Source organism: Centropristis striata, chromosome 15, assembly GCF_030273125.1.
Source record: "Centropristis striata isolate RG_2023a ecotype Rhode Island chromosome 15, C.striata_1.0, whole genome shotgun sequence".
Taxonomy (NCBI): Eukaryota; Metazoa; Chordata; class Actinopteri; order Perciformes; family Serranidae; genus Centropristis; species Centropristis striata.
This window is the reverse complement of record NC_081531.1, coordinates 30,027,233-30,159,989: the sequence shown is the minus strand read 5'-3', so window position 1 is coordinate 30,159,989 and position 132,757 is coordinate 30,027,233. Positions and strand designations below refer to the sequence as shown.

Sequence of the window (132,757 nt, the reverse complement as noted above, 5' to 3'; positions counted from 1 at the left end):
TTACTTTTTTTAAATTAGTATTTACATAATCAAAATGTGTGATATGGGCTAATTGCTGTTATGGATGTAGGCTAGTTGTTGTAAATACAGGTCTTAGTCACCCTTTACATTTTCGGACAATAACACAGACTTAGACTCATATTTTTGTTAATTTATATTATTATCATTATTATTATTATTATTATTATTTTATAATAATTATTATTTTTTATAATAATAATAATAATAATAATAATAATAATAAAATGCACGTGATAGCCTAGTTGTCCCACGAATGGGGAAAATAATGGTGACTTTAAAAACCCATCCCTGCCTGACTCATTCACTAAACATCCATCTTTTGAAAACAGTAACAAGGTTTTTGATGCAGTGGGAATGCGTGGATCTGTTAATTAAGCCAGTCGGCGCCAGTGCTCCGGCGTCCCGCAAAGAGCCAAGAGCTCTCTCCTGTCACTTCACATTTAGGCAGCTCTCCAAATCCTCAAGTTGCCTGCTCCAGTTTTCTTCCCAGCGCAGCCTGCAGGCTCGCCTTTGCGAACAGGAGAAGACCTGAGTTAAAAAATCAACACGACTCTAATCCAAGGATCTAAATGGTAGCAGATACTTGTCGAGTTTTGAGATATAACTGGGGGGAATTTGGCTCTTCAGTGATGACAAGACGTGAATGTGTTCTTTTTACTTATTTACTGAGGTAGTTTAATTTTTTCTAATCTCCCTAGTTGCTGTACCACTCAAGACTGAACTAATTTGGGATGAAAGGGTTTTCAATTATTTATCCATTAATTATAATTGTTGAGTAGAGTCTAGAAATGTTGGGGATAAATACATCTATTTTAAATTAGATCAGGTTAGATCAGATTAGATACATTTCCAAATCTGTATTTTTAAACCCTTCAAATACGTTTTACATTGAATAATATATATACAATGTTTCAAAGAGTTGAAATTAATTACTCTTATCTTTTATTATGTAATTCACCAACTTCACTGTAATATTAAATAATTAATTGATATTAAAGACAATAACATTATTGCAAGTCACTAGTGTAAGGAAGGAGTAGTATTGTGGTTTAGGATAGTTTACACATTTTGAAAAACGTACTGTATATCTAATTCATTCGTATTTTTTTCTTAATTTTTTCACCTGGTGCAACATCAGTTTTTCAGATGCCTTTTAGTCCCTCATAAATATCACATATAAATATTAGCAGTCTGTAAAACAGGACTGACACCAATTGTCTGTTGGTAAGTCCCATTAGGAGATGATGAGGGAGCGGTTGGCAGGCTGCAACTGGCCACTGAGCTTTCATCTAAATATTTGTCATTTTATTATCTTGATCAAGTTGGGTATTTGGGTTTTGTTTGTTTTTTAGTGTTGCTGCTGTTGTTGTGGTTTGTTTTTTGTTATTAATTTTCCCCTGGATAATAATAATAATTCTGTTTTCTCTCTCAATTCAGTTGTGCTCACTTCAATAGCCTTTATTGGCATGAAAGTTTAAAAAATAATGTGCCAAAGCTTGAGATATAATTATTAATTTAAATATTATCCTAATTTTGGGAGAGTAGAAAGTAATTGTAGGCCTCTCTCTCTCTCTCTCTCTCCCTCGCTCTCTCTCTCTCTATCACACACACACACACACACACACACACACACACACACACACACACACACACACACACACACACACACACCTTGAGTTACATCAATCTAAATGGCTACATGCATATAACATGCCAGTTCTTTATTTGACTCGAATAATTTATCAGAACTTGCAGAATAATTATCCCAAACTGACAGTTGCCCCCCTGACAAACCCATGATTTTTTCCCTTGATTTTAAGCAAATAATAATATTATTATTATGACTGTTCTGGCAGAAAAAGTACGATATTTAATCTCATCAAGGTCAACTGAATGAGCTGATTCTCAGGCCTGTACAATTAATATATATCACTCCCATGCAACATGTTGTTCCATCCCTTCATACAGAATATATAACAAGATTTTAAGGTTTAGATAATCAGTACTCTCCTTCTTAGGTGGACTGGAAATTAAAAAAAAGTCAGCTTTTTTCCCTCTTTGCTGTATCAAGTACTGAACTACAATAAGTGCAAGGTGAAGTAGAGTGCTGCTTGACAGTTACAAGGCAGAAAAGACTTGGGAAAGACTTGGGATAGGAAGTGATCTCACAGGTCCCACCAATGATGAATGGCTCCCGTGATAGTGAAGGGTAATAACTTGTAATCAAAGCCATAAGAGGAGTTCATGATCGCGAGAAGACGGGTGGGAAGACATCATTCTCCAATCCTTTCTGTACATTTTTCACAGAAATGGCATGCACAAGGTTGCCTGTCTAACACAGCTAATGACTGAAGCGCTGAAAGAAAGTTTGGGGTTGAAGAGGGGAGTGGCGGTGATCGGGTCTGCTTTTCCTCACTCATCGCTACTGAGAGGGATGGTCTATATGCCACCATTTCTCTCTGGTGCAGCTCCAGCGCCAGAACAGGAAGGAGGCAATCAATCTGAGTGATGTTGCATGAATTTCACCTCTCTGGTCGCAGTCCACACCTGGGACAAATTCAGAAGAATGTAAGGCCACTGAGGGTTCCTGGCAAGTCATCCAAAGGGCAAGCCAGTAAAGTAGGTATCACATCTAAAGGTTGGAGAGCGTTCTGAAATGACAAACGGGAGGAAGAGGACAGGGAGATAACTTAAATGTGGACTTAAAGCTGAGCAGAGAGGTCTAAGAATCGGTCACCTTCAGTGTTGTCTGGGCTCTGTAGGGCCTTGTTTTAATTATGACATCATATTGGTAACATAATAGACACAACACATGGATCTGTTTATCCTGACTGTAAGACCTAGACGCTGGGTTAAGTGTGGTTTTAGAAGCAGGGAGCTGCTTAACCACAAGAAAGGCTTATTTATGTATTTAATTATAAGTATCTGTCCTGTACTGCACAGCAAATGTATTTGTACCCTTTGCCTCCATTTATTTTTCATTACTAATGAATCATGTATATGTGTTACATGAAAACATCTGTCCATGCTTATCTGGAGTGATTCATGATATCACTTTCCCAAGCTCAGACTATGGTGTACTTTCCGAGCTCCAACAGTGTGGAATGTGAATGTGGCTCATTATTACAGAAAGGTTAAGATGATGAACTCCATTATGCACTTTGTTCTGCATCTTGGAGGTCCCACATGTGGTTTGTTATACTTTTTGTTTCCAGACCATTGCACTTTCGTGCGAGGTTTTGCATCTTTTTACACCACACTGTTACACTGTACTGTTTACAGGCTACATATAAATTCTCCTGACATGCCAAAAGGAAAGGAGAAACAATCTTACTAAATATTTATTCTAGAATGACAATATGTTGTAGATAAATGCAGAGTTTGGCAAAAAAAAAAAGGAGACTGTTAACTTCGCAATCAAATAGTGAATAGATAGTCAATGCAATGTGATATGACAGCTTATGTGATTAACCAGTGAGTTCACAGGGCAGTGAACTTCTTGCAGCTTAAATGCTACAGTCTCCATAAGGCGCTGAATCAGAATCAGAAATACTTTATTGATACTTGATTGATATTTTGTTACAGTTGCTGCTGTATAAGAATAGAAATAAGAACTTCTGTAAACGTGATGCACGTGTAAAAAGTAAAAAGCACTCTATACTAGATTTACAACAGTATAAATACAAATGCCAGTCTTAAATAAATAAAGATATGTACAAATATAAAATAGAAATATAAAATGTAGAATGATTTAATGTAAAATACAAACAAATAAACAAACACATGTATATATACAGTCATGGAAAAGAATATTAGACCACACTTGTTTTCTTCAATTTCTTGTTCATTTTAATGCCTGGTACAACTAAAGGTAGATTTGTTTGGACAAATACAATGATAGCAACAAAAATAGCTGATAACAGTTTTTGATATTTAGCCATTTCCATGGTTTTCTTGATAATCACCAAAAATCATTATCAAATTAAACTCTAGAGTGAGTACAATGCCCTAAAAAAGTATGAGAAGAGTTTTTTGTTGTTGTGTTGTCTCTGTCATGGACCTGAAGTAACACACATTTTCATTTCCATGTTATTACAAGACAATGTAAACATTCACCAAAGTAAATATCTTTTGTTTATTTATTATTATTTTTTTTTAAGATTAAGATAGTTCTATTTGGAGCCAGATGCTGATAGAAGCAGATAGATGGATAGATAGACAGATAGATAGAAAGATGATCTGAATAAAAATAAATACACATAAATTATTAATAAATACACTAGCAATACACTACAGTATACACCAGTAAAAACGTACAGCAACAAACAATTGTGCAAATGGACCAGAACCAGCAGCATCAGGTGAACACATTTGAAATACTGAGGTATTCATCATTTGGCGTTCAGTGCCTGTATGGCACGGGGAATAAAAGACCTCTCATATGTGCTCCGACTTGCCATCGGGGCCCTGAGTCGACGGCCAGACGGGAGCAACTCAAACTCAGAGTTCATTGGATGTGAAGGATCTACAAATATCTGTTGAGGTGTTAATTTAAGAGTCAATGGTTGTCTGTTTAAATGTGATTAACTGGCAACCTTTCCAGGGTGTATCCCGCCTCTTGTCCAATGCAATGCTGCCGGGATTGGCTCCAGGTTTGTGTTTGTCAGCTGTATAGCTTAGCCAATAAACTTTTGAACAGTTTGTTGCCAAATAGGCACCAGAATTTCACAAATAATTTGCAATTGATATCTGAATGAGGACACCGACGATGTTGTTGACTCATAGACTTCAGGAGACGCTGGTGAGGCTCTGCCAAGCCTGGACTGCAATCATCTCTGATCATCTCTATTAGACCTAGATGGCTTTCCTTCCTACACTCAAAACATGTTAGCCTCATACACAACTAGCCCATTAGTTTTCACATGCACATGCACACTGTACAGCTGTGTATGCACACTTACTCTTTGTTCTACACTGAAAGCCACCAGCCTGCTTGAAGCATTGTATTATCAGCCCTGTCTGAAGTCATTAACACAGATGTAGGCTGGCTAGTTGATATTATGCTCGCATGACCTCCATCCTTACAAGCATCACTTGACCTATTCAGCTCAATGTCTGAGTGAAAGAGGAGTTGAATGATACAATGAGAGCAGAGTGAATTTATAAAAACGGATAGGCGATGTGTAAGTGTGTTGAACATGTTCCTTCTTTTCATACTATACTGGACTGGATACTGGTTTTACTGTTGTAAAGTGTTTATGTGATATACATATACATATATGTATATATATACATATATGTCTGTGTGTGTATATATATATATATATATATTCACACATATATACACATATATATACATATACATATATACATATATGTATATATAACTTTATTGATATGTTGCCGTAGATACGCATTGTTCTGCTTCTCTTCTGATGATGGCTCGCCTTGTTGGTGACCTGTCAATCAAAGACTTTGTCCTCTGAGAAACAAAAACGATTTAAGCTGTAAAATTTAATTTCCATGGTAAGCCATGTTCTGTCACGTTTTATGTAACCTGCGCACTACTAATACCTCACATTCGGCAATAGTTGTTTTATGCAGAACTATCTTTTCCCATCTTAACCATATAGTTTTGTCTCCCAAACTTAACCAAGTACTTTTGCCGCCTAAACCTTAACCAAACTGTGACCATTTGGTAAGGTTAACCATGTGTTTAAAACTGTGACCTTTACATTTTGATATGACGATTACGAGAAAGGGGTGCTTATTTTTTTTTTTAAAAACACTACTTAGGGTTGTATTAGAGTGTAAGCACAAACAGCATATATGGTCCTATGGTTAGGAGGACTTGTTGGAAGCCTCCCAATGTAATATCATATAGTTGTGATAGATAGTTTTAAATTTAAGGTTGAGATAAGAGTAAAAGACAGATAATTGCATGAAATTTAGTGTGAATAGCTTGTGTGTATACACTGAGCTCTGAGAGAGAGAGAGAGAGAGAGAGACACGTTGTCTGCGAGATAAACCCTAATGTTGTCGTAATGAATTTTGGGCTGCATTAACCCATTTCTGATGGTGTTTCAAGCACAGACTCTGACCGTCTGGGATTCCGACATAATCTAATGACAGAGAGGCAGAGACACAACTAATTATGAAGAGAGGGCCAAGTCATTGTTCTTGCTGCAGGGACTATAAATATATAACCCCAAATTTAATCAAGGCCTCATAGACACGCTGTAGGAGGCGCCAGTCAATTCTAACCATCTTAAACCATTGTGAACTCCCAATGCAAAGTGACACTGGCTACTAAATGTCCAAAATAAAAAAACATCTTCTGTTCCCTAAATGGATTAGGAACTATTTTAGCTTCCTAAACAAGTTAAACATCCAACTCATCAGCATGGTAGACAGGCTTCTCAGTTTGGAAATAAGCCTAATGCTTAATAGAGTTGACTCCCTGTTGAGGCACTGTCGCACAACTATAACTTTGTTTGTTTAGATATATTGGATTTACAGGAAGATGTGTTTTCCTGCAAATCAATTTAGCAGGCTTTCAGAGGAACTAACTGAAGACTGTGTGCAGCTCTCAGCTTTAAAAGCTTCTCGCATAAATGTTTTTAATGTAGTAGCATTTAAGATGACAGGGCATTCTCACTTTTTAGTTCTATGTGGTACAAAGTAATTATCATTTAATCTATAACCATATCCTGATCAAATCTGCTAAGAGTGTTGCTGTTTTAGAGCCATAAAACCAATTTAGGATATTCACTGTAACAAAATATGTTAATAAGAAGATGAGAATAAAACCAGTCATGCCTGAAAGGTTTAGACCTTCATCCTGAGGGATCCTGCAGCTCTCTGATTGCTTTGCTGCGTGAGACCTGCTATTAAATCATTTACTTGACGCGTTTCTAAGCCTGCCACTCCCATGCAATTCCTGGTGTTGAAAAACGTCCCATCAGAGACAGAGACTGCCAGGCTTTTGTAGCACTGCCTTTTTTTAAACTCCTCTTTACTTTGCTTCACCTCAAAGTCTTTATGGAGCATCTTCTTTTAGTTCTTTTAAAACCCGGCGTAACAGTTTGAGTGTTGTGTTTACTGTGGATAATACTTTCAACAGTTTCAGTCTCCTTTTTTTCTGGAGCAGAAGAGATCTTTCTTAGCCAAATAAGGCTGTTTCCATGCCTGAGGGCATCAGACAGTGGTGGATGGGACCTGAGAGGACAAGAGGGCTCCACAGTACTTAATATTACATTACAGTCAGTGTAGCGGCATGGCACAGCAGCTCACTTTACAGACAGAAGCTGCCTCTGAATATGCTGTACACAAAACTGATTTCCTTGTGGTGTTTAAAGCAAAAATATAACTTATAGATTAATTTGAATGTATTTTAGATTTTTTTTATTTGTGGATTGTGGCAAGTTGATGATATCTAGTCCTTTTCAAACATTTTAATGCAAAAAATGCTTACAGTGCCATTACGTTTTGCAGTTATTTGGTAATCAAAAGTAGATAGATATAGATATAGAAGATATAATGATGGGAACATGAACCATAATTGTGATCAGTGGTGGAAAGTAACTAAGTCCATTTACTCAAGTCAGTAAGTTTGCTTACTTAAGTAAAGTTTTGAGGTACTTGTATTACCATTTTATGTAACTTTATACTTCTACTCCACTACATTTTAGAGGCAACTATTGTACTTTTTACTCCACTACATTTAGCTGACAGCTTTAGTTACGTTTCAGGTTGAGATTTAACATAAAAACATGATACATTTAAATTAAACCTCATAACATTATATTAAGTAATTAAAATGAGCCCTATCTTTACTAAATTAAAATACTGTTTACATAAATGCATCAAAACAAATAATCTAACAATATATTTGGAATATATAAAACAATTTGAGTGGATCCGTTCCGCATAATGAGAACTTCTTCTTTTAATACTTTAAATACATTTTGATGCTGATACTTTTGTACTTTTACTTCAGTTTGTTTTGAATGCAGGACTTTTACTTGTAGTGGAGTAATTTCACAGTGTGGTTGAACTTGTACTTTAACTGAAGTAATCTGAAGGATCTGAGTACTTCTTCCACCACTGGTTGTGAAGCTTGTGGTGGTGCTAGAAAAAAACAGTTTAAATTTACAGGGTGAAAATGCAATAATTAGCCATTAGTGTTTCCATTAGGGTAAAGAATGGCCGCTGCGAAAGTCTCAGACCACGCCCTCTCAAATAGCCGCTCACTCGATGTGTCTCCATTACAAAGAAAGCCCCCAGAGGGATTTACGAGACTCCACAGGTGATGTATGGTTTTCGATCATCGCATAATTGCTTAGCGACAGTTTCAAAAGCATGCACTACAAATGTGGCCTAACCCTAGGATTCCACTGGACGCAATAAGCGGGTCCTTCTGCAACTGCTGCGTATCTCCGCAGTCCGTCAACACACACTGGATCAGTCTGTGAATTGCACTGTTGCGGACAGCAGAGTCCCGAGGACGCACGAGATCTCGCGAATTCACACGTAATCAAGTGATAAAACCGGATTTTCTACATGTATAACAAGAGAATGTGTCATTTAATGTGCAAGAACAGATCATTTGCTTTCAAACAACATTTATTGGACCATATTAGTAACTTACCATCCACTCCCATTACTCCTGCAATGGTTTTCCAAGTCACTTCCTTTTTATGATTGTCTTTACATAAAAAATGTGACGGGTCATAGATAATTGTATGATTTTGGACCTCCAGAATCAACATCTCCTCATCTCGTAGCTTTGCACAGCATCCACCACTTATTGTAAACACACAAAGTGTCCCCCGCTGATCGTAAATGAACCAGCATCGCTAACTGTGCACAGAGTGTCCGGTGCTTATTGTGCTTGTTGTAAACAAACAGAGATCGCTAAGTGAACACATACTGCTGCAGCACATACATACACTTACTGTTACAGAGCTAACTGTGTAGCTGATTAGCACTGTGCTACTGTGCACCTCATTCCGCGATGCTGGACTGCACTATGAAAGGGCAGAATATCACGGCACAAGATCACTATGAATGCCCGAAGGCGAAAAGCAAGCACAGATCTTTACAGCAATATAACGGGATATTTGCGGGACCTCATGACCTTTTTCCATAGAATTCATAGATTCAGACCCTCTTCATTTCTTGTTGTGTCACACCCAAGAAGACGCGATGCTGTAATTGCTGCCAAAGGTGCTTACACTAAGTACGGAATACATACAATGAGTACAATTAGCTGACTGCAGTCAGGTAAGAGGTAAGAGTAATGCCTGTGCCAGGATGCGCACAAACAAAAGAAGAACAGAGAGAGAGAGAGAGAGAGAGACATAGAAAACTTAAGGAAACACTGGTGAAATATATAAATTACAGTCAGTGGGTATAGCTAAAATAATAAACCAAGGAAGGAAATCAAATCAAATAGGAAAACAAATCTTGGTTAAAAAAAAGGTAGTCTGTCTATTCTGAATTACACTGGGCAGCAATCAGCAGAATCACTTCCAGCAAATTAAAGAATTGAAGAGCCTCATTAACCACTTGGTGAGTGAAGTGAATTTAAAATAAACTCCAAAGCTGGCTATTAGCAGAGGTACTGTATCTGCTGTGCAACTCACTGTGCATAGTGAAGAGCATAGACATGCAAATGAAAGAGAAACCACCTGTTTTAAAGAACTACATTTCCATTTAGCTCTGGGACTATCTATTACTTTAATATTTCTCTCATTGTGTCCTACAGTTCTGTTGCCCCTCCCATCTCTCTTATCTTACCTAAAGAGAACCACTGTAAGCATGTGAGCATGTGAGCATACAAACAAATGATCTAAGTGAGATGTCACAAAGCCTACTCCCCACTGTGTGTAGGACTAATCAATCGATTAGTTGCCAGATAGATGGATGGATGGTACTTGGGGTGGCTAATCAGATATCGAGAGTGACTGGCGCCTCCTGGGCCACCTGAGCCACCTGAGCACTGCTCTTGGAACAGGTCCTTTACATCCCTATTAACCTTTGCATCCCTGCAGCTATTTGCTGAGTGACCTACACCAAGTGGCTGTGAGTAAGACAGTTACAGGGAGGGATGCACTAACATGCTTGTGCAGCCAGACCAGCTAACTCAATTATTTGTTCTTGAAAAGGTGACTGGTCTTTCGGTGTTGTGTGCTCTTGGAAAACCAGGGAAGAATGCAAGACGAACAGGAAATCTTCCAGACACTCTACAACTGTGAAAAGAGTCATTGTCCATGGAATCCGTCCTGACTATTTTCACTGCTCTGGAGTGCCTGGAAGCTTTCCTGTTTGCCCAAAATTGTGTTGCTGTTGTTTGCCAACAAACAACAAAGAAGCTTAGATTATAACACACACAGAGGGAGTGTGACTTAATTCACTGGTAAGGACACCATTATGCCACTACATGTCTACATGATAAGCAGAGCTCCTGGTCTTTGAAAGGATGAAGAGCTCAGTGAACTGAAAGGAACTATGTGTCCTCAAATGGGGTTGTGAATGGCTTACTACCTCAGCCAGTAAAGGCCATGTTTTTGCTTGGCTTGTCAGTCTGTCTGTCAGTAGAATGCCAAAAAAATACTGGCTCGATTTTCATGAAACTTGGTGGAAGTGTATAGCTCGGGGAAAAACCCAATACATTTTTGAGTATGATGGATACAGAAATTAATTTTCACTTTTGTTATGAAATTATCACATTTGTGCTGTATTCAAGTGCTGCTGGACATTTTAGAAAAAAAAAATAATTTCTCAAATGATCCATTTCCTTTGCTCTTGATTGAAACACAAATACTGGAAACATTCATGAAGAGGCTTAAATGTGCTGAGCAATAAAACATACAACATATCTTTTCTGTAGCATCCGTGTTGTTTCCTCATTATAACTCAAAGCCTTTAAACGCACTGAAGTCAGAAGGACAACTTCCCAACTTGAGAAATGGGACCATGAATGCACCATTGGCTTTGGCAGAGGTCTGCGCTGTCTGAGTACCATTGTAGTTATGTTATGTTGGAAAAGTTAAGATAAGATAGGGCACTTCATGTGGTGTCAGAATAATCAGAAAAATTAGTTCTCGACTGGGAAAATCCACCTCACATTCTTTTTTCAAGTCAGTGTGGTGACATTGCGAGACCGGGCATGGCTTGGCGGAGGTCTGTGCTCTTGGAGTGCCCTTCTGGTTTTCCTTGCTTTTGCTTTGCTTTGAATTGAACTGATACATTTTCAGTTATAAAATGACTTTTAAGTATTGCATCAGACATTTGTGTCTTGTCAGACCAAATATCTGTCTTGTGATGACCCTTCTTAACTTTGCTCAATGATTCATTCTGCATCTATGCTCTGGGAAATGACCATTGGTGACGCTGCATTCCTCTGGCAAGAATATCTTAAGATTTACACAAAAAACTATTTCTTTTCAGTCAGCTCTGGAGGATTGGGGGTCAAAAGAGTACGGACGTGCAAAGGTCTGCAGTTGGTCTATGAATTGGATGAAGTACAACACACACTTTTGAATTTAGATGAATACATTTAGAACATTAGAACTTGTCATCTGACCCCCCCATTGACTTATAAAACCATTTTTACACACAAATACACACACAATCCATTGTCCTTGTCATCCAGTATTATCTACCAGTGTTCCAAGATTATGTGTGAAGGCATGGTGGCAGCGGACTGCAATTCCCATTCAGTCACACCCTGTCACCAGCTGTTGGGCTACTCTGCAAAAGGCTGTGCCAATGTCAATTGCTTAATAGTTTCTACAGGTTAGCTGTAGTGTTTGTGTGTGTGTGTGTGTGTGTGTGTGTGTGTGTGTGTGTGTGTGTGTTGTTTGGGTCTGCGCAGCTAGAGACTGCTTTCCTTCACAGGCGGTGCTGGCAGTGACGGAGGAGGCGTCGGACAGCTCCCCTCCTGCCTTCATTCTCACCTTAATCCAAACTGAAAAGACAACACATTCGAGCAATACAAATTCAGTGACTTGAGAGCTGCCTCCATCGCCAGTAGGGAATTAGAAATGAGATGAGTCAACTGTTTTGTTTTTTTCTGTATTTTTGCATCTGTGAGCATTTGTGTGTGTGCACATTCCCAGATTTGGCATGGACACAATGACAAAAACAGCAAAGGACAATCAGCAACTGCAAAGAAGATCAAGCACTCTTGTCTTCTCAAAATAATTAAAATGAAATTAATAATTTGAATAGCATCTGCAATTTCAATCACACTTAGTCTTTCATTTATCAGTTCTTTCAATCACAGTCAAGAGCATGTGGTGAGGCAGCAGTATGCACAAAGTTTTCTGGCATATATCAGCCTATATCGCACTGCGTTGCATCTTTTAATTTTAATACCAGCCTAGAGGGCTGTTGTTTTCTCCACTGAAATGGCGTTTTTGCTTCCCAACATGGGTGCACTGGGGTGGGGGGGAGTGGTATAGTCAATGGAAATAATTTAAAATATAAACTGTCACTTTTTATATATTGCTATGATAAAATAACAAGATGTGGCTAGAAAATTGTAATTTCTTGATGGTCAGCTAAGTCGAATTTATTCTTATCGATAGCCATATTATGTGTTTATTATGAGGTATGAAGACTGGTTGACTGTGAAAACCAAAATGAGTGTCTCCACATTTCATTTTAAGAATATTCCATGTAGGGCAGGGGAGTCTAATTGAATTCACCATTAGGTTCTCACTACAACTGATTCTTGTAGCTCATTATTCATTTGTGACTTGAGTATAAGAGACACTAATTAAGGAGATTTAGGCCTGTACACTGTTTAATCAGGTCAGTGGGATTACCAATAGACCTTCTAACACCTGGTGAGTATTTTGTTTTATAAACCTGTCAGGCAGGATAAAACCCTTCATCCCTGCTTCTCCGTAGTGACTCTGCATGGCATTATAATCCAGGATTCACATGGGAGGTCAGATGGATGTCAATGATGGACCGCAAGGTCACATTAGAGAAGGATTAAACACAGTTCTTTGCCACGGTTACATATGGTGACTAAACTTCTTTAACAAAAAGAAGAGTACTCACCTCAGGTTGGACAGCTAAAACTGTTCAAAAATGTTAATGCATTTTCGACAAAATGTGTAAGCATCTTGGCATACATTTTCAGTATACATAAAGAAAGTAAGGCCAAACCGTTGTATGATTTAATCCCATCCTTTGTTAGAATATATCAACAGTATTTTCAGATATAACAAACTTGGGTCATTCTTGTTCTTGCCAACTCACCCATCATCACACACTGGTAGATTACGAAAACCTCCATATACATAGACATGCCAATCTGCCTTCAACCTGCCCTGTATGTGTGTGAGGTGAATTATGTATCAGGGGAACCAGCCACAGGATTTAAAGACATAAGAATCTTAACCTCAACAGACTAAAATCTAAAATAAAACTAAACACAGCTCCAAAATGACAACATTCAGATGGGTCACTCTGCTGCTGCAGGGGAAATGGAATGTAGCCATTGTTATTATTTACATCTGTACCTCAGAAGTCAAAATGTCCACTAGCTGTAGTACTTTAAATCGATAAAGTCATGACATTGCAGGTATTTAATCTAAAACTGTATATTAGGTATATTATGATATGTAGTGATACTATAACATATATATATTATACAGATGATAATTTGCTTTGAGTCATCACTTTGAGTCATCACTTTTCAATTTCAGTTTAGCCAAAGCCAATCAGACTCTGATGCGATGAGGGCATTGAACGTGTGGCACATCGACACCTGTCTCTGATTGATTAAATAGATTTAGTGATCAGCAGATAAACCTACTTTTCTCAAACCTGTTGCTCGTTCTTAGAATCCTTAGAGGTTCTTAGAAGAGTGTTTGTAGAAAGAGGATAGTGTTTAAGCCAGTTTATTTAGCCACTAGTAGTTTGTAATTTTGCATGCAGGTATTTTTTTAACAGTGTTCATGGTGATTTCAGGTAAATTTTGTCATTTGCAATTGAAAAAAAGCAAATTAGTTGCCTGTAACCTCTGACCTGGTAAATGGAGTGCACTTTTATCTAAAGCATTCATACTGGTGGCTTTTTGTAACTATGTAACTAATCATACACATGATTATTGAAATATGCTGTAGTCCATGCAGAGATTCTGAGCCATAAACTGGTATAAAGCATCAAATTTGCAAGAGAGGGTTGGGGGGACGTGGGTGGTTTCTTTGCTTTCCTTTACATTTTAACACCGCAATGTAAAGCAGGGCTCACTGGCAACTTTAACAAGATTGATTCGGAGCCAGTGAAGTGGCTTAGTCTAATTAATCTATTGCTTTAACCTTAAATCTAGATGACCGACAGATTTTAGTGGATTATCTTTGCCCATAGGTGCTGATTAATAATAAGTTACTTACTATAACCAGTCAAAAGTAGTATATTAAGGCTTTATGTGTCGCTGTTACTTTTTTACACTCTCCAAAGTAAAAATAAATAAATCTTTAGCCACTTTTAGCTTGCATAGCTACACAGACACTAACATTTACACCTGGCATTGGCAGGCAACCTAATGCAATCTAATTTATGCATTTTGTTACACCAAAAATGATGGTGTAAACATAAAATATAACTAAAAAAAAAAAAAACTGTTAAGGGCCTTTTTGTGAGACATAAGGTGGCCATTAAGTTCACTCCAAGACACTTTCTCGGATTACGTTCACTCCGCGCACATGTGCTGCAATAGGCAGAATAGAGTGACTTTGAGCTGCAGGCAACTGGGTTGAGTGTCCTTGTGAGTTTTTGTCTATGAGCAAGAGAGTGAATAAGTGAGTGGACTGAGATATCAGGGGGAGAGAAAGAGATTGTGGAGGAAGGCGCTGGACCGTGAACAAGCCATGAAGCGGAAAGGCAGGGTGATGACTGTATTAGGGGTGAAGGTGCAATCTGTCTAAATGAGTGAAGTGTTGTCTGAAGTGCTATTGGGAAGGTCCATGTGATCCTGGTCAACAACATAAACCATCGAGTTTGGAGACGTCAGTGTGGTGCCAGACCTCATAACCTAAGGGAAGCCATTGTGTTGCAACAAGTCCCCCTATTCAGCAGCCATCGTCAAGATCAGCTAATCAGCATCACTAGTAACATTCTCATTCATCACAAGATGCTTGTAAAAGGCACCAGTGCCACACAGGACCAGAAAGACAGAGTTTAATTTCCACCTCACATGAATAAATTAATAATAAAAGGAGGTTTGTAAGCGTGGGAACATCTGAGTACAATCTTTTACAAGAGTGAAATACGCACAAAGAATTATCTTTATGATGAAAAGAGTGGTCGATCACAATCCAGCCTGACTTCTTTGAGTCACAGCAAGGGAAGAAAAGGAGGGCACGTCACCTCCCATCATCTGGAGAAGTCTTTCTCCTCATAGCACTTACTCTAGAGCCTCCCAAGAGTGGCAGAGGGCAAGCCATTAAAGGCCTGCTGAAACACTACTGATACTGTCAGAAGGAGACAGCAGACATGGAAAGAAACAAGTTGGGCAGACTCCACTGAAGGCTGTGACACTCTCATAGCTCTCCCTGCTCCAGTCCATACTGAGAGTGAACATTTGTCTAATTTAATAATCTAAATTTCATGGTTCAAGTTGTGACGCTAAAAATAAATGTCCATTGTATGAGTTACAGAGCCAGAAGAAAGACTGAGGGCAGTCAGAAGTGGGTGACAAATTACATAGTGAAGTAAGGCATTGTACCATCACAAACTTCAGGTCTGTGAGCCGTCATGCCCTTTATGAAAGCATCTGTTTCTCCTGAATCTGTCTGTATGTTCTTGTTTGGGCAACTGGAGGATGAAAGGAAAGGATTTTTGCAGCTCCTATAACAGATCTACTGCACGTTGAAATATAGTCATTAAAAAACAGTTGAAACAACAGCTATTTGTAAAATTCAAAGGCAAGGCAGCCCAGTTTTAAACGAGAGGCCTACACTGAAATATCTATTTGACCTATTAGATAAATTACCATAAACTTTAACAGACATTTGTCTGGTCCCCAGGGGGAGGCGGAGGGGTGTCCTCATGACTTTGTTCTAGTTCCACCATGACGTTTGCTTTCACACATGACACGTACACCGCGCTTCTGGGTTAAAGATAAGATAGGATAAGATTTTCCTTTATTTGTCCCACAAGGGGGAAATTTCCAGTATTACAGCAGCAAAGTGGATAGCACGATAGAGAGGAGCTTCAATGAAGATAACAATAAATAGTAAACAAGCAATATAAACTAGAAATATTATTCGAAGATTAACAATATACAATTTAAACAAGTAGAAATATATAAAAGTAAAGTTTGTTTGACCCATCCACCCTAAGTGGACCTTGGCAAGAAAGTGTTTTTGCAGAACATTATGATGCCATACGGAAGTTGACCTTTTGGGTATAAAATGTAACCACTTCATCATTTTATCATATTGCAATTTTGTGTGAAATAATTAGCATATGAATTCTCAAATTATGGTCAGAATGTGAAGTTTCCAGTGACCTTTGACCATCAAATGAATTTCATCCTTGAGTTCAAGTCGACATTTTTGCCAAATTTCGATATCGGTGACATAATAACTGGATGGCTCCGGGCCTATACACTTTCCAACCACTTTTTTAAAAATCAAGACAGCCAGTTTGTGAAGTCCACCATTAAGCTGAAATCATTGGGTATTTAGAGGTGAAGAAGAGTCAAAATTGGACCCACTAACCTGTATTCAAATCTGTCACTTTCAAACTATCTTCCCACTGACTGCACCACAGTGTCAGGAATATGGGGAAAAAGTGTTTTACTGTCGGCAATGTAAGGAATGGGATGTCAGAATTGTATGCAATTTCTCTCTGAGGCCCCCTAGTTTGCTGTGATTATGCTTATTTGTAGGAAATACAAGGAGGGGGGGTAGAGGGTAGAGGTGGTGGACAATGATACGCTCCACTGGCTGATGTACAGTGACAGATTGTCTGCAGTAAGAGGGGAATGTTGCATGTTAGGCAGGTCAGCAGATGCTGGGCTGACAGTCGATGAAATATTCAAGTCAAGGCACTGCTATCATGGATCTGATGTTTGTAATGTTTCTGAAACTGGATAAGGACAAGAAATGTGTTCCTAAAGTATATTGTATCAAAAGAAAAAATGATTAACAATGTTTTTCATTCAGCTTTATCTGAATCAAGGTTTCAAGCCCACATTACTGTGGTGATGGGAATCTCATCAGCACTGGCTTTGTTTCTTTCAGTCTACACACAGAATAGTCTCCAATGACAACACCTTGCTCTTTTGAAAGAGTAAAGCTTTAAACTATTACAACAGACATTGGAGTAAGGGCTGGGCGATATGGCCCTTAAAGAATATCCCGATATTTCGGGGCATTTTTGCAATAACGATATTATTGACGATATTACAAAATACTTAAAAAATATAGAGAAAATATGTGTTATTTTTTTTAGTCTGTATAAATAAAAATCGTACAACAAAATAAAAATCAACCATAAATCTAAAGATTAGTGTAAACAGTTGCCCAATACAAATAAATACTCTTGACTCTTCACTGCAAAATGGAAGTAGTAGATAATGATAAAAATAATTCTGCAAATGTCAGTGGTGGAATGTAACTAAGTACATTTACTCGAGTTCTGTACTTCAGTACAATTTTGAGGCAAGTCTACTTCAACTTTTTTGTATTTCCATTTGTGTAACTTTATACTTCTACACTAAATGTTAAAGGCACATATCCACTACACTTAGCCGCGAGCTTTTGTTACTTTTTAATCAAGATTTAACATAAAAAATGTGATGAAACATTGTTATAAATTAACCCACATTAAAATATATAAAGTAGTTAAAATGAGCAGTTACCTTGGTGACAGTAAAATGCTGCTTACATAAATGCATCAAAAATAATTATCCAACAGTATATAGAGAATATATCAAACAATCTGAGTGGAGTCATTTTGCATAACGAGTACTTTTACTTTTGTTACTTTAAGTACATGTTGTTGCTATAAAAAATATATACCGGTATTATTGTGAATAATACGATATGGAGTATCTCAGGAACTCCTAGTATATAGATCCATAAAAGACCCTGCCATCTACAGTGGCCAGAAAAAGTATGTGAACCCTTTGAAATTACCTAGTTTTCTGCATTAATTTGTCATAAAATGTGATCTGATCTGCATCTGAGTCCCAAGTATAGACAAACACAATGTGCTTAACCTAATACCAAATAAGCAATTATAATATTTCATGTCTTTATAGAACACACCCATTAAACATTCAAATTAATGGTGGAAAAAAATAGTGAACTCTTTGGCTAATGACTCCATTAAGTGCTTCTTGGAGTCAGGAATTAGCAAACTTGGAGTCCTTACAATGAAATGGGATTTGAGTGAGGTGTAGAGATACTTTGACTTGTAAAAAACACTCAAACGTTTTGAGATTGCTATTCACAAGAAGCATCTGCTCATTTTCATGCAGAAAACTAGGTAATTTAAAAGGGTTCACATACTTTTTTTTTCTGTCCAGCACCACTGTTGTTTTCCATGTCTCTGCACCATACAAAAGCACTGATTTGACATTTGCATTGAAGTCTGAGTCTGATCTTTGTTTGTGTTGATATTGCCTTGGTAACCCAGAGTTTTCTTAGAATGATAAATGCTGTTCCTGCTTTTCCTATGCATGCTTTTACATCTTGCTCCACACCTCCAGTGGTATCCACTATGCTTCCCAAGTATGTAAATGATGTTACTTGTTCAACCTCTCCCTCTCCCAATCTGATTTTAATTTTACTGTTGTTGTTGATTTTCATAACATTGGTCTTTTCGATGTTTATTCTCAGCCCTAACTTTACGGCAGTGATTTGTTCTGCATTTGTTCACTTGTATGTGATATCAGTGCCAGGTCATCAGCAAAATCAAGATCTGCCATCTATAAACCCTGTAATATTTAGCATGAATCAAACTATTTTCAAAAACTAGTGACCCACTTTAACAAGGAAAAACAAAGAGGCAGTGCAAAACTTAAGTCAAGTTCTGCTAACTTGCTTGTTCTGGAGTTATTGACCTTATCGCAGAGTTTGTTTAGAATTGACAACTTTCCATTTTCTGAGCACTTTTTGGACTTTTCTTCTGTGTTGGCTGAAAAGTGAAGCTTGAAAGGTCATTCTTGACCTTGGAAACAGCACTTGACAAAAACAAGAACAAAAAACAACCAGCAGCACCTTTTTTTGTTTGAGGAAGCTGCCTCAATGTTGACAGGTCCCTGGTGACTTTGTTTCATAGATCTTTTATTGAGGAGATTTTTACTTTTTCCAGTTCATGTTGGTATGCTTATTTCAATCTAAAAAAAAAAAGGAAAAATTAGGTAAGAAACATAATCAAGGTTTATAGCAGTACGACAGCTTCTCAACAGAGGAGTCTTATATAACAACAGTTAAAGAAAGCAGAATCTATCCTATATGACAGCACCCAGTTTCAGACAGTGCTTTCTGCTTTATATATCTAACAGCCAAAACCAACAGATACAAACACTCAGCCATTTCATTGATTGAGTCTAATAGAAAATATAATATCAGCTTGACCAACGAAACATGCTTGGCTTTTATTTTGTCTTGCCTCTGCCAGGGAGGTTTTTTTTTTCAGTTTGTTTGTTTCTTGTTACAGGAAAACAGCTTGATTTTCATTGCTTATAGTAGGTAATTTGGCCTTGGTGAGGGTCTATATTCTCAAATTGCGCTTTTAGTCTATCTATTCGAACCTGGTCTCACAGGAATCCGTGAAATAGCCACGGATTTGCTTAACTCAAAATCCGTGGAATAGACACGGAATCACTCAAATTTCTGTGAAACTGACACGGATTTCGCTACAATGCAAGTTAATATGTTTTTCTATTGGTTTGTTCCAAGTCACATGGCTTTCAAGGTCCCGGCGTTCAGAACAAAAAACATGGCGGACAGTTCTCTCATTTTTAGTGAAAAAAATCTATATTTAGACATAAAAATGGATTTTGATCACATTTCTAGTGAGAAATATATGTTTTATTTCCTAAATATTCACTCAGTGAATGTACATAATCACTTTGTATGTTGGAATAGCCACGGGATATGACTGTCATTAACTTGCATTGTAGCGAAATCCGTGTCAGTTTCACAGAAATTTGAGTGATTCCACGTGGCTATTCCACGGATTTTGAGTTAAGCAAATCCGTGGCTATTTCACGGATTCCTGTGAGACCATGTTGATCTATTCACTATGTCTTTAGTTTTCTGTTATATAATTGCCTTTACCTCCGCAAAAGAGGACTTGATTACAGAAAGACTACTGCCTTGATTTTCATGAAACTTGTGGGAGAGTGTAACATGGGCAAAGGAAGAACCCATTACATTTTGGAGCAGATCTGAATCATTAAAGATTGTGCATGACCTTGGTAGACGTTTGTGCTCTGGAGTGTTGTTACTGCTGTTTTCACTGCTGCACAACCAATTGTCCTTCAGGGGACAAATAAAGTTCTACTTGACTTGACAAAACAATTTTTAACTCATGGTCCATTTAACAACATGTTCAAGAAAAAAAATATTTCATGCAATCCATCCAGCTAAATTGACCGCTCACAAACTTTTGAAGTTAACCCCAGCAAGATTCTGTAATTTTCAACATTTGATTGAAAAATGAAGCCAAATATGTTATGACCCAGATCTGTGAAATTTGATTCCTAAGATACCAATTTTTCTTATAAACAAAACAGTCTGTTAGAAGAGACTAGTTATTCCAGAGACACAACAGTTGACTCCCTTTACATTACCGCCATCTGCTGGAACATAATGTCAGTGCACCCTGTACATCTGTGAGCGCTATTGACAAAGTTGATGAACAGAAACATGCTGAAGTCACTGGCTGTAGTCCTGATAACAGCTCCACACACAGGGCTAGATTATATTCCTGTCTGAAAAACATATACTACTACAGACATATCAGCACCAACTGGAAAATGAGAACTTTATTACAACACACAGACACTTTATATCCAGTCACTTTCAACGCATGTAGCTTATACAGTTAGTCCTGAAAACTGGTTGCAGTGGATATGAAACCAGACCAAGTATTGTCATTGTCAAAAAACAAACCACATGCCCATCAACATACATGGACACTTCACGACACACAGAGTTGATCCGAGCATGCCAGAAAAACCCAATACTTTTGCATAATAATGTACTGTACAAACTTCTATTGCATATTGACGTACTGTACAAAACCAACAAAACATTAACCACGTTTAGTATGATGTAGTGTGGATGGTAAACTGATATTGGAACTGAAGGTGCATGATAGATGGTTGAAGCTTTGCCACAGCCATACTTACATATCCTAGAGATGCTCACCTGTATGAGTCCCAAATTTGAAACCCTGTGAAAAGCACCTCTGACATATTTGTGCTAAGGCAACCATGACACGTTCATGTAAAAGGCAAACAAATCAGCTAAAACAGTAACTGAGCTGCCATGTTAAGACAATTTAGACTTTACTGTATATACAACATGAAACAGGCCCTTTCTGCATTCGTACCATAAGGTGTTTTATGTGCAGATTAAAACACAAGTTATGGGAGCAAACCACACACAAGGATAAAACTTATGAAAACAGTAAGGAAGGTCTGTTGAAGTGGACACTTAAAATAATTAGGATGCAACCAAAGTCAAGGGCTAAGCAAATTCCTTACAGTGAGGCACAGGTATTGATCTTGGCTTTTACATCAGCACCCAATACAGAAGCAATACCCACCGGGCAAATCATATAAGGAGATGCTTGGAATGGATCAATATGACACTCCAGCAAAGAATAAAAATGTCAAGTAACACCATCGAATGGTCAATTCATGAAAAGCACACATTGCTAAATGGATAAATACCATAGTAGCATCCTCCCAGTGAAGGGAAGATGAGAAAAACAATTTAAAATAGTGACTTAATTAAATAAAAATCAAAACTGGAAGATTGCTTGTGTCATTGCAGAGATCTTTAAAATACATCGTTTTTTTTTAATATACTATACATACTTAGAAGTATGAAAATAGATTAAATGGATCTAAAATTTTTCCGGGAACACTCAAATTCATAGAGGGGGAGAAGAAGGAAGAAGAGCAAGAAGAAAAGGTTAAAACAGCAACACATTTACAATCTCAAATTTCTCACATATTTACAAAAACAAAGACTTTGTATAAAAAGTATACATCTAGGAATCGGCCTGTGGCACACCTGATACATGAGCAAAGTTGACACGATGCAGGTTATCCTTCCAGCCTCAGAGCTAAAAACACTGTTTCTGTGCAGCCAGATTCAGCACACACACAAGGCAGCGTTGTGGTGCTGTGGGAGGATGCTGCTTTCCTCAGAGGAGCTTCTCTTTTGAGCGCGAGTTTGACCGGATTGTTCACTTTGTACACTGCTATGAGCCGTTTTCTGGGGGATGCTTTTACTGGAGGAGCGGCCAGGTCGACGGGGAGGACCTCTGAGTTCAGGGTGTGTGTGCGGAGAACGGCGAGACCTTTTAAATGGAGGAGCAGGAGCACAGTCCATTTGGGTTGTTGAGTCTTGCTTTTCGAAAACATTTGTTGAAGTGTCTGAGGGGGGCTGTGTGGCCCTCGCTGAGTCGACTTCAGGAAACACCTGTGCAGTGGCACAGAAAGCTGCTTCATACAGCCCAAATGCCTGCTCCAGAGCAGCGGTACCTTCTCTGAATGGGGAGGAAGCATTCGCTGCATCGCTCTGCTGAAAGATAACACATTAAATCATTTATTAACAGATTATATTACATTATTACATTTTACTTGATTAAAATTCTGTCCGTTTTTTTTGTCGAGGAAAAATAACTTGCTTTTCATCAATCTAAAATGAATGAATGAGACACATGTGGAATCTGTTACAAACAGACAAAGACTAAAATCATGGCAACAAAATAGTTTGACAAACACCTGGATTCAGAAATGTTCAAATGGTTCTGCATTGAGTTGTCAACTCATCATGTAGATTGATGAGAATGTAGGCAGTGAATGTACACTACAGCTCAAAACTTTGCACACACCTTCACATCAATGTATTCTTTATTTATTATATTTTCTACATTGTAGAGTCATATTAAAGACATCACAACTATGTTCCTGTAACTAAAACAATTACTGTACACATCTATTTCTTCCATTGCAATCTGTACATATTTTTCACCAACCTGACCTTGTACATATTTTTCAAACCAGAGTCAAATTCCTAGTATGTGCACACGTACCTGGCCAATAAAGATGATTATGAACTATGATGGAGCACATATGGAATAATGTAGTGAACAAAAAACTGTTTAACAAACCAGAATCTGTTTTATATTTTAAATTATTCAAAGTGGCCTTGAAGCTTTTGCTTTGATGATCTCAAATACAAAAATGCCACTACATAATTCCATATGTGTTCTTTCATAGTTTTGATGTCTTCAGTATTAGTCTACAATGTCGAAATAATAAAAAATAAGGAAAAAACCATTGAATGAGAAGGCGTGTCCAAACTCTTGACTGGTGGTGTAGATCTATGACTTTTAAATGAAAGAATGCTGAAACATTTGGGAGGTAATACATAATGGTCCATTCGAAAGTACCATTAAAAAGGTAAATAACGGTTTTCTCGACCCAAAGAATATCTTTGTCCTGTTTAAAGGGCTGGATAAGGGGACACAATTGATAAAGAAATAAAAATCTATATATTTTTGCCATTTGTTCATCCAATATTATAGTCATGTATGATAAAAACAAACAATGTTAACGTCTTCACACTACATATAAAGACTGAATACAAGAAACTATAAAAGGGTGTGATAGCCAGGATACAGGGCCAATTTATAGAAGTAAGTGATCTATAGCTCTCTCATAGCAGAACAATGTCAACACAGCTGTAGCTATCAATGCTCCCAAGCACAGAGAACCAACAAGCAGCCAGGGGTCATTTTTATATCCAAATACCTGCATTTTTTCCCACCAGGTTCAACAAGACAATCCTGGCTGCTCAACTAATAGATCCTATAAATCATTAGTTGGTCATATTGCTGACACTTGGATACATTTTTTATAACTGAGCAGTCACCTCACTACCACTCCAGGCATGGCCATCCCTCATGTTCTTCTCCAAATATCTCATCTTCTTCAAAAAACATGTCATCCTCATGCTCCTCCTGTTGGCCCCGAAAACAAAGAGTGATTTGTTGAAACCAGAGGTCCACTGAGAGAAACTGCTGGTGTGACCTGAGGTCAGCAGCCATTGGTGACTTCAAACGTTCATATCATAACTGGTGGAATTATTAAACAAAATGACAATAAAAAAATGGACTGAAATATATAAAAGGACAATACAGTGAATAGTAAACATCAAACAAACACATAAAATATTCAGTATATTTTTCCATTGTCAGAGGGATGCTGAGGTACTTTCCCCTGCAGTGACCGTCTCTGCATTTGGAAAATATCAGTCATATTGCTGTATGATTTATATGGCTCATCCTAATGAAACCTTACAAAAAAAAGGATGAAACAAAGCTATAGCACTGACCTTTGGGACCTGACATGTGTTATAAGTTGTTCCCGGGAATGGAACGTGATCTATTCCTGTAGACATGTCGACAACAATCTCATCTCTGTGCATAGGGATAGGAGGGCCTCCGCGCTCCTGTAGCGACAGGACAATAACGGTTGTGTTGTCAGCACGGAGCATGCGTTCTTTCCAAAACAGTAGAGCTGTGCATCCCAGCCGGCGCGCGCATGACATTCCCTTTGGTCCCTAAGAGCAAAAAGCAGCAGATGGAGAAAGAAAATGAATGATTTCACAAAATCCCATAAATTCTAAACCTTCAAAGTGTCAAAAGGTGCTATGATATGGAGTATAATAATAATAATCATATCATGTGTATGTTGCTTGGCATCACAACATAGACCCAACTAATTGATAATGAAATGATTAACTCTTTTTTCATAATCGATTTAATTGATAAAATACTGCCCTTATAATTAGAATTATTTTACATTTTAAAAAAAGTCTAATTGTAATAATGGTTATTTGTGAAACACTTCTCAAAAAAGCTAGTAAGGCGCATTTACATACCACCATTTTATCATGGCTATTACACATATTGACAGCATTCTTGGGTGGCATCATATTCCATAATCCATCACTGCCGAGGATGATGTAGCGATGCCGACTGGGGTCAAGGGTCATCATGGTCGTATCAGGCTCTGGAGAAACCACAAACTCCCCACTGTAGAAATCGTAGCTCCACAGATCACCTTTCAAAAGGAGAGGAAAATGATATAACTTTTGGAGGAAGTAGTGAACAAGAATGACTCATTTCTAGGGTTGCAAAAGTTGGAAATTTTCCATGGGAATGAATTAACAGTTATTTATGGGAATTAACGGGAATAAACAGGGAATTGAAAAAATTGAAGGTTGGCCCTTAACAGGGAACTTAAAGATAGTTGGGATAATATATTTTAGCATAATATTGACTAAAACAACCAGATTTCATCCAGGTACACTTGAATATCTGCTATTCCTCAATCACATGCACATAGCTCACTGCAGGGCTGCTGAGGCCACGCCCCCTATTGAGGCCACACCTCTACATGCACTGTGCATCCCTCCATCATATGTTCAATTGACCTTCAGCAAAACTCCTCCAATCATACCTTAGCAACCTTTACTAAGACAAGAAGGTCCATCAAGCTTTGAGCTCTGAACAACAAGGTGAAAATGGTACATATGGGATTTGTGAATCTGACACCAGTTACCCTAAGAGTTTAGCAGGAGGAGTTGTCTTTTCCCCCTTTTCCAAAACTCAAAAAACAAGAGGAGCATTGCTGGCTGTGGATTAAACAGTGTGGGAGAGCCCACTCCCAACTTAATATCACAAAGATCAACAGACACAAATGTCTGCTCCAAGTTGAGCTGCTAGCTAGCTAACATGAGCTAACTAAAGATTGTCTAGCTGTTAGATGAGATAACCCAAACCGGATTTAACAGTTATGGTTCCTGTCATCTAGTATTATTACCACTAGTAGTGCAGAACAAGTCCAACAAACTAATGTTAATGACACAGTCTGTAACTTTAACGCTAAGATAGCTAGCAATGTTGATAGGAGCTGAACATAATACAGGGCTGTACAGTACTAAGATAGATTAGATAGATAGATTACTTTATTCATCCCCGAAGGGAAATTCGGTAGTAATAGCTAATAGCTAGCGTCCCTGAAGCTGACATGTTATGATATGTTTCTAATTAACTAGGTGGTGTGAAACTAGTCCAACTTCTTATCTTTCAAACTGTATAGCGTTTAACCATGTATGTTAGCCTCATGTTTACCAGAGTTGGCAAAAGGATGCCTACAAATGAGGTGTTTGTACCTATAGTTAAATGCGACAGATTTTGTGGATTGTGCAACAAAAATATTTAACTCTGTTGCACCAGTGCTATATGCAAAATAAGTGAATGTGCCCTGTAATGTATATATATATATATCAATGTTAAACATAATGTCCCACCAGGCCATTATGAACCTGTTTTATTTCAATGTTTGTAGCATTTTGTGAATGGGCAGCCAACCTTGCGGAGGTTTTACTCCAAAAAAACTCTAAACTAAACCAAACTACAGCTAAAACTTCGCCTGTCCGCACCATAGCCGCTGGAAGTCCTGGAAGCTTGACGGGCATAGCAACAGTAACTAAGGGGGCAGAGCTTTTGTGATAGTCAATTTATTTACATGTTGAATGGGACTTTTTTGGAGGGAGAGGGGCTCTTTTTTCATTTTTTTCACTCAAAATTTTGAATGGGACTTTTTGGGATTTTTGTCATTTAACTTAATTTTTATGGGTGGGGTTGGGTGAGTAATATTTAACTCAGCGTTCATGTTCTTGTTGTTCAATAAAATAATTGATTGTCTAATAAAATAACAAAACTTGATAAAGTTCTACTTACAAAAAAATCTGTTAAAATGTCATGTTTTTTATATTGAATATTTCCAAAATACCCCAGCATAACTCCCCATGGAAAGTATAATACAATATATAGAATCATTTTATGGACGCTAATCATGACAAACATGGTGTCGTCTTTACCAAGGGACCGAGCCACAGCCAAGAAGGGGATCTGGTCGATGACTGTACTCCTCCTCACAGGGCCGTTGTGGGTCAGCCTGGGCCTCTTCCACACAACACGGTTTACGCCAGATTTCTTCATCACGCTACAAAAATAATACAACACACTTCAATACAATGGCAAGCTTTTAAGATTGACAGGAAATACAGCAATGTTGAACAAAAACAAGCAAAGAAAATATCTGCCCTCCATGGCCTTATAGTATATGAAACCCAATCTTGAAAAATGGCTTCTATGGATGTCCTGTTCACCAACTCACCTTCCACCCAGTCGTTCAATCCTTTCTTTTTCTTTAGGAAGTTCAGGTTTATGGTCTTGTGTTATTTCAAGTGCCTGGAGCGTTATATCAGAGGCATTTTCTTGTACTCCAACCACTACCGCTGAATCCCCTACATGGGCAACGTACATGTGAACTCCGCGGATCACGATCACGCTGGCTGTTGTGCCTGATGTACTGGGCAGGCCAGTAATAGTCTTTGGCCACTCCGCTGCAAGGGGAAAAGATAAATAAATCGAAAAATGATTAATGTCAGTGAACAAATATGGTCAACGTTTGTAAGGGGAACACTTTTGGTAGGATCAGTAAGGACAAATTTAAAATAGTTCATGTTGTTATGATAGCTACTTATGATTTGTCATTTTAGGATACTGAAAGTGCAACATTTAGGCTACCAAATGCTACATGAGAAGGGGTTTTTACAAGCTATCTGGTTTCTTAGTTTAAGACAAGAGTAACAGTTAAGAAAGTGAGAGACAGTAAGAAAAGCATCAATGGCAACAACTAGTGAAGAGTGCACATAGAAGCCAGGTGGAAAGAAAAAAAAGAGATAAAGCATAAGAGGATTATAAATATGAAGAATAAGATGGCTGAGAAGCCTTCCTCCATCTGGCATAGAGGTGTTAATATTGTCTACCCAAGAAGCCTTACCTCATCTTCCACTTGAGTAAGATATGTTAGCACACACATGCAAACAAACTTGCAAAGTTCAAACCTGCTTAACTGGATTTTTGTTGCAGCTTTACATCCTTAAGAGCAAATATGGGGAACTGTTTGTTTCTGCATCATCTGTTTTTGAACTCTACTGACCTATACTGAAGCTTCGTACTGCATAAACAGTTCATACAAGTAGACAGAAGAAAAAGGTAAATGTGAAATGAAAAAGATACTCAAAAATCGATCACCATTACATAGCACTATTTATGATGATTTTTTTTTTAAATTTCAGTTTTATAAAAGGCAGGATTAAATAGGTTACCATATAAATGTATCCCTGCAGGGTAGCCTCATACTGTGTATGGTAGTTTTTAAACCTATTTCCAGCTCAGGCTTAACCAGAATTACATTCTACTGGAGGTGTGAATCACCAGAGCCCCAACAATACAATTTTATTTTATATTATTTTATTTTATCCCGATACTTGAGTCACCATTTGATATTATTACAATTTTCAGCATTTCGTGATATGGTGAGTATTGTAATACAAAATATTGCGAGTTAACTGTTTAAGTGTATTTTGTGTCTACAAAATGGATTCAATTCAATCAAGAATTGTTCTGTCAATTAAGAGAAACATTTTCAGTGTATTAATCTCACTTCAGTCTTTTTATTTCTCCACATTGAAAGACAAACCCACAGATTGACCAACAAAGTATTCAGTCAGACTGAACTGAAATCAAACATGTATGGACGACAACAACTGCAGCATTTTATCAAACTTTCTTCAACTTTAAGCTACTCTTCTCTAAAATTTTATGAACGAAACATAAAAAAGCCTAACTTTGCAGCATTATTTCGTTATTTTACATGACGCCCTGACGCACATGGTGCCTATAGATCCTTAGATCTTCTAGTGTCATATGATGCCAGTATCTCCAGTATATTCCTAAAATTGAGCCTGCTACAGCAAAACGGTGAAAATACTGACAGCCTGTGATGGAACACTAAATATTGATACTTGGCGGCCATGAATTGATAAATTATTGTCACGCAAAATATTGCGATACTATGCTGTACGATTTTTCCCCCCACCTCTACATTCTACTCATCAAACTGGTTCTGCTGTTACATCAGGGCTTGCTTTAATTCTCTCTTTTATTCATGGTGAATTGATGTGATCTGACCTTGTGTTTTACTGTTGTTACTCAAGAAGACTTTTAACAATAAGCACTAGATCTCATAGCCTGCTTTAAATATTAAATTCCTGTTTTAGAGTCACTTTCTAACACACCTGATGGTATGATTGACGGATGATTGAAATACACATGCTTTATAACAGCAATAATAATATATTACATATATCAGACTGTCTTGTCAAAGAGGAAACCTGTGCACGGGGTGAACACAAGTGCAAGGTCACCAGCCCAATAAAAATATAGATTTGGAACCTGATATTACCCCAATGTGACACAAATATGATTTCATAATACATACTCAGACTACACTGTCAAATTCAGTTATTTAGGTTTCAATGGACAATTTAATTCTCTGTTTTCTGTTCAAATGTTTAATTTTAATGCACATTATTTATTTTCCTGCAAATGTTTAATTTCCCAGTAAAGTCCAATTTCTCTGTAATTTTTTTAAATTTAAATTCAGATTTATCATAGGTTAATTATTTATAGGTTCTGTTTAATTTTAATGTATGTTTGTATGATGCTACTGGATGCTTATATCCCTCGGGATAAATAAAGTATCTATCTATCTATCTATCTATCTATCTATCTATCTATCTATCTATCTATCTATCTATCTATCTATCGGGTTTGAGGTTAGCACTTTTCCCCTTTAACCCTAATCCATCTATGAAAACAGTCCTACAGGCCTATTGTATGAGCTATGCCAGCTCTCAAAGCTGTGTTGTGGTCAGATGACAGTGTTAATTTGTGATGGGATGGACCAGTCGGCTGAGGGTTGGGCATCATCATACCAGCTGAGTAGGATGCCGCCTCATGTGACACCCACTGTATCCAACGTTGTTTAGACTGTGATGGCAACATTTAACAGCAAACGGCAGCAGCAGCAGCAGCAGCAGCAGCAGCAAAAAAAAAAGGGAAATTACTGATGACTTACGTAGCTCTTTCCACATTGCATGGTGACAGGCGATGAAGCCTTTCTTTAGGGCAGCACACACTTCACTGTGATCCTTCGACCAAAACCCCCGCTGCCTTTTCAATAAATCCCACAGATTCTCTCTTGCGAAGTGTGCTGCTTCTCGACCCCCATGACCATCAAATACAGCAAAAAATGCCACCGATTTCCGAGTGTCGACTGCATGCTCTGCGACTTTTTCCTCCGATGCCGGTGCACTGTTGTTGCCACTGTCCTCATTTGATACACTCTCTACCCACATTGCAGAAGCCGGGCCAGATTCGACAGCAACGTTGTGATCGTGTGTTTCATTTTCAGTCTGTTTTGTAGGTTCACTCTCCGCTTTCCCCTGCCCTCCATGTCCCTGCGACTTTGGATAATCTTCGACTGGCGACGGCTCGTACTCGATTCTTATCTCGACAACATCCTCCATGTATTTCCTCCCCCCTTGCTCGGAAAATGCACTCATACGAAATATTATTCCCTCGTCCATGATTCTGAACACCAAATGTCAATTATTTAAACGATAAAAGTGCACATGTAGTTGCTAACTGTAGCTTGCAAGCTAAAATTTTGAACCGAGTTTGCCGCGATTGTATGGCCGACGGCTTCCTTCCTTTTTGTTTATCTTCTCCTAGACGTCCCGCTGTACGTAATGACGTCATACCATTCTACCTATCAACTTCGCAAATACGCATGGCACGCATAACTATCGTGCTGCCTTCACTGGCACTCGGCGCAATCGGAATTACATGTATCAAGTACGTCACGTTACAGACCACAAAAACTGCAAAATGTCTAGAATTTGACCCCTTTCATGACTCACTTGATGATATCATCCTCGAGTTGTCATAGACGAATCCCAGCGGTGTGCTTTCGCATTAGTATGGTAACTCAAGAGAACTTTCTAAAATAGACTTTAACAAATTAGGATTTTTTCCCCAGATTTCACCCAAATATGGCAGAACGATGGCAAAGAGGTTGTAACCTATTTGGGTGGCGACAGGCAAAGTAAGCAAACTATATATAAACATGTTTCTGTTGTGACTATAAACTGTGTGGTTGTGACATTTATGAGTCTATCCTTGTCAGACCCAACATATGATAAAGTTACCCCAACGTTAATGATTGACTGAGAAGTATAAACATGTGCTTCTAAATTTAGCCAAACACGATAGTCTTGTTTAAAAGAAAAATAAAATATATCAATTAATTAATTTTAAATAATTTTGTTAATTATTAATTAATTACAATTATTTGCAAGGTCTCAGTTGAACAGGTTTGGAAATAAAATATTCCAACTTCATGCAATTTTACTAGTCAACATGATAAACACTTAAAGACATTCAAAGTTTGCATTTGATGATTATTATTATCAAACATGACTTGAAATACTCCTTAATGACCTCAGACTTGAACTTACTTACCTCCTGGTATTGTGTGTGCTTTTCATTGTTACACTGTCATGGCTGACTGGGGCACTGGAATGGAATGAAGTCATTGTCGATGCTATTGCAAAAATGAAAGTACTACTGCGAAAAAAGGCTTGTCCTGCTCTTCTGCCAAAAGTATTTTCAAAGCCAAGTGTTTTTTTTAAGCTAGAGCCCGACCAGTATAAGATTTTTTTAGACTGATACTACTTCCAGAGGGGAAAAATTAACTGATTACCATATAGTGACAAATATAGTTTTTTTTTTTAAATTTGTGGATTGTGCATTCAGAAAGCTGATTTCTTAAACAAATAATTTTATGAGGGATTATACATTATATGTACCAATCCTGAAATTTACTCTTAGAAAATAATGCACAAATGTAGCTAAATAAACATCACCACTGTTTGATTAGTGTTAGTGAATTGCTGACAATTGCTGACCATCTATCCATAAAGCAAGAAGTGTCTGTGTGTGTGTGTGTGTGTGTGTATGTGTGTGTGTCTAGGGCATATCTCGCTGACCGTTAGTCAGACTGACCTTAGATTTCGTATGTGGCTTGTGCATGGCACGAAGGTGTGCATCTTCGATTTTGAAGATTTTTGAATTAATTTTTCAAAATATCATTATTTACGTAGGACGTGTTGCGGCATTGAACTGTTTCCGATCGGACGCCTTTTAGGGGAGCTCCGCCCCATTGTGTGATAGGCCTACACCAGGTCAATAACACAATTCACTCTGGATTCCCACGCCTGACTCATCTCATCTGTAAGTCTATTTAGCCTACCTATCTTTCAGAGTTTTAAAGTGCGCTTCAAGGTTAAATTTTCCAATAATATTCAAATAGTTTCCAGCGAATATCAATGTTCAATGTGTGTGTGCTGGATGGTGTGCATACCTTATGAAAAGTAAGTGTTTTATGGAGTTGCAGACGTTTTTGTGTGCCATGTAATGTACGAATACATACTTCCTACAGGCACTGTACTAGTAAATAAAATAAAAACCTATATGACACCATGTCTTAGTCACCCCAAGCATATTTTTCTGCATTATATGTTATGTTAAAAAAAGGGATTGATATATCAGTCAGGCTCTTGTTTCAGCCTCATGAATCTAATGATTCACTCAGAATATGTATATAATACATGTAATACAATGGATGCACTTAATGCCGTACTTGTTGGCCCAATTTGAATTTTGCATGCTTGCAATACCATGGGTTTTGCAAGTAGTTTGAGTGTAATGCTGAGTCTGGTGTAGTTTTAAAAGAAAAGGACATGTTTTAATATTGAAGTGTTCAAAAAATCATCAGTTTTCCTTAAGAGAAACTATAAGAAAATCATTATTACTGCACAGTGATGCCAGGTGGAGGCAGTGTCAATCCAAATAACATTATTTCTCTACCTTTACATCTATTTTCCCACAGAAATTCATCATAAATAGTTTAAAACAGGAATGTTCACCTTAGGCACAATGACACTCACTGCACACATCTATTTTTCACAAGTAAAATTCTGCAAGGGATCCTAGTGTGATGCATATTCTTTCTATAGAAACCGCTTTGACATTCAGTATCATGCACCATACATAGATTCATGACTTGGCAATGTTATCCCACCTATGGTTGCTGTGGATGTTTATGTATGTACTGCTAATGTGTGTGTATAGGCATGCACTTTTGCCTGAGGTCACAAGGGACAGTGTGTAGGTAGTGCACGTTTTTTCGCAGTTTATGGAGATGTAAACAGTATATATTTAATCCATTTCAGACATGCCTTTTGGGATTTGAGAGATGAGAATGCTGAGATTGCATAAACACCAATTGTTTGTGAAAGTTCACAGACATTTTAAAACCTTTGCTGTGCTTCCTGATTTCCACCATAGAGAAATGCTTGATGATTGATGACACATTCTTGTATTTAAATACTTCACACTGCCACAAAAAAAAATCCTCTGACCCATATGCATTCTGCTCAAGACCTCCTCAGCTGTGAGCTTTGATGGTGGATTTCTCTCCTTCTTTCATGGAAAATCTTTACATCTCTCATGAGAGAGAGAGTGTGAGTAAGAGAAGTAGGGAGATGATGGGGAGAAATAGGAATTTCCCACATTATACTTTCCCTCTGTGTCTCCATCCTTTCTTCTTCCCTTAATACTCAAAGCTCTAACCTTGACTTTAACTCTGAAAACTCCCTGTTTTAATAGCTACCATCTTTTTTATTTTCTCTCTTTTCCTTCTTTACTTCTTCTTTCCTGCCTTTCTTTTCCTTCTTTCTTCCTTTGTTCTCTTTACTGTTTATGTCCATTAATAGTCTAGCCCTCTGAGAGGCCCTGTCTGCACACAGGCCACTATTACAGATGAAGAGGCAAAGTGATTTCCATGTAAATGGTGTCAGAATGTCATTTTCAAGTGAAGCTGCTGAGAAAATGAATTCCTGAAGACGAGCGAGATTACCAAGGGGCAATGACACCTGGATTGCATTCTCACAGATTCCCCATGCAGCTCTTGTATAATAGTCCATCCACAAAAATAGCTTTGTTTGGCTCCCTGGCTGTAGATGCTGAAGTGTCAGTCAGCCCAGCCAAAGAGGAGAAAGGGAAAGGGACTCAAATGTTATCATATAAATGTATGGTAATATAACCACTTTTTGATAGGAGCAAATCACAATTAAATTCAGCTTGTGTATGTGTGTGTGTGTGTGTGTGTGTGTGTGTGCGTGTGTGTGTGTGTGAGAGAGAGAGAGAGAGAACACATTTATTAAAGACATTTGTCAACGTACAGCAAAGTCAAAAGTTTAATGATTAATTGTTAAGGGTACAAGGTGAATAGATTATATTTGGACCTCCGTCAGCCTCTTGGCTGACCATTAGTCTATGTGACAGGTTCATCATACAGCTAAAGAAACAGATATTAACACCAAGACCAACAATGTTACACAGGAAAGGGACACTCGCATCCAGGGTCATCCAATCTTGGAGCCCATCCTCTCTCACATGCATATATATCGGTTAATAGAGATTAAGGGTCAATAGGTTTCAACCCAAATGTCTTTCCTTTTTCTTTCTAACAGACAGAAGACACATCAGGAAATTGTCAGTTGCCAGCACAGTCACGGAGGTTAGTACAGGCTTGTCATCTCACTTCTACTGTGTGACTGTCCTTCAGAAACTTGATTGTGAGAATTTCAATAGATTTTAAGGATTTATTTCTGGATTAATCAACACGAAAACATTTTAACACATATCAAAAACCAACATTCAGAACCTCTAACTGAAGTAATCTAGTCTGTGATGATTATTTTAATTATTTTTCCAAAACGCAACATTGAAGCAACATAGACGAGATCCCAAACACTGAGCCAGCTGAGCAACTTGAGAGGCTTGTACCCAAGGAAAATACCATGACTGTCATTTGGACACATTTTGGCTTTAGGGAAGACAACACCGCAAAAAGAGAAGTCAAATGTAAACACTGCGGAAAAACTGCAAGAAATGCAAGTTATTTATTTTCTACAGTTTTATAGAAGTTCATTTATTCTTTAAAACTGAAATGTGACATTTTCATTTCAAGCGATGCTTTGATTTCAGTTTCACCACAAATTAGTGAACCTGTGTGTATTTCCTTAATTTCTTTAAAATCACAAAGATATGCACTTTTAAATAAATAAAAATATCCCAGAATTAATAGTTGATCATATTTAGAGTATAGAGACCATGTCAGTGAACTATGATGGAAAAAACAAAAAACAAAACAATAGTTTCTTAATTGTAAGGAAGGTAAAATGTCCATAATTAATCATGATATTGATTTGCGGTCCTACTGCCCAGCCCTAACACATATGAATGTGCTTGGAACACTGGATTCAATTGATGTGAACGTCTCGTGTTTGTTTTACTCATCCATCCCTTATGTCACCTTATTTTCTCCTTTGCTGCTGTCATTATTACTAGCGCCACTAGAGGTCACTTCTAACAATAAATGTGGATTGGGTACTCCACAATTTCAAGTTTGAATCAAACATTTATAAAAATTAGCTTTCAATTTTTATTATCAAAATCAAAAGTAACACCTAGAGGTGTGAATCAGCAGTATCCCAATGATACAATGTTATCCCGATACTTGAGTCACGATATGATATTATTGCGATTTTAAGCATTTTGTGAAATGGTGAGTATTGCTATATGATATACAGTACAGGCCAAAAGTTTGGACACACCTTCTCATTCAATGCGTTTCCTTTATTTTCATGACTATTGACATTGTAAATTCATCAAAACTATTAATGAACACATGTGGAATTATGTACTTTATGAAAAAGTGTGAAATAACTGAAAACATGTCTTATATTCTAGTAAGCAAAGGGTGGTGACTTTGAGGAATCTAAAATACAAGACATGTTTTCAGTTATTTCACATTTTTTTTGTCAAGTACATAATTCCATATGTGTTCATTCATAGTTTTGATGCCTTCAGTGAGAATCTATAATGTAAATAGTCATGAAAATAAAGAAAAACGCATTGAATGAGAAGATGTGTGTCCAAACTTTTGGCCTGTACTGTATATTGCGATTTACCTGTTTAACTGCATTTTGTGTCCATAAAATTAAATCAGATCAAGAATTGTTTTGTCAAATAAGAGAAAATTATTCATCTCACTTCAGTTTTTATGTCTCCACCAGAGAGTCAAACCCACAGACTGACCAATAATGTATTCAGTCAAATTGAATTTCCTTGTTAAAGTTTTTTGTAATGTAATAATAACATTTTTTGTAATAAGCTGCTTTTACAGATAACCGATATGGTCCATTGTGCAAATGGGTGTATGCATTCACTGAGTAACATTGCTAAGAAAGTCCAGAGTTTGATGTTAATGTATGGATGTTTGTACAGCTGTCATTTATGGTGCACATTGTAACAAGTTATTACAGTTACATTACGACAAGGTTGAAATTATACAAGTCAAAGGTAACAAAAGAGCAAACATACCAATATCCTGCATCCTCCAAATCCACATATATATATTTTTTATGATTAGCTGTCACCTACTGTCAGTCTTTGTGTATTTCACCTCAGGTTCAAACTGTAAGTGACTTGGTCATTCTAACCAGCTGAGCAACATTTTCGCTGGAGATGGGCACATTTCCTCTTGAGGTGATTATCTTTCCAATGTCACACTCACAAGTCTGCTCCTGTCAGCGTGATAGATGACCATGATACTGACTGGAGGTTAATTCAAAACCGTGCTGCTGAGTTAGATGAACGGTCTGGATAAGAGCGCCGTTGATAAGATTGCAGTTGAAAAGAAAATTGTTTCGGGTCACATGCCCTGATGCCCCTCTATTGCAGCATCAGACTCTATTCATTTCCCCTTTTTTTTTTTTTTTTTTTTACAAAAGAAATATAGGTAAGAATACCTAAAAGCCAGCTGAATGTATACCTTCATGGATAGTAAGTGTTTTACTTTGAGTTATTAATAAACATTTGACCCTGGAGATGAATATGCCTCAACATAGATTTATCTTTCATTCAAGAGGAATTGGAGAGGCTTTTTAACGATTTTCATGATAGCAGCAATTAAACTAAAATTGTGCTGTTGGCCTGATATAAATATAACCCCAAAATTAAAACCCAAAGCTCCTGTGTATTTGCCTTATTTGTACAATCCACTGAGCCTTTCACACTGCTGTGTGGTAGATTGAATTGAATAAATAGCTGCTAACCAATGTTGCGGATCAATTCTCCTTTTGTTGCACACATCATTACACTGAAGAAGATGCATTCATCAGTCATTGTGGACATTGTTTCCAATACAATAAAATAAAAATCAATTATTGTAAACAACTATTCATTGAATGTGAACACAGGTCATCTGGTCCTGAAATATACACAGAGGGGTTCATAGTTGGAGAGATATAAAAGGGCAGAGTTCCACAAACACGCAGGTCAGGTGGAATGAAAAATCAAAAATTTATTTTGGTGCAAATGTGCTTGTCTTTCTTATCTCCATGATGAATTGGTTGTTTTCCTGCCTCATGGCCTATGCATGCTAAGGTTCCAGCATCCCCACTGTTTATACCTGAATAGAAATAAGCAGGTAGCAAAAATAAATGGGTGGAAAACCATTTGAATTTCACTCGGTGGAAGAGACAGAGGCAGGCTGGTTTTGCTGCAGGTGAGCGTAGACCCTGTGGGATGCTTTTCTGCAGATAGTGAACCACGATGCAGAGATGTGTCCCTGTATTGCAACAACACACACTTTGATTCTCTCCCCATTGCTGCAGGTAGCTTGAGCTGTGATGCTTCATTTGCAAAACCATCAAAAATATACACTCTCTATATGTGCACAACCATAATAACAACTAATAGGATATGTGTAATGTAGAATATGTGTTACAGTAGATAGAGAAATGATGTAGAAATGTTTAAGTATTAGTGAAACAGACACAAATATTAAGATGCATTCAAAATTTATTTTCAAGAATACTTTAGTTGATTGGTGCAATTCATTGAAGCATTCAGAATAGTCTTGAACTTACCACACATTGATGGTATACTCCATGATGTCATCACTTACTGTAGAAGGTCTGCAAATTGGAAAATGAGAAGGAAAAAAAACATTTTTTTTGTTTTGTTTTTTAGTAGTCTGAGAAAATAAAATCAAAATGCAAATTTTATTGTTAAAATTCACCATTGTCTAATGTCCTTGAGAGTGTGAGATGTCTGCCTTAATCTGCAAGAGTAAATTGTCTGAGTGCAGCCTTAGGACCCTGAGGATATTGGACCTAGGTTGCTGCAGAGGTAGCTTTGTGATTTGTATGCACCCCATCTGATAGTGCCTCCTGGATCACAGATGGATTATTTAGGCTTTTCCTTCGGCATAGGCTCCTTCTTTTGAATTTTCTCCTTTTGTTTTACAGGTCTGCATTGTATCTTCTGTTTTCTGTCTCTCTCTGCTTTCATTGTTGGCTACTTGGATGCATCAGAAACACAGAGATTCGGTTTCACCAGAGAAAATGGAACAATAATGTTGGAGGAATAACCTGGAGGGGTAAGTTGTAAAGTTGTACTCATTCATATTTGTGAGGCTTAGTTGGTATTTTTCTTTGTGATTTCACTATTGTGAGTGCACATGTTATTGGCTTAGGTGGCTTCAGAGGGAATTGAATCCTTTCCCTGCCCATTGATTCAGAAAGGAGCAGATGCTGTCCACGTGCTGTGGTGCTGAAAGTTATTTGTGGCTGACACCAATTTGTAATGAATGTTATTTGTATGCTGATCATTGCATGTGGTCAAACAAGCAATACTTACAGGGCATGCCTCTAATTTTGGAGCATATTTTCTTCCATATATAAACTGTGACTAAAGAAAAGTTTAAAGCCAAGTCTATTTCATAAAATAATCATATAATTTCTTTTAATATACTTTGTATTGAAGTTTAAAAAATAACCACAATTTACAACTTAATTTCACTATAACATCTTAAAGAAATAATGAAATGAAATATGTATGCACTAAGATTGATTCCAAATTTATTTAAAAAAATAGTCAAGGTTTTCACTGTTTTCCCCCTGTGTGTGTTCTCTGTTTTTTATTGAATTTCTACTCTGGCTTCTGGTATTGAAAATCCTTCAGTGGTTTTGAAACCCCCAGAGGGATTAAGCTATGGCTGTGTACAAGTAACTATTGCTAAAATTACATTCAAGCAAATCCAAACTCATATCTGTAAGGATCACTTAATCTGGTGGATTTAGTTTTTTGGCTGTACTATCAATTAAAAAAAAACCTGTTACCCTTAACTGCCAAATAAAGGGAAGGCATTACGATTTCTTCTTAGCCAAAGGTGATGGTATGATGACCATTCTACAGTTCTGTACTGTGAATAAAAACTGAATTGGCATTTACTTGCCAAATTACGGTCATTTGAGTGGTCATCAATATGTTTTCCTGTGCTTTCTTTATTGAATGTTTCTACCACAGAAAACACACAGCATGTTTTCTTAATTATTTGAAAATGTAGCTAACAGTATGTTTAGTTATCTAAGGTCTTGATGCTGACATATCAGGCTCATTCATTCTCCGGGGCCAAGGGTGACTCTCCCCTGTGGCTAGTCCATAAGATCATCCGTAACACACCACAGACTCTTTTTTTTCTCCTCCACAATGCCAACTCAGCCGACTCTGACTTGTTACTATGAGCCCTGACAGGGCCCCAGACACTGCCTCTCATACTTTTAATATCCTTTGTCTTGCTCTGATAGCTCCCATAATGCGTTATAGTGGCAGTGATGAAAGCCTGTATTTGTCTCCCCATCCATTTCCCCAAAAGACACAGCCATATGTCAGCGATAACTGCCAGGTGTTGATAAGAACTCTCCAGTCTTTCACGGTGCACCTTGTACAATGTTTAAGTGTGTGATGTATGACTTTTCTTGATTGACAGTAATATATGCAGGTGGTTGGTGTATTGTGTGTGCATCAAATATCTGAATCCGTCTCGTAAGCACAAGCCTCTTCTTCCACATGCCTCCCTCTGTGGTCTTGATTTAGACTCAGAAAAGTCAGTGAATCATACTTCCTGGTTTTGCCCCCTGCTTTCACTCGGCACCCTGGTGGTGTTGTACTACAGAGCTGCTGATTAACCATCACAACTGAGACTACAATGTGCACAGAGATATATACAGATTGATATTTGTTTGCCAGCACAATATTACATTTACAGTTGGTGCGTAAGTGTAATATTCCTGCAGTTGCTACAGATGCAGTAAAATATGTCTGCTTTTCCTTACAATTTGCCTCCAAAGTAAATATGTCTCTTGAATTTAAGTCTCCCCCTTGAACATCTTGACATGACATACCTGGTAACATATTGCACTGCACGTATCTGTCTCTATGAGTACAGGGGGGGGATTGCATTTAGGAGGGAGAAAAGATGGGGAGGGGGATGCTGAAAGCTGATTCTGTTCATGCTCCAGTGCTCTCTACAGTATGTGATCTGTCTGCTGTGGTATAGGGGGAGCTCCTGTTCTCTCTTATTGACAATATGTTAGATGGTAAGCTGTGATTATTCCCCAGTAGACAGAAACAGGAAGGGGAAATCAGCAGTCCTGTCTCCTTTGATCTGCAGACTCTTCCCATTAGCTCAGAGCAGATGACTCTAACAGATATTTTATTGTCGTTTCTTTCAGTACAGGAAACTTTGCGTGTCAGTTCATGCAGGTGTGCATGTTTGTCCAGTTATGAAGACAACATCTGCTTTATATGACACGTGATATACACAGGTTGCATGCGTGTTGATTGCATTATACTAATAATGAGATCAAGACAAAGTTAACTGAGCATGCTCTATTCACTGAGTGTTTTCTGTATTCAACAATGCATGGACGTGTGTTGTCTGCACACACTGCTTATCTTTACGTATTACACCCCTCACTTGGTTTTTGTTGTTTTCCTAGTCTTTTCATATCAAGTTTACAAGTCCTTGTGCAAAAGTAACATTTTTTCACCGCAGCTATCAGCATATTACACATACTCTTAGGTTTTTTTCAGTTTTACTCATATTTTTTTCTCCCACTGGCATACTTTTAAATTACATCTTGGATTTCCTGTGTTTTTTCCCCCCCTTCTACACCCACATTCTGCCATTCTCCTTTTTGTATTCCCCATAAGATCTGTTAGATAAAACAAAAACAATGCAATGTTATTATTTCCACCCACATGTATTATTCAGCACTCTACAAAATGTAATCTTCCTCGCTCATTATGTCAGTGATATACCCTTGTGTAGATGTTTGTCTAGATGATTTCCAGCAGATTTCAATATGAATGTTATTCATATTGAATATTATATTACGGAGTCATATTATTGTTTCTGTTTTTCATAGCTTTTGAAACCTCAGCATTTTTACTATATTGGCCCGAACACTATTAAACCTTAGTTGATTTACTAATCAAGTTTTTATAGCTGTGTCATGCATAAAAATATGCCGAGCCTTATTGTCTTACAAGATTCAAGAAATTAATATAAATCCATCCAGGATGAAGAACATAGTTTAAATAAAGGGTATAAATTCACACACTTTGTATCATAACATATCGACTGTCACATGATTTTAATTTGGAGAATGCTTTTTATATAAAAGATGTAGCTTAAAGTGACTAACAATAAAACATACAACACATAAAAACAAGGACAAATGGACATTAAAATAAGACAAAGAAAAGATGGTAGACGAGAAAAAAAGTAGAAAAAGTGACCATTAAGAAAAGATATAAGAGAATAACCTTCTTTTCCAAGGTTGTTAAATAAAGTCAGTTCAGTTCAAGATCTCATAATGAAATAGCATCTGTAGAACAAAATGTTTCAGTGTTTTTTTTTTTGCCATTTCATGAAAGATTTATAACAAAAAGCAAACCCCAAATTAAACCTCTACAGTAACTCTTTATTCCACGTCATACAGAAAAGATAGTTGCTTTAATTTTCAGAAACTCAACATCTCAGTAGTTCATAGATAAATCTCAATCCCATTTTTCTTTTGGCAAATTTGCAATGTTGGCCATTGGTGTGCATTTCTCAGAACAATTAACGTGGCACAGGGAGTCGGTGGTCACAAGGTGCCAAGACATCCCAGGAATCTGGCTGTCCATCAGACAGCGACGATGAGTTGCAAAGCTGTTTGTACCACAGATGGCTGATCAGTACAACTGACTTCCTATTTCTCCCGCCTGGCGCTGTCACCCTGTCTCATCACCATTCCCACTTGAGAGCAAGGGTGTGTTTAATGTGTGTGTGTGTGTGTGTGTGTGTGTGTGTGAGTGTGTGTTTGGAGAGGGTTAGGTTGGGATGTGCAGCAGGTAAATGTGAGTATGTTTGAACGGTGTTTGCTCTGGATTATGCATGAGCAAATTAAATTTTGATGGAGCGCTTGAACACAAAGCGTACATACAGTATACACAGTTTTGCAAAAGGCACACAGTGCATGTGTAAGATGTACTGTAAAAGCTCAGGTGTGTGTTGGAATATGATGGGAAAAAAGCAGCAGTGAAGCCACAGTGATCTGCATTCCCTCGGTATGTGAGGATGGATCAGACTGAAACAGACAGACTTTGGCTGCGTATTGGGTGGGTTTCAGAGGAAAGTCCATCTGTCTGCCTTCCCTCTTTATAGTGGAATTTCACACAGGAACTTGGTTGTATATAGTGCTCGCCAGCAGGGTAGATGGTGGACAAGGAGTTTGTGTGAATTCATATTGTATTGTATAAAAAATAGGACTTCATTAGGCTGATGATGGTGTAGTAAAAGTCCAAATTTATTTGCCTTCTTCATTGCAATACTTTGTGTAGAATGACACAAAAAGGAGTTACATGTTCTGCAAAACAGAAAACCCTTTACAAAAATTAATCCTTCATAGACCCACATTATAATTTTATATATTTTGGTTAGGCACCTGTTCAGATTCTAAAACTTATATATAAGGCCTCAGAACCTAAGAATGTCATTCCCATGGGTGGCAAAATTCCAGTAATTTTTAAAGTTGGAAACTTTCCATGGGAATTAATGGGAATTTATGGGAATAAACAGGAATAATTTACAAAATTGAATGTTGGCACTTAACATGGAACTTTGAATATAGTTGAGAATGTAGTATGTTCTGGCTCCATTCCTGTACACACCGTACACAGCAGACTTCAAATACAACTCTGAGTCCTGCCACATCCAGAAGTACTCAGACGACACTGCTACTGTAGTGTGTATCAGGAATTGACAGGAATCTGAATATAGGGATCTGATAAAAGCCTTCAGTGACTGGAGTCACAAGAACTAACAAGGACTAAGGAAATGATCAGAGATTTCAGAGGAAGCTCAGATCTCTGGACATCTGTAGTAAGATGCTGCAGATGTTTTATCAGTCTGTGGTGGTAGTGTGTTGTTTTATGCTGCAGTCTGCTGGGGAGGCAGCATCAGACACAGAGATGAAGGCGGTTGGACAGACTGGTCTAAAGAGCTGGTTCTGTGGTTGGAGCCAGGTTGGACACACTGGAGGAGGTGGTGGAGAGATGCACTGTCAAGATGTTCCAGGCCATCCTGAAATACCCAGATCATCCGCTACACAAAACCTTTATGGACCAAAAAAACAGCAGTGGACGGCTCCTCTCTCTCTGTTGCAGGACGGAGAGATACAAAAGATCCTTCTCTCCTACAGCCATCAGACTGTCTCAGAGATTCTACCAGACTAACTGAGTTTCCCCTCGGGGATAAATAAAGTAATTTTGATTGATTTTGATTGATTGATTGATTGAAAAAATATATTTCAGCATAATCTTGACTGAAACAACCAGATTTCATGCAAGTACACTTGAATATCTGCTATGCACATAACACACTACTTACTGCAGTGCTCTACATGCACTGTGCTTTCCTGAGAGTAATAATGTGCATTAACTTAATTTTTTTTTTTGTCAAATTCATATTAGCATGAAGCCAAAATGATGAGGATAAAAGAATGCTATTGTTGCAGCACAGTATTTAGTTTTTTTTTTTTTTTCCTCATGTCTCACATTTGTCATTTCCCAGTAAGTAAAGTCTACCCTGTCTCTTGCTTCTAGGTTTATTAATGCCTTCTTAAAGGCGGGCCGGGCCACTGGGCACCATGCTGGCTGCACAATCACCCATCGCATTCCTTCTCATCAGCCTGCTCTGTTTCTATCAGCTGCAGCAGGGCCATGCCATGGACGTTTCATCAGGTGAGAATCTCTTCCTTGACCACACATACACATGATATAGCCCTGTCAGGACAAGTTATTATTTGACTTTTCTTGTCTTCTTGTCTTTCTTGGTTATTTAAATTTTTGAAACCGTCTTTATATGACCAACTCAGAAAGCCAAGTTTGATGACTTCTTATAAAAGCACTTTGCACACTTTAGACTATTCAAAAGATTATATTTCATACAATATATCCTCTCCCTTACTGGTATTTAGGCAAAATATATTGTCTAGAGACTTTCTTTGCAAAGTGCCACTAATATGCTAGTTTTGGGTCTCTGTGGATGAGAAAAGAATGAAAAATAATTTTAAAATCAGAACTTCAGCACCTCATAGGTGCACCTATACTGCCCTCTTGTGGTTGAAAAAAGACAATCAAACTCAAAATATGTATTTAATTTTTTGTGATATGTTCATAATTCGAGGCATTGCCAACATGCTTTTTGTGTTTTATTCAAATGCAGAGTCATTCCAGTCTACCTTCATTTTTTTATAATATCAAATTGATTCAGTATTACAGTCATGTCGTTGCTGCTTTTTGGCTTAAAATCCAAGGCTGTGATGGAGTAGTGGTACCCTCTAGTGGTACATTTTTAGACTATATACATGACTATAAGGCACAGTCAAATACCCAGCCAGTGTATAAAACATGGTTAAATCAATGGAAATCTTATGATGCATGTGAGCATTTGACGTTAGAATATCATGAATAATTCACACCTTTCATATTGTGTTCATCATTATGTGAATTTGAGTACTTTAAACTGTACAAATTTAATGGTTGCTCGGCCAAATTTCCAAGAGCTGCCTGTAGCCTCAGAGGTATATTGTGTCAGACTTTGTTTCTGCTTACACAAAAGAGATAATATTCTTCTTGCAACTGAGACGTTAATATGTTTGTACACTTCACCTCTCTGTGACTGCATAATTAAATTAAATTCAAATCACACCTCACAGTGTTAGCGCTCCCGAAACGAGCGTAATGTATTCACCTAGTTTGCAAGGGAAATATCTCTTCACCCTCATGTATTTTTTAAACAATCATGATTTAACTTTGGGCTGCAGTAGCTCAGTCTGTAGGGAACTGGAAGGTAGCCAGTTTGAGTCCCAGACAGACTAGGTACTGAGTGAGAACTGGTAGCTGGAGACGACCCAGTTCATCTCCTCTGCACTGCCGTGGTTCCCTTTAGCAAGGCACCCGACTTGAACTGCTGGGAGCACTGAGGTGCAGTGCCCTATCATTCCGACACGTCTCTGTGTGCATAAGTCAAGAAAAATAACAAGATAATGTGAAACAAATGGATTGATATGACAAATAAAGCACATTATAATTATTATTGGTGATATTATTATTAGTGTTATTATTATTATTACTATTATTATTATTATTATCAACTTTGCTTTAATGATGTCAAAAAGTCAATAAAACGGCTTTGTTGACACAAAAGATGATGGGCAATAATAGAATGTATTCAGGCAATTTGTAACTAATAATTTTGTTGCAGTTTTCAGCATCAAATACATGCTTTCAGAAAATGGGAGCTTCTTTTATTTTAATTTAGTTTAGTAACTCTATTCCACCAATCTTAAGATTATAAACACATTAAATAAAAAGAAAAATACATGTGGTTCTAAAGGCAGGAGAAATTAATAGAAAAACTAAATCTTGAACCTTAGTGACTTGGTTTCCTGTTTCTTTTTAATTGTATTACCCACTGTTGTTGTCCCCTATGCACACAGATGCAGATAAACACAGAGGGAGCCGTGAGGTCGTCACCCAAACGCCTGCATCTGAACCAGCATCAGAACAAGACAACAGCCTTGTATACAAAGGTACTGTCCAAGTACTACATGTGATTTGTGCAATTCTGGCCAATAAGAAACAATAACCATACTTTCCCTTACAAACCAATGAAGATATCTATACCTTGCTTTCTACACAACATATCTCTACCACCCTTTAGTCTCTTGTCATACACCCTGATCTTGTTACTGCAGCCTATAATAATACTTTACAAAGACAAGTTAACAGCAATAAAAAAACAACAGGAAAAAGTAATGTTAGTGTCGTAATACCAAGGCCGTAGAATAAGAAAATTACAACATTCTGTGCAATTAAATACAAGGAAAGCTAGGTTCAAGTAAAATCAGGAAAGGCTCTCGGATAAAAGTGTGTTTTGAAGAAGAGACTTAAGAGAGTTCACTGACTCAGCTGACCTGATTTCCTTGTGGGCTTAAATTTTTCTCATTAATACCTGTAAACAGAGAGGGTGATCTACAAATACAAATTGAGACATATTTCCTCAGGCAGGTTGTTCCAGAGCCTCGGGGCCATGACTGTGAAAGGCTCTGTCCCCCTTAGTCTTCAGCCGGGCCTCTGGAACAGTCAGGAGAGCTATGCCCGAGGATCCCAAAGTGCATACTGGGGTGTAAGGTGTTAAGATGTCAGAGATGTAGCAGGGAGGGCCTTAAAAGTAATCAATTCTAAAGTATACTTGGAGCCAGTGTCAGGACGCTAAAACAGGAGTGATGTGATCGTGTTTCTTGGTTCCTGTTAAAAGTCTGGCAGCTGAGTTCTGAGTATACAACTATAAGTGCACTCCTACACATTATACTTATCATACAGCAGTACATATTTAGTTCATGTCATTAATCAAAATAACAGATCCAGTTATTTTTGTTCTACTTCCAAGCGATCTACATTGTCTTGGTCTTGTAAAAACAGTCTGCAGAAATGTTTGAAATAAGCCAAACAGACAAAGCCGGCAGTATTAAAGTGGTGATCCAGGTTGTGCTGATTCTGTATGTCCTCTCAAAGATACGATGTTGAACCCAATTCCCAGGAAGAGGACTATGTTTCCTTTTGCTGACAAAGACTCTTAATACCACTTAATGCCAGTTCAGCAGCTGCAGACCTCAAGCACTGTGTCCAAAGCCAACACAGTTCAATCCCCTCTCCCTTTGCTTTGACATTTTATGGCGAGGTCTCTGACTTTGGGATGTACTGAGAATGAACAAAGCTAAACGTTCAGTTTAGAGTTATTCCCTCCTTATAGCCTCTATGCTTTTGGAGGATGACAAAATAAGACTTTTCGTCGTTCTGACGCCTGGAGCAAATGTAAGTTAACAAGAAGAAGAAAATGAGATGCTCGAGTAATGATGTTTTTGGCCTTTTATCTTTAATGGGCAGCAAAAAAATGTTTTTTTTTTCGTTTGTGGAATCTAAATTGGAGCTCTTACTGGCTTCCATCTGATGTAGTTTTACTGAAGCTAATGGCGGAGAGAAGGATTCTTCATTTGTCTGCTTCCTTTCTCAAGATAAGAAGTCTGTTTTTTTCATACCTAACATCTTTGTGGCCCAGCAGGATAAAAACAAAGCAAAAAAGATGACAGTGAGATTGTGAGAAGTTGAAAGGATGTCCAAGTCTTAACGACTGATAAGACCATCAGGGTGGCTGCCAGTTTGCCAATTTGCAGGCAGATATAGAAGAGCAGAGACGTTGCTATTGCATCAGCTTTTCCTATTGCATCTGTGTGATGGTGGACGTGAAGACTGTCTGTTATTCTGCTTCAAAACTTTGTATGACCCTGAGCAATTGTAGTGATGCGCCGTGAGAGCTGCTGACAAATATGCAAAGATATAAACGAGTGGAGGGAAATGAAAGAGCCAAAGAGCTGTCACGGATAATAGGAAATAGGGAGAGTGGAGAACCGGCATGGGAAATAAAAGAAAGGGAAAATAATATGGTGAAAGTTGCAGCAAATGGCAGCAATGTTTTGCTTACACAAATATCCATACATGCATCCACACAGCTCATACAGCTCACTTGCTCGTGTTATTAAAAATCTGCATTTCACTCGTGATATCAGGTGTGGACAAAAGCCCGTCTGTATTTTTCATGGACAAAACAGTCAACAGTGACTAATACAGGACGAGCTGAGGCCAAGTCTGTTGGTCTGTGGAGGTTCCAAATTATTTATTCCTTCATAAATATTTTTTGGATTTGGCTTTGTGCTTTTTTGGAGATATTTTCTCTCCTGGCTCAGAACCAACTGGAAAGCTACTTTGGAGTGAAATAAATAAATAAAAATAGGTCTCAGTACTTGGCACTGTTTTCTTAAAATCATGCCATTTTATGCGCTGTGTTGCCATGAAGACGCGCACGTCTTTGTGTCGGTTTTTTCACCATCTGTTCCTGGAAATATTGATGTCGGAGATGATTTGGATTGTGACCAATTGTGAAATACACGATAGAACTCACAAAGCCTGCATTTAGCTGTGTGCACTGCACCTGTTGGTATGTTGAAGCAACATTTGCATAAAGCAAAAGCCACACTGTTGAACCGTTATCCTCTTGTTAATTCTGCTTCAGCCTGACTGTAATAGTCTAGTCTATAACTGGATTGGAACGTATACTAGTATCTAGTCATCACTCATTACATGACTGAGACCATAATTGTCCTCTACAGTACTATGGTGCTATTGCAATCATTCAGTCTTAGCCGGCTGAGCTGCCAGAGAGTCATATAGTGTAGATAATATTTACTTGGAGGAAAAAGAGAACAGAGACCCCCGTTGATTGCCTAGTCGGGAAAACACAATAGCAATGTGCAGCAAAGAATAAAAACGAAATAATGGACAAAATTGCAGGAAATATGCAAAATTCCACATGCATTTTGGTGCCATTGTGTTCCTGTTGAATAAATGTGGTTTGGGAGAAAAGTAGCATGCAAGGAAGCACAAAAAGGAGAGTATAATGTGTCTTTAAATGACAAAAAAATAGTGCATGTTTTATAAAAAATCAATTTGCTTGTGGTGAGACTGTAATACCCCGGTTGTATGTTTTACTGGTTGTTTACCAACCCTGATGACAAAGTGTAGAATGCAGGCTCCTTCAGTGGAGCCACCAGTGGTCTACAGCGGTCAATTAAAGGATTTGAGGAAAGAGGTCAGGGAGGGCGGCGTATAAGTAAACTTTACACAGTCTAAGTATGACTTAAAAGACCAGAAGCATCACTGCTTTTTCTGTGGCGTGTTAGTGAGACAGAGCAATTAAAGTTGGTCTAGATTGACAATTATTGCCTCTTTTTTAGGACTTAAGAAGGAATTCTTAAGTTTGTGCCTTTGATTGTCTGAATGATTTATGTGCTGGCCATCTTTTTTAGTGCTATGCAGATTGCCTGCTTATTCCACTTGGATTTCTGAGATGTCAGTGTGGGAAATTGGGCTGAAAACGGAATTTTAACCTTGGAAGTCAGTTCTTCAAAACAAAAAGTAACCCCCAAGTGTGCTGCAGCCCTGCAGCCAGCAGAGGGAGTGCTGACCTTCTTAGACAACACAAGACACTTGTGACATTCACTAGGTCAGATATACAGTATGCTGTGACTATTAACTTGAAATAACTGATCTTTCTCAGTTCAAACTATATTTCATTTCAGTAGAAGTTTAATCATGCCATGTGGTTATCATTTTACATGTTTCATCTCAAGACATAATATGTTAGGCATCATGTTTCTAATGCACTTAAAGTGTCATTTAATTTCCCAGTGGTGTGTTGAGAGGTCACAGGGTGAAAACTTCTCAATCGATTTTTCACATGGAAAGAATTAATGCTGCTGCTGCCTGGTGTAGCTGGAGACACGTCTTACTGGCTCATTAGGGATACAGTGGTGTACCGTATGATCTGGTCCCTTTAGGTTTTCATAAGGACATAGTGGAAGTTCATCTGTCTTGATGGGAGGATAAAAATAAATGATTCATCAAGGTCAAAAAAATGCTCACTTTCAACAGTAGACACACTTTTAAATACACCTTTGGTTTGGGGATTCTGCTGTGCATAAAAGGCTCTTCTTAACATATTTGATCATGATGGACACTTAAAACAAAGCCTTTGATTGGTGCAGCCAGTAGGATAGTCTACTGCTGCCTTCCTGTAACACAGTTTAAATTATGGGAATTGATCATCCTCTATTGGCTATTGAACTATAACATCCACATTCCGTAGTTTGCAGCAATTTTGACGTTTTTTCTGACATTTATAAGGCTGCTGTAGTCTGGATCTTTCTCATAAGGGACGTGCTTGATGCAAATCCTAGTGGAGCCTCGTGTTGTGAATGTATCCTTATGCGGTTAAATGGTGCCTGACTCGCAGGAATCTCCTCTGCACAACAGAAAAGCCTCTGACTGGTTAGGAAAAACCAAACCAGCAGTGAGCGCAGAGACGCACGGCGCCTCATCCAACCAGCGCCAGTCCCACCAAACCGGGGTAAAACTACACGTTTAAACCATTAAAGTGGCTGCAACTGGACGCTTCTGCTCTTTGGATTCTTGCGCTCCATTCAGCCGCGGAAAGCTTCTCCTGAAGTGGAACTAATAGCGTATCTGATCACAGATGAATTCCGCGAAGTTATCAGCATTTGGAAGTGAGGAGTTCGACAGGAGTGGAGAAAATCCAAGTGGTGTTGAGTGGATTACTTCTCGAGTAACCCGCAACGATGCCTCCGACTGATCTCAACTTTGATTCAAATAGAAATTCACTGTCTGAGGAGCACTTCTGAACAGTATTATCTGTGTTATTGTGGAGTTCAGGAACTCTCCTCCACCCGGATCCCCATCATCGGCTCTGCGGTAGAAGTTGTGATTTAGATGAAATAGACAACAAAGCGGATTCTAACTGGATTTACAGCGTTTCCAGCTGCACTTGAATGATGCCTGCCTGTCTGACGGGGATTTACTGTCTATTGGCATTTCTTCAGATTTGTTCAGGTATGAGTTACTCATTTCCAAGACAGCTTTTAAAAAATGATTTTCAGATGGGACGTTTTAAAAATAATAGCTACGGCGATGCATGTTCATGAATATAGAAGCATAGTGATCGAACTAACGATGTTAGAACAGAGAGAGCATGTTGATTTAGCAAAGTTTGATCCTTCATGGCACCCTGCGGGTATTTCGGTCACCTTTTTCTCCGCATGTGGCCCCTGACCCATGCTGCGCTCTGCCTGCTTGCTGAAAGTGACCCATTTATCTCTATGCTCTGCTGCAGTCCAGTGAACGTTTCACAAGCAACTCTTATCACACTGGTGGAAATTAATTGCCCAAATAAGTGTCAAATGAGAAAGAGAGAGATAGGCTTAAGTGAGAGCATGCTGTTTTATGCACATGTTCAAATTAATGACATGCTCCAATGCACGTGAGGAGTTAAAGTAGGACATAGTAGGTTATCATCCTCAGTTCTCAGTTGCTGCATACATTACATGTGTTGCAGGTTAATGAGGAACAGAGGCTTTGCACCAGTCAGACAAGTGAGGATGTGCTACTTCCAGTGGATGGAAAGAGTGCTTTGTATGTGTGTTATATATATATATATATATATATATATATATATATATATATATATATATATAACTTTTTTTTAATCTAGTAACTCATCTTAGTAACTTTCTTTTTCAGAATGATATGATATTTGTGAAATAAGGCAACATAATATGAAACCGAGGATAAGATTTGTATTCATGTCGTGTGGGTGCTCTGTTCTGTTGGAGGGTCAGGGTTCATTCTGGAAAAATGAACTCAAGCATAACATTGATATAACACTGATAGTGCAGGTGGAGGTCGGGTCAGCAAAGAAAAGTTTGTGTTGGAGTGCTGACAACATACTTCCTTTCCACTAGACCATATTCACTCACACACATCTTCCTCTAGCCTTGACCACAGCTGATATTAGCCCAGTAACCTTCACAGGTGTATGGATTGAAGGAGCATCAGTAGGCATCTAATAGTACAAAATAGGTAGACTAATAATGGGAAGCTTTAGTCCAGATATTGGTAATGAAAATAAAATGTTTTACCTGTGCACCTGCTGTTGGGGCACAAAGCTGGTTGAGCTGGTTGAGGATAAGAGGAGGAGTTTAATCATGGCACACCAAAAATACTATTAGGCTGAAAACAAGGTACTACAGCTGATGGAACAAAGAGCAATGACTAAATCTCTCCACAGTAAAATGTATTTCACACATTTTAAGCAGAAGTAGAGTTGAAGTAGAAAAAAAATGTTCATAATCTTATTCTTGGGAGCATGAGCAAGGTCAAATGAGAAATGAGAAAAAAAAAATCCTTTTTTCTCTCGTCAGATTCCCTACTGGCGCCAGTCTTGTTTATTCTATAAGACAAGACAGCTGTCAGTAACATTAGCAGTGGCCACAGACTGAAAAAAGAGCAATATATTTTCAGCACAAGAGCTTATAAAAGTGTCTGTCACTGAGTGAAGGCTTTATTTGGTACTGGACTTTCTTTCTCTGACAGTGTAGAGGCAAATCTTTTTCCAACATTTTTGCTCCATACAGGATATACGTGGGTTAAACATTACTGGGTGTGCCACCATTCCTTTAAATTAGCACGAGTGTTATGTATTTTCCAATCCAAAGACAATGCTCCAAATGTTCTTTCTAGCTTCTGTGACAATAGCAGGAGCTGCACAGTGTGGATATAAATTTCAGTGGCAACTCAAGGAAAGGCAGCGCACTATAGCTTGCCCATCCACATGAAGAGCACAAAAATGTGTATGACACCAATTTTCCAGTTTGTTGTCTCTAAATTTTCCAAACGGACAAACTTGGTAACCACACAATCCTTGATGTGATTCAAGGAGATGTGGGCTGTTCTGTGCTTTTTAGGGAAGCCCTTTGATTTGTAACTGCATGTGAATTTGTTAATTTGCACTGAAAGGTAAACCTGATATGAAACCTATTATTTGAAGCCCAGATACTGAGAGCATATGTCCAATGCTCTTGAATAATACACAATGAGAGCTTCTTTTTTGGCAAATGGGCCAGTGCAGTAGACTACACCTCTAAAAATGGTCACTGATCTGTCCAGCGCTTCTGTTCGAGCCAAAATATGTGAGTTGGATGAGGTGTATAGTAAATGTACATGGCATTAGCCATGTTTCAACCTCTAAGTGTGTGTGTGCACCATAGATTACAGAGTTTTTTTGACAATATGTCCGGGATAGCTGCCAGGTCTGCATGCCTGCCCTTGAAAATGATCCATGTGTAACAAATTGCAATCAGAATGATTACGTGCTTTTTTCCACCCTACTTTAGTTTAAAGTACTATACCAACTCAGCTACTTGTGTGATATGTTGACTGTATACACACACAATGGTCCATCATTAAAACACTGAGCTCATAAAGCTGTGCTGTTAAGTGACTTCATCTTACTCAGAACTATGGGGAACCTGAAACTCCCTTTCGTTGAGAGTTTAATCTCTGCATAATAAATCTGCCAACGGTAATTGGATGATACATAATCTAAATGATGGCCATTAAAAGCATATGCTCGTGTCGAGATGGCTTGGTCCCTTTCATCCCACAGATCTAAATTATGCATCCCCAGAGTGATGCTGTGTCTTTCCTCGCCACTCTACTGTACCTGCTTTGTTTGATGGTTGTAAACACTATCTACAAAAGGAACCATGGGCAAATAATATTCTTTGTTATTACCGTTGTCTCACCTGTGCTTTCAAAGCACAGGATTTGAAAGCTCAGTTAACCATCTCCGTTCAGCTGGGACTGATAGGATTAATATCTTAATAATAACTGGACTAGCTAAGATAATAACTAGGCTAATTACTTTAGCAATAAGTGACCAAGACCCTGCAGGGCTTGTTTTACCTTTTATAGACCCCCTGGTCCATGTGTTATCAGTGGAGGAGTAAGTACAAGAGGGGCTCAGAGACCAGCAGAACCCAGCCTAATTCCATCAATGGTGTGTGCAGTAGCCCCATAGGGAGCAGTTTGATTGAGACATCTGGCTGGCCTGCTGGAGTTAGTTGCACACAGGTCAGAGTTCACATGTACCTACTCATGCTGCTTTGGTGACTGACACTCATGGCTGCAAGAGGTTGACTGTTGTGACCCAAAATAGTGCACGGCACTTTTACCAGAATGCTGGACTTTAAGTAATGATGACTTGATTGGAGGAAGCTGGCCTGCTGTGTTGTCCCTTAGCTAACAAGACTCCCTGTAGTCTTTGTGGCGGTGACAGTGATGAGCCCAGTCCCACTGCTAATGAGGACTTCTTCGCTATGGATGATGGGGCTGATAGGACATGTCTGTACGACAATGACGAGAATTCCTTTGTTTGTTGGATAAGATTGTCAGATTCTTTTTTTTTTCTTCCATAGAAGCAATGCAACTAATAGGCTTCTCTGGAGAACAGTTGGTTGAAGAGCACCTTCGTTAAGGTTGCACAGTTCTTGGAACATTTAAAATTTCAGATCTATGAAATGTCAGAAAATATTGAAAAATGTCCAAGATTGTCTCTACATGTCTTGTTTTATCAGTCCAAAAGCCCAAATATTTTCAGTTTAATGTGATTTAAAACAGAGAAAGCAGTAAATCTCTATATTCGAGAGGTTAAAAACAACATGATTGTTGATTGTCAACATACTTGGCAATTATTTTTCTGTCGACTAATCGATAGTCGACTAATGGTCACGGGCAGGTTGTGGTCCCTCTCTGCTTGACTCATGCTGACTGAGAATCTGCAGAACCTTGTATGCTAATCTGTTGTTATTTCATGCTTTAGTGTTGGCACTGACTCTGGCACATGGTGCTTTGTTGGCTTTGAATGGCTTTAAGGCTTTTGAGCAGTTTCTATTTTTCTCACCCATCCTTGGGATCCATCAACCCTTTATGTCTGGACTTCATAAGTGGGTTTTGCCTTTGTATTTTGAAAGATTTAAGTCGGACAAAACCCTTAAACCTTAAATTATATGTTCATTGTCATACAGAGCATCTACAGAGTCAGCCAAGGTCACGCGAAAGGAATGTTGTTCGACACAGGGGTTTTAAGGTCATTATTATGTGAATAATGCTCATGTGAACTTTGTTCCCCAGGAACTGTTCTGAAAGAGAAAGTGAGTCTGTATCTCTCTTGTCTCAAACCCCTTGCTGCAATTGTTTGCTCCCGACTGAATGTGCATACATGCATATGTAATGGTGTTAGCGTAAGCTTGTTTTTAATGTGTGTTTTCGGATTGTGTGCTGAAAGCTGTGATTCGTGATTGCTTCCCTTGTTTACTCACTGGTTTCCTGTGAAGCTGTGAGGCCGAGCATGCTTGCCAGCCCTGGGGAAGGGAAGCTACAGAGAGTTTTAACAAGCGCCCTTGGGCCCGGAGTTCACAGGTCATCACACCTTCTCACAGGGACGCACATATACACACACAAACTTCTCATGTTGAGGAGGATCGATAACTATCTGCCTGCCCAACACAGTAGCAGGTTTATAGCCTGAAGGATCCTCCCACACCAGTACTACTTCCTTCAACCTTTTCTGCTTATCTCTGTAAAAATAGAGTGTAGTTTGGCCATCAATTGTTTTCATTAAAGCACAATACTGTCTTCATTAGGTGCTACAACAACTCAAGCATGAACTCTAATAAATAATATAATGATTTTACTATGCAATTACTGAGGCATAAAGCTGAGCATAAACTAAAAATATTAAACATGATGTATCTTGGTCACTGCTACCTCAGCAATGTATTAAATTAACCAGAATTATTTGTACTAACCAAATGATTCTGTCATTTAAGTAATTGATAATTCGTATGATAAATCAAATCTTAGTACAGTGAAAACAAAATTAAGCTTACAGACTAACACCACCCAATAAATACACCTAATGTGGATCTGCTGAATTATTTGTGAACGCAACTTGATTTATTAAATCATTTTTTGGCATCTTGTGCATGTCCCCCAGAGGTGCTGCTCTCAGTTTTTCACAATAAACTGGCTGAAATAGTCGACTTATCTGGACAGACTAGCTACTAAGCTCAGAAACCCTGTTGGTTTGTGGTTTTCTCTGGGCTTTTTGTACTTCTTTGGCCTTAGTTTCCTCCTCTGAGGTCAGTGTCCAGATATGGCTGTGTGCTGAGGCACTTTGGATAATTACTTCTGTGAATAAATCTGCTCTTTATAGTTTTGAGGTTTTATAAATAGTTGTAAAGACATGATCTGAAGTGTGCCTTTATGAATCCACCTTGTTTCCTGTACTGATAATCAAGATGGGCATTGTTTCTTCCTCACAATTATTATTATTTATCACTTATGCATATATATATATAACATATATGCTTAAAACTCCTAAAGGCCTTCTTGGTAGTTTGGAGCTCCTGGAGCTCCCCCTACAGTTTTGGGGTGTACATTTCACAACACTGTCGTAAAAAAACTCCTTCGCAGCACTCCTCTCCCTTTCTACCGGAGCCGGCAGTGTAACATCTAGGGTCTGAGTTATTAGCATAGGTTATTATGTAGCACCTTAAGGCCCAAAGTTAAATGCAATTCTGGATTTGTCCCATATAAGAGACATACAGTGAACAAATACATAACCTCAGTTGTCTGTAGACATAGATAGCAACAACCCAATGCAACAGTCGAGACAATCCAACTGCTACTGAAAACAAACGTTAGCTTTGCAGCTACGATAGCCAGCTAGCGTGATAGCCAGCCAGTGACCAGAGAGTGTAAGAAATAAGCAGAAAACAAAGAGGTACTTAGCATCTCATGAGCAGAATCTCCAGGTCAGCATCTGTTTTGGATCCCTCCGCTTCCCGTAGCTCTCGCCGTTCAGCGAAAGCCTGACCGAGGTTCACTCTTGTGCGGACCCTCACCTCCTCCGTCAACAACCGTTTCTTAGGTCTTTTTGGTGGCTCAGCCATGACGAACATTAACAGCTTGTTGTTATAGCTAGCCAGCATGGCTAACCGGTGTTTGAGGGCTGTGTGTGTGTGTAGAATTGCCGTAAAGTGTTTCGTTTTCTCGCTCATTCTCACAAGTCTCTCCAATTCTCCAATGCTGGGACGCAAGTAAAGATTTGTACATAAAATGTGTGCCAAAACAGGTTATTTTACCATCACAATGATTTCTAAACTGTTTTATTAAGTTGAAAATGCTGCATATTTGTCCTTTAAAATTCCACTAAAACAAACTGGAATCACTTTGTCTTACATGTTGTTAGGAAAGAAATTGCAGGACACAAACAGAAAAAAAACTTAAATAATAGGGCTTTAACTCAAGGATTTGGGTTTGAGAATAATTTGAATTACTTACTTGAAAGGACAGCTTTAAAGGTCATAGCAGTGGAATAACCTCAGAGATGCAAGGGTACCTCTGTGTGAGTCATCTCCTATGCAGTCAGGCGCCTAATAATCAATAGAATCCATATGCTCCCAGTGACTTGGCTTACAGAATCGATAAGTCAAGTCACTCGGAACTACTGACGCGTTCAGTTCAGTTGGCTGTTAAAATATTGAATCAAGATTCTTTTTTTTGAAACAGTCAACTGGTTTGATTTTATGACATTTCCTTGAAATTGTAACATTATAATAAATTCTGACAGTCTTGATCAGAACACATCTAAACCAGAGCCAGTCCTTCACTGGGCTTTATCAAATCCCTCTAAGCCTTCAGTGATGATGAAGAGAGCGATTGGTGTGATGCCCTCAGGACTGACCTTGTTATTAAAGGGAGAGGACCTACCTAATGTTACCTTCATTAACTAGAGGCTCACGGTGGAATGTCTCTCAAAGCATCTCAAGCATTTTGACATACGGTCTCATTAGCTCATTGGAGAGCCAGTGGGAGATATTTGGATGGTGTTGGAATGGGATGGTGTTGCACGCTATGATCAGAGATTTAAAAGCAGCTTTTGGCCACAGATACAGTGTGTAACAGTTCTGTTTATTCTTAATATCTAAAGGTAATTTCTCTCATTGCATCTGAAATAAATCCTGTTGTGTTGTCTTAACTTTCTGTATACACCACTTGTCAAGGATCAAAAATTACCCATCTTCACTAAACCCCTTAAATAAAGCAGTTTAATTGAATTTTAAAAAGCCCAAATCTATTTTGCGTGAAGGAACAGCCTGTCATTCATCACAAACTTTGAGAATATCTGGGTTTTCACTCTTACAGTGCAGAAAAACTGGATTTAATCAGTGGAATCCACTGTAGGGTTTTATTCTATTGCTAAAGGCATTGCATAGGTGTAAACATATTTTTTTATTTAGCGTGCATGTGTACTTGCCCACATGCATGCATGCAAGGTTTTTATGGTTTTTGTGGTATGAAAATTATTTTATAGCTGCTGGTTTGAAAATGACCCCTAAGACAAGATTTGTACCATGTTGGTGTACAGCTTTCATAGAAATGTAAACAAAGGCAATGTTCTAGTTTTCTCATGTTAGGGTCATGTAAGGAATGTTATTGAATTTTCAAGTTGAAAAAAGATCATGAAGGGGGTTTCCTCTGCTGTTCAACATACACTGTAAAAAATGTCTGTAGATTTTACAGTGAGAAACTGCTAAACCACGACAGTAAAAGACCATAAAATGGTGAATGTTTTAATTCAGTTTCAGTAACAATGAAACACCGTAAATGTATATATCAGCCAAAACAGTATTTTTTTTACAGTTTTGTTATTTAAAAAAAAAATACATTACTGTAAAATTCACTGGCACTTGTTTGATATACTGTAATATATATACAAGCCATCTTTTTTGCATTTATTTTTTTGTAAAAATACTTTTTCTAGCTGTAAAATGTACTAAACACCATCTCTAACAAAAATATATTGTAATATTTAACAGTAAAATCTTTAATTTATGCAGCATTTATAAAGTATTTTCTGGTCAATTATATGGCAAAACTGCATTTCTTTTGATGGAAAAACTTTTTATTTATATGATAACAAATTGAAAAAAATGGCCATCTTAAACGTGAAATCAACAGTGCCAATATCTTTTTACCTTTGTATTACAAACATTTCTAACATATTTATTATGGTAAAGTTTTGGCAACCACAGCTGCCGTTTTTTTTACCATAAAAGCAACAGTTTTTTTTTACAGTGCAGTGGCGGGTCATTTTTTACCCCTAAGACAACACAAGGGTTAAAGAGACTTTTGTGTCCTACTTGTGTCATTCAGGGATCAACAATATGTAAAAAGTCATGTAATATATTGTAATGTATATTGTAAGAGCTAATCATATAATATGTAAGATGATTATGATTTGCTATTTTCTGTTCCATTGCAATAATGGCCACCGTTGCAATATCTTATTACAATATGTTTTTCTGATTATATTTCACCTGCTGTGTCACAGTGCCTACTTTTCTTTTGCTATTTTTGATATCTCGCTGATCAGTTCATGAAAGAAAAAAAATTATATTTTTATTTTCACCCCACAGTCATCAAGGAACCTTAGAATTTTGAAATCTGCTAATTTAACTTTAGAGTTTGTGTAAATAAGCCAACACTTATCTTAATAAAAGAGAGAGAATAAATATCTTAGATCCTGGCTCTCCTTCTTTCTCTCATAACATTTCTCCAATTTCTGTTGCCGGGTTACAATATAGCCGACGGCCTTCTCTTGGAAGTCTGTAGAATTAGGGTGCGCAAAGTGGCATGATAGCCAATGACATCTTATCATGTTTGAAAAAAAAAAAAAAAAGCCTCAGGTTAATGAGAGAGTGAGAAGGGAAAAAAGTGTGGACAGGGATAGTGTCAAGGTGCTGCTGTAGGAAAAGAGAAGCAATATGACATCTCCAGACTCTGGTGGGTATGTTATGAAATACAGTAATTAACCCATGTTCAGAATATGTATGTATGAACACGGAGATAAAAGGAAACTCCAGCCAGTCATTAATCTCACAGACATTTTGTTCCCAAAGCAAATGATTTACCGCTGCAACGAGAACTATTTCCAATCAGCTAAATAACCTGCACTGTTGTGCTCACTTCAAACATTATTGGGAAATGCTAGATTGGTATCAAGCGTGGACTATAGCCAGATTTTAAAAGCTGCTTTATTCCAAACAGTGTTCTTTTGGCAGTGAAAGGTATGACAAATTGTTGCATTCAGCTCCTTTCTTTTCTCTTCACAAATCATTGCAATTACATTTAACAGTCGAGTGGAACTTCTCTTCAACCAGCAGATCATTACAACTTTTGCCAAGATTTTCAGATTGCAAGCTAAGTTTTGCCCTCCTAAAGCAATTTATCAGAACAAAGAAAGTAATGCTTTACCTCAGAAACACCTCATCCTCAGCCCCCTGACAGAAAATATAACAAACCAAGCTGGAAAGCTGGGATTTAACCGTATTCTTCATGTCAACAACCAGCCCCAGAGCCCTGTGCCAACATGTGTGATCAACAGCACCACCGCAAATAAAGCCAAATAAAAAGCTGTTCATACAGATAATTCTCAAATCACTACCAGATGAGCAGTTTTAATCACCTTTTAGAAATCTGCTATAAAGCTTACCGAAGCGTAAGCTTTTGACTTTTCACAGGAAAAAAAAGGATTGAAGTCTGTTCATAATAACTCCAATCCTTCATAGCAAAAATAAAGTGAAAAGCAATTTGTCAAGACCCAGTTAAAATGATATTTGCCCAGTGGAGGTGATTGACACAAGCAGGTTTGCCATGAAGAAAGGGGTCAGTATATTATGGATTTCTTCGAGCTGGTTCTCTTCCACGATGAACTCTGACTTCTTGGCTGCTTCCAATGTGGTGCTTTATTGCAGCTTGTATTGCTCCTCCCTGCAGGTACTGTTGAAAGACTAGTGTCTGGAAAAAAATTACACATACAAGAACGGAGTTATAGACCATGTCTGTACGTGGAAATTTTGGCTGTATGTCTTAATTTAGTTATCCATATTCTTATAATCATTTTAAGACCTTAATCTTTGGAGTTGATTTGTCAAAAGGAACACTTTGTGGGTACTTAGTGCTGCAAGAAGATCCAACATTTTAAATACGGTCTGCCTCTCCAACAAGGTAGCAGTGTGGCACCAGCAGCAGCAGCAGCAGCAGGAGCCGCAGCAGCTGTGTTTTGATAAGATTTACATTTGGCTCGACTGCAGCCAATGTGACATACAACCGTTGCTGTTTTTGAAACAGTGGGACTGCTGCCTCAAGATTCAAAACCATTTAGAGAGAACAACAAATCAAGATTAAGTGCTCTGTCCTTATAAGCAACGCCAAGGAATAGACAAGTTAAACCGCACACTTTCTTAAATTTGTTTCTGCTACATTTATTACTTACTTGATGTGAGAGTCTGATTGTAAGGGAACACTGCTAAACAACTGAAAGAAAATCAATAAGTCGGTTAGACTGCCTCTGATGTGAGATATTTGTATATGCATTTGTAAATAATCTTTATCCTGCACACATTCTTTGTGCACAGATGTTACCAACGAGCACACACAAGTGAAGCAGGTGGCAGGCAGCTCGGATAGCTGGGCATCAGTATCATGAGGGGGTGTGATGTGTTTTGCAATCTGCATTTTGAATTTTGAACAAGTAGCCTGTTTTATTATGTACACCAGAAATGTGTTTTAAAGGAATAGATTGATATTTGGGGAAAATTTACCATGGGCAGAGGACTTATGTTAAGCTAAGCTAATGTCTCAAGCTTCTAATTTGAGTGATATCAGTCTTCCTTTTTAACTCTTGGCAAGACAGTAAAAAGTTCCCTTCAGATGTAACTGTAATCCATCTAGAAGGGTGTTCATTGAGAGAGTGGGTTTATTTGCCTACTCTAACATGTTTTATGCAGAGCTAAGTGAGATCCATCTAACCCTTCTGCTAAACCTGTTATTAAAAATGCCAGCAAAAATTGAGTGAATCTCCACAGCACTAACCTATAATCTCCCTTAGTTTAATGTCCCCTCTTATTTATGGACGCTTGGATTATTAAACTAATGCTATGATTGTTTTTAGTGTCAGTGCAGTCCAAGGACATCCCGGGCTGTGGCCACTCATTCTGCCTCTTCATTAAAGAGACAGTAATTGAGAGTTAGAAGAGCTTACAGTACATGTAAGTGTCTGTCTGTATGGACATATTCATGAAGGGGGACTTCACTAGGCAGAAGTAGTCCTGCGAGAGGGCTTCAGTGCTGTAGATGTGTTTGGTGCTCAGGGCTCTCCCAGCCCAGTGTGACAGTCAGTTCACATCTGGGCTGTCGCTACCAGGGGCGCAATTTAGTCTGAAAATAAATGTAGGTCATGCAGACATGCACTTGTGACATGCAATGACACAGCATGCAGCTAATGTAATATTAATGTATTAACTCAGTTAGAGTGGCAAAAAACGTTTTAAATGACAGTTTTACAACCTGCAAGCCTCAAAGGAGACGAAGGAAACACGATATAGTACAGATGGTCAAACACACATTATGCAGTCTGTTTAGCTGGTTCTACTAAATAATGAAGACTACATTGTATCTTTAACTGATGAGAAGATAAGGCAGCTGTATCAAATCCAAATATGCAAGATTATCCCAAAGTGCATTTTTGACTTTAATAATAACAAACTGCACCTTTACCATTCCAGTGTTTGTCTCTATTCATGGGAAGTTTGGCTTGCAGGCTCTGCCTGAGTGATAATCAATGGCCTATACAGCTGCTTTACTTTCCACTGAACATTTAATGGAGTGAGGATAAGCCTCTCAGATGGGCTGCTGCTGGCCTTTCCAGGCACTTGTGCTCCAACGGTGTTTCTCATCACAAATACAGGAGCTAAGCTCAGCTTATGTAGAAGCAAGTTGCAATAAATAAAAAGCAAAATGTGTAGAGAATGCTGACATTTTTTACACAATTAGGGATTACCAGCAAACAGTATTAGTATGGCTGTGAATATGAGATGTGCAACTGACCAGCAAGTCTGTTTAATGCCATGTTTGAGCAAACTAAAGCATTTAATGACGTGAAGCAACAAAATATTATTTGATTTTTACAAATGGCAGAAATAACTGATAATGCAGTTTGTATTTGGTTTGAAAAACAAGCTGAGACCATCACGTGTGTGTCATCGACAGCCTGATGCATTTACTCTCCTGCTGAAGTGTCCTGGTGACCTAGTTGCCTCAGATGTTTATCATGTACCAGCAATGTTATGGGTTGAGTCTGCCCTGGGGACTTCTTTGTTTGTTACCTTCCCAGTGATCATTTAACAGCTACACAACCCAAAGTAAATACGTTTAAGGACCCAAATTCATAAATAAATACCTAGGATACACATATACACAGAAAAAGACAAATTTCCATCAAAATGGACCTTTGCTAAATATTAAATAATATTAAAATAAGAAAAGGATAAAGCAATTATGTGTTCAACAATAAGATCAGTATTTCAAAAACAGTATTTAACAATGTGAAAATTTCATGATGTCCTCTGTTTTATGTTATTGTCAAAAGGTCTTTTTTTCTATTAAAAAAAAAGCTATTTTTATACATTTTATACGCCTAATGATCAATTAATTCATCATAAAGGAAAAAAATGATGCATTTGGAAAACAGTCCTTAATATTTGTAATTCTGACGCTGTGTGTGTGTTAAGCTTGCGAGTGTGTTCCTTGTGCATTCCCACACAGTTATCTTGCCCTGAACATCTGGGTGCTGCAGTTGGGAGGTGTTATCATGTCCATGACCTTGACTCTCCTCTCTGCTGACTGCTTCATTGTGCATTGTGTTGTTAGGAGGCTACCAGGAGAAAGAACTTCCCAGTATTGTAATTAAAGTTTGTTTTTTGCTACTTCCATGTGACTAAATCACCTGTACAAAATGTAATTTAAGAAGATCAAATGTGTTAGCACAATGTAAGAGAGAGTGCGGTTGAAGATATCTTGTCCTGGCCACACACAGGCACACAAACACACACACATTCCTTCCCCCACATACTTGAGTGAATGACAGTGTTCAACTGTTCCACTTAATTGTAGTTTATACAGCCTGAGAAAGAATGTCTGGCATTTATTGGTTCCCTGTCTTTTACTTTACAAATGAATGAGTGTGTGTTTGGAATATGTGTCTCCAAGGGATGAGCAACACAAAAAGGTTTATTTTCCAATGAGTCAGAGTTTTGTTTTTCTTTGTTAGAGGAATATCCCAATGTCTGGGGAAATACGCTTATTTTCTTCCTTGCTGGGAGTTAACTGAGGTGATCAATACCACTTCCTCTTTACGGTAAATATAAAGGTACCACCAGCAGACAGGTAGCTTAGCTTAGCACAAAGACTGCACTGAAAGGTAACTGCATGGATATAATTGGATGTGGCTGCCCACATAGCTGTGAATGAGCCAATCATTGTAAAGCATATCGCAAATACAAGCAGGATTTTAGTGCTCTGCCTGAACAAACACTTCATTTGTTAAAGTTAGCAGGGGCAGAAATGAGGTTTAAATGCTTATCATTTCTTCTTTATTATGCTTCAATGTGAAGAAAAGTTGTTGGACAGTTTTTCACTCTGAGCATGATTTGTCTGTTGTGCTTTTTTTGTCTGCTTTTATTATAAAGTCTGCCTGATGTTATAAAACAGGTCCCTGGTCCCCCTTTTATCCTCTTTGATGTAGCGCTGAATCCACATTAGTCAGAAGTTGGCCTTAGAAGAGAGGATTTGTTGGATGTTTTGCTGACATTTCTGTATGATCAAATATGCTAAAAATACCAAAGGTGGTGCAGTGATGCACAGCAAACTCTTGCATAACATCACCCACTTGTCACACTAATACTTTGCTGCTGTAAGTTAAGTGTTGCAGAGCCAGGCGGCTGTCTAGTCTGGGTCTGTGAAGTGTATTTTAGGATGGAAATGCTGACAGCATTCAGTTGTTATTCAGACTCATTCTGCAAAATAAAGTCCTATTAAATGCACTATTTTTGTATAATTGTGTGTTCGCACTCTATGAGGCCAAAGGTGGAAAAGTGCCAACATTTATCGAACACTTACTGCCCGTCCTAATGCAGAATTAAATGATTGATTAAAGACTACTAATTTATCATAAAACAAGTTTGTTTAGCTGAGGTTTTCCCTGCAGGACACTTTCTACGGTGGTCTTCTTTGTAAGATGTCATGTCTGTCTCTCTAAATACTCTGTAAGCTTCTACATCTTCTCTTCTCTTGATATCTGCCCTGTTCATCTGGTCTTGGATAGTTGTCTGTTCAAACATGTGGTGTCATTTGCCTCACAAGAACTGCTTTGAACTCAGAAGCTTCTAGGAAAATCTCTGTCTCACCATTAAGAGTGTGGGCTGATCCGTGATCTAGCCCACGGGTCACAAATAGAAAACTAAATGACTTTTGCAGACTGAAACAAAGGGATTTCCTTAACAAGACATCGCTGTTCCATTTACTGCACACTCTTAAGCCTCAAACTAAATCTGCCTGCCTTTATTTGCTGTTGCTCGGCTGCTGTTCTTCCAGAGTGACACTCGAGCACAGGTAATCCCACAGAACCTCAGGTGGAGATTTAGCATTTCCACCACTGTGGCTTTGGTAGGCTAGGTGTCAGAGCCACTGAGCAAGCTGATTGTGTCACACAGCTGTCAGCGGCACCAAAGGGTGGCAATGCACCGCAGTCTACATTAATAAATGTCACCCACTGCTTCTCTAGTACTTGCTTATTTGGGAGAACCACGAAGAGACAATTATGCAAATTCTCCAAAAATTGAATTTGGGGGTTTGGGAGTCTGAGTTGAACACTAGTCTCCAAGTGATGCTTCAGAAACATGAATCAGTGTGTGTCCATGTGTCTGTCAGCCTGTCGGACATGTTACACCTTTGGAATGGATCATTTTTCATACTGAGCTCAGAGCCAAAGTGTGACTTCAGTGTAGCAAGCTAATTTGATTGTGATACTTGATATTTTCTTTGTATGTTTCTTTGGTTTGGTTCCAAACAGTCATAGTAGCCTCCTTTCATGCACTCTAAATACATACAGTACTATACAGTAAGTGACACTGGGGTATGTGTTGATCCAAGACCACCAACAGTGCATTAAATTACACTCATATTTGTCACATTGTGTTATTAGATTCCCAGAGTGCATGATTTGTTGTTTCAAAACTCCCCCCTTTATCGCCTCTTTTTTCCCTTCTCCTTTCCTCCTATAATTTATCCCCCATGCCTTCTTTTCTAATTCACATAGATTCACCAAACCTACTTGAATAAAATACAAAATACCTAGCTTGTTATTTCTGCGTTTCTTCCTGCACATTTTAGTTGATTCTCTAGAGAGAAACACAGTTGTGGAGAAAACAGACTCTCTACCCACGTTTCTTCTCACTGAGTGAGACAAAACTACACAGACATGCTCCCTTTTCTTTTATGTTTGTTGCTCTCCACTCGCCTTCTTTTCCTAGATCTTCACAAGACAACAGAACTGCCTCAGGGATGATTGACAGGAAAAAATATATTTGTATGGGCACAGGTGCTGAAAATGACCTTTTCTGTGTATGTATGTACACCATTGTGCATCTGTGTGCATGTTTTTGAATACTGATTGTATGCTGGCTTCTGGCCCTTTGCAGATAAAGCCTGGTCTTTAGGGGGGCCCACTTGTAGCTGGCTGATATTGCCTTTCTGTAATGCCAGGGAGCTTAGGGAGCTGTATGGACCCTTAGGCATTATCCCAACACAATTAGGACATGCAGGCAGCCTGTGTGACCGAAGGCCACAATGGCCACCTTGTTTTTATTGTTTTGTGGTAGGTTTAAATGCCATTAATGAAATGTTTACACTTGTGTTTGCTCTCAGATTGGGAGAGGTATACATATTGTTTTTTTATGGTTTAAAGATTATTTCCCCTCATGTTTAAGTTGATTCAGAACACTTTCAGCATCTAATGTAACAGTACTATAGTAATTAGTCTAAGGTACCTTCCCTTATTTGCTACTAGCACTGAAAACAAATGTCTGAAATGATGCTTGATTTTCCCACTGAACTCATGCAGATATTGGTGCCCAGATGATGAATGCTAATCACTTTGGTGATCCCTTCACTATTTTTCTAGTGCTGCATCGCATTCACTGCTTAAGTTCATGAATAAATACCTTGGAAACTATTGACATTTCTGTGCTAATTTCCAATTGTTAGCATGTTGAGATAAATGGTGACCATGGTATACACTCGATTGGGCCAATAGATGATGCCATCTTTCATTTCAGATGGCTGAGAATCATGTCTGTACAAATACCAGGGTGCAGGTTTGCTGTGTTGAAAATACTATTCTGATTTATCAACCAGGTTGCGAGTGCAACACAAACTAAACACTAGGGTCTAGTCTCTCTTTTAGGGTTTAGGTCTCTTTTTCCAAAAATTAAGTTTGAATGAAAGCAAAGTAAGACAGTTTGGGATCATCATCCTCTGTTTTAACTAATCTATTTGTATGTATACACTGAGGGTGAGTGACACTATTAGTTTTCTTAAATTTTATGTAAACTTCCCCAAAAGACCTGTCGATGGTGGGTACTTTCCCCTCATTGTTGCCTTACAGGATAACTCAGATTTGGTCACACATTAAAAAAAGCCATGGGTTTTATTGAGTAACATTTTAGGTGGGTAATTACCTGCCTTTCATACAATTCAAGTGTTTAGCAGTTTTTTTCATTCATTGGCATGTGGCCTTTTAGCTATGTGGACTACTTGGCAGCATTAAAAGAAAAGTGGGAAAAAGGAAGCAAATTGAGGGGAAGAAAAAAACTGAATATAATAGTCATGCAGAGGCCCAGTCCACATCCATTTAGTCAGACTGCTGCCATCCAGATAATATGAAGCTTTTGAATGCCAAATGCAAATGTGAACATACCTTTAAGTTTGTAATGATAACCTTGCATGCCTATTCTTCCTGAATTATTGTGAGAGTGTGGTACTTCACCTCTTAAATTCCATCATATTTCCCTAATAAGACTTCATAAAAAGACAGTAAAAGATGATTTGTGCAAAAACACAAACCATCTACCGCACTACCCAGCGGATCCAATTCTCACCCATTTCACAGTGTGTGAGGTGTTATCTATCTGGGTAAACACTTGTCTGTGTGGGATTTACTGGTTGCAGCGGGAGTGTAGGAGCTCATCACTTTCTTGCACGGTGGTGATTATCTGCTTTACAGGGCCATTGGCACATTAAAGCGTGACCTGCTGAAGGCTGTGTAAGACAGTGTTTGCAGCAGCATGAAAGAACAGAAAAGTGTTCCCACAGCAATAAAACAGGTAAACAGTGGTTGCGTGACTGACATAAATGCCAAATTTCCTCCATCTTTTCCATCTAGCTTCTCTTTCTCATTGTAAGGTTGTTAGCAGTTTTTACTACAATTACTTGTGCATTTCGGTTTAAGGATTAAAGGCAATTTTGAATTTTATCTAGATTCTGCAAAATAATGGCTCCTGTAGCTGTTTTGTACAATCCACACAAGATTCTTTAGCATTCATACAATACTGGAAGGAAAAAGGAGAGAAAAGGAGTGAGGGGGTGGGTGTGTGGATAGGGTTGGAGTTGGGCAGGCTTGACTGTGTTGGGGGATTGGAAAGAGATGGAAGGAATGTAAGATGTGCAGAGGCATTGGAGTTGTGTACCTGGATCTCATTAGGAAGGTTTGCTTTGTCCTCTGCCTCACAGGGTCTCATTGTTACACAGTTTCTTTGAGAAGACCAGCATGATTGACATCTCAACAGTGTATCGGGGATTAGAGGTGATTTTGTGGTTGTTAGTGTGAGTACGGTTGGAGGAACGGATTCATATTTCTATGGCTGTGGTGAAATTGGCTCCAAATAGTGAACACAAAGCATAAATGTATGTGTATTCCAGCCGGGTGGAGGAAAGAGAGTGATGGCTCCTGTTGAGGATGGGTAACCTTTTTCTTTCTCTCCAAATATCAGAACAGGCATCTATGGATAATTCAGAGCAACACGAAGACATACAATTACACTTGCCACTATTTCAGAATCTGCATCCAATCAAGGAAATTGCTTTGGTGTATGGGTGCATTAGTTTATTAGCATATAGTAAGAGGAAACAAATAAATAAAACAAAAGCAAGTCAAGAAACATAGAAAAAGAATAGAAAAAATTGAAATAAATAAATGTATGTATATCAGTTTCCAAATGAAAGAGCTGATATTTTTCATTCTGATTACTTACCATGTGCAATATTATTTATACTATGGCCACTTTATGTTTTAGTATTTGTTTTGCTCATCTTTGCACCTGTTTCCATGAATGTTGCATATCTATTAGGACTTTTCTGTCTGTTCGTTGTGTTTGACCTTTTATGTCTTTCATTTTTTTCCTGTAATTTACATTCACACCTTTTGCTTCTGTTTTTGCTGCTGTGACGAGTGAATTTCCCCATTGTGGGATCAATAAAGTATAATCTGATGCAATCTAATCTAATTTCTGAACCATTTACGAGTGTGCAAAAAAAGAGAGCCAGGTGTGAAAATTTAATTGCTATGGGGTTATTGTAATGTGAAAGTTTTTTATTCCCTGCGTTGTTACCTGTAGAAGCAGAAGTTTCAAACAGGTTTAAAACTACTGAATATTTAAAGCCGAGAAATGAACACAGACACAGTCTATATTATTGTGTTGGTGGAGCCACAGATAACACCATAATCCTGTTATAATTCAGCCTTGAAGCTTTTCTCACTGCGAAGTATAAGTATTTATTTTCAAATGTGTGTGTTTTAATGTGAGACATGCTTTGAAAGATATTACTTCCTGAGGATTTCACATGTCAGCATTGTTTTTTTTAATTTACAATGCCTCATGGGGTTCCAACTGCTGAAACAAAAGCAAAACATTTTATGAGCGACATGCGATTGTGTGGTAATTATATTGTCAAACTGGATTATTGTTAATGCAAGGCACTCGCACAGCAATAATAATGTGCCGTGCCTAATTCCTTTAGAGCTGCTGCTGTTTTGATTAGTACTATTCTTTATTACATTTAAAGGGGTTATTTGATGAATATTGCCCTGGCTCTTTGTGATGTGTCTTTTGTGAATTATAGACACATACAGAAAACCTCACATATACCCAACATGGTAGTAAAGTGTAAACCTGGAGCGAACTCATTTTGTCATCTCTGCACCCTTCTTCCTCTCCAGGATCACGTCTCCGCCAGGAAGACTTCCCTCCCCGCATTGTGGAGCACCCCTCTGACCTCATTGTGTCCAAAGGGGAACCAGCCACTCTCAACTGCAAGGCAGAGGGCCGTCCAGCCCCCACGGTGGAATGGTACAAAGATGGGGAGCGCGTTGAGACGGACCGCGACAACCCCCGCTCCCACCGTATGCTGCTGCCCAGCGGGTCCCTCTTCTTCCTGCGCATCGTCCACGGACGACGGAGCAAGCCTGACGATGGCAGCTATGTGTGTGTGGCCCGAAACTATCTGGGCCAGGCGATCAGTCACAATGCATCCCTGGAAGTAGCCAGTAAGTTGTGTTGGTGTTTCATGTGTTACAGTGCTGAGAGCTTTGATATTTAAAAAAAAAATGTGCACACACTACTCCAGCAGGGTGTTATTATCGTCAAATACACCTTACATATAAATGGCCAAAGTCAGACATTAAAATCAGAAAGTACCAAGTCTTTGACTAAGAATAACAAAGAAGATATCTCTAATACCCAGGCCTAGTGCGCAGACTTCCAGATAATAATTATCTCGGCTCTTTTAAGCATTTAATTGATTTCCCAATCTCTCAATGTCCATGATGATAGTGGGGATTTTAATATCTCTCTTCAAAGAAAATAAACAGCTTTTATGAAAGTCTGGAAAACATTTACTCAGTTTAACCTTGAGATAATCTCCTGCTAAGTCCTGAAGCAAAATGAACCAAAAAAAAAAAAAAAATTGGTGGAAATACTGTATTCTATTTAAAGTTTATATAACAGTTATATTAACTTTGCATTATTCACCTTTTCAACTCAACTAATTGCATTGGTCCAATTATACATGAAACAAATGTCATAAGTCTTAAAGCCTGTTTTATTTTGCTACTTTCCATCCAATATAGGTCATTTTTATGGCTGAGGGACAGGTGGAAGTCCACTATGCGACCCACCTGTCAGACACGCAGCAGCTGTGTGTCTGCTTTAGTCCCCAGGTTTAAACAAGTGCTGAGTGTGTTCCTAACAGATGACAGTGTCAACTCGCTGAATCGTAGAGCTGTAAGTGTCAAGCGTGTGCTGTTGCCGGTTAAACAGCCTTTCACTGCACTGTGTCTCAGGCAGGAATCTGTCAGGTTGCATGCAGCAGCCAAACACATGTCTGTGTATATATATATATTAGTTGGAGTGATGGAATGAAGCTTGTGTAGAAGCCGACAGAGGTCAGAGTGTACAGGGCAAAAGGTCAGGGCTTACGGCCTTCAGAATAGGGTAAGTGCAGTTGGCTTGTGATTCTCTATGGGGCACAAGTTCTGCAAGTCCAGAAAAACTTGAATCTGGTAAACAACAAGGGTAAAGCCTGCACTGAAAGAAGGAAGTGTTGGTCACTAGGGTTAACAACCACAGCCACGGCCTCACACACTGCATAGCTCCCCATCCTTTACTGTCGACCCCCGTTCTCTGCTCAGCTGTGTCAGCTTGCAGAGGTCTACCCAGGCTCGGTCTCCTGGGCAGATATTTCGCAAAGGTTTTAGAATAATAATACCCCTAGTATCCGTTTCACCTCTTGAATTATAATGGGAGAGATGGTCAAACGCATCACGGTAATGCTAGATCAGCACTCTAACCCTGAGAAGCTAAGCCCTCTGGGGGGGGGAGTTTATTACTCAGAGTTCACTAAATTTACTGTCAGGTTTTAAGGTCGAGGGAGGGGGGAACAGAGAGAGGACTTGTTGAAGCTGCCTGGATGAGTTATGTCTCCCAGCTTCATCCTTCAGAGGTCACACAGATTCATGGGTCACCCTGGGGCTGGATAGTAAAACAGATCTCCCCTTTGGCAAATGCTGCTGAGTTAGGGAGTTTATAAGAGGACTGAGAATCTGGGGAGTGTTAAAAGGAGGATTGACCTTACTCTGTCAATAGACCAACGTGTCAGATCATTTGTCTGGTCTTGTTAATCTTATAGTTTTAGTCCAGCTTTTTAATTGCTTATAGATTGCTTTGACCAAGGGAAACTGTATTCAAAATAATGGTTTTCAAGCTGACATGTTCTGGTTACTCTTTTGTGTATACACAGTAAGCTGATGTTTTTTTTCAAGTATCATTATGTTCATTTATTATGTCACTCAAAAATCACCCAGACAATAATACTGTGTGATGGAACTCAGCAATAATAGAGCAGAATGGATGGGTGGATTGCAATCATTTTCCAGTACAAAGAGTAGACACAATAGGTCCATCAGAAGCACATTATTATGGTTATTAGCCTGACCCTCCAATATTTGTAATAACCAGTCTTTAGAGAGCTCCAAAATCTAAAAGCTTCACGTTGGTTTACATGACCAGCAACAGTGAACACAACAGCTGTGCACAACTCTCGAGCGCATGCCAAAGTATCTGTGTCCTCTGCACACAGCGCACGCTTGATCACTCACAGGTCTACTACACAGGTGAAACCGCTCGTCTGTTTGAACTGTAGCATCGCATCTGCACACGTTGAATATAAACCAGTGTGTTGCTGCTCTTGATGAGCACATCTGGCTGGGTGTTTGTCAGTGTAGCAGGCTGGAGGATCTGTGATTCAATCACCACTCGCCTTTTGACAACTGTTAGTTTATCACTTAACTGTGTTGCTGGTATAAGATGAGATTGTGTTGTTGGTCAAAATGCATGCACGTACTTTCAGGTGGCATTACACAGACTGTGTGTCAGGTGTGTGGGCGTTTTGATACAAATAGCAGGTGGTACAGACACTGCCTCGTTTCCCAGATCACTAACATTAGCCATCAGCTTTTATTACTTTATTTAAGTGTGATGTCTTTTCATTACCTTAATCTAAAAGGACTGTAAATAATTTGAAGGTTTCATCCCATAACCTTTGGGTTCTGAGCAAATAGCTTAGCTGTAATTTGTTTTCAGTTAACATGCCCACTTAAGATGGTGGTAACATTTTACGACCTTCTTAACATCAGCATGTCAGCATTTTCATTGTGAGCATGTTAGCATAATGATGATAGCATTTATCTTGACAGCCTAACAGAGCTGCTAGCTCGGCTGTAGAGTTGTAGTCTTTTGATGCATGAAGTGTGGATAGACAGACAGACAGACAGACAGATAGATAGATAGATAGATAGATAGATAGATAGATAGAGAGATAGATAGAGAGATATATAGATAGATGAATCCTTCAGCTTCAAGACATACATAAGTTCAAAGTTATTTTTCTGCATTATTGAACCGTACAGTATATTATACAGTAATTTCTGCTCTGTACCTGTCCCAGAAAATAACTGTTAAATATTCATAGTTAATATACATGATTGGCTGTCGCTCCACACTGCAGTACGTTGACAAAAGTCCAACATTTCATTAGTCATTTGATCTCTTATCGACAAAGTAAATGTGAAAGCTACAGTGGAAAATTAATTACTGGTAAAAGCCTTAACTCAATTCCAAATTAATTTACGGTATTATAACTTTTTTCTAATGCCGCTTTGATTTAAGTGAAGTAAGGGAGAGATGATGAAAAGCGGGGAGTTGGCTGACAAAAGACAGGCTGACAGGCTGGAAGTGATGGGAGCAGGAAAGGAGTGACAGAGACAGACGGGAACAGAAGAGAGAGAGGAAGAAGTGTCTGTCCTTCAAGGCACAGAAGTGAAACTAGTTTGCAGAAAATTGAGGTGACGTGGTAGAGACAGTGACAGATGTAGTATGTGCTGGTGCCTGAAGCGTGACCACGGGGTTGAAATACTGTGTAAGCACACACAACATGCTCACAGACGTGCGCACGCACACACACACACACACACACACACACACACACACACACGGACTAGTGGAGCCTTTTCTGGAAGTGAAAGAGATGAAATGGGGGAAAAAAAGGAAAAAAGACGTATAACTTAGTTCCTATCCAATAAATGTCACAGAAGACACTCAGCATATTTTTTCTGCCTGTGGGGACCCTCGAGGACCCTGGGAAATGAGCATATGTCCTATTGACCTCAGCCACTTGATTCAATCATGGGGCGCTTTATTGAGGTGAAGGCAAAGTCACAGCCTGTGTACTTTAAGGGTTATTGGATGGTAGACCTGTTTTTAGGTTGAGCAAGGGGAATAAATTATATTCTTAAGCTAATTGGACTCTGCCATTTTCTAGAGAAAAGTGGAGCTTGTGGTGGGGCTGAAGGAAGGTTAGCCCACAACGCTGCGCTGATGAAGTAATGAGCCACAGGGAAACACTATGATACGGCCACATCACCTCTCAGGCATGAAGGAGTTTGAAAGGAAAGGCAGAAGTATCCCCACTGATTCCTTCATTTGATTATTCAGATAGTTTCCTTTTCTATTTACATTTCACATTTGGCTCATCGTGGGGTAACAAGGCACAGCTGTTATATACTGTATGCATGTATATGATGAGTATAACTATAGGAAGAAATCTCATGATTTTTAATCAAATAAGGCATGTGGTTCAAATACTTTATTATGTGCATTTTGTGGCCAGCTAAACATAAAGGATTACATATGTGAGAGAATTACAACTCGTAGTAGGACAATTTAACACAGAAAATGAAGCAGCCTTGGATAGATTTTAACAACTTCCGTTGCATGCACCAATGACTTCTGATATGAATCCAAATACAGATGTTTTTGTGGCATTAACAGATGGTGCTACACATTCTACATGTTACATTTCAGGAGGCATGCATACATTATTTTTTATATAGAGGACTTGCACCAGATAGCAGAAGAAACACTCAAGCCCCTACAAGCCAGATTTATATCCCTTGTTTCCTTGTATCAGGTTTTTTTCATTAAATTATTTTTTCCATATCTGCAACTGCTTAAAAACCTGTTTATGTTATCTGGCAAAATAAAATATCACAGGGTTCCCAGTAAAATAATAGACAACAACAACAAAAAAGAAATGCCAGATCTCCATTGGGCATGATGTAAATCTGTAAAACACACTCACACATACAATATTAATATTTCATCACCCTAAATGTATGCAGTTTTGTTTTCTATTCATATCTGGAAAAGGAAAGCCAGTGGGAGAAGTGCTGGCATGTGGTAATTACATGAATACATTAAGATGACAGACATGTTCATCAGAACACCATGCTCTCTGAAGTGGATCATGGGATAGGCGCGGCTCAGTCTGACTGTGAGGTTGACAGCTTAAGGTGGGACCCCTGCTCTGTCTCCCTGTCCGCTTCTCTTTGATTGTAATCTTATGTTGGAAAGAGCGGTTGCAGGAGATGTACACGGCAGTGAAGAGGGAGGCAGATTCTCAGAGGTCACATTTCCCCTCTGCATGCCCCTATCCATTAACTAATGGCTCTCCACTTCAAATGGCTGTCACTGTCACTGACAGCCTCCTGTCTGTAGAAACTCTGGATAAAAGCAATAAAAGATCCTAAGTGGCAGGAGAGCGGTACGTCTCAGAAAAGTTGTCATTTTCTCTCCACATGAATGAGGAGTGATGTTGTTTGATAGACAAATACTGACACATTGTAAATGCTCTTCATCCACAACCACAAAGTCAGATATCAGTGTTTACTGCCAATTGCCTGTGACAGTTTGCGAACGCTGTGCTAGCCTCTTGTTCCTCATCCTGTTTTCCGCTCCCTTGTTCTCTCCCAGTTGGCCTATGGTTAGATCAGTCACTGAATAAGTATCACACTCCGGGGACAGCTGGTTTGTGTTTACAGTCTGGAGACTGGGGCGAGTGCACTGAAAGTATTGTCTAAACAATTTTAGTCGCTATATTCCCCTAGGCTCAGCGTTTCCAAGAGCCAGATTTGTGCCAGAGTGTCAGGACGAAGGGAAGAGAGTTTGTTTGGCTTGCAGCAGCACAGTGAAGGGAGAAGAGAGGGGAAGTACTCACGCGCTTCTGACAAAAACCATATGGTTCCTGGGTGTGCTGAAATATCATCGGACTGTAAAGGTGTTCCTTTTTTTGTGTTTCTGCGTGTACATTTTGTCAGTGTGTATGTGTGTGTCAACTGAAACAACAGTCGCTACTTCCTGAAAGGACTGACCTTCACATCTTTATATTCTTGTACAGATTACAGAATTATGCCATCAATTATGAATCCCTTTGTTTCACCACACTTTCTATTGCAAAGGGAACTTTCATTTTGCAGCAGGGAAGCATTGTAGCCTTTTCAAGAATATAAAAGAATTGTCTAGCTTTATATGTGATAATAAGCTGGCAGGCATTGTGAATTTTCTGCACTGTTGAAGATTCCTCTATATTACATTACATATGAAGCCTTCTTTATTGGCTATGTTATGTGTGTGAGCACAGAGCACATTTTTTCCCCCATTTTTCTATTTTTTTTTTGCTTGTCTTTGGAGAATAAGTTGCTGACGAGGAGAGACAGACGTGCCACAGGAGGGGAAAAGCAGCCCGGGAGAGTCAAATCAACAAATCTGTCTGTTGAAGATAGACTTTTGTGTTTTGTGTACAGTATAAGCCCCTGTGTGCCCATATGTTGGTGACACTAAGCATGTGCTTTGGGTGTCTCTCAATTTCTTCTCCATGCCCCTTGTCACCCCTCCAAATCATGTTGGATATCATTTTTTGTTGGTGATGCATTCAGCTGTGGTTGTTGCTGGGGAGACGGTGTTTGGCTCGGCCCGTTTCCCCCGACACTAAATCTTTTTCCCGCTCGGTGCTGAACCTCAGTGCTGGTCACATTTCCCTGCAGCCTCAGAGCAGTAATGCAGCCAGATTTTATCCATTTCCGATAAAAGTCAGCGCATGCCGTGTCATGTTACTCTGATGTCATGTGTATTTTATTCACCCATTTGCTGATTTGCAACACGGCAAGAGAAACTTCCCGGAGGGCCAAATAACCAGCACTCATGTGCTTAGCTGAAGAAGTGTTTCTAACAACTGAAATTAATTAACAGTGAAAACCCATCATCAAGTCACAACTTGCAACAAATCCTGTAATGACATAAACTATGATATGTCTGGTGCCTATAATTTACTTGTGAATGTGTCAGTGTGCAAATATAAAGGGTTTACAGCATGGCTGAGTAATCCTGCTGTCACTGCGGGATTGTTGTGCATTTGTAGAGATATTAGCCTTATCCATCCTCTATCTGTCACTCCACAGTCAACAGCACCCACTAGCCGTATCTGTGCTCAGGGTTAATGCTATCTTCCTCTGGGGTCAGGGGTTATGTCGCTTTTTCATTTCAACCCGGTGTCAGTTTTCATTTCTCAAAGCTTGTACGCCTACTCTCCCAATATCTGCTTTGTGTGGTATCATATCACACGGTAAAAGCAAACTGTAAAAATCAAGCTCAGTACAACTCTGACAGTCCCTTCAGGGCGTGAAAATGAAAAATGAACATTTTCCCAGATGCGCACTGTGTAATTGTGGTTTGATGATTGTTTGTTAGTGTTTATGATTAAAATGCCAACTTTTTAGACTATCATTAAGCTAATCAAAATTCTTATGTGATCTAAAAGTAGCAGACACTTTGCTTTGTTGCAAACCGTGATCACATATTCTGAACGAATACCAGACAGCTAAATTACACAGAACTCGCCGTTTGTTTGTTTTATAAGGATGTGAAGCATTATCGACTTTTTAAAAAAAAAAAATCAACATTCACTTGCTTAACAAAGTTGCCTATAGACTCAGATGCTATGCTTGCTCTAGGCTAATGTCAGTGCTCTTGCTGTTTTATCTGACCCATCGGCACAGAGGGGCTTTAAAAACCAAAAGGGAGAAGGTTTTGTTATAATTTTTCATTTTGGTTTTTGGTTTGTTGGTTTCATGATGGCGCCCCTCTTTGCATGAATCCATCTGCATACAGTTAGTTCTTTGTCTACACAGAAGGAGAACTTGTTTCTATACAGCCAATCAAATCACTTGATCTTTGACCATATTTGCTTAAAGCTGAAACGTCACCGTTCTATGATAGGCGTGTGGTCTCAGCGACAGCCAGACAGCAGCCGGTTACACTTTAACAAAAACCCACAACGGCTTTCCTTCTAAAATTGGCTCCGTATCTAATTTATAAACATGAACACATATTTTGTCCTTCAACTAAGCGTACTGTAGGAGCAAGTGAACAAGCATCCACAAGGGAAAAGTGCACTGTTGGCATCAGTTTGCAGGCCAGATAGCTGGCTGGCTGCAGCATATTAAACACAACAAAAACTTGCAAATATCACTTCAGTTACTTTAGATGCTGGTGTGGTTCTGTACTGCTAACTACACATCTTCTGCCCATGGATTGTGAGCTACACAGGCCAGGTTTACTTTTTCTTCTAAATCCCCTGCTGGTGCTGTGCCTGGCAGCTGCTGTCAATCAAACGTGGGAATAAATATTTCTAATACTTCTTCCAAGACATTTCCTTTAATAATGAGATTAAATATGACAACAAATACGAATTACAAATAGACAAAGACATAGTTTGAGTAAATGATATTTCAGTTTTAAAAAAACTAACTTTGTCAACATATTGCTTAAAAATCTCCAAATGCTATCTTCTATCTATAACAATCAAGTCAGACAATTTTTAGAAATATTTCCGGGCAATCGGAAAGGTGATACATTTAGTGAGATGCTATATCCCAATACAGTACTTTACAGAAATTATACCATAAAGAAGCCGTCACAGACAGTTGGAATCAGAAATGTGAGCGGTTGCCAGTGCAGCAGCACAGTATTAGACTGTTTATGCAGTAGAGTTCCTACTGCTTACCCACCACAACCAAAGAATCTGGTATCTTCTCTAATAGGCTGCAGATGTGGTGATTTATAACATGCAGCGAAATAGGGGACAAAGAGTGAGAGAGAGAGAGAGAGAGGGAGAGGGGTGGATCCTCAATGGAAAGCTGAATAATGAGGTGAACAATTCCAAGGCACTACAACCATTCCTGTGCCTGCCTGGATGTCAGTTCTGCATCCCTTATTTTCTGCCATTTTCCTCCTCCTCCTCCTCCTCCTCCTCCTTCTAAAGCATCGCTTCATCTCTCTCCTATGGGAATACTTTGGAATGTGCAGACAGGTTTGTGATGGAGCCGCTGTTGTTGAAGCTGCTCACTGAAAGCTTTGATGACCAGTGATGTTTCCCCCATAATTGTCACCATATACAAGTTGTAGGTATGTCTACCTGTGAAAGAGGCACAGTATGCAGAGGCAGACACCAAAACAGGGGTGTGTCTGTGTGTTTTCATGTTCATTCCTGCTCTATCCTTAGAAACTAGTCCTATTTTTAGGTTTGTGTTAATATTGTTCCTCTCGTCAAAAAAAAAAGCTAAAATAATTTAAATTAGATTAATTTTGCAAGACCTCAAAGATATTTAAACGGCGCCAAACTGTGTTTGGGCTTGACTTGACTCACCACACTGCCACTTTGAGGGGCTGTGATTTTTCTACCTTTTTATCTTTTGAACATCAACAGCCTTTTGTGATGTTGACATTGCAAAAGTCAAATAGGCAATTTCAATATTTTCCCATTAATTGTGAAGCTATGCATGGATGTAGAAATAATTAATATTCACAGTCCCTGTGTTTGCTTAGCTGGCAGCTTCCATCTATAACCGGAAAATTGTTTTCTGTGTCATTAAGGCTGATATTCAAGGTCTCATTTTTATTATACAAGAGAGAGACAGTGAGAATAATGAGACTTTTCTTCTCATACTTCTACCAATCAATCTAATATCTTGATCTCTAAGTACCATTATAGTAGGTGTTTGCAAGTAGGCTTTCCATTGCATCCATTTTTTCAAAAATAGAATAGCAGAATATGAAAAGACGGAATATTATATTATGCAAAATCTCCCTCTGCCAATAAAACCACCCTCTGTTTGCACAACCTCGCTCAATCTCCGTTTTTCTCTGTGGAAAAGTCCCTTTTTACCGTTCCTCCCAGACTTCCCAAGGCTATTGCTGAGCTGTAACAAAGAAGCACGGATACAGACAGCATGAGACGAGGCACTGGGAGCTGAAGGAGTGGATAAAGCTGAGAGGTAAAGGAAAACCAAGAGACACTGAAGAGGGACTGAAGATAATTAAAAGGATCTTCAGAGCGATATAGCCCTCAGCGATGGGACTTCTCATTCATTTACACACATATAAATGCCTCTCCACACTCGTACATTAAAACTAGATAATGCACCTATACCAACAGATCTGTTGTTTTTTATATTTTTCATGCTACATTCTCACATAAATACGAGTAATGCAAAGCACGCCAGGTTTGGACTCATTTTCATATCCGCAATCTACTTGCAATTTATCACAATCAAGCATGAAAAATATGCTATTACGGTTGCTGCTGGAATTACTTTTTTAGTTTGATGTAATTTATTTCCGGGAGAACAATGTAATAACATTTTCTTAGGGTTAAATGTCAAATTGAAATATGTGCATGAGACTAATGAAACTGGTGTGTTTACGTTCACTGTCTGTATCTGTAGTGAGACTATCCCTTGCCTTGAGTTTATAGTGAATCTGTCAGACTAATGTGATTATAATGTGTATTCATGATAAAGAATGGTTATGGACTGGCAGGTATTATATATACTATGCATAATAATTGACACACTTATTTTTAGTGTCCTTCGTCACTTCTTTTTGGACAATGAGCTGCTACGCTGCACTAATTAAGTGGTGTTTCTGGGGCTTGTGATCATGGCAGTTCTGTTCCAGGTCACTGAGGTCAGAGGGACGAACAGCTGAATTGATTGTTTGACAAGCTGTCAGCAAATGGCCTACCACCAGAATAATGTGTATTTGAGTCAGCGACAGAATGGAAGATAAGATAAATACCACCTGTTACTATGTGAAAGGAAATTTCTAAATAGTTATTCTGCTGCTTGCTTTAGGGTGAGGCAGAATCAAAAATCACAATTTCTCTGAATCAAATGTAGTAACTTAAATGTTAAAAGTTTGGTGCCAAACCAACAATCTTAACATGTTTACATTCTTAGGCAATAGGGAATCAAAGTGCTCATTTAATCAATAATTGATAAGATGAGATAAGATAAGATTTTCCTTTATAAGTCCCACAACAGGGACATTTCCAGTATAACAGCAGCAAAGTGGATAACAAGATAAAGAGGAGCTTCAATAAAAATAACAATAAATAGTAAACAGGCAGTATAAACTAGAAATATAAGAAAGGTGTTAACAATTGAACAAGGAAATGCATAAAAAGTATTAACAATTTAGACATGTAGAAATATAAAAATATTGACAATTCAAACGAAAGGAAAATAATATTTAGGAACATTATATATACATAATGCACGGATCATATTGCACATATACATACATTTTTTATTTACATTAAAAGTAACCTGAGTGGTTTATAGTGCTGATCAACAAGGTGACACTATAGTAAATGTGTAAACTAAACATGTGTGACTTTGCCAATAAGGACAGTGTAGCAATGAAATCCATGATAGAATGTAGTTACTATTGATATTTGCACAAATAGACGGAAATGAATTACAACTAAATTGAGGAAGAACATTTTCTTTGTAATAACCTGAAATTATGACCCAACATAGCTGTGCAAATTGAATAGAAGGAGGAATAAGACACATAGTGGCTCTGTTTGTTTAAAGCTTGATGGCACCTCCATTTCTTGCACCACATAATGTAGAGAAGCAGGTAAATGACAGGTGGGCTCCCTTAATGCACACATTTCCTCGGCTGCAGAGTGCTAAAGTGGTTTGCTTTTAAGCATATCTACAGAGCTATATTTAGATTTTCCAGTAAGATAATTCATACCCAGGAAAAATAGACAACAACATGTTTATGTTTAGACGGTGATTGTCACCTCTGTGGTTTGTTTATTGATTGCACCCTCCTTGTCTCTCCCCTCAAGCCCCTCCTCTCCACGACAAAAGAGTGACAGAAAGTTGAAACTGAAAACCAGTAACATTTTAAAAATCCTGACATTGTAAAAAAAAAGACATGAAGAAAAAATGTAAAGATTGAAATTGAGAAACCAATCATAATGCATAAAAATATTAAAAATGAAATTACATAACATATGTCATATATATCTGTTACGTGCTTGTGAGATTGTATTTTTTGTTTTTATTTTTACAGTAACAAAACTTTCAATGCCAATTTTTATTTTCAATACCTAACTTAACTGTCACTGTCCATATATCCAGCATTTCCTTCCAGACAGTTAACTGGTAGATTATTGTCCTCAATCACAAAACCTGCAGCAGCCAGCCTGAGAGTTAAGAAACATACTGATATGCACCATTTGCAAATCTGAATTTAACTACCACAGAAGCTCAACATCCTTAAGATATCATCTTAACACCACTCCACATTGTAGGAATGTTGTAGGCGAATGTTCATGTCATATTCCCATGGATGCTTTTTGTCATGCATTTTACCATGGAAATGTCAAGGATGGTGTTAAGTTAATATCTGGCCACCCGGCACTTTTTGTTTTTAACCTGCATCTGTTTATGATGCTACTAAACAGTTGTCACAAATATCAACTTATTGATATCAACTTATTTTATGAAATATTCCAAGTATTCTTTAAATATCTTGTTTTTGATAACAACAGATCATTATTTCCATTTTGCCGCTCATACTTTATGAAGAAAAAAAGTTTTTGTATTATCTACTTGGCTAAGTAGCTTGCTAAGTATTTAGCTAAGTAGCTTGCTAAGCTAAATACTTAGCCAAGAAGTTAGCTAAGTAGTTAGCTTAGCAAGCTACTTAGCTAAATACTTAGCCAAGAAGTTAGCTAAGTAGTTAGCTTAACAAGCTACTTAGCTAAATACTTAGCCAATAAGTTAGCTAAGTAGTTAGCTTAGCAAGCTTCTTAGCTAAAAATGGATACGGGTCATTTTTGACCCATGTTGTGCATTAGAAGAGTAGTGACACAAAAAGGGATTTTGTTAAAAAAATAATAAAGGAAACATAAAAATTAGGATGTATGATGATCAAAAACAAACTAATTGAGGAAAACCGAAATACTGAATGATGAAAATAATTTATTGCAAAGATATAGAAGATAAAAACTCTGCCGGGTCACTTTAGACCCATGTTGTGCATCAAAGGGTTAAGAAGCTTTAGACTTTAGGGGGAAAATATGGTCTCTATGGTTCGCTCTGTCTGCTCCTCCAATCTGATGTTCATCTGCCAATTTTTTTCGACCGTAACCTGGAAGGTTTTTGCATCTTCACATGAAAGATTCACATATATAAAAATGATATTCCTCTCCAGTCCGGTATGTTTCCCAGTGGCCTTCAAGCTGAGCAGCCTAATTATAGGCTTAGGGAATTCATTTGTAATGAGTGGCGTGAACTGGGATTCATAGCTGGACTGATAACTGGACTGATTGAGGGTACTCAAGCAAACCTCTCTCTCCTAATGATGGTACAGTAGACCTTGGAAATAATACAATACCTCACTAAACATGATTTTCAGTGTATATTATGCTATGTCCTGCTTGATGGTCAAGGTTTGTCAAAGCTGTAAATAAATAGCTTCAGGGTTTTTGCATGCAACATTCACCCCTGCTGTGTGTTTTATTGCCTGCTGACGTTTTTGATACAAAGCCTTTTCCCATGGCCTTCAAATATGTGATGAGAAATGTGTTGCTAAAGGTCTTGCACCGAAATGTCGACAGGCAATAAACCATACACACCCACCATCCTCAGACATGCACATCTTTCCCGTCCATTCTGTATTTTGAGTGTGAGAAGCCTCTCAAGATGAGTGGCTGTTTAATTGACAGCTGCTTCACTAACTGGTTCCCCTCGCTGACAGATGAGGAAGTTTTTACACTAATAGCCATCGGACACTTGAGCGTCTTGTCAGATTTTCCTTGAGGTTTGTTGACGGCGTGTGCCGAGACAGCGAGTGTGATGTAGGAGCGCTGTCAGTCTGATGTCTTATATTCCTGCTGTCACCTCTTCTCTCTCACTCACACAAAGTGCCATTTATAAATAGTATATGCAGGAGCCATGTGTTGTTGTTGTTGTTGGAATGCATTTCTTGCAGCATTCGTACCTTTAAAAAGCAAACAAAAAATATATGTCACGGACAGAAACTGAGGCATCACATTTTCTTATATTGTTCTGCATTTTTTTGAAGAACATTTTATTTATATTCACTTACAGTTTTGTCACCTTCTTTTCCTTTGATTCTTGGTTTTTGTATTTCTCGAATGCACAGTGTGCCTTCTTATACATGTGTCTTTTTAATAAGCCATACTATAAATAAACTATAAAGTCTGAAGAATTCATATGAAATATACTGTACACATACGAGAGAATTGTAAATATTTTGGGTCAGGGCACTCCTATTCCACCTTTTCTTCTTGGTGTATTTTCTTTCTGGGTTGTGCTTGTTTGAGTAGAACTTGGCCTTGGGTCTGCCTCTCTCCACCCTCTCTATCTGCTGCGGCTCTGTTGGCATTGATTATCTCAGACCTGAGGTATCCACTGTGTGTGTTTGTGTGTGTGTATCTGTTTCACCGTCTCTAGCTCTGCTGCATGCTGAGAAGGCAGATATCTCTAGAGGTTCTCTAATAGAGCGGATAGTGTTGCCTGCCTCACATTGCCATGGGGGATGGAGGTAGCGTTGGATAGTGTGAAGGGTTAGAGAGGAAGAAATGGGGGATAGGGCAAAAAGATGAGAGTCTCCATCGTTAACGTATAGAATGTAAATCCTGTCTGTTTGATTAGCACTTTGACTCCACTGGTCACTAACACTCCACTTTTAGCTTATTCAAGCATTTGTCTGTTTCTTTTTCTTTCTCTCTCTCTTTTTTTTTTTATATAATGGGGAATGTACTGGAGCCCGACAGATATATCAGTTGCCAGATATAATCGGCCGATATTGGCCCATCAAAGGCATCTTTGTATCTGTGTTTATGCTGTCCGATGTGTGCCGTTATGAAAACTTTTCCTTTTACACAATATATAATGCAGAAAATACAGTTTGGTGTAATTTAGAAATGTTGTCAGTTATTCATTTTTTCAAACAGTAATAATGTTTACGTAGCTATTTATTTTAATTCTATTTATTCTTTATTTGGATGCAATAGGAATGAATATAAAATTTATATAATAATACATTTTATTTCTGCCATGAATGTATGTTTTTATACATACAGGAGTAGGTATAAAAACATAACGATTACTCAATTAATTGAACATTAACGTTATAAATGCTCAAGTTGGCAGGTTTCTTCCAAACGCCCATCCCTAGTGTGTATGTATAATAATGTTAAATATTATTTAATAAAGTATTATGTACGAGAAAGTAGCTCTCCAGGTAACTTTGCAGAATGGTGAAATATCAGTGCACGATCCATCTAAAAAAAAATAATATTTTCATTCCAGCTCAAAAATACTATATCGGCCACCATATGAGTTATGAATAAATTTTCCTACTCTAAAATCAGTATCGGTATCGGTCTGAAAAATCCTATATTGGTCGTGCTCTAGAATTCACTGTACTTGTGCTGGACCAGGTCAGTGAGAAGGTTGCAGACATTTGTTCATCCATTTTTTGCCAGAGATTATTATGATGAATTTAAAGGTCAGTTGGCCCGAATCAAAGCAATAGTGGAGCAGAAACACATGTCAACGCTGGGAGCATCATGAACAAAATTCCAGTCATATCTCAAAGCCATCAGCATGTCTAAATACAACTGTAGTTTAAAGAGAAAATGTTTTTTGTTATTTGAGTGAAAAGAGAGTAAAACAGGTGATTGTTGAAGTCAGAGATGTTTTATTTTTGCATGTCATATATTGCGAATAAGCATTCAAGAGTAATAGATATTAATGCTTCCTCACTGAGTATGTGTGTGTAGTGAGGAGCACCAGCACAGCTAGATGACTCCAGTACCAAATTGCTTCTGGGAGGTAGAAATGCAGGAAGCTTCACACTCCCATGAACACACAGCGGGAACTGTGCTGTACATTGTTTACAGTATACACAGTCTGCCATGTTTAATAGCGCTCCCCATCACTCCCATTCGGTTTCTGAACAGAGCGGCGAGCTCGCAAACACCAGGACTTAACAGCCTATGCATGTTAGTCAGTACGCTTCAATGGATGCTATTAAACATGGGCTACCTTCAGCACAGACACCTACTGGGTCTAATCAAGGGTTTCACTCCCAGTAAATATCACGTTCCTTGCCTTGTAAACTGCTGTAAGTCTGCCACAAATGTATGTTGACCTCCCACTTTTCTCTGGAACCCCCAAGCAGCGGCATATTTGTATCAAGCAGAGCGGAAAGAAACAGAGCGTCCGACAACAAACCAATTAATTTGGACACATGCTGCCATATGAGACAGTGAATTGAAATTAAGAAAATGGAAGGCAACCATGGCAAGACGGAAAAACTGGCTATAATGTGGAGCTCCATGGTTTGTTTTGTGGGAGGTGGAGATGCTAAAGAACTGAAGCAGAAATGATAATTAACACTGACCTCGACTCGACCCTGATCCTCTACTCTTCATGTCTTTTTTTTTTCCTTTTTTTCCCGTGGAGCCTTTAGAGACACAAAAGAAACTCGCTCTCCACAGACTGTGAAGGACAACATTTCATTTGAGTCTGCACAATACCAGGAAATGTCTTCCGAGAAAAAAAGGTTATCCTATCCCTAACTGCCCTCTTTCTCATTTCTTCCTATTTGGATCCAGACAGTGCTGAGTCTACTAAGAGGACGACAGCTGGAGGGATTACAGTGAGCTAATTATAAGATATCTATCCATAATTGCAGCAGATTACGCTATTATTCATACAGAGCTTAGCTGCACAAAATGCCTTAACCACCATCACATTACATAGCACATATCGCTATGTATTATTCACTATTTATACAGCTGAAGCTAAATACTACAGCCTTGGTAAGTGTAAAGAATAACCAAAGCCTATTACCCTATTACAGGTCTTTTCTCAGTCTGTAACGCATCATTGATGACTCCATTAGGCCTGTGCATTGAGAGTATTGTTGGACAGAAATGAGGAAATGGTACGGTCCATTCAGGTAGCAGATCAATCAGTGAAACTAATTCCAGGAGGAGTGCATGAATTGACTTCTGGACTCGCCTTTATGGTGACAAACAGACACTGTAGTGGAGGAAATCATTTGAGCAAATATTGATCCTGTCCTTTACTCCTACTCACTTCTTTTATATAATAGGAAAGTGGATATATGGTTATAAGGAAGCTATTTTAAAGTACCATTTTGGAAATCTGTTTTTTTTTTTTTGACAATGTTACAGTAGATTAGTAGTAGATTTAGTAGAGTTTTTATTTTTTGTCAAATAGGTGGAATTACTATAGGGTAGATGGTACGGCATTTTGTTGCTTGTTTATTTTTTTTATTTACTTTTTTTCTCAATTCTGTTGTTTGACATTATTATTATTATTATTATTGTATTTTTATTTATGGCCCTACTGTATTTTTATTTGCTCAATCAAACAATTTTGTCAAGTTTTGTCTTTTTGATATCCTATTTATCTTGTAAGTTTTGATATTTTAGGTATATTAAGGGGGGAAAAAGCAAACCACCTAGTTCTAAGACATCTTTGAATAATGCTTCACAATAAAGATATTTGAAATGCAAAGGGCAGCGCATAGGTATTAAGGTAAGGTCACATTTAAATTCAGTCGAATTGATTTTATTTGCACTTTGCACTGAAACCAACTGGGGACCTGTTCCATAAAGCAGTTTAACCAAATAAGCCACACTTGTTTCAGTTTATCTGAATAACCAATAAAAAATAATCCTGGCTTATTTGGTAATGTCGCTTTATGGAACTCTCCACAGATATAGTCACAGATAGATGGATAGATAGATGGATAGATAGATAGATAGATAGATAGATAGATAGATAGATAGATAGATAGATAGATAGATAGATAGATAGATAGATAGATAGATAGATAGATAGATAGATAGATAGATAGATGGGTAGGTAGGTAGGTAGGTAGGTAGGTAGATAGATAGATAGGTAGATGGATCTAGAGAGGAATATCCTTTTTTATACATTAAAACATACATTGAACAAAAATAATAATTGTAACAATAATACTAGTGTGATGCAAAGTGGGATAAGAGGACAGGCAGAAGAGAGATACCAGACAAAGGGTTTTTTGCTAAACATGTAGATTTATGGATCAAAATGTAACAATGAGAGGCAAAGTGAATATTCAGAGTATGGTGCAAATGTCTCCATGTCTTCCATCCATCTGCATCTCTCTGTTGCCAGGATGACAGTATGTTGTTTATCAACCTCGCTGGTTTTTAAAATAATCTATTTAGCAGTATGTTCACTTTGCTCCCTCCTACCTCCTGCCCATCAGAGCATCTGTCTCCGTACACATGGTGCAGCAAGCCAACCTTAACGTTTTCTTTGCACTGCTGCTAAATCCAATTAAATTTACGGCAAAGAAATCACCTGATTACAAAGCTGCCGAGGCCCCTCTTACCCCACCCTTTCCCTCTGGTGTGTGTATTCATGTGTGCATCTGTGTATGCATGCCACCAAGGGCAATGTTAAGAGCTGATCAGGTGGGAATGTGACATACTTTCTGCTTGTGCGTGTGCCTGTCTTTTTGCTAATCCATATGGGCGCAGCACTAATTAAATCCAGCGGCTCAACCATTCACACCACTGGCTGCTTGGCACTGAGCAAAAAATCTGTTGGTGTAATATGACAAAACCAGCGGGGAGAGTTTGTGGATGTGTGTGTGTTAATGTCAGTAAGAGAGAAGGGGGTGTGATTTGTTTGTGTACAATAGAGAGAGGCAGTGAGCTGGCCTGCAGAGACGGAAATATTAATTCTAGTCTAGTGTTTGTTGATGAGACAGTGAGATTGGCTGCTGATGATGTAGATGTCTGTGAAAGAGGCAATCTTTTGTCAGCAGGGTTAATCGAAGAAGGGACTTCATGTCGTGCAAGGCCTCCTCACTGAGCCAACCCTGCTGCAGTCACTGAGACAGACTGGCAGGCTGCTTGTCCCTCCAGAAGTGGGTGCCTCTCTCAGCAATTTCGAGGCCTTATCAAATCTAAACAGTATAAATGTGTTCTTTCCCTCACCCCTGACCCCATCACTCCCCGTGCCTTACTTCCAGCCCCTTCTGTCTCCACAGCAGAAACGTATTACTGTGTTATAAGTGAAGTGGCTTTAGCTCTAGATTTATTCTCTTGACTGCATCCTTTTTATTTTGCTTCCCAGAATTGTTTAGACGGGAAACATTTATTGAACTGTCCTTGATCCTCGTAATTTCACAGCAATGTTCTGATGTTCTCTGCTGATTGTGCGGCGGTATATGCTTGATTAGCCTGCTGCTTGGGAGGGCTAATGTGTCGGTTTATTGGTGTTGTGTTAACAGGGTAAAGATTTATGGGAGGGGCAGACCAGCATGTGTTCTCTAGTCCACACAACAGATAGATAAATAAATGGAAATTGGGTCCATTTGTCACTGCTCGGCCTTGCCTGGGTATGCCGTGTACCTGTGGAGTGCAGAGCCCAGCAGAGATGTGACAGTTTGTCCCTGTCAGTTCCTTATCAGGTCGTCTATCACACGAGTTCCTGTGAGCTTGCTGCAGCTCAGACTCACTACACCAAAGGACAGAACAAAGCAAAGATCCCCTGCTGTTTGTCCTCACACCTTTAAAAAGAACTTATCACGGGTATCCCTGGTTGAGTTTGTTGCTTTAATGAGGAGCTACATGAAGCAGAGAAAACCACATCCTGAAAGAGAAGAAGAGTGAAGTCATGTTGTATTTTTGCACTGATGTGGAAAATATAATTTGCAGTCTTGTAGTCGTGCACGGTACTCGCCAGTATGATTTTTTTCTTTTTAATCAACCTTAAAGTAATAGCCTTTTTCATTTACATAAATGTCTGTTAAAGCAAGGCAAGCACAGGCAAGTTTACGTCATAAATTAAAGTAATAACTTGTTAAACTGTAGACCAGCATCTGCACCCTGGTTCCTTGTGTGGTTCCACTTGGGTTAATGTTAGGAAATGACTGTGGCTTCAGTTAAAATACATAAATAAACATGTTGTCTGAAGTGCTTCAAGTCATTGTCAGATCATTTTATATTTGACCCAGACCATGATTATTCCCTTACCTTAAAAAAGTGCTTTGAGTTTCCTTAATAAACCCATTAAGTTTAATCAGTCACCATGAGCTGAGATTGTTTTGCAGCAGCAGATATTTTATGTTGTCAGTCAACATTTTGCAAATACATTTTGCACTTTACCATATTACATTAATTAACCACGTTTCCTCATTACGTTGATGAAAAATATCCAGGCGGCATTATGTTTCCAACAAAACATATTTGCTGTTGCAAATTAGCCGTATATAACCATCATTTCTAGGAGACAGGATTGTTTATTAAGCACATTTCCCCTATAATTTCCTCAGGGATACAAGTTGTGGCACAAAATGGGGAAAAATCTTCTCATGCACAGTAAGTGCTGACTTAGAAGCAACAGCAGTTTCTTTGGAACCTTTGGAAGAAGTGGGTAATTATCATGTTGTGTGATAGCTTCCCTGGCTACACAGACAAAGAAAACTCAAACTTCAGCAATATAAATCCCTGTAAAATTGAAAAACACTGCAGCACTGACCCCTTATCGTCAAAAATAAGTCTCAACTAAAGTAGAATCTCACAGGTGATCACTTTAAATGACTAATGTATGTTGGCCACCATACAAACATTGTGCACCTGTGGTATTATGTATTTTAAATAAAAAGACAGTTTTTCAAAGTATGGTAAGTAGAATCTCATTGGAAGCATTTACAGTAATGTTCAGCCAGCAGTTTTTCTATTCATTTTTCTTCCGTTTTTTGGAAGAGAGCGACGTTGAGGCAGAGACAGACATGAAGCCACAGTGCAGTTGTGTGGTTTACTCTGGTATTCTGCTGACATGGGATCCATTAGGAGGGTTTTTGGGGGTTGGGGGTGGAGAATGCACAACAGGACTGGGAGAGAGAGAGAGAGAGAAAAAAAGAGGGAAGCATGGGCCTAAAAATCAGTGAGGAAAATCTAGCATAGCTGAAAGACCTAAGAGCAGGTTTGAAGTAGGAGAGAAGAAAAAAAGAGAGATGGGGTGGAGCAAAGCCTTGAGAGATGGTGAGATATCTTAGAGGAAACAAAGGAGATGAGAGTAAGCAGAGATTGAAGTTGCAAGACAGGAAAACACAAGGGAGAATGAAAAGTGATGAGGGTAGTACTGTACATGCAGGGAAAGACGAGAGAGATGAGAAGAGAGTGTGTGGGGGGCTGATTCAGCTTACTGAATTGAAGCTGCACAGTGGAGCCGAAACAAGAATGCCAAATGTGTGTCACTGTAAAATATTCAGGTGTGCACTTGCCTAACCCAAAATTGAGAACAATGAACACTATTGACCTCATCTTGGCCTGCTAATTATCTTCTTTTCAGTTAGATTAGTCACCTAATGTCGCCCAGGACTGAGTCAGGATATGTGCATGTATTTAAATAGAGCTTACCCATGGCATACCTCATAATAATCATAAGGCAGCGTGTCTGTACATACACTTAGTGATCTCTCCTGTGGTGCCCAAATGATACCCTCCATCCCTGTCATCACTGGAGCCTCGCACGCCAACCGATGGGAGTGTCATTGTCAAGGAGATTGAAAACACCTGGAGGCTGGCATCATCCAACAGCACATCAGTCAGCCATATTTACGTGAAATCAAACATTGACAGATGAATGTTTGTAGCCACAGGGCTGTGGCAGTGTTTGTGATAGGGATTTGCAGAATATCACAGAGGGGATGGAGAAAGAGGATAACAGAGCGCCGTATTAGCTTTATTTTCCAAATGTGCTTCATGTAATTACAGATGCTTCTCAGGGACGTACCTCTCTGACTTTGCTCACTTTTCTAGGAACGTTTTCACATGCAAATGTCCACTCTCCCCGATTGTGCCTCTGACCACAACATCAAACAGAATGAGCTATCAGAGGCGAGACCGAGTGAAGCATCCAATATCAATTTTTTCACGTTTTTCTATCTTCCTTTGCATATCATTTCAAGCCCTCTGCCTTTCCCTCCCCCATACTTATCCATAACCCTCGTCAGAAAGACAAATTACCCAGTGGGCTGCTTTTTTAGCTGTGCTTTCTGTACAATAATCAATTTGAGGACGAGAGAAAGAGAAGGCTAGAGAAACGTGAAATTATTCATCAGGGTCTCTCAGTAGCTGGGCTGTAGAGGTGTGGGGGATGGTAGGGGCTACCTCGTCCTCCGTGAGATAATTAGGGAGAAGACCGAAAAAGCAGAAATACGGGGAAGACTGCAGGCCGGCAATAAGGGGGGAAAAACAGACAGAGATGTAGAGTGGTAGGTGCAGACATGGGAGATCGTACTCTGAGAGCAGTTTGTTGTTGTATTTGGAAATCTTGAGATGGTGTTTAGTTTGTCGTCCCAGCAACAGACAGATACACAGGAGAGGATGGAGGATAGACAGCTGGGGCTGGTGACGAGTGAAGGGGAAGTGCAAAGAGGAGGAGGAGGAAGAGCTTTGAGGGGAGCATGACTGAGACTTAGCTTCAGTTAAACTACTCAGGAGAAAAGAAGGGTAGCGCGAGGAGGGGAAAAATGAACCAGGCTCTCTCTTGTGGCGGGTGTTTATTCAGAGACCTCTTGTTTCCTACCAATTAAAGGAGCTGGGGACTGCTTCAGCACAATCCACCCGCTCTCTCTCCCTCCTTCTGCACAATCTGTCTTCCCTTCTTCAGCAATGTTTGCTCCATCTGCAGTTTTTTGATCATTTAAACATCTCAGTGCACATATGCACGGCTTTTTACCTTCTCCCATCTGACATTTTTGTTTATTTGACATTCTGATACACGGCATCTAATTTTGTTATAGAACACTTTTTACTCTAAGCAGTTATCTGTGGACAATCCGTAATACGTTTACCTCGTTTTAATTACTTGTATTATCTACAACAGCCTGCACCGGTCCGTTCTTATCTGTACTCTTCTCTGTGCGGCTGCAATGACCCTATTTCCCCAGAGGGATCATTAAAGTTTCATCTTTCACCCCTCATTCATTTCTCTCTCCATTCATCCCTCCCTGGTGCAGCTCGGTCCAAACCAAACAAGCTTGTCGTTATACTCGATTTTTCTTCCCAGTCCTCCACTAAATCACCCATCTTTAACGTCTCTGTGACTTGAAGGGGTCATAAGTGTCAAAGACTACTTCTTCGAGGCTTTTTTGTATCTTAAAACGGCTCTTATGATGAATATGTAGAATTTCTGAAACCCTCTCCTAAAGTATATGATATATATATATATATATATATATATATATATATATATATATATATATATATATATATATATATATATATATATAGCCATCTTGGAGGGTGATAAATGGTTGAGAACAGAACAGAATGCTTAAAAGCCATGATTGTTTCATACCATCTGCTCTGGAGTAGTGGTAATGTGCATACCACACCTACTTGCCCACGCCTGCACACATCATTATCAGTATCAAACACCTGACATGATACAGTATTTGGCTGTAAATCAGCCAATCATTCATTACTTTTTTTATACCTCGATGCTGCATCTCCTCACGTAGCCATCCGGAAATAATATGTCGGATAGTGTCAAATGCTGCCTTCATACACGCCTTGGAGCCATGTGATTTTGCTATCTGCACCTGCACTGTCAGCATCTTTCGCCCCTCACGATAAAGTAATTTTCCTCGGTTGAATAAAGGCATTGTTGTGTTGTGTTGTGTATCTCACTGCAGTCTGTATGCCTGTCAGTCAGCATAATATGGCTTGGAGTACAATGCCATAGTCTCAGAAATGTGTGTGAAAACAGCCAATGATTCTCAGTATCTCTGTCTGATTTATATTATCTTTTTTTTCTGTCACACTGGAGAGTGTTACCTACCTACCATCGCTGCTTTCTCTCCTGGGCCCTGAATTGTCTCTCAGATTGATGACAGGGGAAGCACTAGGGCACCTCCGGGTACATTAGGATGCAAAACATAGCTGTGAATGTGAGTGTGTGCACTGTGTGTAGTTTGTGTGTACCTGTGCCTGTTTGTTAGGATGTAACTTTGCCTATTTTGGCAGCCGCCTTGCCATTAAAGCAAAAACACTACATTTCAGTGACTGTTGAGTCGTCTCGTTCAGTGTTGAATTCACTGTAGCTCTTTGTTTCTTTGTGTCTGTATCTCCACTCCTACCAGCTTGTATGTCTTTGTCTTGCTCACTTTTTTTCTTTGTTACAATACATGGCCCTCCCCACCACCAGCTCTCCTCATTCTCCTCTCCATCGCCTCTCTTTGTGACCCGGGTGCACTTCTCCCTTGGAGCATCTCTCCTGGGTTTTGCTCTTTATTATTTCTACCTCGACACACTTTGTCTTCTTTCACAAACAAAGGCCAGGTAGGAATTAGAGTAGATACTTATTTAAACAAAGAACAGCCCACTAAGCTTCAAATGTATGCTCTGTCTGCAGTGTGTAATTGCACATACCCTGAAGTTTGCCCCCTCTTTGCTTTTTGTGTACAGTTCATAGAAGGTGCTTATTTAGAACTTAACCTAGCCCAAGGAGATTTTCCAAACACCATCGCTAAGGTCATCCTGCTCAAACAAAGGTTTCCATGGGCCTGTATACTGGAATACATTTGTCTCAAGGTCTGTCTGCTGTCTGCTGCTCACTTCTTTTATTTTGACAAACAAAGCCTGCAAAGTCTTTCTCACCAATCTCACTCCTTCAGGGGGATTCGTTGGCCTTATTAGTGGAAAAATCATGCATGTTTTTTTTTTGTCTGTGCAAAAAATTAATTGACACGCACACTTCCATACACGCTTCCCTCCGCTAACCATATTTTATCTACTCGTTAATGTTCCCAATTACTCTGTCAAACACTGCCAACGTTTTTCAGCGTAGCATGCTTATTGAAATGGTAATGCAACCATCTCAAAGTGAAAGTCTTTCATTCACTGGCTTCTAAGTGGATTTATTCATGACAATTTACTCTTCTCATGCAGGATTACACTAATGAGAGGGTTAAAGGGTGGTGTGTGTGTGGCTTTTCTCTGCTTTCATGCAAGGGACTCTTGCCCCGGAGAGAAAGGGCCACGTTTCTACTGCCTCCAGCTCTCTCCATTATTTAGAAGAAGAGGGCTTGATTTTTTTTGTATCATTTCTCATTATCATTGCACTTCCTGCCTTCTAAAGGATTCAGTTGTCTTTTATAGTTGCAACTTGTTTTTTTTTTGTGAGGCTTTATCTGATTTGAATCACAAACCAGTGCTTTGAATTGCTTCACACCTGGAACAGGCCTCAAATGTAATAAAGCAATGCTTGTGTGCCACAGGACCAGACTGTTAGCCCTCTCCCTGCAGGAGGTCAGGTCCCTATGGGGAGGTATTGTTAGTACAGATCTCAGTATGTAGGTCATTGTGCTTTGAGTTCAACAATCCCCAGGTATTGCTTCTGCTCTGTTGTCATTTCAGCTTGCCTCTGTCAACACCCTGTCATACACCTCTATGCATCCCCTTGCCTGTCGCTCATTAGTGTCATCCACCAGCATTCTCACTTGTTTGCTCTTTCGCCTCCTATTATCACTCAGCTCTGTTTGGAAAAATTAAAGGAGACTTTCTGTGTGAGTGCAGATTGCGGTCATTTCTCAATCACACTTTTTAAAACTTGTGAAAGGTGCTTAAAGTCAAGGACATGCTCGATAAGTTTAGTCATAAAACATACAGTTATCACTGTTTACCTAAGGTCATTATATGAATTTATGGCAACGGGTTAAAGAGCTCATGGTCAGCAAAGTGTAGGCTACTAAATAACAGGTGGCAAGAGTAGACCCCACCCACTCATATAAACATTGTGTTTAGACTCAATCATACAAGGCTGGCATCATCACAACACTGCAGGGCAGCTTAGTGCTTAGAGCTTTTTACCTTCAGTGAACTTTATTTTACCATGTTTCAGATAATTGCATGCCCTGAGGAAGGAGATGCTTGCCCGAATGCATTTGCATAAAAATTTAACAAACCAAGCTGCCACCTTGAGTCTGATTTACTTTTTATATTTAATTAGCTTAATAGAAGCTTTGTTTAATGGAACAGGGAAACAAAATTAATGAAAAATGTACTTAAAAGTGAGTGATAAGCATGTTGGATGATAATTTAATGATTGTGCGTACTCTGTTGATGCTCAGTAAAATAATATCACACAAATAATAGTTAGAGCAACTCATTATAATTTGTTTTTCTTTTTTAAGTGTTAAATAATCCAATTTAAGGAGGGGCACAAACTTAACAAGCCACTCACTCTGACATACAGGTCAGTTAAAACACTGACACTAAATAAAACAAAAGACTAAGGAAGCCTGTCATTGTTGCAGAAATGCAAATTGATAGGTACGATACTATAAGGTATGTTACATGAAAGACTGGGTTAAACATTTATAGGAGTAAACCTGCATAAAACCCCACAGGTAAAGAAGGCTTTCAAACCAGTGAGGTTATGCCTGCAGCCCAGTGAGAAATGATGTTAAGCTTGTATTAGTCATATTTTTATGTTGCAAGTTGCATAATGATAAGGTTGACTTAGCCGGTCAGTAATACTATAAACAATGTAAATTGGTTAATTGTTGTTTGTTATGAAACAAAAAAGCAATCTAGGTCTCTCTGGTATCAAGAGAGATTTGGAATGATTTTTTGAGCTTTTCTTTTTAAATGTAAGCACAATCTGACTGGATCCCTGTGTTATTTAGCTGTCTAATTATAATCCACAGTGTTACGACACTGGGCTTCAGTACAAACCAATAATAACGCTGAATGATGGCAGTTAAACATTTTATACATAGCCTTACACTTCATACCATCAGTATGGTTGTATTCCATACTTTAAAAACGACCTACAGCAGATGTGTCTAATATAATCTGAATGTCAGATTTGCTTTAAATTGCCTGCTCTAGAGTAAATGAGCACAAGTTATGTGTGGGAATGTTTTTAATAGAAACAGCGTGAATCCCATAAACAGAAGAGTGAGGCTATGTGCTTATGTGTGTGTTTGTTTCTCTGAGCGTGTGTAACAACTTGTCAGCTTGTATTTCCTCTCAACATCTCTAAAAGCCTGTTGTTGATAAAACTCTCCACAGCTCATAAAGATGTCTACAACACTGCTTCTTAAATGTTAAAAATTCAAAAACAATGCATTATCTGTACAACTATTAATTAATCTCTCATATCAAAGGATTGGTTTTGTGTGTGCCCGGTGCATCACCATGTTAAATGTAGTTGTTAAAGATCATCCACCTGAGGACTGATGTCATAAAGCAAGTGAGAGAAATCAACAGTTCAGCGGTAACTGTGAGTCGACCTTTTGCACTTTTGTTTGATTGACACTTTGCCCCACCCCATCAAAGCTGTTTCACTCTGCTCTTCTGCCACTTCACTAATTATCCTAATCTGCTTCAGGTCCGTCTGTCTCTCTGTATCTGCCCTCTCCTTATTCTCACTCACCATTTTCCCTCTTTCTCTTTCTCCTGTCTTCCTTCTTACAGAGGGATAGGATGAGTGGAGGAGATTAAAATGGAGGTTACACAATCCTTTTAGCTGGTTTTAATGTCTGCCCCTCACGAGTGATATGTTCTGCACGTACATCAACAGGATTAGAGTGTCAGAACATCCGAGAACTGATGAACCGGTGCATCCATCCTTACACACACACTCACACGGCATCATCGTACCCATAAACCCCCTGTCAGAATTCAGAGCCTCTTAATAGGCTGTGTATGTCCATTGCACATCACTTCTTCTGACTTTCCTCTGCCTTTCCTAGCAGTTGTCTGTGTTTTTAATAATGCATAACAGCATAACTTAGTAAAGAAAATTATGAAATAAAAAGAAGGTAACGCCTTATATTAAGGTCCTTAATAACCATTAATTAACAAGTAATAAGGCATTGTTCTCACTTTAGATCCCTTTAGCTGCAAAAAGCATAGTTAACCGTTAACAAGTGCATAGTTAACTTATAATAGATGAGCAATAAAGTATATTTTGATATCAATAAGCAAACAAAATATTAATAAAGACATGGCAAAGACATAATGGGTGGGTTATGGGTGTTTGTAATGCTATTATGAAGAATTATAAGATACTCATGAGGCTTTTATTAATGCTCTTGTTATACATCTCTTATAGCCTGCTATTGGCTGTATTATAATGCCATTATTAACACTTATATAGGCTTATAAACACACAGTAATGCTAATAAGCATCTTGTAAGGACTTACAAGGGCCTTATTACTTGTTAATTAATGGTTATTACAAGGACCTTAATATAAAGCGTTACCAAAAAGAAATATCTGTGGGTTGGGAATCAAGACATGGAAGAAGATAAAACAAAACCATAAATACAGCAAAATTATGAGACAATAATATTGTTTGAATATGAGTACAATAGCAAGAGAGGGTTAAGGTTATTTCTGTCTGTAATATATAAGTAAATGTCTGATACAAATCCAGATAGCGCAGGTCAAGTTTAGGTCATTCCTAACACGCCTTGCATAAAGATGTGTGTGATGCTAAAGCCATGGCTGTCACAGCTATACCCACGGTTAGCCTCTCTGACCCGAAGAGAGAAAGTTAAAGTGTAAAAATCTGGCCCAACAAATATTATAACTGGGAGCTTTACCCCAGTAAGTGAGCCCCTATGTTGAGTTAATTGGCTCTCCAAACATAAGATAGATTTATGGCCCTGCATGCAAAAAACCTGTTTGCCCTGGGACTTCTGTGAGTAATGATTTCTGTACAGAAAATGAAATTCAAATAGGGGAGCTTTGGGAGGACAGGCAAGGATTTTTTGTTTGCTTCATAAGCAGTGTGCGGTCTTGTCTGGATGCAAGTGTGTATTCCACAAATCTCGTGTGGCATAGTTATGAGACTGAGCTAATGCATGTATTCTAATTTGTATGTACAGGACCTTCTTTTTATTGGATTTGCTTGGTTCATATTATGTTGCTGGCTTTGGTATGTGTTTGCAAAGGGGCAACGTGGACCTCGTGTGTGAGAGTGTGTGTCAATTTTTTCGATCTATCTGACCACCTCCAGTACCTGAGCCACACATATCGGTTTTTCTGTGCAGCAGCTGTTTCTCCTGCAGCTTTTTGTCTCTCCAGACTTCAGCTCTGTAAGAGCAAGGGGGAGAAGAAGAGTAGGAGGTGGTGGAGGCGGCAAAGGGGGGAGATGGATAGAAGTAGAAAGGTAGGGGGGGGAGGGGGGGCGGGAGGTCAGGAGCTAGATTGTGAGAAAAGTCAAGGATTTCATGTCTGCTGGGATTGGATGATAGCTGTATTTTTAAGGCTTGCTTTAGGTATTTATTATATTTATATATTTTCAAGTTAGTGCTCTGGGGTATTTTAGGCAAAGAAGGCTGGTTCGTATTTGAGCTGAAATGAATGTTTTTTAAGCACTGGGAAACATTAAGACTTCAAGACAGTGTAAAAGATGCCAGTACTTATTTTTACTTATTACTACTTACTCTTGGAATAATGTGTTTTAGTGCGGTCTCAGTCCGGAGAGCCATGGAACTGAGAAGGAACCATAATTCCAGCCTCTGCCTTTTTCCATTTTAGTATTTACATATCACTGACATAGTCTGATGAAGTATAAGAAAAACAGTCACACTGTACCTACAGCATGTAAAGAATAATAAGTATAGGCAGTCATTTTTCAGCCACTTTCTTTATTACTTAACAAAGGGAGCATTTCATAATATTCTCATTTTTCTGCCCCTACTATTGAACCACTCACAATTAGAGGAAGCCAGTGTATATGAGACACTTAAATAAACTGATTAATAATGTATGGGGTTGCAATCGATGAAAAAGTAAAACAGAGTGGCTGTTAAATGACATTCAATCAGTGACATTCACTTTTTACTACTATTAAGTCAGTACCAAACTGTTTTGTTTTTTTGGCAGGGGTATAAACCACACTTTAACCATACATGTGGTGCCCACGTGTTTAATTGACCCGTTCCATTCCTCATACAGATTAAACAAACATATAATGTTTAATTTAGTGAGCTTTAGAGGGTCTGGAATGTGTTTTTTTTCTACTTTAGACAGAGCCAGTTTGCTACCAGGAGGGCAGTAGGTTCAAGTGGTTCAAGTTCTCATACAGACTAAGAACGGAGTGTGAACTGGCATCTGGAGAGGTTCCTGTTTGACTCCTGGGCACTGCTGAGTTGCCTTTGAGCAAGGCACTGAGCCCTCAAACTGCTCCAGGTCTGCAGAACCACGACTTACCATGTGCTACTCCCTTAATTGCATGCATGTCCTGCTGTGTGTATGAATAGGGATTCGTAACAGAAACATTTCAACATCCAGCTTCCTTGTGGATTGAAAAATAATTTCTTTAAAAAAAAACTCAACTAAATGAATTCAAGTGTGGCTGCTGACTGCATCTTCATTAAGATTGGTATTAATTTTCTCTTTATGTTAAATTGTTGAGCTATTTCGTTGCACCATTTTACAAAACCTTTTCGGACAAAAGAGAATACATGCTGGCAACTGAAGACTCTTGACCTGAATATATTTTTGAAAACTGAAGGGCCCCCCCCCCTCTATTCAGTTCTCTCACAAAAAATTCTATAGCAACATGCAGTTGGCAGCTAATTATGCTTTTAAAGCAAAGACCTTGCTGATTGTGAAAATGCTGTTCCATTCTTAATATTTAATACCTGCAGTCAGCAACGACTTACCTGCCATGGCCTGTTTTTTTTTTCATTCTTTTGTAGAAAAATGCTAGTAAATTATAAAACATATAAAAAAATTGAAAACTCACATCAAACTAATGATGCGGAAATGCTAAAGTGTTCTACTTTTGTCTCCCTTTAAACCTAAAACCCGTCAGTGGTCTTTAAACAGGCATTTGTATAAGCTGATTGCTAATTGCGTTCCTCCACTATAATATGAGTTGGAAGCAGAAGCATGCACAGCTGCTGTCCTGCTTTTGGCAAAGCTATAACTGATATTAAACCATCAGTGCCTTGCAGTAATGTTGATGTTGACTTTGGGACATGCAAATGATTGCTGTATCAAAATAGTTGTACAGCTGGATGTCCATATAAAAACACTTTGAATACAAATGGAATAACAAAGGAGGGTTAGTTGTGACTGTGGCGACAAAAGGTGCCTCCGGCTGTCTCATGCAGTGATGCTGTGTGATAAGGTTACTGTGTGTGCTCCATGCCGCCTCTGTCTGTGGGGTTAGATTGTGTTCCTTTTTGGTCCAGTTGGACTCTGCAGAGAGAGGATTATTGGAGCTCGGCTGCAATAGGGCCTTTCAAGCTATGGCTCAGGCTCCAGAGGACTAACAACAAGTCAGACACTGTCAGATCCAGGGTAGTGAGGCCAAGGGCAGAAGCTTTGAAGTGGGCTATGAGATTCTCATCTGGAGGGATCAGATGGAGGGTGAAAAAGAAGACAGCGAGAGGTGCAAAGCTCCAGCTAAACAGGCAAGCTGGGCTGGCTTCAGAAGCTGTAGAGGTGGGGAGGTTTCACTGTTAGAATCCAGGGCCGGCATGCTATGAATGGTTTCAAAACCTGTGAAATCCATGTGGGCGCAACTTGTGAAGTTAAAAAAATATGATCGGAGAATAACAAGAGAGACATGATAGTGTACAAAGCCTTAAAATACAGATTCACAAGTGAAAGAGAAGAAGGGGAAGATGCAAAAGAGTAAGTATAATCAATTTAATTCAGTTAAATAGAACTTTATTAATCCATGAAGGCAGTTAGATAAACAAACTTGCACATTTACAAGCACAGAATCTGTATAAAACTATGTTGGGCTGATGGTGCAGTCACTTTGAGAATAAATAAATACATTCCTAATTAAATAACTGTATTTAAACGAATAAGGAATAATAAGTGGATGTTTTTGAAGCAGACAGGATGACACAGGAGAAATATTAATCATTGTGCAATCAAAGGGGGCTGAGGATAAAAAGTGTCTGTTAATTTGTGGTGATTGTCCTCTGCATTATTCTTCAAACATTCCTTAAATCAGGGCAGTCTTTGCAGGATATCCACATTTTATTAATCAGCCTCAAACATTTATTAAATATATCCAGAACATGGTTTTGCAAGCACCACAGAGGCAGCAGTGTCAGCATCCATTCTAAGGAGTAGCTTGTCAGGATGTGTTTACTGATAAGGACAAGTCATTTAAATTTGGCTAGCTAAGGCATGATAAGAAAATTAACTAAAAAATGTTGAGAAACTGGAGACAAGACAAAAGTTTTCACATAGTTTAGTTTAGTTTATAAAAAAAAATCACTTAAATTTATGTATGCGTGCATGATTCTTACTTGGGCATGCACAATTTCTTATTATAACTTAATAAGCAGATACATTTTCCCTTCTGAGAATATAAACAGACAGTTTTACAAACACATGTTCCAGATTATTTGTGTGCTTACCCGGCACAATGGTATAACATGCATAAACAAGCCAACTTTTCCTTGTTCACATGCACACAAAAACATGCACACTTATGAGAACATTCTTCACTAACCTTCATAAGCTTCCTCTGCTTTTAACCCTTATCTCTCCTTGCCTTATGTCTTACACTAACTCCAGCGTTATCATTGAAAAAAAATCTTTAACAAAGCAGTTTGAGGAAATAGTCCCGGCTTTCAAAATCCTATGGAGACATTTGGACCTCACACGATAGTAAAAACAGATGTGTAACCTGATTGCTATTTGACTTATCAGATAATATCAGTCAATCAATCAACACGCATACACACACTGTACGCAGAATTGCGATGGTCTCGCTCTCTTCCTGTCTGTCGTAACCCCAACCCGTGTTTTTGTGTCCCAAGAGGAATGCCTTTTATCATGTGACACGGCGGTGTTGGCGGCAGTGGGGAGGGGGTCGTCAGACAGCTGTTTCCCATCAGCACTCAGTCAACTGCAGACATCCAGTTGCAACCCTGCTCAGAGGATCAGAGGGGCAGAGCAGCAGAGTGGAGCTCAAAGAAGTGCGGGGGCCAAAATGCCTCCAATTAGAAGGTCATCCCAATTTGTTCTCCCATATCCACGGTGCCCATCAGGCGTCTCAGGCCTGCTTGTCCAGTGTTACGTACAAATCCGTAGCCAGAGGTGAACGAGTTGCCGCATCTGGGAGTCATTATGCCTTTTCCTCATTGTTTCCTGTCTTTTCACCCCAACCCAACGCGACTGAGTTCTGCTCTCTCTCTACGTTGGCTTAGCTCCCTTGGCTTGTTCATGTTCTAAGCCCCCCAACCCCCTGTAATTTAAGACTGGGAATGCTTAACAGCAGTCACTCATGCACAGGCGTCTACATTAGCACATGTTGTTCACCTCATCAGGAGCAGAACATTTCTCAGTTGTATGGAACAAAACCTTGTTTCATTTGTGATGTACTTTCCCTTTTACACAAACCCATTCTGCTTTCTTTCTAGTGAATAATAGTCCCATACAGCTCAGAGCTCTGATATTATTCCAGACGCATTTAAGTTTTTAAAATCCCTTGCCGCTCATCAGAAATCTTCTCCTCCACATGCTGTTAGGAGCTTGAGGCTGTACAGGGAAGACGTTTATATGCAGTCTATGGTGGAGACAGGAATGAGCCGCCTTTGGCCACCAAAATCACACTCTTCTGTTGGGCTTCTTCTTGGAGTGGATGTGAGTTTGCTTTGTCTCCAGTTCAGATTCTGGCTGGCGAGCTCTTTTTCTGTGCGCAGGCTACTCATTGTGGAAAGATGATAAATTGCTGTGGTGGCTTTTCCGCTGCCTGCGAGTGGAGCCGTCTGGATCTCACCTTTCTCCATAGCAGTGTCTTCTCATCTTACTGTCAGCTATTAGGACAAGCAGCTTTCTCAGCAGCTTGTCTCTATAGTACTTATCTCCTGTTTGAGTTAGAGAGCAATCCCATGAGGATTTCTTGCAAATTCTTGTCATATTACAGGGCTTATTTATATGAACAAGATATCACATACATGCAGTATAAGTATTCAGAACCCTTACTTAATGAAGTAAAAGTACCAATATCACACTGTGAAATGTCTCCACTACAAGTAAGAAGTATGTATGCATTCAAAACTTAAAGTACAAGTCAAAAGTATCAGCATCAAAATGGACTTAAAGTATGAAACGTAAGACAGTGTATATTACAAATATATAATTGGATTATTATTATTATTGACACATTTATTTAAGCAGCATTTCACTGTCATCAAGGTAGGGCTCATTTTTACTACTTATACTACTGTTATGTGGTTTAATTTATTAACATACACAATCATTTTAAATCATGTGTTTTTCATGTTTAATCTTGACCAATTTAACTAAAGCTGGCATATGTGCCTCTAAAATGTAGTGGAGTAGGCATATAAAGTTACATAAAATGTAATCACTCAAGTAAAGTACCTCAAAATTGTACTTGATTGAATGCACTTAGTTACATTCCAGCACTGCATGCATGAAATGATAGATATACTAACAGCTCCTAACACAATGAAGGTATTTAGGGCAAGAGTTATTGTGCTGCTCTTAAAATGATGGACAGAGCTGCCTAACAACCCTTTATTATGCTGTCTCCAAATGGAACTCATGAGCAAGAACACAATGTCCTGCTGTTCTGTGGTTTAAATCTAAGTTTGATATGACCATTTTCCCTTAATAAAAATGGTGATAATTTTGTATTATGTGCATTCCATAACCAAGGTATATATATATGTGTGACAAACAGCATACAGTATGTCACACGTTCTGCACCAGGAGCTTTAAAATTCCCACTTGTGTGTGAGAACTGTGAATATCACTCATTTAAATGAACTCCTCTCCTTGGCACAATGATTACAATGCAAACCAACTTGAAAGCACCAACAATATCAGCAAATGCTGTGATTTATCATTGCCAAACCATACCTCATAATCATAAATTCCTTTGTTTTGACTGTTCTGCTTGTGTTTTGCAGTTTTACGCGATGACTTCAGGCAGAACCCAGTGGACGTCATGGTTGCAGTGGGGGAGCCGGCAGTGTTGGAGTGCCAGCCTCCCCGTGGGCACCCTGAACCCACCATCTCCTGGAGGAAAGATGGTTCCAACTTAGATGACAGAGATGAACGCATCACAGTAAGAATTGTCGCTTTGACCATGACACATGATTTACATTTACATTTACATTTAGTCATTTAGCAGACGCTTTTATCCAAAGCGACTTACAGGAAGAGTAAAAAGCAAACATTCAAGGTATAGTGCAATAGGAGCTATTAGTGCTAGTGACAATTCTTTGAGGAGTAGACTTATCATGTGGTCTAGGAGAGAAGATGCTCTCTGAAGAGCTGGGTCTTCAGGAGTTTTTTAAAGGTAGAGAGGGACGCCCCTGCTCTGGTTGGAACTGGTAGTGTGTTCCACCAGCGGGGAACAAGAAGTGCAAAGAGTCTGGATTGCCTTGGACCAACGGGGGGCAGAGCCAGGTGCCGTTCATTGGAAGAGCGCAACGGTCGTGAGGTAGTATATGTCTGAATCAAGGCGTTCAGGTAGGTAGGAGCAGTACCGGAGACAACTTTGTAGGCCAGCATTAGAGATTTGAATTTGATGCGGGCTGCAACAGGTAGCCAGTGTGATCTATTCTTTAACTTTGTAATTTCTTACCATCAGGCTAGAGTGTAACACAGGGGTGGGCAATTCATTTTCCCAAGGGGCCACAGAAGACACTGCGAAGGTCGCAGAGGGCCGGACCAAAACTCTGAATTAAGTTCTGCTTAATATTAAATTCATCGCTTTATAAAATGTTATGATAAGACTATGTTAATGTAGAGTAAATCAAATACAGCAGTAAAAAATGGTAAAAACTCCAATCATTATCTCACTTTTCCATTTATTTTAAACACAACATACATTCAAACCACAAAAACAATATAGAGCATGTATGTTATGTAAATCAACAATTTATTAACTTTATGCAAAAAGCATAAAATTAGTTTTTTTCACGAAGTAACAAGGTAACTTAATGTTTTTTTGTGGAACACATTTCTATGCATACTCATGCATGCACGCATATACATTAATCGTCCTCAAAATAAAAGCACTGCAGTATTGATTTCTAATTTTTGGGTAACCTCACACGGACCCGACAGGGACAGCCAAGGGGCCGGATGTGGTCCCCGGGCCACATAATGCCCAGGCCTGGTGTAACAGTTAGGCAAAACACTGACTACCAATTGGTACATCCACATGATACAAAACATCACTGTGATATGCAACTGTATTATTCATATGGCTTCACATTACTTGAAATGTGCTGCACAAGCTATTTTCAGAACACTAAAGGAACTCGAGATCCCAAGATCATCCACATAATTTCCTTGAACTCATGAGAATAATAAATGACATCATCTGTACCCATGTCCTCTCTGAGTTCCCACACAGGATTGAAAAATGCCATTAGAAAACCAGAAAGAGGATTTATTTTGCACGGAAAAATACGAACCACAAGAAAAAAAAAACAGTGCACGTAATGTTTTTGATATATGACTGATGGCGAAAATACAAATAAAACAACAACAAGCTGAGCTACAGCTTGCTATTAATCTGCTATATTAAGTTGTCATGTGGTGCACAGTGCACAGCAGTGATTTTCTTTTCATGTGATTTAGTGATTCAGACCCAGAAACTGGTCAGACCAGAATAGAACCATGATTCTGTGTGTGCATGTGTGTGTGCATGCATGTGTGTTGATTTGTTTATTTGAATGTCTGTGCATGCTCCTGGGGACACACAAAGGGGAATTCAAAGCTCATGTTAGTGTGGAGTGACAGGTAGAGTCTCTCTGGGGGACTGTGATGGACAGAGCAGCTATCTCTGATTTAGGGAGAGGCATGGATCAGAGCCAGGGGGGAGGCTCCTCTGAGGGAAATACAAAGGCTGCTTTTTGCTTTGTACTTTCTGCGTGCCTGTCTTTGTCCTCCCTAATCATCTTCTCTATATGGAAATATGTCTTTGCCGTGAGAGTTCACTCAAAGACATCACTTACTGTACAGAGACCAAAGGAGTCCACTACAACTGATTCATGGCTACTTTCCATCCTTTTGAGTGTTTCCCTTGTGGCCTGGACCATCATTTATTAACACTGATATATAGATACATTTGTGAGGTTATTCTCACATACGTGAAAAGTTTGAGGTATTGATTTTAATTCTTTAAAAAAAGGTGTCTTCATAGAGAAAAATACATCCAAATCACACTATAAGTAGCTTTTGAATGTGTGTGCCTTTAGGGCATTTAAGGCTATGTGAGGAGGAAAGAGAACACATTAAAACAGAGCAGAAATGAAAGCTGAGGTTTCAGTGTCCGAGATGGAGAAGAGAGAAAACCACATTTGGATTTTTTAGCAATGCTAAAAACGAGGAGCGGTCAGTCCAGGAAATAAAAAAGCTCTCGGTCTGCTCTTTAATCAGCTGCTAAAGTTACTAGAGCACTATTTACAGCAAACAGCAAGAACACAAGTATAACATTAGTCAATGGTATTGGTTTGAGCTAGATCATCCCTGCAGTCCTTTAGGAATTGGCATTATGACTCAGCGGCCCAAGTGCACACGCATACCAGATGAATCTAAGACACGAATCTCTTTATCAACAGTTCAACTGGGTCACCTCAATCACCTGATTTTAATATGGGTGTGCATTTAATGAAAATATTAGTGCTTACTAAAGGAAATGAAACACTGCCAAAGGAAAGTAATAATAAAATGCCCACTGACATTTAGGTAATTAGAAAGAAATTCTTTATTTTATCTACAGGTCATAGGTTCCCATATGTTACATTGGCCATTATACCATGTAGCTTATATTAATGTAAATTAACTGTTATGAGTTCATGCAATTTTCACATTCATGTTTCATGATAAGCCACACAGAAACTAAACTATATTATAAAATACAAAAAAAAGGATGAAAATAAGTACATTTTAAATTCACATGTGTAAAGTAAATGACATAGTTATGCACATGACATAGAGTGTGGCATCGAGGACACATCAATGAATGTAAATATGGGCCATAATAAGCTGCTGGTGACCTAGATTTTTATTATAATAGATATTCTGCTTTAATTCATATTGTTGGTGTTTAGCCTGTCGAAAACAACATTTTCACTGCGGTCAAAGAATGGTGTGCTCTCCTGCTGGCTGTACCAAAGGGGGGCGTGCAGTTTTACTAGAGGGCCAGTGTAGCAGTAATCTCATATAAATTACATTAAGTTACCGCATATAATGAATAAATAAAGACAATTTAACTCTTTGAACTGATTTATCTCTTTATGGAAATCAAATATTTTGTTTGAGGATTTTTCTATTTTTATTTTTTTAGGGTGATTACATAAATCATGACAACAGACATTCAAAGCTTCATTCAAAACCTTAATAGCAGCTTTAAATGAATAGAAAAAACTGCTATTACATGCAGTCTGTCTTGCTTTCTAATATTCCAATAATGATGTCATATGTAATTCCTGGCTCAATCATGACTGCATAAACACCCCTATTACTTTATGCAATCATGCAGACGTGCTTTTAGTCATATGTAGAACATTCTGCATTGACTCTAATTTTAGTCCAAACATCCAAACCAAATCCATTGGATACTGACAGGAATGGCTGAATCTGCAATACCAACCAGTTCCAAAATTCCCCCACTTGCTCCTTATGATTACTTGTGGTTGTCATTGTGTATGAAAAGTACACCACAGTCTGTTAAATCTTCCTCTTAAAGCCACATAATTTGCAACACATTTAGAATGACGGGCATAGTTAGGCCGCTCTTAGTTGTTATTTATTTGGTGTACAGTATGAGCTGTCTGTGGTGAAAGGTTAGCCCGGAGAAGGTGAACTAATAAATGAAAGACTGTTGGTTTCATCCCTGCAGCAGCACTTTAATGATGCATTCTATCTGTACGCTGGTGAGTGGAGAGTGCTCACCAAGCCAGGTGCTGTCTAGCATGACGCTGAATCCCCTGCCCACTTCAGGGACACAGCACTGTAGGCAGCCTTGACCTCTGACCTCTGCTAAGAAATAATAGTGCCATGCTATTATGGGCTGTGTGTCTCTCGCAGTCGTATATTAATAGATTCATTCCATTGCTTAGTGCGAGAAGGAAAAAATCCATCTTAAATCATAATAACAAGGCTGAAAGTTTAATTGAATGGCTGGGAAGAGGTTTCTGATGTCAGTGCAAGGGGAATGGCCTCATGTTTGTTTAGAGATCTTCTGATCGGCATGTTTACCTGCAATAGTATCATTCGTGCCTGGCCGCTGCTGCTCTGCTATCACCTCTTGAACTTACTCGCTCTGGAATATCAGTGCAGTAGCTCGCATTGAAAGCACTACAAAGACAGCTACCATATTCTGTGGGGGCGTCTGGTGGATAGGATATGAAAAGAATGAAAACCGTATGGAGTGCATATATCTTTCACCTCTTTGTTGTATGTATGTGTGTGTGTGTGTGTGTGTGTGTGTTTGTGTGTGTGGGTGTGGGTGTGTGTGTGTGTGTGTGCATCTATGCGTGCAGATATCAGTATAGAGGAGGTAAAAAGTTTTGGAAAGGCAAAGAAGGCTGACTGAACATCTGAGGCAGGTCTCTACAAAGAGGCAGTGTCTTTGTTCCCAGGGTTCTGTGCTAATGTAGCACTAGATATGAATTATGTAATTTCATAATGGGTGACCTTCTGTGCAGCTTGAAAGGCAGTGCAAATTCTATTCCTTAGATAAAAAGATACATACAGATGCACACAAGCACTACTTGCTGTTATGCCAAGTGCATACAAATTAATATTGGGATGCAGCCAAAAAAATGAATATATATGGGTGGCACCATGTATCAAAGTTTACACATTTATAGTGAAAACTTTAGCTGTGTCTATGGTTGCAAAGGGGTGGAAAATTTCTGGTAAATTTCCAGAAACTTTCCGTGGGAAGTTAAGCTGGGAAATTTTGGAAATATAAGTAAAATGAAAAAAAATGAAAAGAGCCCCTCTCCCTCCGTTCAACATGTAAATGAATTGAACATGTGATGGAGAAATGCGCAGTGCATGTAGGGGGCGTGGCCTCAGCAGCCCTGCAGTAAGCAGTGAGCTGTGTGCATGTGATTTAGGAATAGCAGGTATTGTGTACTTGCATGAAATCTGGTTGTTTTAGTCAAGATTATGCTAAAATATATTATATTATATTATATTTAAGTTCACTGTTAATGGCCAATTCAATTTTATTCCCATAAATTCCCATTACTTCCCATGGAAAGTTTCCAACTTTGAAAATTCCCAAAATTTTGCAACCCTAGCTGTGACATATTTTATGACACATTTTTGTCATATTGTTACATTCATTATAAAACACAATGACTCACAATCAGTACATATTTGGAATGCAAGATCTTGTGCAAAAATTATTTTTGTGCTTTCTTTTAGATACGCAGCGGCAAACTGATGATCACCAACACCAGGAAGAGTGATGCAGGGAAATACATCTGCGTTGGAACTAACATGGTGGGAGAGAGGGAGAGCGAGATCGCTGAACTCACTGTGCTCGGTAAAATCTGCGGCTTTGTGATTGCAATTCACAACGTGCAGTGCTTCACTTAGTCTAAGTACCCTCTTAGTTCACAGTGGTTTAGTTTGCCAGTCTGCTTGACGAGGTCTTTGTCACCAGAGTATGATAACCCATTAATTACATTGATTATGCAGTGCTACCATCCAATCTGCCAGCTTTGGAGAGTTTTCCTACCTATCACATGCTGAGCATCTACTGCTGTTATATGCAATGCTACAACCCCTTAAACCTTTCAGTACAAGAGCTCCCTGTACTACCTCCAACACCCTCCAACACCTTTTCAGCCTCTAGTCTCCATCCCCCATTTATTTTCCTAACATTTCCCATCAGAGTAGAGCTCTTATCAGTATCACATGGTTAGATGACCTTGGTTGAGGTTGGGAGTGTACAGTATAGTGTCTCATACAGCCTTTTCAAGGATGTGAGAAAAATCCTGCTAGATGCAGAAATAGGTCAATGTATGTAGTTCTACAGGTTGTGCATAATAAATGACTTCGGAGACTGACACATGATCATCACTAGAATATTCCATTTTTTCTACACTGTGATTATTGCAATATGTAGATTACTTTTTTGCTAGGTTTCTGTATTTATAAGTGTGTTTTTTGGTGTGTGGAAAAAAATCTATTCAAGCAATTGGTCGAAGTCATGGGATTACTGTTCATAAATATCTTCAATGTTTTTAATAATTGCTTATTATCAGTGGTGGAAAAAGTATTCAGATCCTTTACTTATGTGAAGGCTCATTTTAACAACTGAATATACTGTTATGTGCTTAGTTTAAAAAAAAAAGTAATCACTTTAAGTGTCAAATCATGTTTTTTATGATATAAATCTCAGACTAAGAAGTAACTAAAGCTGGCAGCTAAATGAAGTAGAAGAATACAGTTACATAAAATAGAAATATTCAAGTAAAGTAAAATGCCTCGAAATTTTACTTAAGATTGTAACATTTTTTTTACTTAAGTACAGTACTTGAGTAAATGTACTTAGTAGCATTCCACCACTGCTAATAACTATAATAATACAGTGCTATAAGCAAGTTATAATGCATTATAGGCATTATAGACACAAAAAGTGTCATCACCAATACCTTAATCAAAAAAACAGTGACGTTTTTTAAAAAAAAAAAGCTTACAGAAACTACAAAGTTTTTGTTCTCTTCATGTCTATGCAATGCTAGGTTAACAAAAAAAGGCATTGGGATATAGATGCCACTCGTGGATATTATGACAATGATAATGACATTGATATTTGTGCTTATTGCTGCCGTGCTGCCCTGCAGAGCGCCCAACCTTTGTGAAGCGGCCCAGCAGTGTGGTGGTGCTGGCAGAGGAGAGCGTGGAGTTCCACTGTGTGGTTCAAGGAGATCCTGTTCCCACTGTCCGCTGGAGGAAAGATGACTCTGACCTGCCCAAGGGCAGGTAATGCACAAAGGACCTCTATATACACATTAATTTACCATGCAAACATGGTGTTTCAACTTTTTCTTTCATCCCTTGACTGTGTGTGTCCATTTTTTTTACAGATTTGAAATCCTGGAGGACCATACCTTGATCGTTCGCCAAGTGACCTCTTCAGATGAGGGCTCCTATACATGTGTGGTGGAGAACATGGTCGGAAAGTCTGAATCATCCGCTACGCTCACTGTACACGGTCAGTACAACCCAACCCTCGCGTGTAATGTCCTCTAGCACCTCCTCCTCCTCTATATACAGTTCACACAGAGCCTCACATTTTCTTTTCATGGATGAAATCTTTGCAACACTGCTGCTTCTACCCCTTATAGGAGAACTAATCCTATCTTGTAGTGTCACAAATTATCAGGAAGAGACTTTTTGTTTTGATTATTCTGTCTTAGGCTACCGTTTCTCTCAAGACAGGCAGAATTATCTTTGGAATTTGTCTGTATGTTTTTTTCCTTTTAACTTCCTCGCTGGAGGTCATACAGTGTATGCAGCAGTTTTTAAAAAAACAAGCAGTGTAGGACATTGCAGCAGTTTGTTTACTGTGCTTTTCATGGTAATGTCCTGTATAAATGGAGAAGAGCATGCAAAGTAAATGTTTACGTGACCACAGAAAATGGATTCATTTGGTCTGAGTGGTCCTGCCACAATGACAGCCTTTAGTCCTTAAATCAGCGGCAGGAAATGAGCAGGAAGACACCTCTCATAGTTCAGACTCGTATAAATATATATATACACATAAACATGCATACACACACAACAGTGACACAGTGGGTGACATAGACTGTGAGGGCAGTAGGACTTAATTAAAGATAAGGAAGGGCTGGTTGCATGCTGGGAAATGACATGGTTCCAATTACATCGTCGCCCTCTCTCTCTCCAAAAACTTGAGAAAACGAGCGTCAAGGGGGACCATAGCTAATTTGGGCAGCAAATTGAGAAGGGCAGAATAACTGGCAGATGAGTTGAAGTTGTACGAGGAAACAGAGAGCTATCTAAATGAACATGTTTCATAATTAAATTTCAAAAAACTCTGGGTGGTCCAATTGTACTTATAACCACAGAATAATTTTTACTGACCTAGAACATTTGGTTGATATTAAACAGTGGCCATTTGAAACAGATGGAGCAAGGCAAGGGTGCACTGTAAGGTTTGCACATGTCCCAAGTATGAGATGACTCCACAGCAGCCAAATTACAATGATCTGTATTTTTCAGATATTAACTTGGGAGAAACTGTTGGATAAATTGCCTATACAGGATAAATATATTTTCAGATACGGTGCTTAAACTCCTGAGCTGTACTTCTTTAAAGAAATTCTTTGAACACAAAAATGTTGTGCAATAACCGCAGTCATCCTCTCACAGTGGTTCCAAAACCAGCTGGTTAGCTAACCATTCATTTCACTGTAAATCTAGTTTACAGATGTCAAGATGTACAGTAGTTCCCATCTCAAAATGTGTCTTTGTTTGTGTAGTACATTTAGCAGAGCAAATCCCTGAATCTTCCATCTTTTATCTAGACACAATGCTCCTTCAATTCTATTCAGTTCTAACTTTCTTTTAGACACACAGGATCAATAGCAAAACAAAAAAGAGGATTGTATCTTTGTCCAAACACACCTCAAGGCTGTCTGGCTCTGTAAGACAAACCAGCAATTACATACTTTTCACACCTCACAATTGACTAATGTGCTGGGTCTAATAGGGGCTAAACAGCATGCCTTGTCTTTTGACATCTGGTTTTAAGGGGAATTTGCAAATCTGAAGAAATGTTACTTTTCAATCCAAAAGCATGATCTCTTTCCATGAACATGATTTTTAAATAATAATGTATGAGCATAAATTCAGTTTTTAAAAATAAAATAAAATATGAGGTCAGATTATTCATAAAAAATACTTCTCTTAGTTTTCTATTTTCTATTTCCATCTTTGTTTGTGGAAGAAGAAAAATGAACACCATAAAAGAAAATTAATAAAAATGAAAATAAGTGTATATAGATAGATAGAGATAGATAGATAGATAGATAGATAGATAGATAGATAGATAGATAGATAGATAGATAGATAGATAGATAGATAGATAGATCGATATAGATAGATAGATAGATAGATAGATAGATAGATAGATAGATAGATAGATAGATAGATAGATAGATAGATAGATAGATTGATAAATTCCATTTCTACATTTCTATGTGTCAGTGTTCACTCTTTCACATATGTCAATACTGTTGAGTGCATCATTGCAGTTCCATATACCTGTATGTGCCTTCATTACTCATTACGCTGCTCTTTTTTGTGTCTTTTTTCCTTGTAGTCAATACTGGTAAGTTGTCATCTGTCCCTCACCCACCATCAGACAACAACAAGAAATGTTGAGCCCCTGTCATTGTCCAACCTCACTGTAATTCCGTCCACCAATACAGTATGTAATTCATGTTATAAGTGGGTAAACAAATAGTCATTATTTACCTTTTAACAAAATCACATAGTATCTGTTTCTTGCTACATACACACTTTTTATTCCTTGAGCTTTAATGCATACTGAGATGTTCAAATAGTTGGATGATGAAAATGTGTCGGGCTGCCAGGTAATTACGGCCTCATTTCCTCTGCAGTGCCGCCAGCATTCGCCATATGCCCCAGGAACCAGGTGGTGGCGGTGGGCAGGACGGTCACCTTCCAGTGCGAGGCCACCGGCAACCCACAGCCCGCTATCTTCTGGCAGAGAGAGGGCAGCGAGGTGAGACTGACCCTCAGTCTGTCATCGCACTAAATCACTTTACAGTGCAAATAGTGAATGATGGTTTTCTGACTCTGTGATCTCTGCCTCCCCTCCAGAGTCTCCTGTTCTCTTACCAGCCGCCACAGCCCTTTAGCCGACTGTCTGTCTCCCAGATGGGCAGTTTGACCATTACCGATGTTCAGCGCTCTGATGGCGGCTTCTACAGCTGCCAGGCTCTCAACATTGCTGGCAGTGTTATTACCAAAGCACTGCTGGAGGTCACAGACTGTGAGTAAAGGGATGGTGTGATGGAGAGCAGGTGGGCGGGAGGGGGCTTTTATGGGACAACTTTCTAGCTTCAATGTTTTTGGCTAAACAGACTGTTTTCCTTTGCCGAGCATGTGAGATGGAATAGGTTACAAACTGGCCTGACTGCTGAGAGCAACCTCTCTTGTAGATATGGCAGTTGGCTTTGGGTACTTTCTGTCACAGAAGGGATTTCAGGGTTTCACATGTTGGGCTTAAAAAATCTGTTTCCATGGTGATTGTGTGTAAAGAGTGTCTAGCCTTATCTATCCCACCTCTGAAAATATAATTTCCTAACTTAGAAGTTTACAGTATCACATCATCTAAATTAAAATGGGAGAATATATATTTTTTAATCAATTTCTATCAACGCAGCACATTCTGAGTTCTATTTCACCGTAAATGTTTGTGAATTAGGACTGCAGGTTTGACATATAAAACATTTCAAAGGTATTTCTATTTCTTTTACCCAAATCCAAGTTGATTAGATAACTGTGTTAATTGTTTTAAAAAAGCAATTTAAATGGGCTTGGAGGCCCATGCCAGTAATTACACACCACCAGCAAAGTCTACAGCTCCCAATTAACTGACCTGTGTGATCATGAATACATGTGTCTCGGTAGCTGTGTACTATGTACATATATTAAATTAATGAAGATAATTGCTTCAGGCTTAAACAGACAGTTACTGCCTCTCTGAGTTGTTCAGTGCAGCCCTATTAGTTATACGCTTTAATCTGCTGCTCATGGTGTTAATGCATGCTGCAGCTCCCTTAGTAGGGAAATGAGAGGCATCCACTCAGTGACAAATCTGTTACAGGTAATGGAAATTTAAAAAAAAAGGAAAAGATAGGGTCATGTTTTATGTCATTTTTTTCAGTGGTTTTGCACTCCACGCCGCTACCTGTTCCTCTCTACTCTCCCCTCCCCCAAATTCTCTCTATCCCACCACACTCCTCTCATCCCTATTTGGAGTGGTGCATTTGTATGGAAATAACTAGTCCGTATTACCTCCGGCAGTTTTCCAGGCATGTTTCCATCATCTTTTTTTGTTATTTCTATTTATTTATTTATCTAAAAAACCCTGCCCCCATCCACAGGGTTTTAAAATGTGAGAGAGAGAGAGAGAGAAAAAAAAGAGCTCTGTTATCTAAGTGGGATTGTTATTAGTCGGGCTTTGCCGTTGTGATTGGAGTTGGCTCCAGCAGTACCTACTGCCGAATGAACGATTAGTTGCTCTCCGCTGGAGGGGAAAAGTTGATTTCTTTTTCCTCCACTGCCTGCACAGCCACCTAAACCTATTGTTCTCTCTTTACCAATTTTCCTTCCAATATCTTTCACATCTTATCTTTTTTTCCGCAGAATTTGAGTTTCATTTTCTCTACTTTCATCTTTCTTACTTTTTTTTTTCTGTCTCTCTCTTCATGACTTTGATCTTTGTCAACATCAATTCCCAATTTCCAATTCCTTAATATATAGTTGACAGTGTATCTTTTTGGGCATTTTCCCTCCTTATGATAGTGATAATATACAGACAGGAGAATGCAGGAAGAGAGAGTAAGATAACCTGCAACAACTGGAATCGTACCAAGGACCTTTCTTTAATACGAGAACATCTTAGCCTCTCAGATATCAGACCTGACCGTTAATACAGTTTGAACCCCTAAACCAAGTGTTTCAGTTGCCTAAGCTTCTACTTACTTTACCCCAACTGTCCTTATAATGACCACAGTGATTCTCCAACCTCAAACAGTTACTTTAAGTTGCCTAAGCACGACCCCAAAACCTGAAACATGTTTTAGCAGGAGTGGCTTTTGCAGGAAAAATAAAATAGACACATTCAGTATAAATAAATAGTGTTCTTGTTATGTTAAATATAAGAAAACACAGGTTTAAAGTTTTCTTTAAAAAGTATAACTTACAAAAGTGTTTGATCAGTCATCACTCCCACTCTCAAATTTGAAATCTTCCAAAATAGGGAACAAATACTTACTACTTTATATTTTGTGTCCTTGACTTGTCTTGTCTGTAATTTGTGCTTTGTGTTGCATTGTGGGCTGATTGTGTCCATCATCATATTCAAATATATTTTGCATATGTATATTTCTTTAGAAGGCATGGAGACATTTTTCAGTATAGAATAAAATGTTTTCAGCACATTTAAAAAATGTTCCGGTATGAACCATGCATGTTTTAAGTATATAGTACATAGTATGCAATAACGCCACCAGACAAGTGCTTTTATTATTAGTCCTTCACTTCCCTACTTTCCTTTTTTTGTTGAATAGCTGGTTCAGACCACCCTCCTCCCGTGATAAGGCAGGGCCCACTCAATCAGACCATTCCTGTGGACAGCACAGTGGTCCTTGGCTGCCAAACAGCTGACTCTCCACCTCCTACAGTCCACTGGAAGAAGGATGGTGTGGTGGTGTCTCCAGTGGACTCACGTGTGTCCATAGCAGCAACAGGATCACTGGAGATTCGCTATGCTAAGGTAGGAGGGACAACACAAAGCAGATAGTATCTATTTAGCAGTTATGGCGACTGCTCTGAACCAAGGCGGCCATCTAATATCTTCCACTGAACCCTCTCTCCTCAGCTGGGAGATACAGGCTTCTACACTTGTGTAGCTTCGAGTCCCAACGGAGAAGCATCCTGGACAGCGTACTTACAGGTGGAGGGTAGGTCACACAAATTAAGACGCAGTCATAAAGGTTGTTAAAGCTGGGGTAGGCAGTTTTTTAAAAAAGTAAAAAAAAATAAAATAACTTTAAATAAATCCATCGTCTTTTTTTACCACTTACTTGCTGTGCGTTGTTGCCAATGCGAGGGAAAAAAATTTTGCAGGATTTGTTTTCAGGCTTTCACCATCTAGGATGTGCACACACTTGCAAGTTGTCTCAAGTCTGAAAAGAGAGTCCAGAGGAGGTGCAGAAGTCTGGTTTTCTATCAAACCACTTGATTTACAATGTGATTAAATGTTATTATGGAATTTATGCCCAATTAAGTCTAAAAAACGTCCTACCCCAGCTTTTAAACATGCTTGAGAGTCCCGTGTAATGTACTTTAATTGACTTGTTGGTGTCTCTTTGGCAGAGTTTGGAGTTGTTGTTCAGTCCAGTCAACCGAGAGACCCTAACCTGATTCCCAGTGCTCCATATAAACCCGAGGTGACTGACATCAGTCGTACATCTGTCACTCTGTCATGGAAATTAAACCCCAGTGCCGGTGCTACACCTACATCCTACTTAATCGAGGCATTCAGGTTAGACTTATTACTTACTGCATATGACATTTATCAGGCTTGATGAAACTTCCCTTGTGTTTATTTTATTTTTTCTTCACCTCTCCCTGCAGTTATACATTAGGCAGCAGATGGGTGACCCTAGCTGAACATATAAAGACACAGACCTTTGTACTGAGGAACCTGAAGCCTGCAACTGTCTACCTTTTTATGGTCAGGGCGGTGAATGCCTATGGCCTCAGTGACCCCAGTCCAATCTCTGACTCTGTCAGAACACAGGGTCAGTGTGGACTTTTCATTCATTTAATTCAAAATAATGCATTATTGGTGCTTATTTATTCATTTCAGTTTTTTCTCACAAGTGTAGACTGTGAAACAAAATTCACCTTCTGGGATTAATACAGTTGTTTGAATCTTTCTCATTTTGTACCAACAGACAGCACTTCCACCATGCAAGGAGTGGACCATCGTCACATCCAGAGAGAACTTGGAGATGTGGTCATCCACCTGCACACCCCCACTGTCCTGTCATCTTCTGCTGTCAGGGTGCAGTGGATGGTAAGGGGGGCATGCCATGATGACTGTCCTGCAAACAGTCTTTTGATAAATTAATATGGGAAAAGGTCAAATGTGAAATTTTACCACTCAATGTAAACACATAGTGTATATCAACAAATTATGTAAAAGCCAAGGGGTTATGGATTTAAAAATACAGCAAGACTATCTGTGTTGACAGGTTTTTTTTTTATCAGGGATTATTACTGAGCAGCCCCATACTCTGTGAAATGTTTTCTCTCATCCCCCCAAAGCAACACAGACAAGTGAGCTGTCAATGATGAATGAGCAAATACACTTTCAATAGAGGTAGAGTGAAACATGAAGGATCATCTAGGCTGAAACTGCCTTGTGTGAAAGTGAAGTGAAGTATTTAAAAGATTAATTTCATGCTGAAAGTATATGTGGTTTTCTCACTAAACATTTATTTATAGAGAATAAATCCACTGCGCAAAGAAGTGAAATTTTCTGTGGTGTGATAAATTGTGCCTTGTTCCAAACACATAGGAATTTATCTGAAGCAGTTTTCTTTGTGGATGCATGTGTTTGGATGTGTGTATGCCTACGCGGAAATATTTTAAGGCATTCTTTGTCATAATTGTGTGGTTTGAATGGAAAGTGCTTAGTCCTCTCGTGGCTTGATTTTAACCAGAGCCATGCTGAGGGGAAACTATTAATGACCTCATATTGTGGTTTACAGTGAGAAGTCACAGATACAATTAAATAATAATGTGTATCAGCCCAAAAGCAAAGGGAATAAACTTGAGTTTTGACAGATCATTCCTCTGGGATTTTTACTCTCACCTTAAATGAGGTGCTAACTGAACCTCCCAGATGAATTTCACTGTTTTATCTCACATGCAGATATAACTGTGTACCTCAGACTTGACTTGCAATACAGTAATTAAAACTAAAGTCCCTTTGATTCAAAGCATGATGTTTGTGTTCTCATGATCAAAAAGGGTCTAATTGTCACTTGTTGTGACATTCATGCAGCACGTTTTATCTCTGCATCTCCACTAGGTCGAGCAGCAGTCCCCATACATCCAGGGCTACAAGGTGCTTTACAGGGCGTCTGCTGAGCATGGACAGCCAGAGGGGCAGTGGAGTGTCCTAGATGTACACGCTTCACGCGAGGACGGGCTCGTGATCGGTCAGCTGAAGAGAGGATCCATCTATGAGTTCAAAGTGCGCCCCTTCTTTGACGAGTTCCAGGGAGCTGACAGTGAGGTGAAGGTGGTCAGGACTTTGGAAGAAGGTAACTCAGAAATTTCTTCTACAGTGTAACCTGAGAGGGGTTTAATAACATTGGTGCAGCTCTTTAATTTTCTTCAATTATTGTATAATTGGAGGAAAATACAAAAAGCCAGGTATTGCTTTTTTCATATTCAAAGAGATCCCACACCTGGGACGGTATAACAGATGAGGTTGTGTTTATGTCTGTCTGGTTAACTGTATTCTTCATTGTCTTAGCCCCTACCAGAGCACCCCAGGGTGTTACAGTGACAAAGAGTGATGCCAATGGGACTGCAATCCTCGTTGCTTGGAAACCGCCTCCAGAACGGGGAGAAGCAGGAGTCATTCAGGAATACAAGGTAAGAAAAGAAGGCCCCCGCCCTCTCCTGTACTCATGCCCCGAATCATGTGTATTACAATAACAATGTAAATGGCATCTTTGTGAGGCTGATGATGTTTCCTATGTTGTCTGATGTGTCCTTCAGGCAATCTGTGTCATCTCTTCTGCTCTCATCATCTTCTCTTGACAGATCTGGTGCCTGGGTAATGAGAGTCGGTATCACGTGAACCAGTCAGTCGACGGCTCCACCTTCTCCGTGCTCATCTCCAGTCTGGCACCAGGAATTCGCTACAGTGTAGAAGTTGCAGCTAGCAATGGTGCTGGACATGGGGTCAAGAGTGATGTCACTTTTTTTCAATTAGGTAAGAGTCCTCCTGAAAAAGGGGGTTCGTTTCTTAAGGTGTGACAAAACTAAGCCATAAAAACAGTAAAAAGTGAAAACTTCTATAATGTTTTAGTCTCATTTTCAAAATATAGTGTTCATAAAAAAGTAAATTAACACCGTACTGTGCTTACCCTGCTGTTACTTAGCTTTTCAGAAAGTTCTTTACTGATGCAATTGTTTTTTTTGCAGTCACATTTTTGTTCTTTCTGAAATCTTAAATTCCGCTTTCATTGTAGTTTTTTTCATGCACGTATAATTCTCTTTCTCCTTTCACTGGTTAGACTCTGCAGGCCAGATGATGGACATCAGTGAGGAAAGAGACACATTGTCTCAGATCTCAGAGGTGGTGAAGCAACCAGCATTTATCGCTGGCATTGGCGCCACCTGCTGGTTGATCCTGATGATATTCAGTGTTTGGCTCTACCGTCACCGCAAGAAGAGAAGTGGCCTCAGCAGCACATACACTGGCATCCGCAAGGGTGTGTGTTTCTCTGTTGTGTGCATATTTTAGAGAGGTAGAATGTTAGGTGAATGTGTGTTCAAGATGCGTACCATCCAGCCCAAGTGCACATCTGCAAAACAGGTTATCATGTTACTTTTGTGGCTACATTTTAAGGTCGTTATGATTGTAAAAGGATCAAGCAACGACATGCTGCCACCACACTAAACAGCCGTCTCCCTCCGACTGATATTAAGGAATAATTTCAGAGGCTGATAAGCAGATCACATCAAAGGGTGAAAAATACTCTGGTCTAATCTTCCTTTTACACAAAGACTTCAGAAACAAATTTGCATTTTGTAACTAGGAAGACAGTCAAAGGCTGACCTTTAGATGCTCATTTGTGTGTCATTTCCTCAACACAGCAGAGTTCTTAGAGGCACAGGCCTGTCAACCTGCCATTACCATGTCTGCTACAATATCACTGTTATTTCCCCTGTCTCTCACCTCCATTAACCTTTACCTGGACACTTGTCAAAGACAGGCAGCAGTAAGGCAGATGGCATATAGTTATATCAATATTTGTATACATAAGTTTTTATCACATAAATCCATCACATAGCCGAGACAGTACACGCATAGACATGTCCAAATCTCATAGTGTGAGTGACTAAACACATAGCTGTTATAATAGTAAAGTTAATTGACATGATTTAAATGTACTAATCTCTCCTCCCTTCCCTGTCGTTCTCTTTCCCTGCAGTCCCCTCATTCACCTTCACACCTACAGGTATGTATAGTTTGAGAGATATAAATATAAAGATATAATAATTGCGGTTCACTAGTCCACAATTATTAACACATACAGATATGTGTAACAGTGTTTCCAATCAATATTTCCAATCAATATTTCCAATCAATATTTGAATCAATTATTCAGCACACACATTTGTATATAAAATTCTTCTACAGAGTATTAAAGTCGGGACATTGCAAGTCACAAACATATGACTTGCACTTGTCCATTTTAGGAGCTTGAAAAAGAGGCTCTAAAAAGGCTTATGTACCATAATAATATTGTTAATACTTATATTTTTTACTTGTTAATACCTTTCTTATATTTCAGTTTTATACTGTTTGTTTACTATTTATTGTTATTTTTATTGAAGCTCCTCTCTATCTTGCTATCCACTTTGCTGCTATAAATCTTATTTAAATCTGTATACATATTAAATTAATGTGCCAGCATATTGCCTCGTGCATACAGTTTGCAAAACTGGTGCTGCACATCGTCATCATCACATAGATCATTCCTAATGACGTGCCCCCATTATCTCACTTTGAAATTCATTTTTTTCGTTGTCATTTAATAAAATCAAACGCTGTTAAAGTACAACTGAGAAAACTGCTTAAGGACATACTGTATAAATTAGGTTTTTACAGACATCTCAACATAGACTACTGCAAGCAAAAAAATGTAATGAGTGGAATGATTTAAAATATCAAAATATGAACTAAAAGTGATTAAATACTTCTACAAAGTGTATAGGTAGCAGCTGTTGCTACCCATGCAATACATCATATAACTATATGATGATGATGATGATGATGATTATAAATGATAGATCCTTTATTAATACTTTACAGGAAATGACAGTGTGAAAGACAGACTTTAGTTCAAAGTTATTTTTGTGCATTATAAATCCTTATAGCATTCAGTATTAAAATACCTCCTGTATTATAATGTAATATATATTTGTTGAATCCAGTTGTGGATTTAGATAATCACATTGAAATAACAAAGTTCTTTTGCAGATAACATGCCAAGCCCACCTGCTCACAAGGCTTGTTGCATTTGATAAAAAAAAAGTAAAACATAGAATATATTCTCCAGGAGAATTTTTATTTGTGATGTTTTACTGGTGGTGGAGGAAAGGCTGTCTCAAACTGTGTTTCTAAATCAGTTCTAAAGTTATGCGGAGGTTGGTAAAGGCACAGGCAATTATTTGTGTTGTGTTCATGCACAATAAACCATAGAGTAAGACTTTGTGCACTTTCGATGGAAACATGTATTGAAGTGAGTGTAGACTTTTGACTTTAGATTTTTGCTTATAATCTCTACCTGCCTTTCATGGCTCCACTTTTTCTGCCTTTGGCACTTCCTCTTTTTGACAGCTCATCAAGGTGTAATGTTTTTCTGTTTCTCTTTCCAGTGGCGTATCAAAGAGGAGAATCTGTGTGCAGTGCTGGCAGGTGAGTGGTATTTTTGTCCCTTTGTGTTATATAAAGACTCACAGAAGAAATGCACTTACATTGTGGAAACACTAGGGGGGGATGTTGTCCCGCTCCAAACCAGGAACCTCCACCCTGTGCTCATTTTCCAGCATTCTATGAGAACAGTGGGTTTTGATTGACAGCACTGTGGTCTTCTTTGTTGCAGACCTGGCCTTCTCAGCATGGGTGAACCACTAAACCAGCTGTGGCTACCAGACAATTGGCCTAATGCATGTGCCAATCACAAAGACTGTAGCATCAACTGCTGCAATAATGGCAACGGCACCAGTGACAGCAACATGACAACATACAGCCGACCAGGTTAGTGCAAGAATGAGCTTGTGTCATAGTTCAGAAGCCTCTGAGATATATATATGTATTGTATTATGTGTCTTATAAAAACAATGCTGAAGCTCTGTGACTTCTTGCTGTGTTCAAGTGCTGCTTTGTTTCATGTTCCCTTAGCTGACTGCATAGCTAACTATGGAAACCATCCAGAAAACAAGCAGGGGGGACAGCTTGGTTCTGAGACGGCCATTTACAGCGATGTAAACCTCTCCAACAAGCTCAACGAGATTAAAACGTTCAACAACTCCAACTTTTGCTATGCAAGTCCAGGAGGGGATTCAGCAGCCACATATGAACCCATCCCGTATGCCACCACACAGCTCATACAGGCCAGCATTAAGAATAAGGCAGCCACTGGTGGCGCTCTAGCAGAGCCCCTGGACATGCCTTGCTGGAAACAGCCGCCCAACCCGCCGCCAATACCAAAGGAGATGGCAGCACAGATGCAGTACAACATAATTGAGCAAAACATGCTAAATAAAGGTAAGATAGGGTTAAATTTGATTTGCTTTTCAGCATTTATTTAAAGAAAGACGGCTGCTGCAATTTTTTATTGCTTCCTTGTTTTCAGATCATCTGCAAGGAGGTGAGGGAATGCTCCATCCAAAAACTATCCCCTACAACCAGATGCGGGATCACAGCACAGGAGGCTCACACCACAGCTCTGACAGAGGCAGCAACAGCACCTCAGGTAAGGCCAACGGCTACTCTACACACTGGTGAATTATAATAAGGCAAGCCATAAGTCTGTGTTTATCTTTATTTTTTCTTCTTCTCATCTCTAAGGGAGTCAAAATCAAAAGAAAGGAACGCGGGCACCAAAGATGCCAAAGCATAACGCAGTAAGCTGGGGAGAAGCCCTGTCTCCTCCACATGCTAATACCTGGGACTGTGATGAGTATAGCCTACCTATGGACAGAAGGTATGGGGAACAAAGATGCATTTACTTCTATATACACAAAGAAGCACAACTCCTACAGCTGGTAGTGTTGAGGTGGGATCTTGAAAATAAATAGCTGCAGGAGTGCATTTCAAAAGCCCTTTAATATGTACATAATTTGCACTTGACTATCCAGTGCATATACTTGAATAACAATTTTGAATTAGAAGCAAAAAAAAAAGCAATATAGCTGACTGTGCTAGTATGTGTTATAGCTATTGAATATTATGTTGCTCCTTAGCAAAGTGTAGTCCACCAGAATAAACTGTGTGAAATCAACACCTGCAAGCCTCATCAAAACATGGTCTTATTGTCGCAACCAACATTTTCAATCAAACTAATTACACAGTTTAGATTCTTGTCATTGTCAGACTATGACAGTAGGTTTTTATATAATTGAAATTACTTCATACAATTTACAATGAGCAGAACAGAAACAAGCATGCAAGCATTGAAGAGATGTGCAGCATTTCATCAATAGCAAACAGATGGGGCAGAAAGCTTATTGTTCTTCTTTGTTCATTTTCCCCGTGATGGAAATTTGTGTTTTGATGGTGGACCGAGGGATTTGCACTGATGTCTAATGGCCTGTGACTAATGTGTCGGGACTACAAGCACCCCGCATTCCTTTAGTCATTACCTCATGTCAGTTGTCCTTTTCTTATCAGTTTTGATCCAGGGGAGAGAATAGAAGGCTGTCCCACTCCACCAGTTAGAGGGGCAGCCTCGTCCCCTCCTGAAGCGTCCTATAGTCACCCACCTAACCCAACACCACAGGGAGACCTGAGCAATGGCCTGCATGATGGGACAGAGCACCCCAGGTAACCATATTAAACCCTACGCTGCATTCAACCATTTTTTTAAATGCTTCACATTTTCTTATTGTGATTGACTGCACAGATTTTTTTTAATGCACTTTCCAGCAAACACATCACCAGCCACCCTGGCCCTCTTTCCCCAACACACACCTACAGCTCCATACCCTTCAGCATTGACACCGATGTACAGGAAGAGGATGAGGAGGAAGAAGAGGAGGAGGAGGAGGAGGAGGAGGAGGAGGAGGAGGAGACAGACGCAGAGCTTGCTGAAAGTCACTACAGCCAACACCACAACCGTCAGAAGCACAAACACCAGCTGCACCAACCCTCTCCACACAAGCTGCTCCTCCACGGGCTGGAGCAGACTCCAGCTTCCAGCACAGGGGATCTAGACAGATCAGTCACAGGGTCCATGGTTAACAGCTGGGGCTCAGCATCTGAGGACAACATCTCATCTGGCAGGTCCAGTGTTGTCAGCACCTCGGAAGGATCTTTCTTTACAGACGGCGATTTCAACCAGGCAGCAGCCTCTTCGCGGGATATTGTAGGCCTGCGCATGTGCAGATATCCAGAGGAGTCAGGTGAGAAAGAGGAGGAAAACCTTATTTAGTAAAAGCACCTTTTCTAAGCAGAGCTCACACTTTAACTCACGTGTGTGTGTAGCGGTGTTCTGCATTGCAAGTAAATTGTTACCATGGCCAAACTAACCAAGAACAGAGCAATAAACAAAAACAATTGAAAGAAAGTTAAAAAAAACCACAACACTCACAATTACCACATTGCACTACAGGTGCCACCAAAGAGAACGAGACACAGATTTCCGAGTCTGTAACTTTAAAGTCCTTGGAAACTCGGTTGATAATTAATGTTAATCTTGACTTTATAAGCGACAAACAAATAGGATTGGTTAGTTTAATTGCCTAATTTGAAGAAAAACAACAACATCCTTTGGAATTATTTATTCAGAGTTTAAATCTCAGCTGGTCTGTTTGGATGTGGTTTTGTCAGATAACTTAGAAACTTAAAAAGGATCATATTTAACATCATATCAACTGTTATATATATACAAATATGATATATATTTCTGGTATATGTGTGTGCTGTCTTCAGGCCGGCGGCACCAGCGGCCCAGCAGCCCCATGTCCACAGACAGCAACATGAGTCCTGCAATAACACATAAAAGACCCAGAAGGCATAAACAGAACCAGTCTGGCTACCAACCCAAAGATGTCTTCAATGATGGTAAAGAGTGAACCAATGAGATTAAAGATCTACCCTATTTATCTCTTATTAGCTCTGACAGTTGGATCTCTGTGCTCTACTCTGTCTCCAGACTCTTGCATGCCCCTGAACTTTTCCAACCCGACGTCCCACGGCGACTATAAAGTGAGGGGGGCCACGTTGCCTCGGATGGGCTCTGGGGAGGCCCGGGGTCGACGAGGCAGCACTGGGACTCACAGGGTCAAGGAGGCTACATGTGAGCAGAGAGAGAACCACGAAAAGCACAAGAATCCACAAGGAGGAAAAGGAAGCAGCAAAAGCCGACAGCACTCAGGCACTGGATGGATTATATCCCACACTTTATAATAAGTGACTGAGTGACTAGCCAACTAACATGTTTTTCTTTCTTGTCTCTGCAACAGAATTTGGGGATGTCCTTCTGTACAGCCGTCCCTCTTTCCCTTCAGGTCAGGCTCAGAGGGAGCATGATAATACTAATTCATCCAGCTTTATGTCGTGTGGAGACTCAAGGACCAAACAGGGAGGACAGGTGGCACCTACAGAACAGGTGGAAGAGGTAAACAAAATCATGTATCACCACTCCAGTTTTAAAAGTCTCTCTTGAATATTTGCCATTCTTTCACGTAAACACATGTCTTTTATTGTCTGACATGACCTTTTTTTTTGTTTTCACAGTTCCTGAAAAGCTAAGAAGCAATGTGGGCACAAAAGGAATATCCTACTTTTGCTTCAGACAAAGGACTCTGAAAATACTGCACAATACATGCTATTGTTTTCTACTTAAAATGTCTCATTAGGTGTTGGAAAAAAAGAAAAAAGTGCCCTCATGTTTCAGTCTGTGGACTTTAATTTGATGCACTGTTTATTGTTTGCTTTTTGTGTGACCAGCCTCTAGGAGCCTGAGCCGCTGGTTGCTCACTAAAGTAAAATGAATGCACATTTGATGGCGGTCGTGAGTGTCTACAAACATATTGTCCATGGTGACTGCTTGACGCGGTCTATACATGATCTTTGCTTGTCAGTTGTCTTGTTATTTTACTGTAGTTGATATTCAGTCATTACCAGCCATCTTGTAAATTCTTGAAATTGTTTACTGCCACAGAAGTGCTTCAAATTCAAATTTTATATAACAGTGTTAATGTTTTATAAGTGATGTACATCTTGTCTTTGTATTATTTGTCCTACTTTGGTTAAAAAAGCACAATCACTTAATTTTATTGTAAGTCTTTATATGAATTTCAGTCTGGAGGGAATCAGTCTTTGGAGTCGTGTTAATCATTTCATCAGTGCACTTCAGGCTGAGAAAATGATTGTTGATTGTGATTGTGCATTCAGTTGCGTACATTTGAGCTGCTTTCATTCAGACTTGAGATATCTGTTGTGTGTACTGAGAGATTTGCATGCAGATTCACCTGTAGGAGCTTTTACCCAACATCTTGACTGCTTTATACTCCCTTTGGGATGATGAAAAATCTGGTCATGAACTGGTTCCATTTATTATTTTCTCCAGAGTCCATTTCATTTAGTCCTGTGTTCCGTTGACCTTGGCCATAACTTCTGGAGCAGGGCTGGACAATTTATCTGATTACTGATCATGAATCTCTTACCAAGCTAAATTTACTCATGTAGCATTTTTTTATATACTTAAAAAGAAAAACACTTATCACTTATCCAAACTGGATAAACACTAGCCAGTACAAGAAGGTGAACATTATGGTGTTTGTTGATATTGTTTATTTATAATTATAAAGTAAAATTTGCATTATGCTAAGGACTTTGGTCATATTGTCCAGCCCTATTCTCTAAGTTATATATGGAACAAATATGTCACTTTAACTACTCTGTTTGAATAAATATTGCTGTTCCTTAAGCAACAACAACAAATAATCTTTTCACTCATTATTTTAACACAATTCTGTATTGCTTTTGCAGTTTCATATGTATATGAAACCACATTTTTTACATTTTAACCACAAATAACCAGAAATGGCCTTCTTCTTCCAGTCATATTGCCTGGCAAAGATTGCAAAAATGCAAATTATTATTATTGATCCTTTCCCTCATTTTGTTCAAGTCTACAAAGTTTGAATATTAAGAAAATATGTGTTTTTTTTAACAGGATATTATTTTTCTAAGCAATTCTCACCTTTTACCTCAAAACAAACAACACAAAACTCCTAGGATTTTTTTTTCTTTCAAGACCTTGAGAAGCACAAGCGCAGGTAACCTTTCTGTCTTGATTATACTTGAGTATAATATTTATTTCACTATGTTTATAGAAGAAGAAACGTTGACTGGGTTTGGTTAATAAGATGGAAAAGAACGAAACCTGTGCACTCAGTGTACAAGAGGATTCAAGGGGGAAATGTCTAAGCGACCTTTATCATGATTTTTGTTATTTATGAGTTAAAGCTTGAAAGATAGTTGTTTGTTCATGCTTTTTTTGGTTCTGCTCCGGATCTCCAACCAGGTTGTTCCTGAATGCATCTCACAGGTAAACGCTAAATCTGGTTGTAAGATGATGCGGGCGAGGAAGACGGGAGAAAAGAAAACTGTGAGGATGTAATGAGACATGCTGTTTAATTAACCTCAATTATGAACCTTCATCAACAGAGCAGCTGTGTGCTGCTGAAAGGAAGAAAGTCTTTCACAGATGTCTTTCAGTGCATCAGTATGGACACAAGTGTCAGTTTGACTAATCCTTGGTTTACGGACAAAGTAGTGCAACAACGACAAATTGTGTTTATAGAATAATACAGAACTCATTGTGATGAGGTTGATCCTAAACTAACTCCACTAAGCAGTGATAAGCTAGGTGAGTAGTCACCGTGACCTTTGTGGTCTTTCATTTCAGATTATTTACTTTAGTGTGGTTCCCTCGGATATCACCCAAGGGGGAACCAAAACCAGCATTCCTTTTAATGGCCAGCAGGGGACGACTTAACTGGCTGCAAAATGATTCCAATTGTATAAAAGTTTTGAGAAAATTACCCTATTTCTCAATTGATTTATAACCTTGTTAAATATTTTCTTTATAAGTTTATGGTCTCAAAACAGTAGTTTCAATTGTGTTTCAGCATGATGGTAATTTTGTAAATTATGGCCACATTTAAAGTAAAATGTGGCCGCTGGGAAAGTCTCAGGCCACGCCCTCTCAAGCGGCATGTCGGCGTGTCTCCATTACAAAAAGGCCCACAATCCCTTAGCGACAGTTTTGACCACGACGTCACATATACGTGACGGATTTAACACGGGAGAATATATATATATATATATATGTACATATATATATATATATATATATATATATATATATGTGGGAGAGGCGCCAAACGTAAACAATAAGGAAGGAGATGCCGGGATGGAAGGAGCAGAGCTTGCACAACAACTGAGGCCGCTGTTGCTGACTGTGCACAGCGTCCGCCACTTATGGTAAACGAACCAGCATGCTAACTGTTCACAAAGTATCCGCTGCTGATCGTAAACAAACCGACATCGCTAACTGTGCACAGAACGTCCGGTGCTTGTTGTAAACAAACAGAGGTCGCTAAGTGAACACACACTGCTGCAGCACATACACTTACTGCTACAGAGCTAACTGTGTAGTCGATTAGCACTGTGCTACTGTGCACCTTGTTCCACGACACTGGACTGCACTATGAAAGGGCAGAATATCACGCCTTCACAAGATCACAATGAACGCCCTAAGGCGAAAAGCCAGCACAGATCTTTTCAGAAATATAGTGGTACATTTGTGGGACTGCACAATGAAAGGGGCTCATGTTTCTTGTCGATTGTTACTCACTACTTCGCCGGCTTTTAGAAATTGCGCGTGTTGTTGTGGCGTCGAGTACTACGTCACATCCCGCTTAGCGTTCTATCCAATCAGCAACCAGGCTTTTTTCAGGTGAGAATAATGGCCCTGCTCTTCGACATGGCCAAAAAATGGCCGGTCCAACAGCCTCTAGAGCGTCTCACATTCAAATTAGGGCCATTTCGGCATGGGAGACCCACCTCATTACGGGTATGCGACTATAGTGGAGATGCACCTGAAGACACTGACTGAAGCTAACTAGCCAGTGCTAGCACCAGGTGATACTTCTCCTGTCATCCAAATATGGTCATTTCTGGCTCCAAAAACAAAACAAAATGGCAACAGACAAAAACCAAGATGGTGACTGACTGATGAAAATGCCAAAATGCTTCGAAACAGTCGTCCACAAATAAACGGCAGGCCAAAGTGGCTACGTCCACTACTTTTTTCCAGAGTATGACACAATCTCAGGAGTGACTCAAATACCCTGATGAACTGGTCTGGAAAATGTTTACTTTGTCTTTAATCGGGGACCTTCAAAATAGGATTTTGGTTTAAAACCCCACTGCTAGCTTCCTATCAAGCATCATATGGCCAGCAGCCCAAAATAGCAACTTCCTTCAGGGGTCAGTGGGACCGAAAACCAGGGCAAAAAGATGCTGAATATTGGACTTAAATTTGCATTTACACATATTTTACTGAATCTTCCCAATGCCGGATGAATTAATTCTTACTTTATCTAAAATATGATTTCAAATGAATGCTACTCTTGTGCTGTATCTGCTGAATATGTAAAAGCACAACTGTTTGCGAACAAGGGTGTCATATCAATTTAGTAGTGTTTACAGGACAGGTCATATACACTGCCTTTAAGTGTTGATGAAAAGTTTTTGAGTGTATGAGAATGTATCAGGTTTAAGGAATCTTCAGATTTATGATGAATTTCAGAAGACCATCTGTCTGAAGGAACCATAATGATAATTAGAACATTTTCATTAATTGAACACTAAATTCTTACCATCCAGTGCTCCATACAGATTAGAAACAAATTAACTGCCTAGTTGGCTGTTTTCCAACTGCTTTCAGAACACACAGTACCGACAATAAGGGCACCAGATGTATGAGGATGGCCTCTTCACCTTTCGAGAAGGATCATACTTCTCAGTCAAGTGTCAGCTCAGTCCTTGAACCTGAAAATACATTTTGGGACAAATGAAAATACTACAAGGAGTGCTACTCAGCAAAATCACTAACATCAGCTCTCTAGTAAACTTATTTACCCTCAAAAACCCACATCACCAGTTTATAAAACCTGTAGCTGAAGTTGTTGTTTTTATTTTGCTCTGTCTAGTGTCTACTACCACTCACTCAATCTTCAATAAAATGACCAAATGTGCAAGAAATAAACCAAATTGCTCTTTATTTGGTGACTATAAATTGCTTGTAGTGAATGAGAGCATGGTTGTATGTCTCTATGTGTCTGTCCAGCG

The 132,757-nt window shown here is 38.9% G+C and overlaps 2 protein-coding genes across 5 annotated transcripts; one reads left to right on the top strand and one right to left on the bottom strand.

Annotated features, from left to right (window-relative positions):
• Positions 1-21,034: 21,034 nt before the first annotated feature.
• Positions 21,035-30,948, bottom strand: LOC131987183 (protein phosphatase 1D-like). Of its 4 annotated transcripts, none has more exons than XM_059352369.1 (7): positions 30,308-30,948; positions 27,497-27,725; positions 27,198-27,322; positions 25,191-25,372; positions 24,642-24,869; positions 24,180-24,267; positions 22,688-22,820 (listed from the first exon to the last, which is right to left on the bottom strand). In XM_059352369.1, the coding sequence occupies exons 1-6, from the start codon at positions 30,816-30,818 to the stop codon at positions 24,184-24,186; spliced, it is 1,359 nt and encodes a 452-aa protein (XP_059208352.1). In that variant the 5' UTR covers positions 30,819-30,948; the 3' UTR covers positions 22,688-22,820; positions 24,180-24,183. The 4 variants fall into 4 exon arrangements, with proteins under 4 accessions (XP_059208349.1, XP_059208350.1, XP_059208352.1 ...); XM_059352368.1 differs by having other exon boundaries at positions 22,691-22,823; XM_059352366.1 differs by lacking the exon at positions 24,180-24,267 and having other exon boundaries at positions 21,035-22,823.
• Positions 30,949-44,402: 13,454 nt separating this feature from the next.
• On the top strand, positions 44,403-128,583 carry LOC131986700 (roundabout homolog 1-like). The gene is made up of 30 exons (XM_059351789.1): positions 44,403-44,496; positions 46,257-46,349; positions 70,469-70,795; positions 105,504-105,661; positions 110,992-111,112; positions 112,419-112,557; positions 112,662-112,789; positions 115,221-115,345; positions 115,444-115,615; positions 117,921-118,126; positions 118,232-118,313; positions 118,729-118,897; positions 118,990-119,156; positions 119,313-119,434; positions 120,455-120,689; positions 120,905-121,026; positions 121,198-121,369; positions 121,674-121,871; positions 122,595-122,621; positions 124,045-124,084; positions 124,272-124,426; positions 124,571-124,936; positions 125,025-125,144; positions 125,240-125,375; positions 126,062-126,214; positions 126,317-126,792; positions 127,322-127,453; positions 127,545-127,766; positions 127,855-128,009; positions 128,129-128,583. The coding sequence occupies exons 1-30, from the start codon at positions 44,403-44,405 to the stop codon at positions 128,141-128,143; spliced, it is 4,827 nt and encodes a 1,608-aa protein (XP_059207772.1). The 3' UTR covers positions 128,144-128,583.
• Positions 128,584-132,757: the final 4,174 nt, after the last annotated feature.

Coding starts and splice junctions, on each gene's coding strand:
- LOC131986700 (XM_059351789.1), top strand. CDS start 44,403: ATGCTGGCTGCACAATCACCCATCGCATTCCTTCTCATCAGCCTGCTC. Junction 70,796..105,503: donor TGCATCCCTGGAAGTAGCCA/GTAAGTTGTGTT, acceptor TGTGTTTTGCAG/TTTTACGCGATGACTTCAGG. Junction 118,127..118,231: donor TGGAGATTCGCTATGCTAAG/GTAGGAGGGACA, acceptor CTCTCTCCTCAG/CTGGGAGATACAGGCTTCTA.
- LOC131987183 (XM_059352366.1), bottom strand. CDS start 30,818: ATGGACGAGGGAATAATATTTCGTATGAGTGCATTTTCCGAGCAAGGG. Junction 27,726..30,307: donor TGCAATGTGGAAAGAGCTAC/GTAAGTCATCAG, acceptor TTCCCCTTGCAG/CGGAGTGGCCAAAGACTATT. Junction 25,373..27,197: donor GGCTGTGGCTCGGTCCCTTG/GTAAAGACGACA, acceptor TCCTTTTGAAAG/GTGATCTGTGGAGCTACGAT.